The sequence below is a fragment of the Cibotium barometz genome, chromosome 38, assembly GCF_041138505.1.
Source record: "Cibotium barometz isolate CiBa-2024 chromosome 38, ASM4113850v1, whole genome shotgun sequence".
NCBI lineage: Eukaryota > Viridiplantae > Streptophyta > Polypodiopsida > Cyatheales > Cibotiaceae > Cibotium > Cibotium barometz.
In genome coordinates, this window is record NC_141083.1 from 43,799,396 (window position 1) to 43,943,574 (window position 144,179).

At 44.9% G+C, this 144,179-nt stretch overlaps 1 protein-coding gene and 2 pseudogenes across 1 annotated transcript; 2 read left to right on the plus strand and 1 right to left on the minus strand.

Moving 5' to 3' along the window:
- The first annotated feature begins 19,999 nt into the window (after positions 1 to 19,999).
- On the plus strand, positions 20,000 to 120,504 carry LOC147616756 (thiosulfate/3-mercaptopyruvate sulfurtransferase 2-like). The gene is made up of 12 exons (XM_086777817.1): positions 20,000 to 20,176; positions 20,267 to 20,536; positions 75,586 to 75,645; positions 75,771 to 75,833; positions 76,169 to 76,293; positions 106,097 to 106,259; positions 110,149 to 110,208; positions 110,328 to 110,386; positions 119,637 to 119,718; positions 119,818 to 119,881; positions 120,045 to 120,112; positions 120,193 to 120,504. The coding sequence occupies exons 1-12, from the start codon at positions 20,090 to 20,092 to the stop codon at positions 120,295 to 120,297; spliced, it is 1,206 nt and encodes a 401-aa protein (XP_086633943.1). The 5' UTR covers positions 20,000 to 20,089; the 3' UTR covers positions 120,298 to 120,504.
- LOC147616757 (uncharacterized) lies at positions 31,304 to 33,164 on the plus strand (annotated as a pseudogene).
- Positions 45,104 to 46,273, minus strand: LOC147616758 (uncharacterized; annotated as a pseudogene).
- Positions 120,505 to 144,179: the final 23,675 nt, after the last annotated feature.

The window sequence follows — 144,179 nt, forward strand, 5'->3', positions numbered from 1 at the left end:
CCCACATGGGAACTTTTGGGAGTTTGAGTTTTTGTATAAAAAGTGGCTCATTTGAGAGCTTATGGACACATTGGGCAAACTCATGTTTGAGCTCTCTTGAGACTAGCTCTCCCTCTTTTCCCATAGAGAGCAAGCTCTTCTCTCTCCCCATCTACATTATTGTAAGTTCTTTTTTTAATTCAATGCAATGCAATGAGTGATGTTTGTCTCTCTTATCTAGTGTGCATGTTTCATGGTTGATAGTTTCAAGGTTTTTTTGTGCATGCTAGGAAAATGAGTATTTGAGAATGAAGAATGCTTTGATCTTGTGTATGCAATAGCTAAGCTTTCTTCTTGTTTGGATGCATGGATGAGTGGAATGTGGAGTTGAGTGAGCAATAGCAAGATTGAGCTTGTGTGTGTGTTAAGTCTATGTCAATAGTAGTAGTATTCTTAGCATTCTCTCCATCAAATGGATAAGCTTTTGTGCACCGGTACGGGTTGAATCCCTTGCTCCGAAAGGGATGCAAATCCCATTGGATTGAGCTACATGTGGATCATACTACTCTTACCACAAGTGAGAGAGTTTTCCGTCTCTCCATTGGCGCCGCTGCCGGGGAGAAGACTCAAATCCGGTTGAGAGTGTGTGGAAACCACCACTATTTCCTCTTTTGGTTGCAAAACCATTGAGTGATTAGGTTAAGTTCGGGTGTGCGATTCCGGTGTGAGTGGATAAGGTTAGGATAAGAAAAAAACCATTGAGCGGTTGAGGTTTCTCCTGCATTGTTTTTTATGTTTTATTGCTTTTATTCCTTTTCAAGTACCGTCATTATGCTTACATTCATTGTTTTTTTTTTGCCATTTTATGCTTTCATGCTTTTTGCTAACATGTAAATAAAAATAAAAATAAAAGAGGTGCATTGCTAAGCTCTTCCATAGCTTATGCAAGCTCCATAGGCTCCCAAGTGTGAAGCCCGCTTAAGGAAGAGAGGAGAGAGGGAAAGAGAAGGAAGAAAGGGAAAAAAAAAGGAGGAGAGAGGTTGCAAATTTTATTTTTTTTGTTATATATATATATATATATATATATTTATTTATTTATTTATTTATTTATTTTTGGGCAGTCTCAAAGATCCTTGTACTCTTTTAATATTTTATTATACGTTAGTGGACTTTACTCCTCCTCCTTCATTGGTCACCATTTGTAAAAGCACACTAATGATAAAATCACATAAAAATGAAGTTGACTGAAGTAGGCCCATAATGACCAAATTGCTCCATTAACAGCCACTACATAGCTGTTGCTGCAATTCGTTGCATGACTTATCAAAGATGCAGCCTATGCTGTAACACTAGAAGATGACACACTTTTCATGTTCTTTATGTCAAATATCTCAATCCAGTAACCATCAGGGTCCTTAATGAAAGCTAAGCCCTTCATTTTGCCGTCATTAGGTCTCTTCACAAACTGTACTCCCAACTTCTCAAACCTTTCACATGCTTTATAAGTGTCATCCACAGTTATACCAATATGCCCATAGCCTCGTGGCTCCGAGAGGGGCCGGCCTCGAAGTAGAAGATGAGCATGGCGACCATGGCGAAGGCGTGGAGTTGAGTGGGCTGCAGCTTGCAAAGGCAGCGTAGGCTCAAGGCGGCAAGAAGGAAGGCGGGAAGGCTACGTCGTTGACGGCAGCTGGCTAAAAAGAAGGAAGACGGGAAGGCTACGTCGTTGACGGCGGCTGGCAGAAGCAAACGAAGGGGAGGAGAGGCTGTGTGGAGGCAAGAAGGCGCCTGAGAGCGTGGACTGCAGCAGTGCATGGAGGTGACGAAGAGGATAGAAGGCGGTGGCTGTAGGTGGAGGCGGAGCAGCAGTTGGAGGTCTTTGGAGCAGCAGTTCGAGGCGACTGGCAAGGAGCAAAGCGTGGAAGAGAAGGAGGCCGTCGAAAGAGGTGGCCGAGCGTCGGCGGCGGCTGGCAAGCCAGGTGGAGGCGACCGGCAGCTGAGGCCGGCGAAGAAGAAAGAGGAGAAGGCGCCTGAGAGCGCCTGCTGTGGCCAACGCAATAGTGTGTGAAGCGTCAAAGATGAGAAGGCGCCAGCAGCAGTGCGTGAAGGTGATAAAAAGGAGAGAAAGGTTGACTGCATAGAAGGCGCCTGAGGGCTGGCAGCTGGAGGCGCAGCAGAGCAGAGGCCGTTGTTGCAGACGAACGCGTGGACGCATTGAAGAAGGCGTGTGGGCGCATTGAAGAAGGCAAGCAGAAGCGAGCTGTAGCAAGCGTGGAGGCGGCAGAGAATCCGGAGCCGCACGATCCGGAGGAGATAACGTTAAGGTTAGTATTTTTTTTATTTGTTATTTTGTTTTTTGTTTTTTTAAAAAATAAAAATAAATAAATAAATAAAAGAAAAGAAAAAAACCATAAAACAATTAAATTTTTTAAAAAAAAAGAGAGAAGAAAGAAAGAAAGAAAGAAAGAAAAAAAACAATTTTTGTGTTTGTATTTTGAGTCCATATATTTTGCAATTTTTCATTTTTTTTATTTTTTGTAAAATTTTGCATAATTAGAGTAACTTGCATTTTTTAGAATTTTTGTAATTTTGTGCATAGTTAGTATTTTTATGTAATTAGTTTAAAAAAATATAAAAATTAAAAAAATTAAAAATTAAAAATTAAAAAAAAGGAGAGAGAAGAAAAGAAAATAACAAAAATAGAAATAGAAAAAAAAATTTCTGTAAATTATGCATTTTTTAGGAATCCAAATTTTTTGCATATTCTGTAACTTTTTATTTCTTAAATTTCTGTAATTTTTTGCATAATTAGTGTAACTTGCATTGCTTTAAACTTTTGTAAATTTTATGCATAATTAGTATTTTTTTAGCGTAATTCATATCTTTGTGTAATTAGGAAAAAAGAAAAAAAAAGTAAAAAAATAAAATCATTAAAAAATAAAATCATTAAAAAAATAGATTAGTTACATACATACTCATTTTAGTTGCATATAGTGGTTAGGTAGGGTAAAAATATATATATTTAAAAAAACAAAACAAAAACAAAACAAAAAAACCAAAAAAACCAAAAAAAATTAACCTTATGCACTTGCGGTCGAGACGTCTTATAGACTCTGCCATAGGGCCTAGGGCACCTTCTAGAGTACCTACGCAGGAAAGTGGGACCCAATCGGTAGGAAATTTGGCAGATATTGCTGAAACCCTTTCCGAATCCCAATCTGATACCCTTTCCAGAACAACTAGCTATTGTCCATGGACAATCTAGGGCCGTCAAATAGTCATCCCTTAGCCCCAAATAGGACACCCACAAGATCTTTTAATCCATTTGAAGCCGACACTATGGGGTTAACACTCAATGTGAGACTCCAATATGTCTACACGAATGCTCAAGGAGTTGAGATCTTTAGAGATCCACAACAACGGTATCTAGTTAAGATCGCAGACTTTTTCTCAGAACTTGATAGAGCACCTCTAGTCAATGACCAGGGTAACATGTACATGGGTGGAGATGGTGTTCACTACGAAGTCACCTACCATCCAGAGAATGTAGACAAATTAGGGGAGCTCTCTAAAACCGAGTTCTTAGACTTATCGAAGCTTTCCAGAGCAAGGGAGTCTAGAGATGATTGGCTCATTGAGCCGGACATGCCAGGACCATCCAATGTCCAGTCCTCAAAGCCATCCATAGATGATTTACTTCTTGTAGATCTAAATTTGGAAAGGGAAAGGCAAGAGCAAAATGGATCAGGGGGCTGAGAACCAATGGGAGTTTGTACGTCAAATTCCAGTGACAAAGGTCTTACAGGATGACCCACTTCAAGAAGTCTATAAGGACTCTTTAGAGGGATATTATGCCACAACTAGATTGCCAGAGCTAGATCTTCCTCTAGCACTGGTGGTGGTAGTTGAGAAGCTTGAAGAACACATGAACCGAATAGTTGATAAATGGGCCAATGAATACTGAATCTTAGATTGGAAGGAGATTCGGGAGCTCACGTGGAAAGGACAACCATTATTCGTGGAAGTGTTCTCAACAAATACAGCTAAACCAAGAGAGACAGCCTTTCTTGGAGAAACTGTTGCTCCTCCCCTAACGAGAGTTCACTAGAGAGGGATCCTCAACATCAAAGTGGACCACTGCTAGTAGCCCAACTCTAGCACCAAGACATTATCCTACACCAAAAGTGCAACCACAGGTCACACCACAACAACGTTTTTCTCACTATGACAATCAGAGGGTAGGGGAGCCAACTCGGCCTCCCATAAATGCACCTCCTGAAATGCGCGCTAGTAAATCCAGACCAGATAGCTAACCTAGTACTAAGGAGATTGGGACAAACCTATCGCCCACCCATGCAGCCACAACAACAGCAGCAACGACGAATGAGGAGTGTACTACCTACAGGTCCTCATCTTTGTAGAGCATGTGGCAGCGGTAACCATAAAACCGAAGAATGTAATACCTTTTCTCCTCTAGTCACAAACCAACCCACAAAGAAGTGGTGCCAAGCCTATACCCACACCACACAGGAATGTACTCGCATTGTAAGAATGAGACAGGAGCATGAGCAGCAAAGGGGTGGAGTGGCTCCACAAATGCATCAACAGTATGCTAATTTTGAACGTAAGCCACCGATGGCACAAGAGCAAGCACGACCTATTCTTGGTGCTCAACCTCCTGCTCCTGGGACTGCTCCTGTGAGGGTTGTTGACTACGACAATTCAAATATGTGTAGAGACTTGGTAAACCTAGGCTATGTGGAGGAGGAATATGCATCATATTCATCCACCAAGGAAAATCTCTTTGAAAGTCCCGCATACCCAAGCCAAGCACTTTGATGTTACTAGGCGGCTACCAACCTAGGACTCCAGGCCCCTCAGGTCAATGTGGCAGCAAAGGAAAGTAGAAGCCAAACTAATGGGCCCCTGTTATGAGTGCGGAGAACCCCATTGGGCTCGTGATTGTCCACATCGCTCAAGGCAAATAGCTCGATCCAATACAACAGTACCACAGTTTCCACCAATTGAAAGATATTGTCTAGGGTGTTGTGTAGAACACTTCCTAAAGGATTGTTTGCTGAAACCACATGAGGAAGGCACCTCTCAACCAAAGGTCTCACTCAACCTTGTAGGGGCAATTCCATCGCCACCTTCATCTGAGAATGAAGATGTTGTGCCACTTAGAGTCATGACTAGATCACAGACACGAAATGCCGAAATACAGACTGATGAGACACCTCGAACTAGGGATGCAAAGGCAAATCTAGTGGACAAGACCCTACTTTCCAATAGAAAAAGGACCACTAGGAGGAAAAAGAACCGCAACAAGCAAACTAAAAGTGCATCCACTAGTTCTCAAGAAATCTCTAAACAAAACATGAGGGATAAAACTTTTACATCCCAAGAAGTGCATGAGGAGCATCAACCTCAACCTGGGCCTAGTGCTAAACAAGATGAGGCTAGTACGACCGAGGATAGTTCTGGGGGTTCTGTTTTTGTGGATAAGGTGAATGAGACTCTAGATGCCATCATTGATGCTCATAGAAGTCGCATTGCAGCTTTATCTGAGCTACCCAAGAAGCTTCAAGAATACCCAAACCCTCGTGAGGAGAAGATCAATCTAGCTGTACATCAGCAACTCATTCGGAAAGCTCAGTCAATACTTGAGGGACCACCTCCACCTATTCCTCGGGGCCCAACCTCTCTTTAGCCAACATTAGAAACCATACCAGAAGTGTCATCAAGTCGGGAAATGAAAAGTGAGCTCATTTCACAAGCTCATAGCGATAGATCTGCACCAATTGACACCCAATTGAAAGGAGGTATTCTGCCACCACCTAGCCTTGTCTTCCCATGCAATGATGAAGTTATTGATGCTAACGAGGACATGGCAAATGACATGTGGGCAGCAATTCACGAGAAAGTTAATGAGAATATGTCCTCTATCATTTCACCTCCATTCTCTGAGGTAGATTTTACCAGGGACACAGAAAACAACTCTAGACGCCCAAGCATCCAGGAGGAAGTTCAAACAATTGTTTCTCCTAGAAGTAAGCATACAATGAAAACCTTCCCATCATATTTGGGAAAATATGAGAACTGTTCTCAAACCTTGAAAATACCCTCCATGCATAGAAGGTTGACAAAGGAGATGGATATGGGTATTGTGCAAGCTATTTTGTCAGCACCAGTGGCTTGTACCTTACCTTTGCTTGATTTGAAAAAGCTTTGACCAGAGTTGTGGAATGATATTGCCACATGTTTGTCAGAGCACGTATTGCTACAAAAGGGTCACCATCATGGTACTATACACCCTGAGACAAAGTATGTTTTGCCAGTTCCTATCAACAAAGTAGGAAAATTTTGGGAGGATGATCAGGGAAATACTAACCTCCCATTAGAAGTGCGAAAAATAGCTTCAACTGCAATACTTGATAGTGGTGCAGGAGTGGGCATTGTGACAAGGTCCATTTGGGAAAAGTGGGGCAAACCAGCTATTAGGAGTACCAGGATGCGCTTGCAGCTAGCAGATGGAAGCTTAGAACATCCCCTTGGGCTGCTTGAGAACATATTGGTCACCACATGTGGGATTGAATATGAGCACACCTTTGCAGTAGTGGATTTTGGAAAACATCCAAACTATGAAGTGATATTGGGTAGACCATTCATGCGACAATTTCAAATGATTCAAGATTGGGGATACAATTATTTGTACCTCTGACATGATTCTGTCATCACAAGAGTCAACCTAAGGAATCACTCATATCGTGATGTAACAAGGTCTCCAATAGTGAGTGTGATTCTGCTTCATCTGAGGGCTCAAGAGTTACATTGTCAGGGGCAAGAAGATCTATGGATGTGTGGAGCCTCATGTAGGGATTTCAACACTGAGAGACTTAAGGGTAATCGAAGTGTATCAGATGAGGCATACATTCTATAACCCTTCCCTGAGCACTTAATTGATCCACTAGAATGGAGTCATGTCCTTGCAACATTATCGACATGTGCTTTACCTAAGCCAATTCAATTTTGTGACTCAGATGGATATGACATTATTCCTATACGAATGGTACAACCATGTGACCTTCTAGATATTTTGTACTATGGGGATGCATCCACAACAGCACTGCATGTAGAGGAAGTTTCAGTGGAGGATTTAACACTCGAATCTGCTAATGATGCTGATAAGGAAGATGGATGGGACTCTGATTTTGATAATGATGTGATAATCCCTGAGGAAGAGTTAGGAAAGGCACGCCTACTCTTGAGAGGAAGGGAGATTCAAGTAGAGATCCCTTGAAGCCGACCTAAACGTAAATGCTGTAAGAGCCATAAGAGAATCCGTAGTAAACAAGATGAGAGGGAACGACATGAGAGACTACAAAAAGAAAAGGAGGAGTCTAAGAATGAACTCTCTAGACCACCACCTCATTTCTCAGGAAAGAACGGATATCTATACTATGTCCAAGCACAAGATAGTATCAAAGACCAAGTAAAACGATCAAATGGATTCCAAGCAGGAGAAAAGCTAAAAACTCTTAGCAAAAATCGTAAAAAAACAAAGAAACAAAAACCAAAACTCAAGTCTAAAACCGATTCAAAAGAGAGTGTCGAAAGTGCAAAGATAACGGTTGAACAAAAAAATCCGATGCAAGATGGCAAAGGAGAGCTCAAAACCACATGGTCTTCAATGAGTGACGACTCAAGTGGACAAGAACAAGGTCTCAATGTTCCCCCCAACTTCACACAGTACACTCTTCAAGATCGGAAGATTGTTCTTCAACAGCCCATGCGACAAAAGCCAAGCGTGCCAGGGGTTTCATATGATGGTCCAGAAGATGCAAAAAAGATTGATATTGCTAAGCTAGGAGAAGAGCCTCGCTATGTGTGGATTGCCACAGACTTGTCCTTAGATGAGGAGAAGTTATTAACTCAAACAATAAAGGAGTATCGCGATGTTTTTGCTTGGAGTTATAAAGACCTCAAAGGAGTTGATCCAAGCATATGTCAGCATACAATTCCATTGCGAGAGGATGCAAAGCCTTCCAAGCAACGTTCTTATACTTACAATGAGAATTTTACACGAAAGATAAAAGAAGAAATAGACAAGCTCTTAGAGGCAGAATTTATCTATGAGATTGAACATAGTGAATGGGTCTCCCCTATTGTAGTGGTGCCCAAGAAAAATGGAAAACTTCGAGTATGTGTAAACCTCAAGAAGGTAAATGCAGCTACTGTGCATGATCATTACCCACTTCCAATCACGAATCATGTTCTGGAACGAGTTGCAGGGAAAAAGGCATATAGTTTCTTAGATGGATTCTCCGGTTACAATCAAGTGTCAATTGATCCAAAGGATTAACACAAGACAACCTTTGCTACTGAAGATGGCATCTTTGCCTATCGTGTTATGCCATTTGGTCTAACAAATGCACCAGCAACCTTTCAGCGGTTAATGAGTCATGTATTCAAGGAGTACCTTAGGCAATTTCTTGAGATCTTCATGGATGATTTATGTGTTCACTCACAAGAGCGTGATGATCATATAGAACACCTCATACTTGTGTTTCAAAAGTGTCAACTTTATCGTATATGCTTGAATCCTGGACAAGTGCAAATTCATGGTAAGACAAGGGAAAATCTTGGGCCATATTGTTTCTCGCAATGGGATTTCAACAGATATGGATAAAATTGATGTCATTGTCTCATTACCTCAGCCTATCAACCCTAAGGGGGTACAAACATTCATGGGACATTGTGGCTATTATCGTAGATTCATCTATATGTATGCCGTCCTAGCCAGACCATTATATGCTCTTCTTGTAAAGTTTAATTGGATTGATGAGTGTGAGGAATCCTTTGAAAAGTTGAAGCAAGCATTAGTGACTGCACCCATCTTACGGGCACCAGATTGGAACCAAATCTTTCATGTCCATATTGATGCTTCAAACTTTGCAATTGGATGTATTTTGGCTCAATCGGGAGAACATAATAAGGATTTCCCAATCTCATATGCTAGTCGACAGTTGAACAATGCTGAGAAGAATTACACCACAACAGAAAGAGAAGGATTGTCCATGATATATGCAGTGAAAAAGTTTCGCCATTACCTTTTGGCAAACAAATTCATATTTTTTGTAGACCATCAAGCATTGCTATATTTGGTGAATAAGCCTTGTGCAATTGGAAGGATTGTGAGGTGGTTTATCATCCTTCTTGAGTTTGATTTTGAAGTGGCAGTTTGAAAAGGAACAACTCATCTTAGGGCAGATCATTTGTCTCGAATCACCTTTGGCGAAGCTCCTATGGGTGTGGATGATGATATGTTAGATTCAACACTTTTCCTTGTAGAGACAGCTCCTAAATGGTCTGAACCCATCTTAGAAATTTTGACAAGTGGGCAGATACAACTAGCGGGCCCTAATGTGGACCTATGGCGACCATTCAAGTTAATCTCAGGGAGATTATATCGTCACAGTAATGATGGAGTGTTGCGGCTTATACCTAACCTTGACCAATATGAGGAGATCTTGGAGTGGGCACATGTGGGTATCGATGGAATCCATGCATCAGCTACTACTTGTGTGTGACGTATATCTCAGGATGGGCAATGGTGGCCTACCATGCATGCGGATGCTGAAAAATTTGTTCGTAACTGTGCTTCATGTCAAATTCAACAACCAATTCATAATGTCACATTATTCCAAATTTCAACTACACCAAGTTGGAGTAAGACCTAAGACAAGTCCAACTTCACATGAGTCTCCTTTGAGCATAGATTCTAGCACTTCAATGCCTAAATCCTCTTATCTTGCTCAATTTCCTAGACAATTGCTAAAATTCCCACCTCTTAAGAAGGACATACCTAAAACCAAAGATAAGGCATTAACACTACAATTGAAGCTCTTTGGTAGATCAATGTTTGAATAGTGTGGTTCCTTATGCCTTTAGAGGATTGTGTTCTTTTTGAGATGATCTTATCTAAAATGTTTTTGATTGGGATTGTAATGATGGGTATGATTGTAATGATGATCTTATCTAAAATGTTTTTGATTGTAATGATGGATATGAGTGTTCTAAATTTCATTGTTCTACGTCCAGATAACTCCTGATGGATATTTGGCGAGATACATGTCCACCATGCATTGACCCTGATAGTACTCGACATGAACATCGCGGGGGTTATAGTGCTCCTCCTTTTCAAACTCATTCTATATACTTCTATGCTCCCTTAGGTGAAAATTGCTGTGGGCATCACTTTGTCACGTTATTCTATCAACAGCATCACCCATTTCCACATTGTCAAGAGTGTGCACGACTCGTATTAGGAGAAGCTTCACACATTTGTTGGATATGCCGCTCTTACTTTAGACGATATGGCACAGGCTTAATGAAACAAATTGTGGGAATTACACCCCAACGCCATAATCTTCTCAATGTGAGAATACCAGAGAGAGGACCAAATCAACGTAGATTACCTGAGGAGGTTCAAGCACAAGAATAGAGGGATACATGCTTAAATGACTTGCAACCACCTATCTTGCAAGCCCTCCTTCCCCAAGCCTCAACATGTCAATTTTGGATCAATATGAGTACCTATATTGCGCAGTTCCAAAATCGAAATTGTCTGCTTAACCTTCCCATAGAACCAATGCCATATTTTAGCGAGGAAGCACTCCTTCCTCTACCACCTTCTCCAGAGGCCGGTTTTTGTGAAGGGTTGTCCCTGCATCCTGAAGAAATTGATACCATCTTTCCAGCAGACGTGGACACGGATCCACCACCAGCGCAAGGGTAAGCTCAGCGACTCCACAATAAGATCAACAAGCCAGGGCACTTTTCTCCCACTGGGTTTTTTCCCTCGGCTATATTCGGTGATTGGCACCAATAACAAATTTTATTCCTTTCTTTTCTTTTCTTGTTTGTTAATAAACATTTTGCAGAGATCTCAGCTAAACAAGAGCATCAAACACACCCCAATAGTCCACCTACCGTGCACACAAATTAGGAAGGGGGGAGACATGCAATGCCTACAAGAAGCAAAGAGAAGCAATCAGCATCAGCAATGAATCAATGCAAACACACAACATCAACGAGCACTACAACAGGTGTATTCAAATCATAATCTTTTGTTCTTTATGTGCTTTTAACTTTTGGATACATTGTTTGCATGTTCACACACAGTTGGCTGGTTTAAGTTTTAGATTAATTGTTAAAATGTGGTGAGTAATTTCTAGATTCTTTGAGGACTTAGTAGAAGGTAATTCTATTTGAAGACAGTGTAGGATATATACCAACGGAGTATGCCAAGTTCTTATGCTCTCAAGGTATATTAGTTATCCCTAGTGGTAGCTACCTCTTAGGTATGGGCTAAGTGCTAGGATTAATAAAAAAATTTACGAAAATATATCCCAAAAAATATATATATACAAGTTAATCGAGACATGACGTGTCTACAGCCATGTGGAATGCTTGGTAGGACCTAGGGTTGTCTTAGCACCTTGGGGCCGATGCCTTGGTTTCCATGGGGTGAACACTAACGTCTAAAAGCTTCAGAAAAAGACCTTCAAGGACTCTATCACCTTGATAGATGTTGGTAGGACTCTGGGGTACATTAGGGACCCTCGAGACCGATGCCCTCATCTTCATGGGATACTCCTTATGACAAAAAAAAAGAAAAGGGTCTGTCGCCTTTGAGATACTTAGCGGCCTTTAGATTCTCTTGGCGGAGGTCTCTTGGCGGAGGTCTCTTGGCCATTGCTTGGGTCTCATTGGGATGGAACCTTAATCTTTATATTTAGGAGTAGGTTTGCCACTTAGGAATAACATAAATACTTGTAGGACATTGAGACTGCGGTCACAACCTGTGGTGTGCAAGTACACTTGCCTTTGCATAGCACTATCTACCACTTAGTCTCACTTTGACTAGTCTTTATTCACCTATTTTAGTACTCTTTAAAACTCTAATCAGCCTTTCACTTGTATGCTCACGTGTGAAATTGTCATTGCTAGTTTTTGTCTTTCCTTTTCTTTTTTCTTTTTTTTTCCAATAAAAGGGCTTTACTTGTATCCATTGTTTTTTGCAGCTCTTGCTTCTACCGCGCTCGAGGACGTGCGCAAAATAGGAAGGGGGGAGTGTTGCGTGATGAGTGAAGATCAATGCAAGGATGCAATAAAAAGATACTTAGGGCTCTTGTAAAGAGTTCCAAGTTGTAGATGAGTGTGGGAGTGGGCTTGACAATAATCCCACATGGGAACTTTTGGGAGTTTTAGAGTTTTTGTATAAAAAAGTGGCTCATTTGAGAGCTTATGGACACATTGGGCAAACTCATGTTTGAGCTCTCTTGAGACTAGCTCTCCCTCTTTTCCCATAGAGGTGCAAGCTCTTCTCTCTCCCCATCTACATTATTGTAAGTTCTTTTTTTAATTCAATGCAATGCAATGAGTGATGTTTGTCTCTCTTATCTAGTGTGCATGTTTCATGGTTGATAGTTTCAAGGTTTTTTTGTGCATGCTAGGGAAATGAGTATTTGAGAATGAAGAATGCTTTGATCTTGTGTATGCAATAGCTAAGCTTTCTTCTTGTTTGGATGCATGGATGAGTGGAATGTGGAGTTGAGTGAGCAATAGCAAGATTGAGCTTGTGTGTGTGTTAAGTCTATGTCAATAGTAGTAGTATTCTTAGCATTCTCTCCATCAAATGGATAAGCTTTTGTGCACCGGTATACGGGTTGAATCCCTAGCTCCGAAAGGGATGCAAATCCCATTGGATTGAGCTACGTGTGGATCATACTACTCTTACCACAAGTGAGATAGTTTTCCGTCTCTCCAGGGTAATCGGCAAATCTAGTTACCCGCAAAACGACTGTCGATGTACACACCCCCTCTTCCCAAGCTCCCCAAAATTTAATGGAGGCCAAAGCAAGCCCTAGTTTTTGCCACCACTACCACTCTATAGGATAAAGGGAAAGCAAAGATCTAGTAGCCAAGGCCACACACCCCCCGCCCATTCTCTCCACCAGTAATATCCCATCAACCTCGGCTACCCCACTTGCCCTTATCATCTGACTCCCTTGCTATACCCCTATTAAACCTCTTGCCTCTCCAACCATTTATCCTATAAACTGCTCCCCCCTATGAAGCACCAGAGCTTCATGACAAACTGCTGACCTCAATACATGCATATATATATATATGTATGTATGTATGTATGTATGTATGTATGTATGTGTATGTGTACATACATATATACATATATGTATACATACATATATATATGTATGCATGCATGTATATATGCATGCATGACAAACTGCTGACCTCAATACATACATATATATATGTATGCATGCATGTATGTATGCAAGTATGTATATATATGTGCATACATACATACATACATACATGTATGCATACATATATGTATGCATGCATGTATGTACGCAAGTACGTATATATATATGCATACATACATACATACATACATGTATGCATACATATATGTGTGTATATATACATATGAACATGTATACATACTTACTTATATTTATACATACATATGTATGCGTGTATGTATGTTTATATGTGTATGTATGCATATATACAAACATACATACACATACGTACTTGCTTACATATATACATACATATGTATGCATGTATGTATGTTTGTATGTGTATGTATGTATGTTTGTATGTGTGTATATCTGCATGTGTTTATATATGTATATATTTATGTAGGCATGTATGTATAGAGAGAGAAAGAGAGAGAGAGAGAGAGAGAGAGAGAGAGAGAGAGAGAGAGAGAGAGAGAGAGAAGAAGAAGAAGAAGAAGAAGAAGCGAGCAAGAGGTAGAAGGCTTGAAAGTGAAATAACCCCACAAGGCGCAATGCACATCAAAACCCTCGATGGTGTAGAGATGGCTGGTTATTTCAATGGTAGCAAACCAAAATGATATGACGACCCATTGACGTAAAACACTTTAAGGGCCATTCATCTCAAGAAACAGAAAAAACGTCAACACGAAGAGATGAAAGAAACGGCACAATACGAAGCTAAGAAATGGCAAGCGAAGCTTAGGGGGGCAAACAAATCATAGTAAACATGGCCCAGGTAGTTGACCTTGAAGAAGAGGACTAGGAAGTGAAACCTGCATGCTAAGGAATGACCACTCCAAGGAGTTTCACATAAAAACTAGTACTTGTTGATATAGGTGCTAACCGCAATTTAATATCCTATGACACATGGCACTTTCTCGGGAGGCCAACGTTATTAAACACCCCAGCCCACTGTCAATAATGTGGCTTCACATTCGGTCTAATGTTTAGATGTTGTTATAATTGTGTTTCACATTGGGAATAACCCCTTGGAAGGCAAGTTCTATGTTATGCCTATAAGAAAAATTCATGAAGAGCTCCTTCTAGGACGTGGATGGATGGAGCACAACTGATGTCAAATTGATTGGGATGCAAGGACGTCAACACTACAACTTTCCCCAGGGCAAGTTATAGTCCTTATGAGATGAAGAGCTCCAGCCACCCACAAGGTGACCACTCCCTTTCGCTAGCCACAATTACCGTGCTTCCTGACCAACATAGAACTATGCCCACAGGTCTTTCCTTCGCTAACATACCCCATCTACTCCAAGAGCCTTAACCGCACTTAGCTCCACAAGCAACAACTCAAACCTTGCCAACCAAGCCCACTAACACTGCTAACTCTACTAACACCATTAACTGCCATAGCAGACACCCACTCACCCCTGTCTCGCACCCAACCCCACCGATTCTCATTGTTGGGTGCTTAAGAAGACCCTCATTGCCCAAGGTTATTATGAGGGTGTTAAACTCTATGGATTCCCCAAAGATTCAATCTCTCCCCTCAAACCTTGGCAAAACCCAAAGTTTTAGCAAACCCAAACGCTCCTATTCCTTGTCATATGGGTCAACTCTCATGGCGGCCTCTGAGAAGGTAGCCACAAGCCCACAAAAATAGGGAGAACATCCGACAAAGACGCTCGCTCCCCACAAAGAGGTTGTCTCCCCACTCACCTCATCCTTAACACACAACTACCCAGGTGGGTACCTAAACCTCTTCTTACAGCCCAAAAGTTCTATGAGGGTAATCGGCAAATCTAGTTACCCGCAAAACGACTGCTGATGTACACACCCCCTCTTCCCAAGCTCCCCAAAATTTAATGGAGGCCAAAGCAAGCCCTAGTTTTTGCCACCACTACCACTCTACAGGATAAAGGGAAAGCAAAGATACAGTAGCCAAGGCCACACACCCCCCGCCCATTCTCTCCACCAGTGATATCCCATCAACCTCGGCTACCCCACTTGCCCTTATCATCTGCCTCCCTTGCTATACCCCTATTAAGCCTCTTGCCTCTCCAACCATTTATCCTATAAACTGCTCCCCCCTATGAAGCACCAGAGCTTCATGACAAACTGCTGACCTCAATACATGCATATATATATATATATATATATATATATATATATATATATATATATATATATATGTATATATGTATGTATGTATGTATGTATGTATGTATGTATGTATGTATGTATGTATGTGTATGTGTACATACATATATACATATATGTATACATACATATATATATGTATGCATGCATGTATGTACGCAAGTATGTATATATATGTGCATACATACATACATACATACATGTATGCATGCATATATGTGTGTATATATAGATATGAACATGTATACTTACTTACTTATATATATACATACATATGTATGCGTGTATGTATGTTTATATGCATATGTATGCATATATACAAACATACATACACATACGTACTTGCTTACATATATACATACATATGTATGCATGTATGTGTATGTATGTATGTTTGTATGTGTGTATATCTGCATGTGTTTATATATGTATGTATGCATGTATGTGTATGTATGTATGTTTGTATGTGTGTATATCTGCATGTATATATTTATGTAGGCATGTATGTATAGAGAGAGAGAGAGAGAGAGAGAGAGAGAGAGAGAGAGAGAGAGAGAGAGAGAGAGAGAGAGAGAGAGAGAAGAAGAAGAAGAAGAAGAAGAAGAAGAAGTGAGCAAGAGGTAGAAGGCTTGAAAGTGAAATAACCCCACAAGGCGCAATGCACATCAAAACCCTCGATGGTGTAGAGATGGCTGGTTATTTCAATGGTAGCAAACCAAAATGATATGACGGCCCATTGACGTAAAACACTTTAAGGGCCATTCATCTCAAGAAACAGAAAAAACGTCAACACGAAGAGATGAAAGAAACGGCACAATGCGAAGCTAAGAAATGGCAAGCGAAGCTTAGGGGGGCAAACAAATCATAGTAAACATGGCCCAGGTAGTTGACCTTGAAGAAGAGGAATGGGAAGTGAAACCTGCATGCTAAGGAATGACCACTCCAAGGAGTTTCACATAAAAACTAGCACTTGTTGATATAGGTGCTAACCGCAATTTAATATCCTATGACACATGGCACTTTCTCGGGAGGCCAACGTTATTAAACACCCCAGTCACTGTCAATAATGTGGCTTCACATTCGGTCTAATGTTTAGATGTTGTCATAATTGTGTTTCACATTGGGAATAACCCCTTGGAAGGCAAGTTCTATGTTATGCCTATAAGAAAAATTCATGAAGAGCTCCTTCTAGGACGTGGATGGATGGAGCACAACTGATGTCAAATTGATTGGGATGCAAGGACTTCAACACTACAACTTTCCCCAGGGCAAGTTATAGTCCTTATGAGATGAAGAGCTCCAGCCACCCGATTTCCCTCCACCACAAGGTGACCACTCCCTTTCGCTAGCCACAATTACCGTGCTTCCTGACCAACATAGAACTATGCCCACAGGTCTTTCCTTCGCTAACATACCCCATCTACTCCAAGAGCCTTAACCGCACTTAGCTCCACAAGCAATAACTCAAACCTTGCCAACCAAGCCCACTAACACTGCTAACTCTACTAACACCATTAACTGCCATAGCAGACACCCACTCACCCCTATCTCGCACCCAACCGATTCTCATTGTTGGGTGCTTAAGAAGACCCTCATTGCCCAAGGTTATTATGAGGGTGTTAAACTCTATGGATTCCCCAAAGATTCAATCTCTCCCCTCAAACCTTGGCAAAACCCAAAGTTTTAGCAAACCCAAACGCTCCTATTCCTTGTCATATGGGTCAACTCTCATGGCGGCCTCTGAGAAGGTAGCCACAAGCCCACAAAAATAGGGAGAACATCCGACAAAGACACTCGCTCCCCACAAAGAGGTTGTCTCCCCACTCACCTCATCCTTAACACACAACTACCCAGGTGGGTACCTAAACCTCTTCTTACAGCCCAAAAGTTCTATGAGGGTAATCGGCAAATCTAGTTACCCGCAAAACGACTGCCGATGTACACACCCCCTCTTCCCAAGCTCCCCAAAATTTAATGGAGGCCAAAGCAAGCCCTAGTTTTTGCCACCACTACCACTCTACAGGATAAAGGGACAGCAAAGATACAGTAGCCAAGGCCACACACCCCCCGCCCATTCTCTCCACCAGTGATATCCCATCAACCTCGGCTACCCCACTTGCCCTTATCATCTGCCTCCCTTGCTATACCCCTATTAAACCTCTTGCCTCTCCAACCATTTATCCTATAAACTGCTCCCCCCTATGAAGCACCAGAGCTTCATGACAAACTGCTGACCTCAATACATGCATATATATATATATATATATGTATGTATGTATGTATGTATGTATGTATGTATGTGTATGTGTACATACATATATACATATATGTATACATACATATATATATATGTATGCATGCATGTATGTACGCAAGTATGTATATATATGTGCATACATACATACATACATACATGTATGCATACATATATGTATGTATATATACATATGAACATGTATACATACTTACTTATATATATACATACATATGTATGCGTGTATGTATGCATATATACAAACATACATACACATACGTACTTGCTTACATATATACATACATATGTATGCATGTATGTATGTTTGTATGTGTATGTATGTATGTATGTATGTTTGTATGTGTGTATGTCTGCATGTGTTTATATATGTATATATTTATGTAGGCATGTATGTATAGAGAGAGAGAGAGAGAGAGAGAGAGAGAGAGAGAGAGAGAGAGAGAGAGAGAGAGAGAGAGAGAGAGAGAAGAAGAAGAAGAAGAAGAAGAAGAAGAAGCGAGCAAGAGGTAGAAGGCTTGAAAGTGGGGGCTATTACTTGCATGAAAGTGTGAGAGAGATGGCATGATAATTGCTACCTCTATAAGGAGAGAGAATGCATTACTCAAGAGAGAGTGATAGAGAGGGAAGGGCACGTGGGAGACGGAGGGGGGCGGGGGAGATGTACCTTAAATGACAATAATGAAAGTTGTAGATTATTTGAAGGTTTATCAAAGAATTAAAAAACCTTTAAAACCCTTTTAGAAAGTGGGTGGGTCCATATAAGGAAGCGCATATACACTTGGAGAGACTCCATATTTGCCAATTAAGGCCCTTCTCTTTTAGTTACAAGGTTTAGATTACATGTACATTCTTTTGCATAAGTAACTCATAGTACAAGATATGAAATTTTTGGGGTTCATCTACTATCCACTTTTAGTTTACAAGGTTTAGATTACATGCAAATTCTCTTGCATAAGTAACTCATAGTAATGGAGATGAAATTTTGGGGTTCATCTACTATCCACTTGGGAAAAGAGGGCATTTTTTCTTGCTAAACGTAAATCATTATCTATAGAGTAGAATCTTCTTCTTTTTAGTACACACACTTAGTGTGTGTAGGTAGAAAGTGTTAATTTGTGCTTTCTTTTTGTAATGCAAAATCACTTCCTATAAAGTAGAATTGTTTGTTGGGTCTTTTTTGGCGTGCCTTGCAAAGGGCAATCTTTTAAGCGATGACAAATTGAATGAGAGAGAAAAGAAAGCCACTATGAGAAAAGCTTTAAGTATGGTGCTTCATGTTTGAGAGAATCTCTCATGTTCATAGCTCTCTCTCTCTCTCTCTCTCTCTCTCTCTCCCCCCCCTCCCCCCCACCCCCCTTTTTGCATTCTTTCTATGTTCTTATGCTTACATCATTTTCATTTGTTTGCATAAGTGTGTGTTTTCTGGGAGGACTCTCTTAAAAACTATAGCCAATTTTTATTTGTTTGCATGAGTGTGTGGACCCTCACAAAAACTATCGCCAAGTTTCATTTGGTCTCGCAGGAGTGTTTTTTTTGGAGGACTCCTCCCAAAAAACTATAGCCAAAGGTCTCAATCCTCCTGCTTTTTAGGCTTCTTTCCTCATACCTTTCCCCTCTCCTTTAAGGCTTAATTTCTATTTCGTAAATATTTTTGGAGACTATCCACCCCCCAAGACCCCTTGTTGATCACTTTTTAAGTGATCACTATATGTAAATTACCCTATGTAATAGGAGTGTGAATCATAGCCAAAATTCACAAGAACATTCCCTTCGTAGCCTTTTTTTAAATATTTTAAATTTAGCCAAACAATAAAACAATTGTTTTCATCTCTGTTATCTTAGGCAAAATTCATAGGAATATTCCCCTTGTAGCCTTTTTGTGTGATTTTTAAAATTAGCCAAATAAGAAAACATTGGATCTCTCTTCTCTCTCTCTCTCTCTCTCTCTCCTACGTTTTATCTTGTCATCATCTATAAAAGACTATGGATCTCTCTCTCTCTCTCTCTCTCTCTCTCTCATTCTTATTTTTTATCGTCATCATTTGCAAAAGTGTGTGTATTTATTCTTTCCCTTTTCTCAATTTCTACAATAATGCGAGTTTATACTCTCTCACTCCCACTCCGACTCCACGCCCACGCCCACTCTCCCCTCTTCCCTCTCTCTCTCTTTCATTTCACACACTTGTGAAGCCCATCTTATCATATTGGGCATCTTTCAAGAGCATAAACTTAAGGTTATACACTCGAGTAAGCATTTGGTTTGAGAAATAAGAATAAGGACTAACATTTCACCCACATCAGGACAAATAGTTTCAAGTGAGTGCAAAGGGTATTGGAAACTTCAATGGCGAGCGCAGCTCATCAAGCCGCTTTAGCGCGAGTTACCCAGTCACGTGTGCGGCCGTGGTTGCGAAAGTATTTCTCTTCGAAGGTATGAAAAGAAAAACTTGTTTGTCGCTTCATGTGTGCTTTGCTTTTGAGTGCAGAATCACGAACTTGTTTATGGGATTTGTCTTCACAGGCCACCCTCTCACCATCAGGCGTGGCCTGCAAGCGGCTGCAAGGGAGTGTGGCTGTCCCGGTTTTGAAAGCTCAGCCTTTCACCAGCATTAGCATCAGCAGTAGCCGCCCCAACCTCTCACCTGGACTAGCATTTGCATCATTGGGTCCAGTTTTCCTTGCGGCTGGCTTTGCTACCGAGACTGCAGAGAACATGCAAAGTGGGAAGGGCACAGACCCCGTTGTCTCACCAGAATGGCTTCACTCACACCTCGGCGATACCAACATCAAGGTAAGGTCTCTCTTATATGCATCCATTTACAGTATTTGTATCCGTTTCAATGCATATATCTATTTGTGTCTTATTTCAATGCATAGATCTCTACACATACGTCCATGTTTGTCATAAATGCATACATCCATATGATATATGTACATGTACACATACTTGAATTGGTACCCATATATATATCCATGCACTACGCAACTATATCCATTCACCTGTGCTCGTGTACATGTGTGGTTAGTAATTTTTAAAAAATCACGTGTATACGCTGTCATACAAGGTCACCTCATTAGACATTAACAACATGGAGTTCACATTACTGTCTCCCTACCTGACCAACCTCGACAAAATCTGAGACCATGTCTTGGAGGTGCCTATTTTCACTGAAGGGGAGGAAAGTCTCTACAACTTGGCAATTGGCAGCCCAGGTGTTACTGCAAAGCATGCGCCAACACCTCAGTGACCTCCAAGCCAAAGGGCATTGCCCAAGTGAAACTCCTAAAGCATACATCCACATGATATATGTACATGCACACATACTTGAACTGGTACCCACTTACGTATCCATGCACTTCTTAGACAATCATGGTAACTATATCCATTCATCTATGCTTGTGTATGTGTGTGGTTAGTAATTATTTAAAAAATCATGTGTATATGATGATGTCATACAAGGTGACCTTAGTAGACATTTACAAGATGGAATTCACATCACTGCCTCCTTACTTGACTAACCTCTGCAAAATCCAAGACCATGTCTTGGAGGTGCCTATGTGCACCGAAGAGGAGGAAAGTCTCAACAACTTGGCAATTGGTTGTCGCAATTGGGGAAGCTCTGAGTCTTCTCTCAGCCCTAAACACTGAGATAGGAACAACCTGATGCAAAAGGTAAATAGAGAGAGAGAGAGAGAGAGAGAGAGAGAGAGAGAGAGAGAGAGTGTAAACGGAAGGGGCAAGTGAACACGGAAAAATCTAATCAATCATGAAATTTGAAAATACACATATGCATGGAAGATAAAACAAGATGACAACTCTGCACAGTACACCACACTAGGGGCCAGAAGATGGGCTGAGACCCCCCGCCCCCTCTTATGGTTAGATTACCAAAAAGGAGTCTGCCTCCAATACAACTTATGCGGGTGCCCAGGGTTCACCACTGGCTGCACCTGTTTCTTCCAATACAATATGAAACAAGAATACATCACATAATCTGAATTTGCTGACAATTCTCAGCACAAGTGAGCATTCCCGGCATCAAGCACATGCAGGACAACTATGGATAGCCCATAGCACTCCCACATCAGCTCGGGACAACTCAACATCTTCATCTTCTTTCTGTCTGGCTCATAGGGGAAGTTGACCAGCCCTTAGAGGCTGTTTTCAGCAGTCAACCAGCCCTCAGTAGCCACAGAAGAAAGCGACCAGCAGTTGTGCACAAGCCTGCAAACCTCCGGTCGGAAAGAAAACTGTCTAGAAGTCCACGACCGGCTCTTCCTCCCTGTTTTTAACCTCTGTCCAGCCTCTATTCAAGCTGTAGATCAATAGCAATCTATATGCCACTTCATTTATTTTCTGCAAAATTTGGAATGGCCGTAATACCTGTTTGAAAGCTTAGGAAACTGGCCTTCCTTACCTGGCCACTTCCGAAGATGTGCTTTCTCAAACTTTAGTAATACCCAATCACCTTTCTTGAAAACCACCCCTCGCCTGTGTTTGTCAATTGTCTTTTTCTGCTTAGCTTGAGATCTTTCTATGGCTATCCGAACTTGTGTAAACGCAGTATCCAAATCACGGACATACTCATTTGCTGCAAAGATTTCATCTTTTGTTCGTAAGATAGGTGGAAGCACCACCTTGCCATAGACTATCTCAAATGGAGTCTTATTAGTTGAAGAATGCACTGTGTTATTGTATGCAAATTCAACCAATGGCAAATACTTTTCCCAATCTGACTTCTGCTCAGATACATAACATTTGAGCAAATCAAGCACAGCTGAATTTGCTATTTCACTTTGACCATCCATCTGAGGATGAAAGGCTGATGAAAAACTCAACTTTGTGCCCATATTATCAAACAATGCCCGCCAAAATAAACTAGTAGTCCGAGGATCTCTATCCCCCACAATAGACTTGGGCATGCCATGATGTTTGAAAACCTGAGCTAAGAAAACTTTGCCATGTGCTCTGGCTTGATTGTTTTCCTCATAGGAATAAAGTGTGCCTGTTTGCTAAAATGATCTATAATAGTCCATATAGTATCATTTCCATGTGCTGATTTCGGAAGATCCATAATGAAATCCGTAGCAATGCTTTTCCATGGTTCTTGTGGAATGGGTAAAGGCTGAAGCAAACCAGGTGTCTTGTGTCTGTCAAACTTGACTTTCTGACACACTATGCACTCTCGCACATAAGCTTCAATATTCCTACGTAGAGCTGGCCAAAAGAAATATCTTTCCAAAGCCTATGTAGTAGCCAGAATACCACGATGACCAACATATGGCGGAGCATGACACTCTTCCATAACCTTTTGGCGTAATTCACACACTACACAAATACAATTCTGCATCATCAAAAACCCATCTCTAATCGAATAAGATGGGACAACAGTACCATGATACAGATCAGTCCAAATAAGTTGAAAATCTGTCTCCAAAGCATATATATTTGGCATCCTTGATAAGTCCTGGTGGTAGGCGGTAGTCATGGCATGCACTTGTGGCCTGCGTGACAAAGCATCCGCCACCAAATTCTTCTTGCTCGGGGTATGCAAAATTTGAAAATGAAACATGGACAAGAAGTTTGCCCACCTTAGATGCTTTTCCGAGAGTTTAGGCTGTGTAAGAAAGTGCCGTAAACTCTGGTGGTCTGTTTTTACCATAAATTCAGCCCCCAAAAGATAATGCTTCGATGTTTGAAGGGCATGAATAATGGCTAACAACTCTTTCTCTTAAACCTGCAAATACAATTCCACATGTTGTAGGCAGCGGCTTTCAAAAGCCACTGCATGTCCCTCTTGGTTCAAAACAGCCCCCAAGCAATCTCCACATGCATCGCACTCGACCACAAAAGGCCTATGCAAATCTGGAATAATAAGAACTGGCCGTGATATGATGGCATCCTTTAACTTCTGAAAAGCTGTCTTTTTGGGTTTCGACCAACGGAATGCTACTTTCTTCTTCATTAGATCATGTAACGGTGAAGCTAAGAAAGTAAAGTGTCGAATGAATTGACGATAGTACGAGCATAAACCAATAAAGCTCCTAACTTGATGCACATTCTGCAGTTCTAGCCAATCCTTGATTGCTTGAATCTTTGCGGGATCCATGCGTACTCCATCCTTGGAAACAATATGTCCTAAATAGTGAATTTCTGACAAGAAGAATTCACTCTTCTTTCCATTGATGAACAGCTTATGTTTCCTTAGCTCTTCAAAAACAATGGCAAGATGTTCTTTATGTTCAGTCTCACTCTTTGAGAAAATGATAATATCATCAAAGAAAGTTCCTGTGAACTTGCGGTGAGGTCTAAAAATTCTGTCCATCATTCTATTGAAAGTGGCGGGAGCATTCGTAAGTCCAAATGGCACAACCAAATACTCATATAATCCAAATGATGTTCGAAAAGCCGTTTTGTGCACATCTTGAGGTACCACTCGAATTTGATGGTAACCACTCTTAAGATCAATGCGACTAAAACAAGCAACTCCCTCAAGTTTATCAAGAATATCATCGATTCGGGGAATCGAAAACCTGTTCTTGATAGTAATCTTGTTAAGGGCCCTATAATCAACACACATCCGGTATATCCCATCCTTTTTCTGCACAAGTAAAACTGGAGAACAATAAGGTGAAGAACTTAGCCTTATTAACCCCTTCTCAAGTAAATCATTTACTTGAGTCATGATTTCCTCCTGTTGGGCAGCACTCACCCTATAAGGAGGTCGGTTAGGAGGAGAGCTCCCAGGGATTATGTTAATACAATGATCCTCTGGTCTCTCTGGAGGTAACTGTCCTGGAAATGAATCGGCAAAACAATCAGCATATTCACTTAAGAAATCAATCTTATCTTGATCTACAGGAGCTACAGCATCATGCTCAACATTATCACGTACAAAGACCAAGTAAGAACAAGCTAATTTCTTTATTGCCTTTGAAATAGATATATGGCTTACAATGGGTATGGTACTCCCAGTAGTATCCGCATCAATACAAACTTCCCTACGCCTATGAGTAAACATAACTTTCTTTTCTTTGTGCAAAATCTTGGGATCCAAACGGTAATGCCAAGGCATCCCAAGTAACACATCACATCCTGTAAGTGGTGCCACGAGGAAGTGTTCATGATCCAAATATCCCTGAATTTGTATGCGAAGCTTCCCAATGATGGGAGTGACCTTAACTTCCTTGCCCTCAAAGGCAGCATATGCATGAAAGTCCATACCCAATTCCTCAGGCTTTAACCCAAGAGCAACAGCCATCTGTATGGATATGAAGTTATCTGTTGAGGCATTATCAAAAAGGAATAGGGCTGCCTTGTACAAAAGGTGGTGAACACCCAAAATCCTGTCCTAAACTAGGACCCTAATGATCCACTCCATAAAGGAATGAATGACTCAATCTATAAGCACACTTGCCCTTTTATAGTTTTTCTTAGACACTTGGTAGACTGGCCGACTGTTGGTCGGCCAGTCTTAAATGCATAAATGCTCTTTAACGCAGCCGATTGGTCATCCTCCTTGCGCCTGCTGCTGCCCCTGTCCTCTGGTTCAGCCGACCACTTCTGTGAGCAGCCGACAGCCTTGTGTACAGCCATCTGATCTTCAGCTTGCTCTCCACGTCTTTCTCCATTCTACACTGCAAAAAATGCTATGTGCTCTATCATCCTGGTTCTACCTGGTTCATACTCTTTATCTGGCTGCCTCTTCTGGATTAGCACCTGAGATTGTCCATGGCATTTATCATGCACATGACATCCCCCTCTGCTAAACTTGATAACGGGATTCCAACCTGCTCTTGGATGACTGTCATCATCCCAATCTTTTCCCGAAGTCCCTCTGTCATCATCCATCCCTGGCAACCCTTTTTCTCTGAAAACCCGGCCTGTTCTCCAAACCACTCTGTCTCTGACGAAGATCTATGCATGTGTTTTCCTCTAGTCCACAATCCATTCCTGCCCTGACTCTGAACACCGTCTTGGTCTTCATTCTTGAGAAATGAGTCTGGCACTCTCACATCACCCTTGGAGGATAAACCTCCCTTGGGACCGTTGCCCGGGAACCTATCTGGCTCACAGGACTGCCATCCCCTTTGGCACCGTGGAACACCACCAACCAACCTCCTAGGAGTTCTTACCGATTCTGTGTTCCTTGCCTTGGGCTTCGCATCCGTGCACTTTCCTGTACCTTGGACCTGTACACCATCATATGGGACTGATTTAGTGTTTAGCTTTGCTGAGCCTGATGCTCTGATACCATTGTAACACGCGGAAGCTCTGGGAGTCTTCTTTCAGCCCTAAACACTCTTGGAAAACCATCTGATGCAAAACGCAGATATAGAGAGAGAGTAGAGAGAGAGAGATGTGTTGGAAATTCAGTATAATTATAGGGTACAAAAAGGTACCTCTACTACAGCCATAGGCTACCTTGTACAAAAGGTGGTGAACACCCAAAATCCTGTCCTAAACTAGGACCCTAATGATCCACTCCATAACGGAATGAATGACTCAATCTACAAGCACACTTGCCCTTTTATAGTTTTTCTTGGACACTTGGTAGACTGGCCGATTGCTGGTCGGCCAGTTTTAAATGCATTAAATGCTCTTTAACGCAGCCGACTGGTCCTCCTCCAACACCTGTCTTGCAGCCAATAGCCATCTGATCTTCAGCTTGCTCTCCACGTCTTTCTCCAGTCTACACTGCAAAAAGTGCTCTGTGCTCTATCATCCTGGTTCTACCTGGTTCATACTCTTTATCTGGCTGCCTCTTCTGGATCAGCACCTGAGATTGTCCATGGCATTTATCATGCACATGACACTCCTATTGCATCCTTGGACTCATGAGACATAAACTTAGGTGACTGTCCACCCTTTTTCTGCTCATTTCCAGCTCTGAATTTTCCCTTGTATGAGCTGAATTCTTGTCTTTTTGATGCTCCCTTGCCATGCAACTCCTCAGAAATAGTTGCGGAGTGTATGAGCTCTTGTAAAGTGTTGTGGGGCTACACTGCAAGGCTCTTTTGAATGATTCGTTGCAGCCCTGACTCAAACTTTCTTTTCTTCTCGTCCTCACTAATCGTCATGAAAGGTGTGACCTTGAGAAGAATCCGCCAAAACTTTGAAACATAAGAAGAAACGGATTCGCCTTCATCCTGTGTTAGCCAATCCCATTCCTTTCGTAGATCCTTCTCAAAGTGAGGAGGAAGGAACTGATCATAAAATTGCTCTTTGAAAGCACTCCATGTACGGGCAGCTGTTCTATCCAAAAGCTTTGCCATCCACCAATCACTTGCAGTCTCTTTAAGATGCATATCCACATGCTTGAGCATAGATTTCTCGGTAAATTCCTCATTGCAAAAGGCTATTTCAAATTGCCTTATGAAAGCAAGAGCCTTGGTAGTATCCAACTTTCCATTATAGCTCTCAAATTTAATGTCCTTGTCCCCTGATTTGAACTCTTTGGCCTTCTTGCCATGACGGGCATCCTGATGCTCTAATACATCATCCTTCTCGTCATGCCTACGTTGGTGACGATGCCGAGATATAGGGCTGATTTCCCGCGTAACACCCTCCACTCTGGATGGAACTTCAGGAGTTGGAGCATACCTAGAAGGTGGAGATACCACCGACAATGCATGAAGATCTTCTGCATCTCTCAAATGGGCTGAAAACCCCTCATCATTCCCACGAGCTGCATGTTGATGTACATCATCTCCTCGGGTTGCATGCCCCCTCAAATCTGTTGCATGGGCTGCAAGCCCCCTCAAAGCACTTGCTCGGGCTGCGTGCCCACTTACATCACTTGCTCGGGCTGTATGCCCTCTTACATCACTGGTGCGGTTTGCATGCCCTCTCACATCATTGGTGTGGCCTGCATGCCCTCTCACAACATCATTGGAATTCCCTTCACGGGATAGCCTGTGAGGTTGCCGTGTGAAGACCTACTTGCCCTCATCATCGGAGACAACTTCGCCACGGCTTTTTAGTTAAGCAACAACCAACTCTCGAGGTTTGTTGATTCCCATCCGTTGGGGGCAATTGCATCAAAAGTGACCACATCAGCCTTGACAAGAGACTTTGATTCTATGACCCTCTGTACATCAGGATCTCTTTGCAAAGCATGGAGCTCTTCAAGCTCATTCATCAAGGCATCAGTATCCTGCCGATCCTCAGCCCTGCCAGATAACGGTGGATCGTTACCCGCCAAAGCTCCAACATGATCCTTGTATCTTCTTCCCGCATGCGGCGAATACGGGTGATAGAGTCCTCCACAAAATGATCAGATTGGTTGGCCATAATGTATCTTTCAGCTTTTCAGAAAGAGAAGAATTTTCCGTGCCCTGGAATCGCTCTCTACCAGTTTCCCAAGTATGATACTGAATAGACTGCAAGGGTGCAACAGTGCCCCTACACAGACAGGAGGTCCACGAAGCCTTTCCGCACGCTCACTGCCGCTTAAACCAAAGGTAACCTCTTTCGAGGCGTGACAATAAGATGAGGGCTACCTCAGAATCCCAACCTTCTCTCACGGATAATGACTCCTAACAGCCATATCCAACATCATATTAGGCACAACTGTGTAGAAAGCCAGGCTCAGATACCAATGTAAACGGAAGGGGCAACTGAACACGGAAAAATCTAATCAATCATGAAATCTGAAAATACACATATGCATGGCAGATAAAACAAGATGACAACTCTACACAGTACACCACACTAGGGGCCAGAAGATGGGCTGATGCCCCCCCCCCCCCCCCCCCACCTTATGGTTAGATTACCAAAAAGGAGTCTGCTTCCAATACAACTTATGCGGTTGCCCAGGGTTCACCACTGGCTGCACTTGTTTCTTCCAATACAATATGAAAACAAGAATACATCACATAATCTGAATTTGCTGACAATTCTCAGCACAAGTGAGCATTCCCGGCATCAAGCACATGTAAGACAACTATGGACAGCCCATAGCACTCCCACATCAGCCCGGGACAACTCAACATCTTCATCTTCTTTCTGTCTGGCTCATAGGGGAAGTCGATGTGACATGTGAGGGATTTGACCGTCGTAAACACAACCTTAGGCTAACTAAACTGCACTTAATTTAGGCTAACTAAACTGCACTTAATGATGCTTAAGAGAGACAGATAGTGTCAATGCAATGCAATGCAGCTATATTAGATGAATGGGTTACAATGAGATCTAAATAGATCTATGATGCTGTCCTAGATGAAGATCCTTCTCGGGATGAGAGGGATGGGCTGAATGCTGATGCTGAGGACTGTTCCTTGCTCCAATGCTGAGGTCCACCCTTCGATGCCGGCTTCCCTCTATGTAGGAGATAGGAATGATGAACTATATGCTGAATACATGTGCTGAATATGCTGATATGCTGGATGAACTGCTGTCCCACTGACTTTCCCTTGTCTCCTGGGAAGGAAACGCTGAAGGGATGGCTTTGGAACTGATGCGATGCTGAAACGCAGATGCTCTCCTTGTTGCCTGGGAGGGAAACGCTGAGGAGATGGATGCGTTTGCTGAACTGAACTGGATGATCTATGCGTTGAACTGGGATGCGATGATGGACTGAAAACGCTGATGATTCTAGACTGAATGGATGCGCCTCTATTTATGTGTGTGCATGATGCTGGTCGGCCAGCTCCTGAATGCTCACGACTGCACATAAATGCCATAAATGCTGGTTGGCTGATCATAAAGGTTGTCGGCTGGTGCAAATATGCTGTCGGCTGATGTAGCTAAATGCCTTACAATGCTCATGATGACTAAAGTGCTGATGTTGGTGATGAAACACCCCCATGCTTATAGTGATATATGCTTGAATAATTCTAATGCTTGATGATGCCATGCCACTTGTACACCTGATGGGTGTGCACGTGACAGTCGACCAGCCCTCAGAGGCTGTTTTCAGAGAGGCAACTCCACTTTTGGGAGTTACACGCCTCTCTCATCTCTCTCTCTCTCTCTCGCTTTTTGGGAAGGTGTGCAAGTTACCTGCGTGGAGGAGAAGAGAAGAAGAGTCGACTGGCTGCTGGTTTTTGCTGCATACAGAACAGGCCATACAGTCCACGTGGTTGCAGGCCGTACAGCACTAGTGGAGGTTGCCCGTACAGTCGGCTGCTGCCGGTACAGTCCACTGCTGCAGGTACAATCGGCTGTTGCAGGTTCAGGCGGTGCTGGCAGGTACGGACAGCAAGTACAGTCCGTACTGTTGGCAGCTGTACATAACTAGCGCAGGCGGCTGCAGGGCGATCAGGTACGAACTGTTGCAGACGTCTTCTTCAGACGGTTGTAGGCACAGACCTGTCCAGCAGGTACACACACATGCTGCGTGTACTACTGCAATACTGTCCAGCAGGTACAGGCAGGGCAGTACAGTATTGTAAAGCTGCAGGCGGCGTATCATCTAGTACAGTCGGCGCATCACAGGGATAGCTGCAGGTACAGTACTAAGGCGGGCTGTAGGGAGGAAGGTACAGACAGGTACACACGTGCTGCGCGTACAGATCCGTACAAACAAGTGCACACGTGTGATGCAGAGTTGCTGATATAGGCGGCTGCAAGTACAGACTGGTACAGCCAATCCCTCCGGTGCAGGACCATGCATTGAATTGGTAAGCTCTGAACTTGTCAACCTTTCTTTCTTTCCACTGGCTATGTCTGCTGCTGCAGAGTTGTTTCATCTGGCCCCTTGTGAGAGGAGGGGTATGGCAGTTTGAAGGGTGGAAAGAGAGATTGGACAGTGGGTGTATATTTGAACTGAGCTGAGACCATGTTTATGGAATAGCCAGATGTATGCTCAAGGTTGCCCTGTTGAATCGTCTTGGTTGACTAGAGGGAAGCACAGTGTGTTGCTTTTGTGGGACACAGATCTGTGTGTGAATCCTCTGTGCTAAGAGGACTTGAGGGCTGCCAGATTGGACATGCAGGTTTTCTTTCCTGGACTGGCTTTGTTGTACTCAGTTATACATTTCATTGAATTTGAATAAAGAAATACCAAAAGGGGCGCCAAGCTCTAGGGTCAACAGGTGTCGATTTCCTTTCAGTTTTGGGGCATTCTAGCTCCAGTTAATTTTGTTATTTATTGGACTACAATTGGAAGGGTGACTGCTAGTCTACCGCACTTTGGTTTCTACCAGAGGCCGGTTTCATTAAGACCCTCAGAAACTGGTTGGTGTCAAGCAAACCTGAGGGGAGGGTTTCATGAGACAAGGTTGCATCCAAACGCAGTTTGGATAGGATCCAAACTTTGACATCGATTGAAACGTTCACTTACGTTTGGAAATGTTAGTGAACGTGGGAGTTTGATTAATATAGGTTAAGAAATGAAGGGCGAACGCACGTCAACATCACGTTTTTTTTCTTCTGTTTTTTATGTGCGTGCAGCTCTCTCTCTCTCTGGCGGCTGGTCCTCGTGGGCTGGTCGTGTTGGGCTTCGCTGCTTCTCTGGTCGTGCTGGTAGCGTGGTCGTGCTCGCTCATTGTAAAAGAGTCTCTCACTCACTCTCTCTCTCTAGCCTTCCCCCCCCCTCTCTCTCTCTCTCTCTCTCTCTCTCTCTCTCTTTGCTGCTTCGCTTCCCTGTTGGCTTGGCTGCTTCGTTGCTTCGCTTCCCTGTTCGCTGCCTTCTGTTCTCTTTGCTGTGCTACTGTCCGCTGCCTGTTCGCTTCGCTGCTTCGCTTCCTTGTTCGCCGCCTTCTGTTCGCTTCCCTGCGCTATTGTTCGCGCCCCTGCTTGCTTCGCTATTGTTCACCGCTCGCAACTCTCCCGCCTGGACTGGCTTGCTAGCTCGCTATGCTGGCCCGTGTGCTAGCACCTCTGCCTCCCTTTTCCCACCCAGCCTTGCTCAGGCCCCCAAGGCAGCAACATAAGTGTTAGGTCTCTCCGAGGTACATGGACATGGCCAAGGGTGCAAGCAAAGAGGAGATAATCAAAATGGAGGATAAGCTGAACATCTCCATCAGAGAAAACAAGAAGATGGCGGACTCTGCCATCAACATCATCAACTGACTTTCCTAAGTGGAGAAGGAGATCGAAGCTTTACAAAAAGAGAAGGAAGCTTGGAAAAGGGAGAAGGAGACTTGGGAGAAGGAGAGGGAGAAAGAGAAGGAAGGAGGGAAGAAGGAGAAAGAAGCATGGAAAGAGGAGACTGAGGGATGGAAGAAGGAACGGGACACTATGAAGGAGGAAATCGACATCCTCAAAGCAGAGGTGATCTCTCTATGGGACCAACCACCACGGGAGGAGGGGGAGATTGTGGAAGTTGACAAAGAGGCCATCAAAGAGGAACTCACCAAGGCAATCACCAAGAGCCTAGAAGGTAAGATGGAGGCAACAAGGGAGGGTTGGGTAGAAGTGGTGAAGAACATCAAAAAGGAAGTGAAACAGGATGCCCAAAAAGAAGGGCTCTAAATCGTTAACACCACCATTGAGGAGGAGCGGATGCGACATGCTCGTAGACTCAATGTGACAGTCACGGGGAATCCCGAGGTAGCTGACTCTACCCCCGAGGGAGATGGGCGGACACTATTCACACGACTTGGATACTCACATGCGCCCCCTTCCTCAAAGCTTGGAGGGCTGGAAAAGACATGACAAAGAAGAGAGCTCTCATCATACAGTTTCGGGATGTGGAGGCATGCACCATCTTCATGAGGAAGAGGGTCATACTACGAGGCTTAGAGGGAGCTCCTATTTTCTTGGATGATGATCTCACGAGGATGCAGCTAGAGCATAGGAGAGCTTGCATGCCATGAGTCTTACACGCGAGGAGAGAAGGCAAGAAGGCCTTCTATCGAGATGGTCGGGTCAACATTGATGGCCGGCCCATGGATTAGCGGTTTGGGGCCTATGGGACACAGACCAGGCCATTGACAGAGCTACACATGGCAGTATGGAACTGTAATGGTTCACTATGGGTGCAACCTGGACGACTGGAGGATGTTATGGTGAGGAGAGACATCATACTTCTGACAGAGACACAGTAGAGCCCAGAGAGAGGGCTACCTCGAGTAGAGGGATTCCAGTGGGAGTTAGCATACAGGAGGACCACACGCCAGGGTACCTCGAGAGGGTCGGGGGGAGTAGCAGCTCTATTCAGGTGGGAGCTACAGGGGAGACTGAGAGTGGTAGCACAGGATCCAGTGGCCAGATACATGTGGATCAGCTTAAAGCTCTCACAAGACAGGGTTATATACATAGCCCTATGTTACATTCCTCCATCAGGATCCTCCTATGTCATTACAGAGGACATGCCACAGGAGGAGGAGACAGGAGCCTCGCCATACACTTGTCTGTCAGAGGAGATTATGCATTATTCTACACTAGGGGAGTTATTTCTTACGGGTGACTTCAATACCCACACATAGAGCAGACAGTGTGAGGTGTATGACTATGATGACATGGAGATCCTCCACCCTGTGGATCCAGAGGAGATAGGGGCAAGTCGGGCATTAGAGGACACTGGACCAGACAGAGGACATTATGGGGACCACTTACTAGAGTTGGGAGCCAGGCATCGTCTCGTTATTTATAACGGGATGCTACAGTGGCCGGGATCAGGAGGGCTGACATGCTTCCCACATGGGAGTCATACACGGACCGGAGGCACGGTGGTAGACGACATTATAGGATCTTTGGAGGCATCATAGCTTGTCACCTCATTCTCCATCCCACCTCGTCCTATTGGGACAGATCATACATACTTGGCATTTTCACTAGCCGGATCACCAGTATCACCAGCCCCCCACATTATCACGCCACACACTACCATCTACTTCACACATGACATGGCAGACATATACACTGGCAAAGTAGAGGATGGGCTCCTACTCATGGATCCCCTGGCACCTATGGATACCATTACACCCCAGCTGGCATCACTCCTACACACGGCTGCATTACAGAGCTTCCCACACCGTGTCATTTCAGGAGAGCCTACGAGATCTGGGACTATGCCACAGAACAGATGGTATGATGACGAGTGCAGAGCCCTATACTCACGGCTCTGCATACGAAGAGCCTTGGGAGCCATCATAGAGCAGGAGTCGAGGAGAGAGATGAGGAGACTTACTTGCCGCAAAAGGCGGGCCTTCGCAGAGATACAGGAGCTAGAGATCTTCCATTTCTTCATGAGTAGAGATAGCCCTATCTTATGGCGGCACTTCAGAAAGCCTCGGACACCGACACCCATTGTTGCAGACCCACAGACATGGCACACATATGCAGAGGGCCTATACCACGCCCCACAGCAGCCACCTATACCTAAGCCACAGAGCCTTGACCTACCACAGCTAGCTTTTTTACCCACTCGATGGTAAAGGAAGCTATCCGCCGCCTACAGCATGGACGGGCCGCCGACCATATGGGCCTACAGGGTGAGCATCTCATATATGCACTAGGTTCTTTGGCTCCTTTTCTTGCACACCTGTTTAACAGGGCACTAGCAGAGGGTTTGCCTGCGGAGTGGACGATGCACACCATTGTGCCAATCCACAAAACCGGGGGTATACTCGATCCGAGCAACTACAGGACGGTTATGGTTGGCCACGTGTTGGCCAAACTCTATGGTGTAGTGTTTGAGCAAGAGCTTAGCTTATATGCTGAGTGAGCAGGTTTACGCTCATCAGGGCAGGCAGGCTTCAAGAGAGCTTTCTCTACCACTGACCATGTATTCACTTTGAGATGTATGATTGATCAGGCCAGAGTGAGGAAGAGAAAGCTCTATTGCTGCTTTGTGGATTTCCGCAAGGCATTTGACACAGTACCACAAGAGAGGCTTTTTTAGCGCCTGCAGTCTCTTGGCATACCAACATATATGACATGGGGCATCTATGCATTATATGAGCAGGTTTTTGGGCGAGTCAGATGCCCAAGAGGTATGTCCGAGACTATTGCTAGCACCATTGGTGTGAAGCAAGGATGCCCACTTTCCCCCACGCTATTTGGGTTATACATTGATCAGGTGGCTTGACTTCATTACACGAGGAGGCGGAGATGGAGTTGATCTAGCAGGTATCTCAGTACATATTATGCTTTATGTTGATGATTTTGTATTAGTGTCTGAGTCTCCAGGAGGTCTAGAGCAGCATCTACATGCACTCGATGATTTCTGCACACAGAGGGGTCTTACTGTGAACCTTGGGAAAACCAAGGTTATGGTCTTTCATACATCCAGAGAGGTTCGGAGTCAGCTGACATTCACTCTCGTAGGACGCCATGTGGACGTGGTGACATCATATGTGTACCTAGGGGTTACCTTCTCTGCAGCAGCCACGCGCTTCACCATGGGTTCAGTAGCCAGAGCTAGATTGACAGGGGGATATGCAGCATTGGCTATGCTAGAGAGACAGTGCCATCAGGCGCATTTTCAGGAGCCCCGGACGAAGGGGTGGCTATTTGACACATTAGTCACACTGGCACTGATGTATGGAGCAGCGGTATGGGCACCAGGCCTTGCTACCCATTGCTGGACACAGATAGAGAGACCACAGGCCCTCATGATGGCACGCATGTTACGCAGCAAACCGTCAGTATCTCATGAGATTATCCGAGCAGAGTTTGCTGCGCCTCCTATGATGGTAGAGGCCATATTCCAGACTATATGCCTGCTAGACAGATTCAGAGAGATGCCACAGGATAGATTGTCATACAGAGCTTTTGAGGCATCTAGACAGCTGGCTGAGGCAAGAGACAGATGATCATGGTATGCACAGGTCACACATTGGTTCTCACAGCATGGCCTAGACATGGATCATCTACCACCATTCCAGTATGACAGGGATGCACGTTTCGCGCTGGTGTAATGGATTAATTTTCAGTCCATTGGCTGTGGGAAGTTCTGCAAAAAGTCATGGCCAAGACCGGCGGGTTTAAAAAGGAGCTCGTGAAGGTGGAGGACAAGCTCGGCACAATTATCAAAGAAAACAAGAAGATGGTCAACTCTTCCATTACCGCAATCATAAACCGCCTCTCCAAACTCGAGAAGGGATTTGACAAAATCCAAGAGCTCGAAGAGAGATCTTCCAAGCAAGAGGCTGAGATATCAGCCTTAAAGGAGGAACTAATGGAGGCCAAATTGCATGCTAAAAGTCAAGCGGCTGAAATCTCAGCCCTCGAAAAGGAGTTGGAAGCCACTTCAAAAAGCAAGCTTGAGGATGGAAAATTTCAGCCCTCCTTTATTGAAGAGCTGAATACCATCAAGGAACAAATGAGGATCATTCGAGAGGAGGAGGAGCAACATAAAGAGAAGACATCTTCATGGGTGGAGGTGATCACAAAGACCCAAAAGAAGATGGACGAGGCGGAGAAATGGATCAAGGTCGCCAAGAAAGGGAAAGGTAAAGAATCGCCACCCATCCCCACTCCCACCATCATCAACATGACCCTTGAAGAGGAGCAAAGGAGGAAGACCCGGGCCTTACACGTACGAGTGTTCGGTCTAAAAGACCGTAATGATGCGGAAGGGGAAACCAAGGAGCTCTTCTCTATGATGGGCATTGAAGCCACGCACACAAAGGCATGGAGAGTGGGAAAGAAGAGAGAAGGTAGTGGCGAATCTTCTAAGGAGAGAGCACTTATCATTCGTTTCCCCTCCATGGAAGCGAAGGACTTCTTGAAGAGACGTCCTACACTCAAGAAGGCGGGAATATTTCTTGGAGATGACCTCACACTCTTGCAACTTGCCTACATGAAAGAAGTTATGCTAGAGATAAGGGCAGCCCGAGAGAAAGGGAAAGTGGCCTTCTATAGAGATGGTAGAGTGGTGATTATGGAGAGGCGCTCTTCATGACGGCGCGAGACCTATGGGACTACACTCAAAGTTGCTACTTGGAATTGTAATGGATCTCTACGCCTTGATGTAGGGGCTTTTGAAGATAGTTTCACTGGGAGGGACATCGTCTTCTACTGTGAGACGCATCAGGCTCCTGGACAGACCATGCCACATGTTAGTGGATACCGATGGGAGACAGCTTGTAGACAGGTGACTCGTTCAGAGCATAGAGGACGGGGCTCGGGAGGAGTGGCAGTATTGTTTAGAGAGGAGCTACAGCCATTGATACATATAGTCCGCAGAGATGAGCAGGCTAGGTACATGTGGGTTAGACTGAGGGCAGAGACGAGCAGATATCTCTACATTGCTATATGCTATTTTGCTCCTAGTACATCAGTGTATGCATCACCGATTCACCTAGCGGGCAGTCTCCCTTTTCTATTTTGGATGATGACATTTGGGAGTTCTCCAGGGATGGTGACATCATTCTCCTGGGGGACTTCAATGCCAGGACCGCCCATAACCATACAGTATTTTATGATACCTCAGAGGAGATGTTGAGGGAGCTTGATGCTAGGGATATGGGCCTATCTAGACTCTCACAGGATGAGGAACATACAGTGTATGGGCACGGATGAGATATACAGACGCTTATGTGCTGAGGAGCCGGGACCGCCATTAGATGAGCTCACTCAGATATTGATAGAGACGCTTCATGCTGTAGCATCAGAGGCATATCCCCATAGTCAGCCTACACGGAGACGATCTGGGAACATGCCCGAGAACAATTGATATGATGAGGAGTGCAGAGAGATGAGGATCAGAGTATAGAGAAAGGTGCTCATGTGTGTTACCACTCACAGACAGTCACGGATTACGTTCCGGCACCTAGTGCGACGGAAGAAGAGGGCTTATCTTGCTCAGTTAGAGAGGGATTTGTATCAGTTATTTATGAGTCAGGACTCAGGCGAGGCATGGAGACTATTCCATGAGCATTCACCATCACTAACCATTACCTCCATAGAGATTTGGGGTGAGTATGCAGCATCCCTGTACACAGCAGTAGGACAACCGCCCCTGCGAGACCCATCGGAGCCATGCCCAGAGACATGTGCTTTCTTTACTACTGAGATGGTAAGGAAAGCTATTGACAGGATGAGGACTGGGAGAGCATATGATCATGATGGTTTTGTAGCAGAACACTTTATTCATGACAGAGATATGCTTGTAGAGCTTATTGCTATGATGTTTAACTGAGCCATGTATGAGGGTTTTCCTGAGACTTGGAATATGTCCACGATTGTGCCTATCTTCAAGTCAGGGGATCCCATGCTTCCTGGGAATTATCGTACCATCATGATTGGTCACACATTGGCTAGATTATATGCATCTATTCTTGAGCAGGAGTTGAGTAGATGGGCACAGAGAGAGGGCATACGTGCATCAGGGCCTGCAGAGTTCAGGAGAGGTTTCTCCACTCTTGACCATATCTTGACACTCACAGCTATTATTGAGGAGGGAAGATTACATGGCAAGAGGATTTATTGTTGCTTTGTGGATTTTCGCAAAGCTTTTGACACAGTACCGAGAGCCAGACTGATGCGCAGACTACAGGAGATGGGAGTGCCCAGAGAGTTGATTTGGGGAATCATGGCTTTATACAGGACAGTTGTGGGGCAGGTACGTACTAGTCAGGGTATATCTGAGATGGTTCACTCCACTATTGGGGTGAAACAGGGCTGCCCCCTTTCTCCCACCTTATTTGGGATGTACGTGGATGAGGTTTCAGACTACGTAGAGCGGGAGGGTGACAGAGGAGCACAACTAGCAGGGACATGGATTCCGCTGTTTTTGTATGCTGATGATATTGTGCTTATCTCAGATTCTCCAAAGGGGATGCATCGTCATTTGGATGCATTGCACACGTTTGCACAGGACAGTGGATTGTCTGTTAACCTTGGTAAAACCAAGGTGATGGTGTTTAACACCACAGCACAGTGGGTTAGGAGGTCAGTACCCACCTTTACATATGGTCAGGAGACAGTGGAGTATACAGATGCATATACTTACCTTGGTGTGGTTTTCAGTGGCCCACTATTTTCCTTGAGGAGAGCAGCGGAGACCAGATTGACCAGAGCTTATGCAGCATTGGGGAGACTAGAGAGGATGTGTTCGCAGGTTCAGTTTGTGATTAGACCCAGCTACATGGATACTCATCATTCTCATGGGGTACGGTGTGCTATTGGTCAGATGCGCACATCCTCACACCAGCTAGAGATTGAGATTGGCAGATTCAGAGGAGTACCAGCTGAGGCCAGGATTTGTCCGTTGTGCCAGATGGAGCCAAGGACAGAGTTACATTACATATGTCACTGTCCAGTATATTACGAGATACGAGGCCGTTTTCACTGCTGTTCAGAGAGGGTTTCGGACCACTTTCCAGAGTCATGAGATACCAGGATCACAGATGCCTCGGATTATACTTGTTGGAGCTGCGTAGACATAGAGAGGGTCTCTTGAGAGGGAGGGGATCAGAGAGGGAGAGACACCTATAGAGGCAGATTATAGACTTCTTTCAACCAGAGATTGAGCAGTCACGTGAGCAGGCATTGCAGCTAGCCCCAGAGTATAGCCGCACCAAAGGTACACTGATTGATTGGGCTATAGAGCTGGGGCGGTCCAGGCGCCCCAAGATGAGAGGCCCATCTCGACACCGGCGGAGACTACACCAGAGGATCAGGACCATACTAGCACGGCATGGGAGACGTCCAGTCAGAGTAGTCACCATGGAGGACATTGAGGATATCCGCCATCGACCGATGAGAGACATCTTTGGATAGTGATGTATATGATGCTTACCTTTGTTGCTGGAGTTTTCCTTCCCAGATGTTATCCATTAGGAGCTCCTAGTACCTTACTTTTCCCCATAGTTGTTGTTTCAGTTTCGGTTAGTTGTTTAGTTGTTTTAGCTTTTCTTACACAGACATTGTATCAGATCCACCAATTGTTGTAACCTTTTTGGCCTCATAGGTCATTTTGGCCTTTTGAAGACGTTAATATATCATTTCATTTCATTCCATCCCCTGCACACCCAGATTCAGCTTTTTTATTCAGTACTTTTTCATTTTGTTGGGATGACAGAGGATACCCCATACAGGTACTCCGATTTGTCTCATAGGCCGAGTTCGGTCTTTTGGAAGACGTTAATAAAATCTTTCTTTCTTTCTCTCTCTCTCTCTCTCTCTCTCTCTCTCTCTCTCTCAGATCAGTTTCACGGAGAGTGTGGAGTGACTGGCTCGCTTCAGAGCAGACCCAGGCATGTTCTTCAGGGAGTTGTGGACACCCCCTTCATTGATGTATACCATTTTATACCCCCAGTATGGTACAAGATGGAGCTAGCTAGGTTGCATATCATGATTGTATACTCCATGCATATAGCTTTGCATTCTCCTAGTAGTAGAGTCCATCCCCTCCACTCGTTGTACTTATTGCACACCCAGATTCAGCTTTTTAGTTCAGTACTTTTTCATTTTGTTGGGACCATAGAAGCTTTTATGGAGTGCTCCAGGGGATGAAGTTCATCCGAGGAGTGGAGCCAAGGGTGCCATGATTAGTTTCAAGAAGAAGAATCCATGTTGTGTTCGGGGGCAGGTCAAGAAGGCAAGGGGACAAAATGGAACAGATGCATAGATCTCTACATTATATTTGGAGTGGATTCAGAGACCTAAGGCAAGGTTTTCAGTGAAAAGGTTCTCAGGAAGGGAAGGATGAGAGGTATGAGAGACCATATGTGGAGATTGGGGATGATGACAGTCATCCCGGATCAAAAGTTGGAATCCCATCCTCAAGCTAGCTTTGTCTCCTCGTGGACTCCCATTGTCATCCTCTCTTCTTGGCAATCTTTTAATTGAAAACCTTGCCAAACTTTGATTCCACTCTGACTCTGATGTAGAGATCTATGCATGTACTCCACTTTGTCCCCGTGCCTTCTTGCCCTATCCGTGAACACAAACATGAATCCTTATTCTTGAAACTGATCATGGCACCCTCGGCTCCACCCCTTGGATGATCATCATCTCTTGGAGTTGCTCCATAAAAGCCTTCCTTGGTAGCCCCAAATGACTGTTGACTTCCATGAAACCCTTCCCTTGGGTCTTGCCGGACACCAACTAGCGTCTTCCCTTGGGTCTTGCTTGACACCAACTAGCTTATGTGGGTCTTGACCCATGCTGAGTTACTTTCCTTGGACCTGTGCACTTCTTCTAGGACACTTTCAACACTTAGCATCGTTGAGCATGATGCTGATACAATGTTGCATTGTACCACACCATCTTAAGATCAAGACATAGATGATGATTTCATCGATGCGCGACACAATAAGGGTGGGTGGGTGCGTAGGTGGGTGGGACAAGGGTACCAACACTACCTTATAATCATCCTGAAGCTTTGATACCAATGTCACATGCAAACAAGCTTTGTGTCTTCTTTTAGCCCTAAACATTGAGATAAGAACATCTTGATGCAAAATGCATATATATATATATATATATATATATATATATATATATAGAGAGAGAGAGAGAGAGAGAGAGAGAGAGAGAGAGAGAGAGAGAGAGAGAGAGAGAGAGAGAGAGAGAGAGAGAGAGAGAGAGAGAGAGAGAGAATTTATTAATGTCCTCCAAAAGACCGCACTCGACCTATGAGACAAATCAGTGTACCTGTGTGGGGTATCCTCTGTCATCCCAACAAAATGAAAAAGTACTGAACTAAAAAGCTGAATATGGGTGTGCAATAAGTACAATGAGTGGGGGAGGGGATGGAGCTCTACTACTAGGAGAATGCAAAGCTATATGCATGGAGTATACAATCATGATATGCAACCTAGCTAGCTCCATCCTATACCATACTGGGGGTATAAAATGGTGTACATCAATGAAGGGGGTGTCCACAGCTTCTTGAAGAACATGCGTGGGTCTGCTCTGGAAGCGAGCCAGTCGCTCCGCACCCTCCTTGTGAAACTGAGCTCTGATCTCTGTCATCTCTCTCTCTGGTAGAGGCGTGGTGTCTGAAAGCTAGGTGTCCTCTGTCTCCTGTGGGCTTTGAGTGTCTCTGCTCTCTGGAGAGTAATTCCCTGCTGTGTAGGGGTTGGGAGTGGGGTGGATCTCTGAAAAAATGTAGTAATCTGTGTTTGTCGTCCCCCCTCTGGAGCTTGGAGCTGTCTGAGCCTTTAATGATGTCTCTCTGTGACGTTGTATGTCTAGAATGAATCTCCCCAGTATGCGCTGGTTTGCTGCCTCAAATAGCTGGCATAGGCAGTGTGGCTCTCTGAATAAAATGGGATATCTCTCTCTGATGGCTGTATATGCTCTGCATCTGCATACATAATGCTCCTCACTCTCCACCTCCTCTCTGCACAATCTGCATACCCTCTCCTCTCGGGGGATCCGTGCTGCTCTGCCAGTCTCGATCTCCAATTGATGTGATGAGACTCTAAGCTGACCAATAGCTACTCGGGAGTCGTGTGGTAAAAAGCCCTCCATGTATCTAGGCCTCTATAAATCCATTATCACTCATGAAGTGATCTCTGTAGTATAGCATCTTCGGTGGAAGAGGCTGTGTAGGCAATATCCATGTCTCTCGTGTATAGAGCTGCCATATGTCCTGTCTCAATACTCTGCTCCTCTCACTATGAGAGAGACGGATATGTGGTGCATCCCTGTCATACTGGAATGGTGGTAGATGATCCATGTCTGGCCATGCTATGAGAACCAATGTGTGACCTGTGCACACCATGATCGTCTGTCTCTTGCCTCAGCCAGCTGTCTAGATGCCTCAAAAGCTCTGTATGACAATCTATCCTGTGGCATCTCTGTGAATTTGTCTAGCAGGCATATAGTCTGGAATATGGCCTCTACCATCATAGGAGGCGCAGCAAACTCTGCTCGGATAATCTCATGAGGTACTGACGGTTTGCTGTGTAACATGCGTGCCATCATGAGGGCCTGTGGTCTCTCTATCTGTGTCCACCAATGGGTAGCAAGGCCTGGCGCCCATACCGCTGCTCCATACATCAGTGCCGGTGTGACTAGTGTGTCAAATAGCCACCCCTTAGTCCGGGGCTCTTGAAAATACGCCTGGTGGCACTGTCTCTCTAACATAGCCAATGCTGCATATCCCCGTGTCAATCTAGCTCTGGCTGCTGAACCCATGGTGAAGCGTGTGGCTGTTGCAGAGAAGGTGACCCCTAGGTACACGTATGGTGTCACCACCTCCACCTGGCGTCCTGCGAGAGTGAATGTCAGCTTACTCCTACCCTGCCTGTCTGGATGTATGAAAGACCATAACCTTGCATGTAGATGTTGCTGTAGACCTCCTGGAGACTCAGACACTAATACAATATCATCAGCATAAAGCATAATATGTACTGAGGTACCTGCTAGATCAACTCCATCTCCGCCTCCCCGTGTAATGAAGTCAGCCACCTCATCAATGTATAACCCAAATAGCGTGGGGGAAAGTGGGCATCCTTGCTTCACACCAATGGTGCTAGCAATAGTCTCGGACATACCTTTTGGGCATCTGACTCGCCCAAAAACCTGCTTATATAATGCATAGATGCCCCATGCAATATTTGTTGGTATGCCAAGAAACTGCAGGCGCTGAAAGAGCCTCTCTCGTGGTACTGTGTCAAATGCCTTGCGGAAATCCACAAGGCAGCAATAGAGCTTTCTCTTCCTCACTCTGGCCTGATTAATCATACATCTCAAAGTGAATGCATAGTCAGTGGTAGAGAAAGCTCTCCTGAAGCCTGCCTGCCCTGATGAGCGTAAACCTGCTCGCTCAGCATATAGGCTAAGCTCTTGCTCCAACACTGCACCATAGAGTTTGGCCAACACGTGGCCAACCATAACCCTCCTGTAGTTGCTCGCATCGAGCATATCCCCTGTTTTGTGGATCGGCACAATGGTGTGCATCGTCCACTCCGCAGGCAAACCCTCTGCTAGTGCCCTGTTAAAACAGGTGTGCAAGAAAAGGAGCCAAAGAATCTAGTGCATATATGAGATGCTCACCTTGTAGGCCTGTAGGCGGCGGATAGCTTGCTTTACCATCGAGTGGGTAAAGAAGCTAGATGTGGTAGGTCGAGGCTCCTGTGGCTGAGGTATAGGTGGTTGCTGTGGGGCGTGGTATAGGCCCTCTGCATATGTGTGCCATGTGTGTGGGTCTGCAATGGGTGTTGGTGTCCGGGGCTTTCTGAAGTGCCGCCATGAGATAGGGCTATCTCTACTCATGAAGAAATGGAAGATCTCTAGCTCTTGTATCTCTGCGAAGGCCCGGCTTTTGCGGCGAGTAAGTCTCCTCATCTCTCTCCTCGACTCCTGCTCTATGATGGCTCCCAAGGCTCTTTGTATGCGGAGCTGTGAGTATAGGGCTTTGCACTCGTCATCATACCATTTGTTCTGTGGCATAGTCCCAGATCTCGCACGCTCTCCTGAGTGGACATGATGTGGGAAGCTCTTTAATGCAGCTGTGTGTAGGAGTGATGCCAGCTGGGCTGTAATGGTATCCATAGGTGCCAGGGGATCCATGAATAGGAGCCCATCCTCTACTCTGCCAGTGTATATTTCTGCCATGTCATGCGTGAAGTAGATGGTAGTGTGTGGCGTCGGTATGTGGGGGGCTGGTGATACTGGTGATCCGGCTAGTGAAAATGCCAAGTATGTATGATTTGCCTCAATAGGACGAGGTGGGATGACGGAGAATGAGGTGACAAGCTGTGATGCCTCCAAAGACCCCGTAATGTAGTCTACCACCGTGCCTCCGGTCCGTGTATGACCCCCATGTGGGAAGCATGTCAGCCCTCCTGATCCCGGCCACTATAGCATCCCGTTATAAATAACGAGACGATGCCTGGCTCCCAACTCTAGTAAGTGGTCCCCATAATGTCATGTCTGGTCGAGTGTCCTCTGATGGCCAACTTGCCCGTATCTCCTCTGGATCCACAGGGTGGAGGATCTCCATGTCATCATAGTGATACACCTCACACTGTCTGCTTTGTGTGTGGGCATTGAAGTCACCCATAAGAAATACCTTCCCTAGTGTAGAATAATGCATAATCTCCTTTGACAGACAAGTGTATGGCGAGGCTCCTGTCTCCTCCTCCTGTGGCATGTCCTCTGTAATGACATAGGAGGATCCTGATGGAGGAATGTAACATAGGGCTATGTATATAACCCTATCCTGTGAGAGCTATTGATCCACATGTATCTGGCCTCTGGATCCTGTGCTACCACTCTCAGTCTCCCCTGTAGCTCCCGCCTAAATAGAGCTGCTACTCCCCCCGACCCTCTCGAGGTACCCTGGCGTGTGGTCCTCCTGTATGCTAACTCCCACTGGAATCCCTCTACTCGAGGTAGCCCTCTCTCTGGGCTCTGATGTGTCTCTGTCAGAAGTATGATGTCTCTCCTCACCATAACATGCTCTAGTCGTCCAGGCTGCACCCATAGTGAACCATTACAGTTCCATACTGCCATGTGTAGCTCTGTCAGTGGCCTGAACTGTGTCCCATAGGCCCCAAACCGCTAATCCATGGGCCGGCCATCAATGATGACCCGACCATCTCGATAGAAGGCCTTCTTGTCTTCTCTCCTTGCGTGTAAGACTCGTGGCATGCAAGCTCTCCTATGCTCTAGCTGCATCCTCGTGAGATCATCATCCGAGAAAATAGGAGCTCCCTCTAAGCCTCGAAGTATGACCCTCTTCCTCATGAAGATGGTGCGTGCCTCCACATCCCGAAACTGTATGATGAGAGCTCTCTTCTTTGTCATGTCTTTCCCAGTCCTCCAACCTTTGAGGGGGGGGGGGGGGGGGGGTCCCTCATGTGAGTATCCAAGTCGTGTGCATAGTGTCCGCCCATCCCCCTTGGGGGTAGAGTCGGCTACCTCGGGATTCCCCGTGACTCTCACATTGAGTCTACGAGCATGTCGTCTACGAGCATGTGGCATCCGCTCCTCCTCAATGGTGGTGTTGACGATTTGGAGCCCTTCTTTTTGGGCATCCTCTTTGACTTCCTTTTTGATGTTCTTCTTCACCACTTCTACCCAACCCTCCCTTGTTGCCTCCATCTTACCTTCTAGGCTCTTGGTGATTGCCTTGGTGAGTTCCTCTTTGATGGCCTCTTTGTCAACTTCCACAATCTCTCCCTCCTCCCGTGGTGGTCGGTTCCGTAGAGAGATCACCTTCGCTTTGAGGATGTCGATTTCCTCCTTGATAGTGTCCCGTTCCTTCTTCCATCCCTCTTTCTCCTCTTTCCATTCTTCTTTCTCCTTCTTCCCTCCTTCCTTCTCTTTCTCCCTCTTCTTCTCCCAAGTCTCCTACTCCCTTTTCCAAGCTTCCTTCTCTTTTTGTAGAGCTTTGATCTCCTTCTCAACTTTGAAAAGTCGGTTGATGATGTTGTTGATGGCGGAGTCCGCCGTCTTCTTGTTTTCTCTGATGGAGATGTTAAGCTTATCCTCCATTTTGATTATCTCCCTTTTGCTTGCACCCTTGGCCATGTCGATGTACCTCGGAGAGATAGAACCCTAACACTTATGTTGCTGCCTTGGAGGCCTGAGCAAGGGTGGATAAGGAAAGGGTAGCGAACATAACCCGGATTGGGCCAGGGATGCACATGGCGGCAGTAATAGCACAGGCAGTGACCAAAACGAAGCGACGGGGAGGGGATGTGCAGGCGACGGGGAGAGAGAAAGCGCATGCGACGGGGAGAGAAAGAGAGAGAGGCGACGGGGAGAGAGATGCGAAGGTGACGGGAGAGACAGAGAGAGAAAGAGAGGTGGGCAACGGGGGGGAGAGAAAGAAAGAAAGAAAGAAAGATTTTATTAACGTCTTCCAAAGACCGATCTCGGCCTAAGAGACAAATCAGTGTACCTGTGTGGGAGAGAAAGAGAGAGAGAGAGGGCAGGGGGTCTGGCGGGAGAGAGGGCGGGGGGGAGGGCTGGCGCAGAGGGGGGGAGAGGGGGGGGGAGAGAGGGCGCAGAGGAAGGCTGCCGGCAGAAAGAGAGAGAGAGAGAAAGAAAGAAAGAAAGAAAGATTTTATTAATGTCTTCCAAAAGACCGAACTTGGCCTATGAGACAAATCAGTGTACATGTGTGGGGTATCCTCTGTCATCCCAACAAAATGAAAAAGTATTGAACTAAAAACCTGAATCTGGTTGTGGAATAAGTACAATGAGAGAGGGCAGGGGGTCTGGCGGGAGAGAGGGCGGGGGGGAGGGCTGGCGCAGAGGGGGGGGGGGGGGGGGGAGGACGCAGAGGAGGGCTGCCGGCAGAAAGAGAGAGAGAAAGAAAGAAAGAAAGAAAGATTTTATTAATGTCTTCCAAAAGATCGAACTCGGCCTATGAGACAAATCAGTGTACATGTGTGGGGTATCCTCTGTCATCCCAACAAAATGAAAAAGTATTGAACTAAAAAGCTGAATCTGGTTGTGGAATAAGTACAGTGAGTGGGGGAGGGGATGGAGCCCTACTACTAGGAGAATGCAAATCATGATATGCAACCTAGCTAGCTCCATCATGTACCATACTAGGGGTATAAAATGGTATACATCAATGAAGGGGGTGTCCACAGCTCCCTGAAGAACATGCCTGGGTCTGCTCTGAAGCGAGCCAGTCGCTCTGCACCCTCTCTGTGAAATTGAGCTCTGACCTCTGTCATCTCTCTCTGGTATAGGCGTGGTGTCCGAAAGCCAGGTGTCCTCTGTCTCCTGCGGGCTCTAAGTGTCTCTGCTCTCTGGAGAGTAATTCCCTGCTGTGTAGGGGCTGGGAGTGGGATGGATCTCTGAAAAAATGTAGTAATCTGTGTCTGTCGTCCCCCCTCTGGAGCTTGGAGCTGTCTGAGCCTTTAATGATGTCTCTCTGTGACGCTGTATGTCTAGAATGAATCTCCCCAGTATGCGCTGGTCTGCTGCCTCAAAGATCTAGCATAGGGAATGTGGCTCTCTGAATAAAATGGGATCTCTCTCTGATGGCTGTATATGCTTTGCATCTGCATACATAATGCTCCTCACTCTCCACCTCCTCTCTGCACAATCTGCATACCCTCTCCTCTCGGGGGATCCATGCTACTCTGGCAGTCTCGATCTCCAATCGATGTGATGCGCGCGCGTGAGAGAAGAGAGAGAGAGAGAGAGAGAGAGAGAGAGAGAGAGAGAGAGAGAGAGAGAGAGAGAGAGAGAGAGAGAGAGAGAGAGAGAGAGAGAGAGAGAGAGAGAGAGAGAGAGAGAGAGAGATGAAATGAAATGAAATGATATATTAACGTCTTCAAAAGGCCAAAATGACCTATGAGACCAAAAAGGTTACAACAATTGGTGGATCTGATACAATGTCTGTGTAAGGAAAGCTAAAAACAATTAAACAACTAACTGAAACTGAAACAACTATGAGGAAAAACATGTGGGAGGAAAACTCCAGCAACAAAGGTAAGCATCATACACAGAGAGAGAGAGAGAGAGAGAGAGAGAGAGAGAGAGAGAGAGAGAGAGAGAGAGAGAGAGAGAGAGAGAGAGAGAGAGAGAGAGAGAGAGAGAGAGAGATGAAATGAAATGAAATGTTATATTAACGTCTTCAAAAGGCCATAATGACCTATGAGACCAAAAGTTACATCATGGTGGATCTGATACAATGTCTGGATTTAAAAAAAAAAAAAACCCAGAAAATGAAAAAATAAAGATGATACTACTGGCACCTAGAAAATGAAACTGGAACTGGAAGGTACACTATGGAGGTACCTCCATCTCATAATATGTGCCGCATCAGACACTGGCGGATCTCCTCAATATCCTGTGTGGTCAGCACCCTGACTGGGTGTCTCGCATGCCTCGCAAGAATAATCCGAATCTGCCGTTGCAACCTCCGTCTATGTTGGGATGCCCTCCTCCGTGGTCGTGGGCGTCTGGACCACCCAAGCTCAATCGCACGATCAATCAGTGTACCCCTGGTGTGGGCGGTATCCATGTCCTGCTGCTGCTGTGGTCCATCTGGCGCAGTGATGGCCGGACTAAAGAAGTCTGTAATGTGCCTCTGAGTCTGGCTCTCTGTGCGCCTAAGCAGGCTATCTCTATGTCTCCGCAGCTCAAGCAAGAACAATCCCAAACACCTCTGGTCCTGGTACCCCATGACTCTGGAAAGTGGTCCAAAACCCTCTCTGAATAAACAGTGGAAACGACCACGTATCTCATAGTATGCAGTACAATGGCATATATAATGCAGCTCTGTCTCTGGCTCCCCATGGCATACTCGGCATATCCTGGCCTCAGCTGGTATACCTCTATATCGGCCAATCTCAATCTCAAGCTGGTGTGAGGATGTGCGAATCTGACCAATAGCACATCGTACTGCATGAGACAAGTGTACATCCATGTAACTGGGTCTGATCACAAAACCATCTGCTGTGAGCTGAAGAAAATGTTCTCTGTAGAAAGCCATCTTCGTGCCCAGCTCCTCAGTCGGCTGTATCCATGTCCTCCTAATGTCCAGCTGAACTAAATCCTGACGGATTAGTCTGGTAATCTCTGTCCGTGTAAGAGTGAGAGAGGGTGCCTCCAGAGAATACTGGAAGGGAGGCAATCTGTCCATGCTAAAACCATGTGCCTGGAACCAAGATGTCATCTGTCCATACCAACAAGCCGTGTCTCCCTGTAAAGCTAACTGTCGGGAGGACTCCAGGGCGAGGCGTGCATATCTGTCTCGGGGGAGATCCCACAAGCCATGTATGTAGGAGACTGATCTCGTAAGAGCCTCAATCACCAGAGGGGCAGCCGCCAGCTCTGCTCGAATAATCTCATGAGGTACCACAGCCTTGGCTCTAATAAGCCTAGCAATCATAGATACGAAAGGCCTCTCCATACCTCTCCACCCGCCTGCGCTGTGATGGCCCACTGAAGGTCCCCATATCTGCACTCCATAAAGCATAGCTGATGTCACTAGAGTGTCAAAAAGCCAGAGTTTTGTTCGAGGTTCCTGAAACTGAACCTGCGAACACATCCTCTCCAAACCACCCAGGGCTGCATGTGCTCTAGTCAATCTAGTCTCTGCTGCTCTCCTCATCGAAAACACTGGCCCACTGAATACTACCCCAAGATATGTATATGCATCTGTATACTCCACAATCTCCTGCCCATATGTAAATGTGGAAGCTGATTGCCGAACCCACTGTGGCGTGGTGTTAAACACCATAACCTTGGTTTTGCCAAGGTTGACAGACAATCCACTATCATGTGCAAACTCATGTAAAGCATCCAGATGACGCTGCATACCCTCAGGAGAGTCAGAGATCAACACAATATCATCAGCATATAACAATAGTGGATCCATGTACCTGCTAGAGCTGGGCTCCTCTGTCCCCCAATCTCTCAATGTAGTCAGAAGCCTCATCCACATACATACCAAACAGTGAAGGAGATAACGGGCAACCTTGCTTCACTCCTATAGTGGAGTGAACCAAAGTAGAGACCCCCTCTGGGGTGCGTACCTGTCCTGCAACTGATCTGTATAAAGCCATAATTCCCCATATGAGCTCTGTGGGTACCCCCATCTCCTGTAATCGCCTCATCAATCTGGCTCTGGGCACTGTATCAAATGCTTTGCGGAAGTCCACAAAGCTACAATAAATCCGTCGCCCATGCGACCTGCCCTCCTCAATAATGGCCCGGAGAGTCAAGATGTGGTCAAGAGTAGAGAAACCTCTCCTGAACCCTGCCTGTCCCTCTGCTCGAATGCCAACTCTCTCTGCCCATCTACTCAACTGCTGCTCAAGAATGGATGCATACAATCGTGCTAGTGTGTGACCAATCATAATAGTGCGATAATTCCCTGGCTGCATAGGGTCCCCTGACTTGAAGATAGGCACGATGGTGGACCTACTCCAAGTCTCGGGTAAGCCTTCGCAGAGAGATGAAATGAAATGAAATGAAATGATATATTAACGTCTTCAAAAGGCCAAAATGACCTATGAGACCAAAAAGGTTACAACAATTGGTGGATCTGATACAATGTCTGTGTAAGGATATCGATGGCGGATATCCTCAATGTCCTCCATGGTGAGTACTCTGACTGGACGTCTCCCATGCCGTGCTAGTATGGTCCTGATCCTCTGTTGTAGTCTCCGCCGGTGTCGAGATGGACCTCTCATCTTGGGGCGCCTGGACCGCCCCAGCTCTATAGCCCGATCAATCAGTGTACCTCTGGTGCGGCTGTACTCTGGGGCTAGCTGCAATGCCTGCTGACCTGACTGCTCAATCTCTGGTCGAAAGAAGTCTGTAATCTGCCTCTGTAGGTGTCTCTCCCTCTCTGATCCCCTCCCTCTCAGGAGACCCTCTCTATGTCTACGCAGCTCTAGCAAGTACAATCCGAGGCATCTCTGATCCTGGTATCTCACGACTCTAGAAAGTGGTCCAAAGCCCTCTCTGAACAGGCAGTGAAAACGGCCTCGTATCTCATAATATACCGGACAGTGACATATGTAATGCAACTCTGTCTCTGGCTCCATCTGGCACAGCTGACAAATCCTGGCCTCAGCTGGTACTCCTCTGAATCTGCCAGTCTCAATCTCAAGCTGGTGTGAGGATGTGCGCATCTGACCAATAGCACACCGTACCCCATGAGAAAGATGAGTATCCATGTAGCTGGGTCTAATCACAAACCCATCCTCCGTGAGCTGGAGAAGATGATCTCTATAGAAAGCCATCTTCGTACCAAGCTCGTGTGTCGGCTGTATCCATGTCCTCCTAGTGTCCAGCTGAGTCAAGTCTAGCCTGATAAGTCTGGTAATCTCTGCCCGTGTGAGAGAGAGGGAGGGTGCATCCAGGGAGTACTGAAATGGAGGTAGCCTGTCCATACTAAAGCCATGCAGTTGGAACCAAGCTGTCATCTGTGCATACCAACATGATCCGTCTCCCTGTGATGCCAACTGTCGTGAAGACTCCAGGGCTAAGGGAGCATATCTGTCTCTAGGGAGAGCCCAAGTGCTATGTATAAAGGAGACTGATCGAGTGAGTGCCTCTACTACCAATGGGGGGGCAGCCATCTCTGCACGGATAATATCATGTGGTACGGAGGCCTTGGCCCTAATCATCCGGGAAATCATAGAAACCAAGGACCTCTCCATACGTCTCCATCCATCAGTGCTACCAGCTCGGCTGTGGTGATCCACTGAGGGTCCCCATATCTCCACTCCATACAGCATGGCTGAAGTGACCAAAGTGTCAAAGAGCCAGAGCTTTGTTCGAGGTTCCTGAAACTGAACCTGCGAACACATCCTCTCTAGTCTCCCCAATGCTGCATAAGCTCTGGTCAATCTGGTCTCCGCTGCTCTCCTCCAGGAAAATAGTGGGCCACTAAAAACCACACCAAGGTAAGTATATGCATCTGTATACTCCACTGTCTCCTGACCATATGTAAAGGTGGGCATTGACCTCCTAACCCACTGTGCTGTGGTGTTAAACACCATCACCTTGGTTTTACCAAGGTTAACAGACAATCCACTGTCCTCTGCAAACATGTGCAATGCATCCAAATGACGCTGCATCCCCTCTGGAGAATCTGAGATCAGCACAATATCATCAGCATACAATAACAGCGGAATCCATGTCCCTGCTAGCTGTGCTCCTCTGTCACCCGCCCGCTCTACATAGTCCGAAACCTCATCCACATACATCCCAAATAAGGTGGGGGAAAGGGGGCAGCCCTGTTTCACCCCAATAGTGGAGTGAACCATCTCAGATACACCCTGGGTAGTACGTACCTGCCCCACAACTGTCCTGTATAAAGCCATGATTCCCCAAATCAGCTCTCTGGGCACTCCCATCTCCTGTAGTCTGCGCATCAGTCTGGCCCTCGGTACCGTGTCAAAAGCTTTGCGGAAATCCACAAAGCAACAATAAATCCTCCTGCCATATAATCTACCTTCCTCAATAATAGCTCTGAGTGTCAAGATATGGTCAAGAGTGGAGAAACCTCTCCTGAACCCTGCCTGCCCTGATGCACGTATGCCCTCTCTCTCTGCCCATCTACTCAACTCCTGCTCAAGAATAGATGCATATAATCTAGCCAATGTGTGACCAATCATGATGGTACGATAATTCCCAGGAAGCATAGGATCCCCTGACTTGAAGATAGGCACAATCGTGGACATATTCCAAGTCTCAGGAAAACCCTCACACATGGCTCGGTTAAACATCATAGCAATAAGCTCTGCAAGCATATCTCTGGCATGAATAAAGTGCTCTGCTACCAAACCATCATGATCATATGCTCTCCCAGTCCTCATCCTGTCAATAGCTTTCCTTACCATCTCAGCAGTAAAGAAAGCACACGTCTCTGGGCATGGCTCCGATGGGTCTGGCAGGGGCGGCTGTCCTGGTGCTGTGTACAGGGATGCTGCATACTCGCCCCAAATCTCTGTGGAGGTAATGGCTGGTGATGGTGAATGCTCATGGAATAGTCTCCATGCCTCGCCTGAGTCCTGACTCATAAACAACTGGTACAAATCCCTCTCTAACTGAGCAAGATAAGCCCTCTTCTTTCGTCGCACTAGGTGTCGGAAGGTAATCCGTGAGTGTCTGTGAGTGGTAACACCCATGAGCACCTCTCTCTGTAATCTGATCCTCATCTCTCTGCACTCCTCATCATACCAACTGTTCTGGGGCATGTTCCCAGATCGTCTCTGTGTAGGCTGACTATGGGGATATGCCTCTGATGCTGCAGCATGAAGCGTCTCTATCAATATCTGAGTAAGCTCATCTAATGGCCGTCCCGGCTCCTCGGCACATAGGCGTCTGTATATCTCATCCGTGTATACGGTGTCAGTCTCTCTCGTAAAGGTATAACGAGTGTGTGTGGAGACCTGTCCCAATGGAGCGGTGCTGAACTGAAATGTGAGAGTGAAGGACAAGATAGCATGATCCACTGCTATTCCAACCGGCCTAGTGCCTACCATAAAATCCTGAAAAGAGGAAATGAGACTGGGCTGAGCCATAACATAGTCCACTGTACTAGCACCATGCCGATGTGGAAAGCTAGTGAAACCGCCCGATGTCGGGAATCTCTGTAGGCCATTCAGGATGGCCAATCCATGTGCAGTCCCCATGTCTATCAAATACCGCCCATACACTGTATGTTCCTCATCCTGTGAGAGTCTAGATAGGCCCATATCCCTAACATCAAGCTCCCTCAACATCTCCTTTGAGGTATCATAAAATACTGTCTGGCTATGGGCGGTCCTGGCATTGAAGTCCCCCAAGAGAATGATGTCACCATCCTTGGAGAACTCCCAAATGTCATCATCCAAAATAGAAAAGGGAGACTGCCCGCTAGGTGATGCATACACTGATGTACTAGGAGCAAAATAGCATATAGCAATGTAGAGATATCTGCCGGTCTCTGCTCTCAGTCTAACCCACATGTACCTAGCCTGCTCATCTCTGCGGACTATATGTATCAGTGGTTGTAGCTCCTCTCTAAACAATACTGCCACTCCTCCTGAGCCCCGTCCTCTATGCTCTGAACGAGTCTCCTGTCTACAAGCTGTCTCCCATCGGTATCCACTAACATGTGGCATGGACTGTCCAGGAGCCTGATGCGTCTCACAGTAGAAGATGATGTCCCTCCCAGTGAAACTATCCTCAAAAGCCCCTACATCAAGGCGTAGAGATCCATTACAATTCCAAGTAGCAACTTTGAGTGTAGTCCCATAGGTCTCGCGCCGTCATGAAGAGCGCCTCTCCATAATCACCACTCTACCATCTCTATAGAAGGCCACTTTCCCTTTCTCTCGGGCTGCCCTTATCTCGGGCATAACTTCTTTCATGTGGGCAAGTTGCGAGAGTGTGAGGTCATCTCCAAGAAATATTCTCGTTTGCTTGAGTGTAGGACGTCTCTTCAAGAAGTCCTTCTTCACTTCCATGGAGGGGAAACGAATGATAAGTGCTCTCTCCTTAGAAGAAGATTCGCCACTACCTTCCCTCTTCTTTCCCACTCTCCATGCCTTTGTGTGCGTGGCTTCAATGCCCATCATAGAGAAGAGCTCCTTGGTTTCCCCTTCCGCATCATCACGGTCTTTTAGACCGGACACTCGTACATGTAAGGCCCGGGTCTTCCTCCTTTGCTCCTCTTCAAGGGTCATGTTGATGATGGTGGGAGTGGGGATGGGTGGCGATTCTTTACCTTTCCCTTTCTTGGCGACCTCGATCCATTTCTCGGCCTCGTCCATCTTCTTTTGTGTCTTTGTGATCACCTCCACCCATGAAGATGTCTTCTCTTTATGTTGCTCCTCCTCCTCTCGAATCATCCTCATTTGTTCCTTGGTATTCAGCTCTTCAATCAAGGAGGGCTGAAATTCTCCATCCTCAAGCTTGCTTTTTGAAGTGGCTTCCAACTCCTTTTTGAGGGCTGAGATTTCAGCCGCTTGACTTTTAGCATGCAGTTTGGCCTCCACTAGTTCCTCCTTTAAGGCTGAAATCTCAGCCTCTTGCTTGGAAGATCTCTCTTCGAGCTCTTGGATTTTGTCAAATCCCTTCTCGAGTTTGGAGAGGCGGTTTATGATTGCGGTAACAGAAGAGTCGACCATCTTCTTGTTTTCTTTGATAATTGTGCCGAGCTTGTCCTCCACCTTCACGAGCTCCTCTTTAAACCCGGTCTTGGCCATGACTTTTTGCAGAACTTCCCACAGCCAATGGACTGAAAATTAATCCATGGCAGCAGCACGAAACAGCAGCAACAGGGAGGGGGGGGAGAGAATTATGTTGCTGCCTTGGGGGCCTGAGCAAGGGTGGGTGGGAGAGAGAGAGAGAGAGAGAGAGAGAGAGAGAGAGAAAGAAAGAAAGAAAGATTTTATTAACGTCTTCCAAAAGACCGAACTCGGCCTATGAGACAAATCGGAGTACCTGTATGGGGTATCCTCTGTCATCCCAACAAAATGAAAAAGTACTGAACAAAAAAAAGCTGAATCTGGGTGTGCGGGGGATGGAGCTCTACTACTAGGAGAAAAATGCAAAGCTATATGCATGGAGTATACAATCATGATATGCAACCTAGCTAGCTCCATCCTGTACCATACTGGGGGTATAGAATGGTATACATCAGTGAAGGGGGTGTCCACAGCTCCCTGAAGAACATGCCTGGGTGTGCTCTGAAGCGAGCCAGTCGCTCCGCACCCTCTCTGTGAAACTGAGCTCTGATCTCTGTCATCTCTCTCTGGTATAGGCATGGTGTCCGAAAGCCAGGTGCCCTCTGTCTCCTGCGGGCTCTAAGTGTCTCTGCTCTCTGGAGAGTAATTCCCTGCCGTGTAGGGGCTGGGAGGGGGATGGATCTCTGAAAAAATCCAGTAATCTGTGTCTGTCTTCCCCCCTCTGGAGCTGTCTGAGCCTGTAATAATGTCTCTCTGTGGTGCTGTATGTCTAGAATGTATCTCCCCAGTATGCGCTGGTCTGCTGCCTCAAAGATCTGGCGTAGGGAACGTGGCTCTCTGAATAGAATGGGATATCTCTCTCTGATGGCTGTATATGCTCTGCATCTGCATACATAATGCTCCTCACTCTCCACCTCCTCTCTGCACAATCTGCATACCCTCTCCTCTCGGGGGATCCGTGCTGCTCTGCCAGTCTCAATCTCCAATCGGTGTGATGAAACTCTGAGTTGACCAATAGCCACTCGGGAGCCGTGTGATAAAAAGCCCTCCATGTATCTAGGCCTCTCTATAAATCCATCATCAGTGATACTCATGAAGTGATCTCTGTAGTATAGCATCTTCGGTGGAAGAGGCTGTGTAGGCGATATCCATGTCTCTCGTGTATAGAGCTGCCATAGATCCTGTCTCAATACTCTGTTCCTCTCACTATGAGAGAGACGGATATGTGGTGCATCCCTATCATACTGGAATGGTGGTAGATGATCCATGTCTAGGCCATGCTGTGAGAACCAATGTGTGACCTGTGCATACCATGATCCTCTGTCTCCTGCCTCAGCCAGCTGTCTAGATGCCTCAAAAGCTCTGTATGACAATCTGTCCTGTGGCATCTCTCTGAATCTGTCTAGCAGGCATATAGTCTGAAATATGGCCTCTACCATCATAGGAGGCGCAGCAAACTCTGCTCGGATAATGTCATGAGGTACTGACGGTTTGCTGCGTATCATGCGTGCCATCATGAGGGCCTGTGGTCTCTCTATCTGTGTCCACCAATGGGTAGCAAGGCCTGGCGCCCATACCGCTGCTCCATACATCAATGCCGGTGTGACTAATGTGTCAAATAGCCACCCCTTCGTCCGGGGCTCCTGAAAATGCGCCTGGTGGCATTGTCTCTCTAGCATAGCCAATGCTGCATATCCCCGTGTCAATCTAGCTCTGGTTGCTGAACCCATGGTGAAGCGTGTGGCTGCTGCAGAGAAGGTAACCCCTAGGTACACGTATGATGTCACCACCTCCACCTGGCATCCTGCGAGAGTAAATGTCAGCTGACTCCTGCCCTGTCTCGATGTATGAAAGACCATAACCTTGGTTTTCCCAAGGTTCACAGTAAGACCCCTCTGTGTGCAAAAATCATGGAGTGCATGTAAATGCTGCTGTAGACCACCTGGAGACTCAGACACTAATACAATATCATCAGCATAGAGCATAATATGTACTGAGGTACCTGCTAAATCAACTCCATCTCCGCCTCCCCGTGTAATGAAGTCAGCCACCTCATCAATGTATAACCCAAATAGCGTGGGGGAAAGTGGGCATCCCTGCTTCACACCAATGGTGCTAGCAATAGTCTCGGACATGCCTCCTGGACATCTGACTCGCCCAAAAACCTGCTCATATAATGCATAGATGCCCCATGTCATATCTGCTGGTATGCCAAGAGACTGCAGGCGCTGAAAGAGCCTCTCTCGTGGTACTGTGTCAAATGCTTTGCGGAAATCCACGAAGCAGCAATAGAGCTTTCTCTTCCTCACTCTGGCCTGATCAATCATACATCTCAAAGTGAATACATGGTCGGTGGTAGAGAAAGCTCTCCTGAAGCCTGCCTGCCCTGATGAGCGTAAACCTGCTCGCTCAGCATATAAGCTAAGCTCCTGCTCCAGCACTGCACCATACAGTTTGGCCAGCACGTGGCCAACCATAACCGTCCTGTAGTTGCTCGGATCGAGCATATTCCCTGTTTTGTGAGAGAGAGAGAGAGAGAGAGAGAGAGAGAGAGAGCTGTATTAACGTCTACTAGAGGCCGAACTCGACCTATGAGACAAATCAATGTACAACTGTCATTGTCTTCTGGACATCAAAATGAACATGAAATAAAGTATAAAAGTACTGAGCTAGTGGGGGGTGTGATGGATGGAGCACTAGTGCTAGAGGCTCAGTATTTAACCTATATGCGTAGGGTATACAAGAATGCAATGCAGATTTGTCTAGCTCCAACCAGTACCATAATGGGGGTGTAATATGTGATACATAGGCGATGGCGAGGCAAAAATACCTCGGAGCATGATCTCCAGGTGTGAGTGTAAGTGAGCTAGCCGCTCTTGGATATGGTGCTGATGTCGAGCCCGTATCTCTGTGATCTCCCTCTGATGTAGTCTGGGAGTCTGGTAGCCTGGTGCAAAAGTAATACAATGGTACCATGGATATACTGAGCCATGGAAAACTGAAAGAAAAAGTAAAATGAAAACATCTGACAGGACATGTGATAAACATATGATCCTGTGTAGAGTGAGATATGTTGTGATTAGCTAATGATGATACCAGCCTCGACCAGAACCGATCTGATGGTGGAGTGATGGGAGCGTGACATGTTGGCGTAGAACCTCACGAATCTGTCTGTGTGGTGGAGGGTCCTGATGCTCTGGGTCGAGGACGTCCGGCTCGCAGAATGGATCGAGCTCTCTCACTAAGAACTCCTTTGGGGCGTGGAGTTGGAGCTTGGGAATAGGTGGTGGGCTCTGATGTCGTAGTAGAGGAACTGTTGTGGGCAATCGATTCCGATGTGGATGTATGTACCACAAGGAAATCAGTGATGGCTCTCTGTGAGGTGTCTTGTCGGAGCTGGGGCTGTCTCTCAGCATGTTGCCTCAACACTACATTCTTGTGTCGTTTGAGCTCCATCAAGTACATGCCCAAGCACCTTTGATCCTCAAACTGTATCACCCGTGTGAGTGGTCTGAATCCCTCTCAGAAGAGGCAATGGAATCTCCCCCGTATCTCATAGTAAGCCAGGCAACTGAGCATATATTGGGCCTCATCCACTACTACTCCTGTGATGCATACTGTGCATGTCCTCTCCTCATGTGGGATATCCTTTGCTCTTCCAGTCTCTACTCTGAGGTGGTGGGAGGATACCCTGAGCTGGCCGATCGTGATACGCATGGCATGTGACATCTGTATCTGTATGTATCCCAAGATCTCAAAGAATCCATCCTAGGAGAGTCTCAAGAAGTGATTTCTGTAGAACTCACACTTCTTACCAATCTCTGGCGGAGACACCCATGTCTGGTGTATGTGTAGCCCGAGTAGATCTAACCGGATGATCCGATTGATCTCTTGACGTGAGAGACCAAGGTATGGGGAATCCAAGCTATATTGAAACGGGCGGAGACGGTCCATTTGTATGCCATGTGCATGAAACCACTCGACTACCTCAGAGTAGCATGCATGTGTCGGTAATGGTGGTGGCCGTGTCGTTGAGGAGGAGGGCAGTCTAGCTCGTCTCAATCGCTCCCTCTCCCTCTCACCGTATAATTGCATAGAGGACTCTAGTGCTAGTCATGGGAGACGATCTCTGTCAAGCGTGTATACATGCTGAATATGAGTGAGTCTGAAAAAGGGAATCTGTAACGAGTGGGACCACCCCAAACTCTGCATGTAAAATGTCATGTGGTACAGATGGCTTACTCCTGATCATGTGTGACATCATCATCACCTGTAGCCTCTCTATGCTCCTCCAATGATCCTTCCCTAGGCATGGCCCCCAAAGGGCTGCACCATACATAGCCGCTGGTCGTGCTAGAGTATCAAAGAGCCAGCACTTAGTGCGGGGTTCTTGGAAATGTGCCTGGTCCTCGAAACAAAATGCCACCACGAACAGCAAGGAGCTTTGCTTGGATCCGAATTCCCAAAGTGTGCAGTGAACTCCAAGAATAAAATGATGAGCTGTTGGACACACCATGCCCATTATCCCCCTCTCAAAACTGAGAGAGAAAGGGGCTGGACAGTAGCAAACAGTCCACCAAAACTTGCCGGAAAACACACACAAAGGAGGTAGATCTATCGAAGAAGAGGCAGGCTGAAGATGACACAAGTCTTTGGTGCTCCACATGCAAAGAAGAGGACCACCAAAAGGCTCTGCTCCAAAAGGCTCTGCTCCAAACGCCAACACCGCGGAAGCACAGAACCGACAGCCCCTTCTCAAGGGAAGGCAAGGCTGAAGCACAAGTGAGAAAACACCTCTACTGCTACCCGGGGCTGAAAACGCAGCCCACCCACCACCAACAACACCAGATGATGGAGAAGATAGCATAGGAGAGAAAGTGCTGCTACCACCACAAAAAACGCAGCCACCAAAGTTGAAGCACAGCACCCCAGAAGAAAACGCAGCCACCAATTCGAAAACGCAGCCTTAAGGAGGAAAACACAGCAGCTAGAGGAAAAACATAGCCACTAAGTGGTGAGGAAAACACAGCTGCCTGGAAAATCGCACAAAATGCAGCCCTTCTACATATGTAGCAAAAAACGCAAGCCTTCTTCTACTCCCAAAAAAAAAATGCTAAACTTCTTGCACAATAAGGAAAGTCAACGCTGCCACCTTGAAGTGCCGGTCACCGAAGTGACTGATACCATGATAAAGTTGCATAATGCGGAAGAAAAACATAGGAGAGAGGGAGAGCAAAGGAGAGAGAGACATCAGACAATGAACATCATGTTATGTAGCAAGAGGCTTTTACAATGGCAATATCAGCCAGCAAATGGTGTAGAACATGTGCTTTCGAATAGCCTAGATGATTAACAAGTGGCGATGGTGTTCAGGTCAGCATACTCATGGACCATGATGCTGGTCGAGGGATCTCAATCTATGTGTGACATGGTGGGCAGTGAAACAACATCGGTAGTAGCTGGTTAGTGGCTCAATGCTTTCTTGTTTTTGTTAGAAGTCATCTCCTATCTTTACTGAGACAACAGGGCCTTTGTTGTGGGTGTGCCGGCCCTTGTAGGTGTTGTTCTCATTTTTCCTCACTTCCCGTATTTTTCCCCCATTTTTCCTATTTTTTCCTGTGGCTTGGGTGGCAGTCCTGTGGTGGCAGGAGGACCTTGATCTTGGCCGACTGTACCTGCAGTACCCGACTTCAGTTCTGGTGTTGGCGGACTGTTGTACAGGTCGTGGACACCCTGATGATGCTGGCCGATTGGGTGTCTTTATGCTAGTCGTGGAGATGTAGGTCCTGTCGGCTGCCCTACAACAAGCCGACTGTTGTTTGGGGGCCATATAAAATGGCCCCACAGTCCCTTGCCATTCTTTTATCATATTCGGGATCTTCTTGTGTATACAGAGTTATACGCCTCTCTCTCTCTCTTCCATTTCGCCTCTGCCCCGCCTCTCTGTTCCATTTCGCCTTTGCCCCGCCTCTCTGTTCTGTTTGTTTGTCTCTGCCCCGCCTCTCCCATTTCGCCTCTCTGTTCTGTCCCATTTCGCCATTTCACCTCATTTCGCCATTTCACCTCTCTGTTCCATTTCGCCTCTGCCCCGCCTCTCTGTTCTGTTCGTTTGCCTCTGCCCTGCCTCTCCCATTTCGCCTCTCTGTTCTGTCCCATTTCGCCTCATTTCACCATCTCGCCTCTCTGTTCCATTTCGCCTCTGCCTCGCCTCTCTGTTCTGTTCGTTTGCCTCTGCCCCGCCTCTCCCATTTCGCCTCTCTGTTCTGTCCCATTTCGCCATTTCGCCTCTGCCCCGCCTCTCTGTTCTGCTCGTTTGCGTTTGCTCCCTTTCCCCACCCACCCTTGCTCAGCCCCCCAAGGCAGCAACATAACTCTCTCTCTCTCTCTCTCTCTCTCTCCTCCCTGCTTGTGGGAAGGACTGTTGAGTGATCTGCAGGAATGGCCCCGAGTCTCCAAGAGAAACTCGAGGCCCTCGAGATGGCAATGAAGGCACTAATCAAGGAGAACAAGAAGACCGCCGATTCCAACCTCAACGAGGTGGAAAACAAACTACACCGGCACATCATAGCTCTCGAAGCACGGGTCACGAACCTCGAACAAGAGAACACAGCACTCAAGGAGGAGGTGAGTGCATTGAAAGTGGAAATGGTAGCCATCAAGAATGCTGAGAAGGAAGAAGGGGAGATCAATGACAACACTCTCACGGTGTGATATGCAGCGGAAGTCTTTGTATTGGTTGATCCTGTCACACAAATGCTCACACCGTCTTTTGTATCCTGAGTTTCGTGAGTTTAGCAATCCATTTCATTACTTCAAACTTTAAAAGAGATGAGAGAGAGAGATATGAGAACTGTACACCAGATTGGGTCCTGAATTACCCACTGAAGGGCCCCCTATCCCGATAACGAGATAGTATTTGCTTTATTACTTTAGAGAGAATGACTTTGGACTGTAGATAAGCCAAACACAAGATCTCGGAGGATCGGAGAGCGGCTGATCCGTACACTGCTGTAGAAACACCTCGATGACCTGATCTCGAGCCTATGCACTCTTCCCAAGGGCATGAGGAAGGGCTGCACACCTGAGGCTGAGAAAAGAAGAAGGTGGACTGTTCTACACTATGTTAGAATGCTGAAAACACTTATGAATGTTGTGTTACCTTCACCAGATGACTGCTGCATGTATGGATGATGCACATAAGGTTGGATGCTGATGCAAACTGTTGATTCAAGGCTGGAAACTGCTGCAAACTGAACCTTCAGGGCTGGAATCTGCTGTGGACAGAAACGCTGAACTGTAGAGAGGGCTGAGGACTGAAACGCATGAGAATCAGGGACTGCAGGAGCTGCTGCTGTACGGCTGGAACAGAAACGCAGCCTACTGTACTGCTGGATCAGAAACGCAGCCTGCTGTACTGCTGATTGCTGGCGTAGAACTATGCTAATCTGTGGGCTGAACTGATGCTGAATTCAGGGCTGAATGCAGGCACCTAGGGCTGAATGAAGCTAGGGTTTCTCAAGGGCTGGAGAAGCAAGCTTATGGGCTCTAGGGCTAGATTAGTCTTGGGCTGAAAGCAAGAAAGAGGAGAGCTCTTAGCACAATGAAGACTGAATGAGAAAAGAGGCTCTAGGCAAGCCTATTTATACTAACTGGAGGTTGGTCATTTAATAAAGTTTTATATTTATAAATGCATGCAAATAATGCTAAATAAATACTAATAAATATGGAAAAAATACCAGATAAATCCCTGTAAATTCCCTAAGGCTTCGGGGATGTTCTAAATGATGCACAAGCATATTAATGCATATTATGCAGGATGCAGAGTGCTTTCTGATGCAAACCCTAAGTCTTCAACTGACTCTACATGCATGAATGATTCTCTCCAAGTGGGTTAAGGGACTTGACTGACTGACTGACCCACTAAGGCTGAAGGATGACCTACGTAGCTCGTGCCTGACTTATCCTGGACTGAGGATGTACAATGGGGTCACGGCGTACGACAAATATCATCCTATTGGGTTCTAAAACTGTACAACTGCTGCACTTCTGATGATGAGCCATCTTGTCACCATGCACTGAGTGCAGAGTGCATGTGACACACGGCCATCAAAGAAGAGATCTCCAAGGAGATCACAAAGGACATGGAGGGAAAGCTCGAAGCCAAGCAGTCAGGATGGGTCGAGGTGGTGAAGAAGAACATCCGTAAAGAAGTGAGGGAGGAGACTCAAAGGGAAGAACACCAAATCATTCACACCACCATTGAGGAGGAGAAGATGAGGCATGCCCGCCGCCTCAACATTCGAGTCACAGGTATAGCCGAGACACCTGACTCCACCCCCGAGAAAGATGGACAGCTTCTATGCATGAAGCTCGGCTTCAAGGAAGATCACCCTCTCCCCTTCACCAAAGCATGGAGAGCCGGGAAAGACTCAACACGCAAGCGAGCCCTCATCCTATAGTTTGCAGGAGAGACGGAGAGGGTCACCTTCATGAGGAAGAGGGTCATACTACGGGGTTTAGAGGGAGCTCCTATTTTCTTGGAGATGATCTCACGAGGATGCAGCTTGAGCATAGAAGAACTTGCATGCCACGAGTCTTACACGCGAGGAGAGAAGGCAAGAAGGCCTTCTATCGAGATGGTCGGGTCATCATTGATGGCCGGCCCATGGATTAGCGGTTTGGGGTCTATGGGACACAGACCAGGCCACTGACAGAGATACACATGGCAGTATGGAACTGTAATGGTTCACTATGGGTGCAGCCTGGACGACTGGAGCATGTTATGGTGGGGAGAGACATCATACTTTTGACAGAGACACATCAAAGCCCAGAGAGAGGGCTATCTCGAGTAGAGGGATTCCAGTGGGAGTCAGCATACATGAGGACCACACGCCAGGGTACCTCGAGAGGGTCGGGGGGAGTAGCAGCTCTATTCAGACGGGAGCTACAGGGGAGACTGAGAGTGGTAGCACAGGATCCAGTGGCCAGATACATGTGGATCAGCTTAAAGCTCTCACAGGATAGGGTTATATACATAGCCCTATGTTACATTCCTCCATCAGGATCCTCCTATATCATTACAGAGGACATGCCACAGGAGGAGGAGACAGGAGCCTCGCCATACACTTGTCTGTCAGAGGAGATTATGCATTATTCTACACTAGGGGAAGTATTTCTTACGGGCGACTTCAATGCCCACACACAGAGCAGACAGTGTGAGGTGTATGACTATGATGACATGGAGATCCTCCATCCTGTAGATCCAGAGGAGATAGGGGCTAGTCGGGCATCAGAGGACACTGGACCAGACAGAGGACATTACACGGACCAGAGGCACGGTGGTAGACTACATTATGGGGTCTTTGGAGGCATCACAGCTTGTCACCTCATTCTCCATTCCACCTCGTCCTATTGGGGCAGATCATACATACTTGGCATTTTCACTAGCCGGATCACCAGTATCACCAGTCCTCCACATACGGACGCCACACACATGACATGGTAGGCATATACACTGGCAGAGTAGAGGATGGGCTCCTACTCATGGATCCCCTGGCACCTATGGATACCATTACAGCCCAGTTGGCATCACTCCTACACACGGGTGCATAACAGAGCTTCCCACATCGTGTACACTCAGGAGAGCCTGCGACGAGACCTGGGACTATGCCCCAGAACAGATGGTATGATGACGAGTGCAGAGCCCTATACTCACGGCTCCGCATACAGAGAGCCTTGGGAGCCATCACAGAGCAGGAGTCGAGGAGAGAGATGAGGAGACTTACTCGCCGCAAAAGGCGGGCCTTTGCAGAGATATAGGAGCTAGAGATCTTTCATTTCTTCATGAGTAGAGATAGCCCTGTCTCATGGCGGCACTTCAGAGAGCCCCGGACTCCGACACCTATTGCAGACCCACAGACATGGCACACATATGCAGAGGGCCTACACCATGCCCCCCAACAGCCACCTATACCTCAACCACAGAAGCCTCGACCTACCACAGCTAGCTTCTTTACCCACTCGATGGTACAGGAAGCTATCCGCCGCCTACAGCATGGACGGGCCGCCGACCATATGGGCCTGCAGGGTGAGCATCTCATACATGCAGTAGATTTTTTAGCTCCTTTTCTTGCACACCTGTTTAACAGGGCACTAGCAGAGGGTTTGGCGGAGTGGACGATGCACACCATTGTGCCGATTCACAAAACAGGGGATATGCTTGATCCGAGGAACTACAGGACGGTTATGGTTGGCCACGTGCTGGCCAAACTCTATGGTGCAGTGCTGGAGCAAGAGCTTAGCTTATATGCTGAGCGAGCAGGTTTACGCTCATCAGGGCAGGCAGGCTTCAGGAGAGCTTTCTCTACCACTGACCATGTATTCACTTTGAGATGTATGATTGATCAGGCCAGAGTGAGGAAGAGAAAGCTCTATTGCTGCTTTGTGGATTTCCGCAAGGCATTTGACACAGTACCACGAGAGAGGCTCTTTCAGCGCCTGCAGTCTCCTGGCATACCAGCAGATATGACATGGAGCATCTATGCATTATATGAGCAGGTTTTTGGGCGAGTCAGATGTCCAGGAGGTATGTCCGAGACTATTGCTAGCACCATTGGTGTGAAGCAGGGATGCCCACTTTCCCCCACGCTATTTGGGTTATACATTGATGAGGTGGCTGACTTCATTACACGGGGAGGCGGAGATGGAGTTGATTTAGCAGGTACCTCAGTACATATTATGCTCTATGCTGATGATATTGTATTAGTGTCTGAGTCTCTAGGTGGTCTACAACAGCATCTACATGCACTCGATGATTTCTGCACACAGAGGGGTCTTACTGTGAGCCTTGGATTTTTCATACATCGAGACAGGGCAGGAGTCAGCTGACATTCACTCTCGCAGGACGCCAGGTGGAGGTGGTGACATCATATGTGTACCTAGGGGTTACCTTCTCTGCAGCAGCCACACGCTTCACCATGGGTTCAGCAGCCAGAGCTAGATTGACATGGGGATATGCAGCATTGGCTATGCTAGAGAGACAGTGCCACCAGGCGCATTTTCAGGAGCCTCGGACGAAGGGGTGGCTATTTGACACATTAGTCACACTGGCATTGATGTATGGAGTAGCGGTATGGGCGCCAGGCCTTGCTACCCATTGGTGGACACAGATAGAGAGACCACAGGCCCTCATGATGGCACGCATGGTACGTAGCAAACCGTCAGTACCTCATGACATTATCCGAGCAGAGTTTGCTACGCCTCCTATGATGGTAGAGGCCATATTTCAGACTATATGCCTGCTAGACAGATTCAGAGAGATGCCACTGGACAGATTGTCATACAGAGCTTTCGAGGCATCAGACAGTTGGCTGAGGCAGGAGACAGAGGATCATGGTATGCACAGGTCACACATTGGTTCTCACAGCATGGCCTAGACATGTGTTGGAAATATCACCCAAATCCATTCAAAGGTTAAAAGGGGCTGTATTACCTTGACAACTTTACTCAAGAAGCATCTTCAAATGGGCACCTATTTCAAATGGCCTAGGAGGGCATCTAGCTCATTTATGAGAAGCCCACATGGGGGGGAGATGGCATCTTATGCCTGTCTTACATCATTGATGATGTCAACTACATCTTGTACTCTTTGCCTATATAAGAGGCCACTCCTAATGAAGAAGTACACGACACTCTTTGATTAGCATTAAGCTCTTTTCTAATCATGTCTTAATCATGGGCCTAATTACTTTTGATCCTCCATAGCCTTGTTCAATCTCTTCAAAACCATCAATTGGTATCAGAGCTGAGGTTAATACAACCTAATTTTCCATCATTAAGCCATCATTAGTCCCACTATTAATATTTAATTAGCTTAATCCTAATATTATCCCCTCCACTTTCATAGCCTGAAATATAGGCTGGCCTTGGAGCATCCACAGCTCACCATTGTCTCCACGAAATCGTACGAGCTTCAATGTGCAGATTCTCAACACACTGACGATGCGGCAGCTCGGCGGAATTAGGTGGAGAATGCTCGCAGACGCCGGCATTGCAGAAGAAAACGGCGCTACTTATTTTGGGGGAAATCAGTCTACCGACGCCATCTGTGCAAGATTTACTAATTCCTCTCGGCTTTGGGGGTTTTCACAAGCTGCAAACATGCATGTGCAGTCAATTTTTTGAATGGTTCAGTGGTTTGGTGGCTACAGGTCTTACATAACCTCTACAAGTTCATTTGATAACAGTAAAAGCATGAATGATTAGCCCACTTAATTATTGATATTTTGTGCTTAATCTGGCCTCAAGTCACTGCTATTGAAGGTGCTTAAGGCATTTGGTGTTTAGACCAAGGCTTCTACTTCATTCAAGGACACCTAGTGACACAATTTTCAGAAATTGTTGGAGCATCATGTATGTGGTGATATTACTTTATGTTGATGATGTTATAATTTACATCATTGTTCAATCACAATGGCTGAACCATCTGATGTTGAATCATCAAATATTCAACATTTGAAGCCTAAGAAGAAAAGCAGAAAGCCGAGGAGACGGGTAAGAAACAATGTCTACAACCCAAGAGCAAACAATGTTTCAAGAGGGTATAACTGGTCTGAATTTTTCATAAATAATCTTCATCTATTTGGTGAAGGTATCTAGTCTTGTAAAAGCATTAGACACTGCCCTTGAGTGATACTCAAGTGGTAAGACCTTGCTTCATCATCATGTCTACATCCTCATTTCATGTTGATAAGTTTAATGGGATAGGCTTTCATACCTAGCAAGTTAGAGTAAGATTTATTCTCATGAAGAAAGGTCTTTGGGGGGTTGCTAGTGGAAAGGAGAAAAAACCTACCACTAGAGATGGTGAGCAAGGATGGGTACCTAGGGATGAGAAGGCTTTTGCCATAATTGCATTAGGTCTAAGTGACAACTACATACATCATATCTCTAATGCAAATAACTCCGCTGAAGCATGGGAAATCCTAGAGAAATTATTTGGGGCAAAAGGGAAGCATTCCAAGATAGGGCTGAAAATCCAATTTTTTAAACTTGAAATGAAAGCTTCTGAGTCTTTACCTTCTCATCTTAATTATATGAATTTCCTAATGTCACAACTTGCAACAATAGGAGCACCAATAGATGAGGAAGATGCCATTGCAGTTTTGTTGAAAAGCATGCCTTATGATGAGTATGGACATTTAGTGTCAACTCTCATGAATCTTCCGGACCCTACTTTAGAAGCCATTGAAGCTGCACTCCTTGAGGAGCACAAGAAGAAGCAAGAGAAGATAGGGATAATTGAAGGGGCATACTTCTCCAACAACAAGTCACACTTTAAGAAGAAGAACTTCATCGACACAAAAGGAAAGAAGAAGACTTGTGGATTCTGCGGCAAGGACAATCACATTGAAGAAAATTGTTTCTTCAAACAAAAGGCACAAAAGGCATTCCTCGCAAGTCAAGACAAAGAAGAGCTTCAAGAAGAGGCCTCCGAAGAGGCCTCCGAAGAGGCCAATTTTATCCAAGATGAATGGGCCTTTTGAGTAAAATCAAGGGATTGCCCGTACCATGTTTAAAAACCTCTCCATCCTAAACATAACTATCTCATTGTAAGCTTTACTATGGTATTCTAGCATCATCCATCATTGCTAGCATTGTAAATCTAACTGGAATAAGACCTACGGGCACCAGCATGGTCATCATAACTAGTTTTTGTAAGTTGTAACTAGAGCCTAGAATTGCCATCATAAAGGTAGCATTGTCATGGATTTGGTTGAAGGAGGGTTTGTTGGAAATATCACCCAAATCCATTCAAAGGTTAAAAGGGACTGTATTACCTTGACAACTTTACTCAAGAAGCATCTTCAAATGGGCGCCTATTTCAAATGGCCTAGAAGGGCATCTAGCTCATTTATGAGAAGCCCACATGGGGAGGAGATGGCATCTTATGCGTGTCTTACATCATTGATGATGTCAACTACATCTTGTACTCTTTGCCTATATAAGAGGCCACTCCTAATGAAGAAGTACACGACACTCTTTGATTAGCATTAAGCTCTCTTCTAATCATGTCTTAATCATGGGCCTAATTACTTTTGATCCTCCATAGCCTTGTTCAATCTCTTCAAAACCATCAACATGGATCATCTACCACCATTCCAGTATGACAGGGATGCACCACATATCCGTTTCTCTCATAGTGAGAGGATCAGAGTATTGAGACAGGATCTATGGCAGCTCTATACACGAGAGACATGGATATCGCCTACACAGCCTCTTCCACCGAAGATGCTATACTACAGAGATCAGTTCATGAGTATCACTGATGATGGATTTATAGAGAGGCCTAGATACATGGAGGGCTTTTTACCCCACGGCTCCCGAGTGGCTATTGGTCAACTCAGAGTTTCATCACACCGATTGGAGATTGAGACTTGCATAGCAGCACGGATCCCCCGAGAGGAGAGGGTATGCAGATTGTGCAGAGAGGAGGTGGAGAGTGAGGAGCATTATGTATGCAGATGCAGAGCATATACAGCCATCAGAGAGAGATATCCCATTTTATTCAGAGAGCCACATTCCCTACGCCAAATCTTTGAGGCAGCAGACCAGCGCATACTGGGGAGATACATTCTAGACATACAGCGCTACGGAGAGACATTATTACAGGCTCAGACAACTCCAGAGGGGGGGCGACAGACACAGATTACTACATTTTTTCAGAGATCCATCCCTCTCCCAGCCCCTACACGGCAGGGAATTACTCTCCAGAGAGCAGAGACACTTAGAGCCCGAAGGAGACAGAGGACACCTGGCTTTCGGACACCACGCCTATACCAGAGAGAGATGACAAAGATCAGAGCTCAGTTTCACAGAGAGGGTGCGGAGCGACTGGCTCGCTTCAGAGCACACCCAGGCATGTTCTTTAGGGAGCTGTGGATACCCCCTTCACTGATGTATACCATTTTATACCCCCAGTATGGTACAGGATGGAGCTAGCTAGGTTGCATATCATGATTGTATACTCCATGCATATAGCTTTGCATTTCTCCTAGTAGTAGAGCTCCATCCCCTCCACACCCAGATTTAGCTTTTTTTGTTCAGTACTTTTTCATTTTGTTGGGATGACAGAGGACACCCCATTCAGGTACTCCGATTTGTCTCATAGGCCGAGTTCGGTCTTTTGGAAGACGTTAATAAAATCTTTCTTTCTTTCTTTCTTTCTCTCTCCATTGCTACCTATTTTCTGCACTTGCTCGTGTTCCCAGATTTGGTCATCATCTCCGCTGCGTATTCTGACATGGTATCAGAGCCCTAGGCTCTTGATAGTTCTTGGGATTTGTGTGAGCGAGAGGGGGACTGTTGTGTTACTGATTGGTGGACTTTTCGGGAAGAGGAGAAGCAAGAGGACGGTGGGCTGATTTGCTGGACAACCACTTGTAGGTGTAAGTTCTTCTTTGTTCCCACCCACCCACCCTTTTTCAGATTACATCCCCGCAATGGCAGATTTGTTAGAGATGGTTGAGAGGCATGTGAAGATCCCTACACTCCCTACGTTCCCGGTGGCCCGTAAGTTGGACGGGAACAACTACGGCATATGGAAGGTTATGATGGAATCTGTTCTGGAGTCTTACGTCCTTGCTGATTTCATCGTGTTGGGGTTCCACGGTCGGATGTAGAGAAAGGGGAGTTATCATCAATTTGTAAGGACCGGGAGGCATAGGCACAGTTGTGGGATTGTGTCAACGCCAGGGTCCGTTCATTTATCTTCCTCAACTGCACACCGCAGGTAATCAATCATGTAAAGCATATGACATCGGCCATAGGTATATGGCAGCATTTGGCTTCTCTTTACAACAGGGTATCGCCCATGAAGAGGATTTCCTTGGAAGTACAAATGCGGGTTATGAGCCTTGCAAAGTCGTCGATGATGTGGGAGCATATTAACAAGCTGCAGGCTCTTCAGTAGGAAGTTCTCCAGGTTGGGAAGGAGATATCGTCAGAGGACATGGTCATAACGTTGCTGTCGCATTTGCCCTCTCAGTACTCAGCATTTTACTCGTCTTTGATTACCAGTGGTGGCAGGCTTAGCACCATCACGTGGGAGGAGCTTGAGCCCATGGTCTTGGACCAGGTGGAACGATTCACAAACCCTCCTCAGGGTGGAGGTTCAGAGGCCTTAACTGGCCAACGGTCGAAAGGCCGTAACACGGGCAAAGGGAAGGCTTCATCGGAGAAGTCTTTTGAGAAGAAGTCCGACGTTGACCGCGAGAAACTAAAGGTAGAGAGGACCTGTAATGATTGTGGCGAGAAAGGCCACTATTGGAGGCACTGTCCCAAGCAGAAGACCGAGAAGGGTGAAGATTCCTTAGCAGCAATCATGAAGACTCCGGCTTTTGTGCACTTGGAGGTGATGGACACCGATGTTTCATTTTCTTCCGGCAGGGAGGAGGTTGGAGGACTCGCCGCTATGGATACTCGAGAGTGGATTCTAGACAGTGGTGCTTCCAGGCACATGACTCCTTCCCGTTTAGATTTACAGGATCTTTGCAGGTATTCTGGTCACATTCTTAATGGGGATACATCCACTATCCTAGTTCACAGTGAGGGTAGGTTGGAGATAGTTCTCGATGGCAGAGGGGGGAAGCATTCCTCCTAGGTGTTGTATGTTCCGTCACTTGGTTTTCATCTGTTGTTAGTGCATCAGGTTTGCAAGACTGGCGTACGGGTGGAGTTTGATGAGCATTTTGTTGCTCTTCGGAACAAGGCAACATCCCAGGTAGTTTGGGAAGGCGGAGTGGAGAATGGAGTTTACAAGCTTTCAGCACTCTCTCTCCCAGGTCCTCAAGTTTGTGATGAGTGGCAGTTTGGTAATGGCCACTTAAGTGTGGATACGTTGCAGGTGCAGGCTTTCCGAGACCAGATGGAGGATAGCTTGCCAGTTGATGGCAGCAGTTGGCAGGAACTTTCCAGTACTGATGTTGGTGGTTCTTGTGTTCGTCAGTTAGAGGAAACTGAACAGGTAACTTACGCTCTGATGTCTTGTAGTATTAGGGACAAAGAAACTCCTGTAGATGAGGATGTTCTTTTGACAGGGACCTCACGGAAAGCCAGGCAGGTGGCAGTTGATTACTTGCAGAAGGAGGTGGATTCTCTAGGCTTTGTGGTTCCGGATTCAGAGGGGGTGGTTGATAGGTTTCAGAAGGCCTTGCGTGGTCTTCAGCAGGTTTCTAGGACTTGGCTTTCCACCGTAACAGGTGTTGATCCTGTCAAAGTTGTGCATGCGGAAGCTTGAATACACGCTGTGAGAGAGAGAGAGAAGTTGACGCAGAGAGAGAGAGAGAGTAAAGTTGACAAACAGCTTGAACGTTAGCAATGAATAGATGATTATTACAATGGTGGGCATGGGTATTTATACCCTCATGCTGTGAATGGCCGACTCATGTAGCATAATAACTTATGCCCTTTGTTACGACTCGTTTCCACATGAGATACTATATTTTAACACCCTCTCTGTAGCTCATAGTGGGCATAGATGAAGAAACCAAGTCGATGCAGATGCAACCATGGACACCCTAGCGTGGCCTTTGCTAGGTACACCTCGGATAATGCACCAATCAACCTGTCTCCACAAGAAAATGCCATCTTGAGCTTTAGCTGCCACATAGAATAATGAATTGCAGACAACTCCACATTCATGATCCCCCATTCGTTGAACTGCGAACACATCACGTTCAAAAAAAATCCTCTGAACCTTGAACTGTCGTCACACGACGCCCAAAATTCTACTACACAATGAACCAGGAACTCATCCCATCCATAGTCTGCTACCAATGAACTACGAACACATCACGTCCATAGATTTGTCAAGCTGTTCCATGCCAGATGCATGTGCCTTGAACTCCGACACACGGGTCCAAATCACCAAAACGGGAGCACAGACTGCCCCTCTCTGCCACTCACATGCCTCTCTCTGGCTGAAGCACGTGGTAGCATCCATCCACCAAGCTAGAATGCTGGAGCATGTGCCAGTGTAGTCCTGGCCACACCGGCAGACGCCGTAGCATCCCTAGTAGAATCACTGTCATTGTCATCCTCGTCAGCTTTGCCTTTGCCTTTGTCATTTGTCAAGCCTTGAGCTTTAGCTTTGGATTTGCAATCCCGAGCCAAATGCCCTCGCTTTCCGCACTTATAACAACTGCTCCTAGACTTATTATTGGATTCCGATGCAGCATGTGCCGATTCTACATCCTTCGGAACCCGAATCTTGCCTTGGGAAATGAGCACTGCTTCCTCCTCAATGAGAAAAGAGCTGAGATCATCAAATTCCAGCTTTTCCTTCCTGACTTGTAAGCGTAATGCCCTCGAGACCATCTCATACTCCTCAGGCAACTTCGTAAGAACCAAGGCAGCTAACTGGGTACTAGTTAATGCACTATTCATAGCCGATAACTGATCATGGATAACCTTTGCCTTCATTAGAAGTGACTGCATAGAGGTCCCGGTTTCAAACTTGATGGAAAACAACTGGCCGAGAAGGGTTACTGCTCGCATTGTTGAGTCTTGATCAAACATTCCTGCAAGCTCTGATACCATGTCAAAGTTGTGCATGCGGAAGCTTGAATACACGTTGTGAGAGAGAGAGAGAAGTTGACGCAGAGAGAGAGAGAGAGAGAGTAAAGTTGACGAACAGCTTGAACGTTAGCAATGAATAGATGATTATTACAGTGGTGGGCATGGGTATTTATACCCTCATGCTGTGAATGGCCGACTCATGTAGCATAATAACTTATGCCCTTTGTTACGACTCGTTTCCACATGAGATACTATATTTTAACAGATCCTTGTGAGCAGTGTGATGCCTCTTTGACTCGGAAGCAGAATGGTTCATTGATTTGGTTGATGGATACCAGATTGGACGGGAGCTTCCTGATGAGGCAGTTGAGCTCATGGTTGTAGATGACTCTTTGGGAGGCAGGATTATGTATCTTGTGGTTTCTGTGGCATGCGAAGGATCATGGACTCTTTTACACAGGAGGGGGATTGATGGATGGAGTCCGACTCCACGGTTGGAGTGACTCAGATTGGGGAGGCATGAGGAGATCTACTTCAAGCCCAGGAGCAGTTTTACGGAGTAGTAAGAGGCAGTCATCTTTTGCCTTGTCGTTGACAGAGGCAGAGTACCGGGATGTCTGTGATGCTGCTTGTGAGGTGGTAAGGTTGCAGAGGTTGCATGGCAGGATTGGGCTTCCACTAGAGGAACCCACGGTCATCCAGAGGCACTTTGTTCGTGAACAGTTCGTTGTGCTGATGACATCTTGCTAGAGTTCTGTTCGATGGAGGACAGTACGGTGGACCTCTTCACGAAGTCACTATCTCAGGATTTGCTTAGGCGGCACCCCAACTCCTTGTGGTTGGTTTCACAGCAAGGAGCTGAGAGGGGGTGTTAGAAGTCATCTCCTGTCTTTACTGAGACACCAGGGCCTTTGTTGTGGGTGTGCCCGCCCTTGTACGTGTTTTTCTCATTTTTCCTTACTCCCTGTATTTTCCCCCCATTTTTCCTATTTTTTCTATGGCTTGGGTGGCAGTCCTGTGGTGGGAGGAGGACCTTGATCATGGCCGACTGTACTTGCAGTACCCGACTTCAGTTCTGGTGCTGGCCGACTGTTGTACAGGTCGTGGACACCCTGATGATGCTGGCCGACTGTTCCTTTCTGGCCGACTGGGTGTCTTTATGCTAGTCGTGGAGATGTAGGTCCTGTCGGCTGCCCTACAGCAGGCCGACTGCTGTTTGGGGGCCATATAAAATGGCCCCACAGCCCCTTGCCATTCTTGTATCATATTCGGGATCTTCTTGTGTATACATAGTAGAGTTATACACCTTTGTTTCCATTGCTGTCTATTTTCTGCACTTGCTCGTGTTCCTAGATTTTGTCATCATCTCCGCTGCGTATTCTGACATTTTCGTCCATCCAGAAGAGGGGGGTTGGTGGCCCTATAATTTGGCCACTTCCCTCCGCTCTTCTTCATCAAGCAATCCACCTCTTTCCCAGTCAAGCCAGTTCTGCAAGAGCTCACAAGCTTGCAATACAAGGCTGGTAGCAGGAAAGGGAGTCAGCCAGTGTTTGAGGGGAGCATGTGTGTTTTATCAACTCAGGTGTTTTCTTGCAATTGGTCACCTTTTCTCAGGCTTACAGTTTTAGCAGTGAACCATCTTAAGAATTTACTCGCACAGTGATATAGAGATTAGTAGTACGTACTATATTAAATGCTCACATCTAGCTAAGGTTGTCTGCTTACTCATTTCCTTTTTTTAATTAGTTATCGTTACTTGAGGCTAAACCTTTCTAGCTTGATAACATCTTCACTATAAAGCTACAGGTGGTGGATGCATCGTGGTACATGCCAGGTGACAAAAGAAATCCTTTTCAAGAATATAAGGTCAAGCTCGATAGGCCTCCTATATTGTGTACTTTTTTCGCTTCTGAAATCAAGGAAATAATTGCCATTTATGGGATGTTGGTATATCAGGGCAGAGTAAGTGCAGTGTTGTGCTTTTTATGCAGGCTTGCCATATTCCTGGTGCATTATTTTTTGATGTTGATGGCGTGGTCGACCCCACTTCAAATGTGAGTGGCTCATTACGGGCTTTACTTGTGTGTTTTGTTACCATAAGTATATATGTCTGCTCCTTTTGAGACTCCATCTCAAAAAGGCTTTCCTATCTAGTGGTGCCTTAATATTGGCTGAGTTTGCACTGTTTATAGTGAGAGAATAGTGAGAGATTGCTAGCATGTAGAGTACTTTTTGTTGGCCGTCACAAGGTGGACTGCATTTGCATGAGTAGGTGTTTGATCTATAGTTTTTTGGCTAGATACTGGTAACATGGTTGCACAGTCTCTGCTCTAATAGCTTTTAGGAATAATCTGGAATTTTGTTTCATTTGTGAACACCAAACCTGCAGCTGCCACATATGCTTCCGTCTGAAACTGCTTTCGCTGCTGCTGTCTCTTCCTTGGGAATTCGCAACACTGATACCATTATTGTCTATGATGGCAAAGGGATCTTTAGTGCGGCACGAGTGTGGTGGTAAAGCACATCTCTACTGTCTATGTTTTTCCCATTCTCCCCTCTCTTGTTAGTATAAAACTTGTTTTTGTCTATGTTTTACTTGCTTGATTAAGTGTCTGTCAGGATTGGTATCATTCAACATCCTCCAGCTACAGAGCCTGAAGTGTAATAACCTGAAAAAGGTGCCTTGGCTTTGCTTTGTTTCAAGGTAGGACAGCTCTATTTGTTGCTGTGGATCATACGTGAGATCATGAACTGGAGCCTCTCAACTTGTTGCCAATCCTCATCGGAAAAATCTTCCCCCCAGAGGGCTGCTTCATACATCAAGGCTTGTGACATGCAGAAGCTCTGGGTAGTCTTCTTTCAGTCGTAAGCAGTGCATAGGAACTCTTGATGCAAGAACAATCAACATAGACACAGAATAGAGAGAGATATGGCTGTATATTCAGTATATTCATATAATACAAAAAGGGGTACAATGTTCTGTTTCCTTTGGCCTTCCCCGAAAGGAAACATAACTCCTAACTCCAAGTGAAGAGAGATGTCTATCAATGCCCAAAGACTATGCCTTCTATAGGCTCTTGGCACACAAAACCATGTGGCCGACCTGCTGTCGGCCAGCTCCATGTACAACAATATTTATATATGCACGTGCAGGCTCTTGTCTACTTGGCCGGCTGTTTTTCTTGCCCACGTGGAGGTCTTGTGCATAAATTTGAGCCCTAATCTAATGTTTATCTGTTGCAAATCAGGGTTTAGCTTGGGATTAAGCATGTGCACATGGCATCCCCCTCTGCTAAACTTGATGACGGGATTCCAACCTTTGACCGTGGATGATTGCGATCATCCCCTATCTCCACATATGGTCTCCCATACTCATCATCCTTCCCTTCTTGGCAACCTTTTCACTGAAAACCTTGCCTTATGTCTTTGAATCCCCTCCAAATCTGATGTAGAGATCTGTGCATGTGTTCCACTCTGTCCCCTTGCCTTCTTGCCCTGCCCGTAAACACAAACATGAATCCTTCTTGAAAACTGATCCTTACACCCTTGGCTCCACCCCTTGGATGAACTCCCTTGGAGTACTCCATGAAATCTTCTTGGGCAGCCCCAACTGGCTACCAACTCTTATGAAACCCTGATTCCCTTACATACTTGCCATGTTCGGTTGCAAGAGTTTCAATATGTCCTCCACATATGCGCTTTGCAGAAGTTTCTTGACCTGTGGGTCATAATGCAAAGCTCTGCCTCCTTGGCATCAAATAGTTGTTGCATATCTTCAATCTGAATCTGAGAGGTAGTGGGCATCCTTTCTTGCACCTGTTGCCTGCCATGGGACAGCTGTCCCGTCAACACTTGGTACCAGCCCTGGCATGGCTTCTCTCAAGCATATCAGAAACATGTGTACGTCTTGAAGAACCCCTGGAATTGGGCACCTCCTCTCTACTTGCTTGGCTGGCCATAATGATAAAAATGATATAAGAGAAAGGGACAAGTGATATGATCATCTTCCACGCTAGAAGCAAAAGAAAACCGGGCTCTGATACCTCTGTAAACCCCCTCCCCCACAAAGGGAAGGAGTGCTCGCACTTGTCCACTTATCTACTTAGTCATTCAAACCATTATAAAAGAAAAACCACGGTACAAGACAAGATAGAATAGACTGTAGTAGAAGAGTACACCACACTGAGGCCAGAATGGCTGGCCTACCCCCCCACAATAACTTGCCTATCTTTTGGGAGAAAAGATTTTACAAGATACACGGGTACCTAGGTATCGGATTGGATTTGCCTTGAACAACATGATGAAAGCAATTACCCAAACAAGTGATATGTTGGAGTCGGCAAGTACTACTGGTGTAGACACACGAACCTCCATTATCGGCAAAGTCTATGGCCTCTGTTCACTTATCCTCGGGTTACCACACATCCCTGCGGGGATCTACTGGAGTAACCCAATCCTCTGCAAGTGGACTCACTCCATAAACTCACAATGGTATCTTCAATCTTTGTGACGAACCAGAAGTTTAGACACTTGTTGGGATCTCTAGGTGCCAAAGAAGACACAAAACCATCTATATTAGACTCTTGTAGCCTTTTGGGATTGGAAGCAAAATGTGTATACACAGCAGCTTCATAAAAGGACCAACTCCTACATGTGTGTCAGTGGCAATCTTGCTTCCCGTGTATGAGTTTCTAAGCCTTTAATTTGCTGGTTTTTGCAGGCACAGCAGAACAACAGCATAGGGAACACGAAGGACTAGCTAAAGGTGGTTGTTAACAGCGTAAAGAGCAGCATATCACAGTACGGGCAGGTATAGTGAATGGTACAGCAGCAATAAAAAGGTCTGCACACGGTTCAGCAAAGGGTACAGTAGCAAAGAAACATATAGGTGATGATGACAGTGACGTGGACAGTCTGTACGGCAATTCTGCACTGTAAGGCAGTCAGCATGGAGCAATATTGATGGCAATAGAGTCTTGGCGTTGCTTGCAGGTTTGTGCAGCCAGCTCAAAAAGAGAGAAAACAAATCGCATTTCATTACGTGATCAAAGACTAGAGGGAGAGAGAGAGCAGTCGTGCATGATTATTACAAATCCTCATTTTTTCCCATTTCAACCTTTGCATGAGATCTGGTAAGGTTGGTGAAAAAGTGTCCATTGCATGAAAAAAAAACGTGTTTCATATGGTAGGGGGTGCAAGATTAAAAGCCCCAAATGTCTTGGCACCAGCCATCATTTAAAATGTGACCAAACTTTCAAGTGTGATGTGAACACTTTTCATTATAATAAGATGTGAACATATTATAATATAACCGTGACCAACCATTTAAAGTTTACCTAACATAAATTCATCATCAATGTCACCACTGCTTGAAAATGTGCCTGGGAGTGTCCACTGGTGCCAGTTCTGCATTCTTGCGTTGTGAAAGGGCAAGCCAGGTGCTAGTATGGGCACACACCAGTGTTGTGTGTGGACTTGGAACACCAGGGATGCTTGGGGTCTGGATGGCTAGACCAATTTGTGGAACACCTTAGTTAAGCGTGCTTGCGCAGGAACACAACTGGCTGGGTGACCTCCCGAGAAGTTGTTTCCGATATGGTATCAGAGCCCAGGTTGTGATGTTGGAAGCTAAGACCTCAACCAAAGTGTGGCTTGAGGGGGGGTGTTGGAGATGCAATCCACACTTCTAGAGAGAACCAGCTCACGTGGTGAGACTAGGTTTGAATCTTGGCAAGTTGAGGTTTCTACAAATTGGATTACCGGAGGTCACCTAACACCTTAAGGTTTTGGGGTCTGGATGGCTAGACCAATTTGTGGAACACCTCAGTTAAGCGTACTTGCGCACGAACACAACTGGGATGGGTGACCTCCCGGGAAGTGGGAGGATCCATGTTTCCAACATCTAAATGGTGCTTACATGTATTTCTCATGTGCTGGAACACAAAGAGATCATCTCCTAAATTCTAGGGAAGGTTTCTATTTTCGGTAATCTCTGTTGGAATTTCCGTTCATGTCACTACTTCCGGAATTTGACACAGATCGAGTATTGCCAAAGCGCCGATGTGAAATTAGCTATCATCTAGGATATTTTTAGAGCTGAAGATTGTGGAATTTTTGGCCTTTGGATTTGGGACATGTGGCAGATAAGAGGATAAAAGTGAGACAAGTGTCCTCACACTTGTCAACTCAGCTCTACACATGGCATCGTAGCATTTTCTTGCTTATTTGAACATGAGAGAGTTATCTCTTGGGCGAGTTTGAGCTTCAAGCAGATTTTTGAAGGCTGAAAACTCTGATTTCTTAGCATTTCTCTTCATATCTAAGCCCACCATAGCCATATCCAGCTTGGGGAAGATGATTTTCACTACTCTACACCATCTTGCACACCCTGGATGGTTGTTTTTCAGCAAAACAGTCCTAATGCTTGTTGAAATTTCTGGTTTTATGCAATATACAATGCTTGCTGAAATTTCTGGTTTTATGCAATATACATGCTGGTTTATAGGTTTTGGCACTCATGGATGCGACATACAGGCTGTTATACTGGTTTATGCACTCGTGGAAGAGCCATATGGACTGTCACACAAGTTCATGGGCGTATGGAAGAGCCATGTGGGTTGTTATTACATGTTTTTGCGCCTATGGCAGGACATGTTGGATAGCCATATTGGATGAAGGATATGTTTATGATTGTATATGGATAATCTGGCATCTCTCATGGGGAGAGTAAGGCCTCAAAGCTTGTACATGTTATATTTCTCCCTAGAAGATAATGAAATACTCCAAGGGGGAGGGAGGGGGGGGAGGGGGTCGCGGCCCATTTCGGCGTCTATGCGGTGTTATGTGTAACTTTTATTTTCAGCTTTGTGGATTGTTTAATGGCTGTGATTAAATGCCGAAATGTTTAATTGTGCTCATGGTCAAAGCGATGCATGCCCACTCCTGCGCTTCCCGGGTTAGTTACACCCAGACTTGTTTTGCTTGCCCATGGTGATGCCCGACTTATTCATGGTGATGTATGCTGAGATTTTCTCATATATGGCATCTTGAAGGCTTGGTGATGGGGAAGATCGGTACTCTCATTATACACATTCATGGTATTTAGGGGCTTCTTTTGATGATAGCCCGTGTGTATATGGATAATACGACATCTCCCATAAGGCCCTCAGAGCTTGTACATGTTATATTTCTCCTTGGGTAATCAAATATACGAAAGGGGGGAGGGGAGAGTCAACCCATTCCGGCCTCTATGCAGTGTCAACTGTGCTCATCTCTCTTTTACAGTTCTGTGGATTAAGTGGCATATGTTTAAGGCTGTGGCCGATTTCAGTGTTTAATTGCATTGATGGTTAAGTGCTTTGCGAAACCCCCAGGCCCACTGGAAGTTACAATGGTTGATTTTCCCTTACACTTAACACAGTGGTGGGTCACTTGGCGAAATTGATCATGCTTGTTGCTCTGTCTTTGGAACTGATATGAGAGCTTAATGATGTACTGGTTATGCATACATATGAAGGTCCGGGAAAGGATTAGGGTTAGCACACAGTAGAGCAAACACACACACACAGTGAGAGAGAGAGTGAGTCGTGCAGCTCCTATGATTCTATACTAAAAATGAGGTACAAACCCACCACATAAAGGTGACCCTAAAAGATAAGGGTTCACATGGGCCGGCCATAAGTGTGCCGGGTGGACCAAATAACTAATAAACTGAACTAGAGTGAACTGGGGGAAAAAACCTCCACTAACTGAAGTAAAAAGTGCCCCAGTGGTCCTAGACTGATCACTAGCACTCCCGTGGGTGCATACAGACGTGTAAAACCCAACAAACCCCCCTGGAGTGATATGTGATCACTGTAAATATCAAGCACCAAGAGGCTGTAAGTGCAAGGCAGTGCGAAAAGCCTCGAACTTTTCTCTGGAAAGTGCCTTGGTGAAGATATCTGCCACATTCTGATCTGTAGGACAGAAGATCAGACTGATATCACCTGCATGGAGTCTCTCCCGAACAAAGTGATAGTGGATCTCGATGTGTTTCGTGCGAGCATGAAACACAGGATTCCTGGCCACTGCAATGGCACTCTGACTGTCACTGTAAATGGTAGTAGACTCCTCTACTAATACATCCATATCAGTCAATAACCTGCGTAGCCAAATGCACTCCACTGTAGTAGTGTATGCGGCTCTGTATTCTGCCTCACAAGATGAACTGGCAACTGTGGTTTGTTTCTTGCTTAACCATGAAATGCATGAAGAGCCAAGAAAGAAACAAAACCCACTCGTGGAACGGCGAGAGTCAAAATCACCTGCCCAATCTGAATCACTGTAAGCATGTAGAGGCATAGACCCCCCTGTGGCATACCATAGGCCAAAGGTCTTGGTGCCCTGCAAGTAACGGAATACACGCTTGACAGCCTGCCAATGTGACATATGTGGGCTGTGCATGAATCTGCTGAGCTGAGAGACTGCAAACTGAATATCTGGCCTCGTATTACACAAGTATATGAGGCAGCCCACAGCCTGTGCATAGGTGGTAACATCAAAAGAATCACTGTCATCATGGATGGACAGTTTCAGCCCCGTTTCCATAGGAGTGCTCATGGGCTTGCAATCCTGAAATTTAAACTTTCTCAGAAGTGTATCCACATACTGAGATTGCATCATACCAATACCCCTATCATTCTGCACAAACTGGATGCCCAAATAGTAATGTAAAGGCCCCAAATCAGACATGTCAAATGTCTGTTGCAATACCCTCTTGAAAGCTGCAATTTCATCGTCATGTGATCCCATAAGCAAGAGATCATCCACATATAGACTGATGATCAGCAGATATGTCAATGTTTTTTTAACATACAAAGTGGCTTCGGATGGACTATTCACAAAGCCCTGGTCAAGTAGGAAGGCATCTATCTTTGCATACCAAGCTCGAGGAGCTTGTTTCAAACCATACAAGGCCTTTTTCAACCTGCATACTTTGCCTTCATGACCATGTGCTGCAAAACCATGGGGTTGCTGTACATAAACTTCCTCCTCGAGGTCCCCATGCAAGAATGCAGTCTTGATGTCGAGTTGGTGAACAACCCAACCATGATGTGCACCCAATGCGGTTACACAACGAAGTGTTGTCATACGGGATGTAGGAGCAAAAGTCTCCTCATAATCAATGCCCTTTTTCTGAGCATAGCCCTTAGCTACGAGACGGGCTTTGTACCTGTCAATAGAGCCATCTGCGTGTCTCTTGATCTTGAAGACCCATTTGGTACCAATTGCTCTTTTGCCTTTGGGCAAATCAACTAAATCCCATGTGTGATTCTTTTCAATAGAATCAAACTCAGCCTGCATGGCTGTTTTCCAATGCACATTTTCACATGCATCCTCATAACTATCAGGCTCATCATCATCCTGTAAACTGGCTGCCATAACCATGTCAATGTCAATAACATCTGCATGCTCAAATGACCTTGTCTCTCTACGAGTGCGGCCAACAAGAGGTGCCTCAAGATGGCTGTCCTGCAAGGTACGAAGATACCATCTCGGTATCGGCCTTGCCCCCTGTGTTGCAACGGGTTCTTGAGGTACCATGTGCTGAATATTCGGTTCAGCTCTTGGCTGATTTTCAGCATGCATAGGTGGACCAACCGGCTGAATTTCAGCATCATGTACTTGTTGCCCATCTGTGGAATAGAAATCCATAGGCAGTAGGTTTTCAAAGACATCATTTGTAGCCTGAAAAGCATCAAAATCAGCAATGGATAATTCTGATTTTTCATCAAAAATCACATCCCTGCTGACAAACAACTTCTTGGAGGAGGGGTCGTACAACCGGTAACCTTTGCTTTCACGGCTGTACCCCACAAACAAGCATTTAGTGGCCTTGTCATCTAGTTTCCTTCGCAACTCTTGCGGTACGTGGGCATATGCAACACACCCAAAAGTACGGAAATGTGACACTGTAGGCTTGCGATCATACCAAGCCTCAAAAGGTGTCAATGTCTTCAGTGCCTTGGTAGGGCATCTGTTCAATACATGACAAGCACACATGATGGCCTCCATCCAAAACACATGTGGTAGCTTCTTGCCCTTAAGCATGCAACGGGCCATCTCCATAAGTGACCTGTTCTTTCTTTCCGCTACCCCATTCTGCTGAGGGGTGTACCTTGTAGTGTACTGATGCTGAATACCTTTTCCAACGAGGTAAGAATTCAGCCGGGAAGACATGTACTCCCCCCCTCTGTCTGACCGTAGGGTCTTGACTCTACAACTAGAGTCAGTCTCTGTAAGTGCAACAAAAACCAGAAATGCATCATAGACCTCTGACTTTCTAGTCAAAGGGTACACCCAACACATCCGAGTGAAATCATCAATGAATGTGGCAAAGTAGAAGTAGCCACCCAATGATTTGGTCTGCATCGGACCACACAAGTCACTGTGTATGAGCTGCAATTTCTGTGTTGCCCTCAAAGCTTGATCACGGGGAAAAGAGAAGCGATGCATTTTGCCCAAAATACATCCCTCGCATATGTGATCCAATGGTTTCTCCAATAGAGGTAAATCTCTGACCATAGAATGTCTCTGAAGCAACAATAAGCTGCCATAATTGACATGCCCCATGCGTGCATGCCACAACTCCGCATCTACCATAGATGGAGTACGATCAGTGAGTACATAAGCGGACTGATCTATAGGCTGAAATGTATCAAGCTGATACAACCCATGGCTCAATGTGCCAGTAAGCAGTAGACCTTCCGTCCCCTTGCTTCTGACAATACATCTATCGTCATCAAAACTGACATACAAGCCACACTGTGCCATAGAAGAAATGGAGAGCAAGTTCTTCTTGATGCCTGGCACAAATAAGGCATCCTGTAGGCGAAGAATGGAGCCATCAATGGCTGTCAACTGGATCTCTCCTATGCCACGAACTGGGTAGGATGCATTGTTGGCACACTGAACTGACTTGCCAACAGGGGCAGGGCTTACATTACAAAACAACTCTCTGCGAGATGTGATATGCTTTGAAGCACCACTGTCAAAGTACCATGTACGAGCATGATCTGTCATACTGAGAGCATGTAAAGAGGGTGCATAACTGCAAGTATAGAAGCAATAATCCCTGTCTACTGCATAGGAAGCAGTCTCAGTGGATGCTACGGAATGAGAGGCATCTGTGGCAGACATCCCTGACTCCTTGTCCTTCTTCTCCTTCTCTTTGGCAATCCTCTTCCTGCAATCTATGATATAATGGCCTGGCTTCTTGCAATAGTGACACTTGCCCTTCTTCTTGGGCTGTCCATCAGACCCTTTAGTGTCCTGTGAGGAGCCACCACCACCTGTACCTTTTGACTTGGGCTGAAACTTGCCCTTGCCTTTATGATCAGCAGCATAAGCTTTATCGGCAGCTGTCTGATCCACCCCCAAGTTCTTCCTCGTTTGCTCTTCCTGCAACAACAACCCAACCAAGTCTTGGAACGTCAACGGTTCCCGGGCATGTCGCATGGAAAGAGAAAGAGAAGTATGAAAAGAGAGGTAGGATGGTGGCAAAGAATCCATAGTCCTTGAGACTATCTGTGCATCTGACATAATCTCATCTACATTGATGAGTTGCTCACGCAAATCCTGTATTTTGTTCACATGTGAACTCATTTCCTCTCCTTCATGCATCTTGACATTCTCCAATTCCTTCTTTAAGAAGGATATACGAGCCTCATTCCTGGCTGCATACATATGTTCCAATGTCGTCCACGCTATCCTCGATGTACCCGCAGACCGGATATGAGGAATAATGGAACGTTGGACCGACAAAGCAATCAATGAGAGTGCCTGTGCATCCCTCGAATCCCAAGCCTTTTGGGCGTTTGTCCTTTGAACTGGGGCTACCTGCACCTGTACTCCTCTCCCACGAGCACCCCCCTGCGGAGGAGTCTCTGGGGCAATAGGAACTGGACGTGCCTCGTCCCCACTGACATAATCCCAAAGATTCTTGGCGACCAACACATTCTTCAGCATGAAACTCCACAAGGAATAGTTTGTCCCATCAAGCTTGTCCTCTTTGGACACAAAAGTGAACACATCATTCCCTGGAGCAGCCATTGTATGCAGAACAAATGCCTGCAAATGCCCAAATGTGTACAAACTCTGCTGGCAGACTTCCAAGCAGAAAAAAATACTCTACAAGAGTATCAACCTGTGTGCAAAGAACAAAAACCCTCAAAAATTGCCTGCAAGCTGTGTCCTTTGAATGTGCTTTCAATGCACCAACTGACCAACCTTGCAGCAAGTAAACCCTGGAAATGCCCAAAAAAATGCTGCACCCAACTGCTTTGCAAATACCTGCACCCAAATGTTCTGCCAATGCCTGCAGAGACAATCTACAGAAGGAAAACCCAAACTGAAGATTCACTTACAGGTACATATGCAGGTGCTGATGACAGACAGCTGGCTTGGCTGAACGTCGAGCTGAGCTGTAGCAGCTGGAGCTGGAGCAGTTGTACGGCGCAAAGCTGCAGGAGGGCAGCGTAGAGTATGCAGGAGGGCGGCGACTGTACGGCGCCTGGAGACAGCAACAGGCGGTGGCCTGGTCTGCTGAGTTGCTGGCGGCGGCGACTTCTGGTCAAGGGCAGAGCTGTAGCAACAGTACGGGCTGCTGTCAGGCAGTACGGGCAGACACAGCAGCAGTACGGGCAGCTCTCTCTGATGGCGGGCTGCAGCAGCAACTGACGACGGGTACTCTCCAGGCTCTGATACCAAATGAAGGTCCGGGAAAGGATTAGGGTTAGCACACAGTAGAGCAAACACACACACACAGTGAGAGAGAGAGTGAGTCGTGCAGCTCCTATGATTCTATACTAAAAATGAGGTACAAACCCACCACATAAAGGTGACCCTAAAAGATAAGGGTTCACATGGGCCGGCCATAAGTGTGCCGGGTGGACCAAATAACTAATAAACTGAACTAGAGTGAACTGGGGGAAAAAACCTCCACTAACTGAAGTAAAAAGTGCCCCAGTGGTCCTAGACTGATCACTAGCACTCCCGTGGGTGCATACAGACGTGTAAAACCCAACAACATACCCTCAGGGAATGCTTCCTATGGCTTCGTCTATTGCAAACCACTCCATTTGCTGGAACTGTGCATCTTCCTTGGGACTATGCTTAGTGTGCTGAGCCTGAATGCTTTAATACCAACGTTGCATGCACGAAAGCCTTGCTGTAGTGATCCACAGTCCTAAGCTTGATTAAGAACAAGATACTGATTTAACATGATTAAGATAGAGGAGAGAGTAGAGAGAGATTGGTGTCAGGGTTTTTTTGTATTAATATGGTACAAAAAGGTGACTTAATCTAGGTACATGCTTGGGCTTGGGTCAGTCCCATAGGGGTGAACTTTTGGTCCCTTTCTACATGACTACTATTTACTTCAACTGAATGAATGAATAAACTGCTGAATACTTCAATGAATGATGATGTCATGCTTATATATGATCTGGAGATGGTGGTCGGCTAGCTACCCTGCTGTCGGCCAGCTCATGGACAAAATAAACCGTAAAATTTTGAATTCGTTCTATGCTGCCTCGTTAATTGCCCAATCATTTGGTCTACTCTTTGGCACATGGTCGCCTGTTGCTTGGGGCCCCTATAGGCTGCCGATTGAGGTTTGGGGGCTGTTGATTGGGTCCTCATGCCCTCCAATGGTATGGATGTTGATGATGTACTGCTATGGCTGATGCTACAGATGCTATTGATGATGCTTTTGATGCTACTGATGAAGATGATGCTGATGACGACACCTATATGCTGTCCTAACTGTTGGATTAGTAAGGGATTATGCTGTTCATGCTGAAGATTAAGCCATGGCACGAGCGTGCATGTGACATCTTCCAAGAGAAGGGAGCTAAGGTCATTGTTTTCTGTGACCTGGCACCACAAAGCTCGAGAAACCACATTGTACTCCAGAGGAAGCTTTGTGAGGATTAGTGCAGCCAACTAAGCACAGGACAAGGCAGCACCCATTGCCAATAAGTGGTTGTGGATAATCTTGGCCTTCATTAAAAACGGCTGTATCGAACTACCAGCAGAAAATACCAGATTGCGAAGTTGCCCTTGCAGAGTAATTGCTCTCATTGAGGAAACTCGAGCATAGAGATCCTCCAACTTGGACCAAACTTGATGTGCACTGGCAAGAGTTTGCACGGCCGGTGATACGTCCTTCGTAATGGTTCGCACACAAGCACCGAGTGCGCCTTCGAATCACGATACTCCTAGTCTTGTAATTCTGCAAGGAATTCATTCTCCTGAACTTGGGTCCAATGCCTCGAGTTTTGAAGACTCTCGGGCTTCTTCTCACTGCCCTGAACAATCTCCCACAAACCCTTATGAATAAACCAGACCTGTAGATTCAGCTTCCAATGAGCATGGTTGGTTCCATCCAACTTGTCCTCCTTGGTCGTACAACGGAGGAAGGCATGGGGACCTATTAGTCCCCTCTCAAATTTGAGAGAGAAAGGGTTTGGACAGCAGCAAAACGGCCCACTAAAACCTACCGGAAAGACGCAACCAAAAGGAGGGGAAACGGGGAAGGAGGAGGAACTGTCGAAGCCACTTGTTGGGTTGCACCACACACGAAGAAATCACCTTTCACTACTGTCAAAGTTATAAAAACAACCCTCACACCATGAACTACTGCTGAAAATGCCGGTGGAGGCAAAAACGTAGTCGATTGTAGCTTGCCCCTTGATGCCTAGCTGGAAGCCTTGGAGTAGGGACAGCCCATAGAAGAAACGCTGATGTGGAAGACACTTTGGAGAAGAAAAACGCAGCCACGTGTTGAAAAACGCAGCAACACTTGTTGCTCCAAAAAAAAAAGTAGATGAGGGAGTGAAGGGGTCCCCTAGAGGTTGAGAGCCACGACCTAGATGTCTGATACCATGTTGGAGTATGCACAGGTGGAAGCATAGACAAAGGAAGAGAAAGAGAGAAAGAAAGAAAGTTATATTAACGTCTACGGAAGACCCCAAGGGCCTATGAGACCAAAAGTAATACAACGGTACCATGGATATACTGAGAGAGAGCAAGAGAGAAAAGAAAGAAAGAAAGAAAGAAAGATGTATTAACGTCTTCAAAAGGCCAAAATGACCTATGAGACCAAAAGGTTACATCATATCCATGAGGTACATCATCTTGGGTACAAAATAGTAATAAAGAAAGATAACAATAATCTAGAACTATAAAATTTGATCTAGGTATATGAGCAGAGAGCTCTCATATCACCCTAATACATCCCTCATGGGCCGCTGTGACATGGTGCTCAAGGTGGTAAAACTGAGTTGGCGCGAGAAGGTCCTGCGATGATGGGAGATGATGGCCCAGATCCTCCTGTGGTGGCGTGGTCGTGGGCGAGGGCCATGGGGTCTGGGGTGTCGAGCTCTGCATAACTCGGTGGCTCCGTCGAGTGTCACACCTCTCAGCCGAGCTCCTGCACTAGCCTGTGGTCCGGGTATGATGGGTGGATCGACCCTCGAAGTGCTGGTATGGAAGAAGTCGGTGAGACATCTTTGATCCGGGAAGTCCATGATCTTGGAAAGTGGTCCAAACCCAGCTCGGAAGATGAAGTGGAACCTCCCCCGAATCTCATAGTATACAGGACATCGGCATATGTAATGACCCTCTGTCTCGGGCTCTGTGTGATAGAGCTGGCATATCCTGTCCTCTGTTGCGGCTGCCTTGGGCCCATATCTGGCAATCTTCACTCTCAGCTGGTGCAACGAGGTGCGGATCTGGCCAATCGCACATCACATCCCAAAGGATAGGTGTGTGTCCATGTAGTGTGGGTGGATGATGAAACCATCCTCTGACAGGCATAGGAGGTGATCTTTGTAGAAGGCCGTCTTCGTTCCTACTAGTGGGCCGTCTTCGTTCCTAGTGGGCGACTAGGTGAACTCCATGTCCTTTGAGCATCTAGTCTGACAATGTCCTTGATTGATTAGCAAGAGGAAAGAATAACAAGTGTCGAGAGGAGGCCATGAAGCTGGCCGACTGGCACCATGTACGTAGCTGACTGGCATAAATTAGCCCACGACTAGCATAAACATTAGAAAATACATGTGCGCCAATAAAAGGGCCAGCACAAAATTCTAACATTCTCCTCTCATAAGAGCAGACATAGTCTTAGGGATCTAGTGGTTTCACAAATTTCACCGTGAGATTTTCCGGACCGTGTCCAAAGCCCCAGTCATCATCAAGTGTGAATTAGGCATTCCCAACTTTCCTCTCATCAGCCACATGCATGCTAAACAAGATTCGAGGAAGGGCGCACTAGAGCGCATTGATCTAAGGGATCTAGTGGTTTCACAAATTTCACCTCGAGATTTTTCTGAACGTGTCCAAAGCCCCAGTCATCATCAAGTGTGAATCAGGCATTCCCAACTTTCCTCTCATCAGCCACATGCATGCTAAACAAGAACCGAGGAAGGGCGCACTAGAGCGCATTGATCTACGTTCAGACTGCCCAGACCGTACGACCAGTGCTTTAGAGGAGTATGAGGCCCTCCATGACGGATCCCATAAGATTTTCCTTTGGGATGATATTCCTCCCAAGCTCCCTCCATCTAGACTGGAGCATCACAAGATTGATCTCTTCCCAGCTAAGATCCCCCGAGTAAGTTTCTGTATCGCCTGAGCAAGGCCATGGAATCGGACTTGGACGGCCAACTCCACGAATTGTTGCAATCACGGTTCATACGCCTTAGTGTGTCTCTGTTTGCAGCACCGATTCTTTTTGTCAAGAAGAAGGATGGATCTTCCGGACTTTGTGTGGATTATCGCGCTTTGAACAAGTTGACATTTAAGAGCAAGTTCCTGATGCCTCGGATTGACTATATCCTAGAGAGTTGAATGGAGCCAAGAAGTTTTCGAAGCTTAACATGAAACGTGGATACCATCAAGTCTGGATTGTCGAAGGGACATCCTTACCAAGACAGCCTTCCGCACTGAATGGACCCACTATGAGTTTGTGGTAATACTCTTTGGATTGACGAATGCCTCGGCAACATTTAACCACATGTTAATGCGCGTGTTTAGGGACTTGATTGGAAAGCGTGTCTTCATTTTCTTAGATGACATCTTAGTTTTTTCAGCTACAGTCGAGCAACATGACACGGACGTGGAAAAAGTGATGAAGTTTGGATCCCACCAAAGCAAAAATTATGATTTGGAAGATTTGAGAAACAATGTACGATGTAAGGTCATTTGTGGGGATTTGCTGGGCATATTCCACCCAGATCTCGCGACCTCTCGGAAGCTCTCATAGATTTGCTCAAAGGGGTCAAGACCCGCAGGCAGCGCATCTGCATGACCCTCTTTGGATTGCAGACATTCAAGGACCTCAAGGTTGCTTTATTTGAGGTCCCTTGTTAATCACCGACGTGAGAAATATCTCAATTGGAGCTGTAACACAGTAGAATGGTCATCTAGTAGCTTGCATGTCTTGTAAGCTGATTCATGTAGAGAAGAATTACTTGTTCTATGATTGGGAACTCCTAGCGTAATCTAGGTCCTAAAGCATTGGAAATATTTTCTTTATCGGGACGAATTTGAGGTTTGCACGGATCGTCAAGCTTTGTGTTGGCTTCAGACGATGCCAAGTGTGCAATGGTGGAGTGATTGGCAGCACCGTTGGAGCCAATTTTTCCAGCAATTCGGTGGCATGATTGAGTATCTTCCGGGCAAGGTCAACCCAGTGGCCGATGCGTTAAGTAGGAAAGGAACAATATCATACACCCAATCCATATGGATGGAGCTCGTTGGTGCAGGACTAGACAAAACGAAGCACAAGTATGTGGATTCAGATGAATTCAGCACTTAGTGAAAACATGCATTGGATGCCACATGATCATGTCATTTCTTGATACAGGATGGTTGGCTTTTCTACAAAAGTTAACTTTGTGTCTTAAAGTAGGTTTGGGCAACAATTCTCCATGAAACCCATGATGCCATCACTAGTGGCCATAGAGGCATGTGCTCAACGTTGAAGAAAATTGAGAGGCAATATTTTACTAGCCCAGAATGAGGCCGGATGTGTTCATGTATATACAGGTAACAACAGTGCCCTATTTGTCAAAAGGTGAAAGTGTTGGCTATTTCCGATCGCCCTTTCCAAGATATCTCTATGGATTTTGTGACAAATCTACCTCCTAGTCTAGGTAAGCGTAACACACAGAGTTTGACGATTGCTGATCGTTTTAGCAAATTCGTTATGCTTATTACTCATGTGACTATTGAAGATGTCGCAAAGCTGTTTATCCGACATTGGTACCCGATTGGTGGCATACCTAGGACCATTATATCAAATCGCGATGCCAAGTTTACCAGTCATTTTTGGAGGGCATTATTTGATAATTTTGGGACTAAGTTGATTTTTTCCAGTACATTCCACCCATAGATGGACTACCAGATGAAGATCTACAATCAATTGGCGTTCGACCTGTGGAAGTGCTATGTCCATGATCAACATGGTAAGTGGGAACAATTTTTGCCTTGCTATTCTTTATGTGTTACATGCACTGAGGTTGATCGTGATAACGCACATGGCCTTCTTTATACCTTTATGTGGTGAGAATCTGTAGCATCAACTTTAGAGAGTAGGGAGAGAGAAGGGAATGTGGAATGCAGAAGACGACATAGTATAGGGTCCCAATACCCACTGAAGGCGCACCCCCCCTCTGCAAGCAGGAGTATTTGCGTATATTATTCTTTGGAGAAATGCTGTACAATGCTGAGTACAAATGAAATGAATGCCCAATGCAAGAATGAGGAGGCCCAAACGTCGGCGAGTATCCAGCTATCCCGAGGCTCTGCTGAAGACTCTCCTTGGCGACTGATGCAAGTCCAGATGACTGAAGGACTGCACATATGCTGGCTGAGATGTAGAGTAACTTCCTTGTTGCCTGGAGATGGGCAGGACTGCTGAGCGCTGATTTTCACTGCTGAATACCTGAATGGGTTTACGGGGGCTGAGGAGAGGCTTTTATACGTCATCAGGTCAGCAGTCGGCTGCCTCAAGAGGCTGTCGGCTGATGCAAATATGTCCCACGACTGAGAAAAGCCTAGTCAGCTGCTGAAAACACCCTCATGACTGCTAACTGCCAGTTGGCCAGCATTAAATGCTGGTCAGGTACTGCACATCCAGTCGGTTGACCCTTAGATGCTGGTCAGCTGAAGCAATACTTGTCGGCTGACCATTAGATGCTGGTCGGCTGCAGGTAGAGTCCTTGAATGCCTTTGCAAGGCCTACCCAAGTATGGGCTGCCCTGGGCTGGCCCCCTTCTATGTGAATGCACTTACAATACTTTACATGCATCTAATCCTAAGGTTGACACATACATGCTCCTGAATGATGCTTTCTCCAAGTGGGTTAAAAGGATTGACAACTGACTGACCTCTAAAGCTCAAAGACTGACCTACGTAGCTTGTGCTTGACTTTCCCTGGATTGAGGGCTCACAATGGAGTCACGGTGTACGATAAATAATCCTAGAAAAGGTTCTACTTCTGAACAAATGCTGCATTGATGATCATGCCAGTGTCATTGTGTACCCCAATGTAGGGTGCATGTGACATTCCCTCCTGCTTAACTTGGCGGTAGGTTCAGAGCTTCCAAGTAGTCTGCCAACAACTGGGGGTACTCCTGAAAGAACTCTTCATCCAGCCAAACTGCTTCATGGGTTCCGCAGTCCTTAAACTTCGTATAGAACTGGTGTATTCTTCGACTGGATCCATGCTTCCATCTGTGGAGGAGAATCTGTTCTAGCGCTATAACTTCAGCTTCGTCTATCATATCTGGTTGTTGCTCTTCGGATGCAATGTTTGTGCGTGTAGCACACGGTAGATACACACTGTGCAACATGGACCTACATATGGCTTCAACCAAGAAACGTGAAAGACATTGTGTGTTGTCCAACTTTCTGGTAACTTTAACTTTAAAGAGACATCACTTAACTTTTGAATGACTGGAAATGGGACGAAACTTCGGAATGATAGCTTGGGACAACGCTTACCCACTTGCTTGAGCCGTTGTTTCATGATGTGGAGATATACCCAATCCCATTCCTTAAAGTGTACATCTCGCCTGGATTTGTTGACTTGCCGGGTATATGCTTCTTGAGCCTTGGCAAGGCGCTCCTTAACTGACTCCATGATTTTTGAGAATGTCTCGGTGGTTTTATTGGCCTCAAGAGATGGCGACACCTGTCTTGTCAAAAGAGAGGAGAACCAGCGACCAAATGCTGCCTCATACGGTGTCCGAGCAATATTCGATGAGTGAGTATCATTTAGGATTGCCTGAACCAAAGGAAGATATTGTTCCCATTTCGAGTGTCGGTCATGGCAATATGATTTGAGAACGTCAAAGGCCAATTGATTATAAATTTCTGTTCGGCCATATGTTTGAGGATGGAATGCGCTAGATAACTGCAACTTAGTTCCAAAATTGTCAAACAATGCTCTCCAAAATTGGGACGTAAATTTTGGATCTATATTTGATGTGATAGTCTGTGGCAAACCACCAATGGGGTACCAAAACCGAATGAACAAGCGAGCTATGTCCTCGGCTGTGGCTGTTTGCTTGCATGGAATGAGCATGCAAAACTTGCTGAATCTATCAACAATGGTCATACACTGTGTTTCTAGATCAAGCTGAGGCGGGAAGAGGGCCTACGAAGTCCATACTGATGTCGTGAAAGAGTCTATCAGGAATAGGCAAAGGTTCTAGTAACCTTGCTTGTTTGGTATGAGGAACTTTCACTTTTTGACATATCTGGCATGATTAGACATGTTGGTAGACATCCCGTCGCATCTTAGGCCAATAGAATGACCTCTCTTAACTTCTCCAAGGTATTGTTGATACCCCCAACAAGAGAATCATGAGCATCGTGGAGAAGGACTTGACGCTTTTCTTTGAGTACACAAAGACGGTTCTTGAAAAAAACCAACCATCCTGTATACTGTAATGGCTTGGTTTTAAACTGAGGGCCAAATGATATTCAGTCCCGAACTCTTTCGAATCCACATATTGTGTCTTCTTACTGTGAAACCGGCCTTCAGAAATCTGACGGGCGGTGGAACAAACACTCGCACGCAAAACACTTCATCACCCATGAGAACCTGGAAAAGGAAAACAAACAGGGGAGCTAGAATGCTCCTGCAAATAGTACAAGGACACCGATTGGTCCCAAAACGCAATGGCGCCCCTTGCGGTATTTCTTACTGCTAACTGCCAGTCGGCCAGCATTAAATGCTGGTCGGGTACTGCACATCCGGTCGGCTGACCCTTAGATCCTGGTCGACTGAAGGAATACCTGTTGGCTGACCATTAGATGCTGGTCGGATGCAGGTAGAGTCCTTGGATGCCTTTGCAAGGCCTAGCCTAAGTATGGGCTGCCTTGGAGCTGGCCTTAGGGCTGGCCCCCTTCTATGTTAATGCACTTACAATGCTTTACATGCATCTAATCGTAAGGTTGACACATACATGCTCGTGAATGATGCTTTCTCTAGGTGGGTTAAAAGGATTGACAACTGACTGACCTCTAAAGCTCAAAGACTGACCTACGTAGCTCGTGCCTACCTGTCTCTGCACTGAGGGCTCACAATGGGGTCACGGCGTACGACAAATAATCCTAGAAAAGGTTCTATTTCTGAACAAATGCTGCATTGATGATCATGCCAGTGTGTCACTGTGTACTCCAAGGCACGGTGCACTTGACATTATGACTCTTCTTCATCACTTATTGATAGGATGCAACGCTTGGAAGGTCGTCTAGTCTTTATTGACCAGGACATTGTCTTCGGGTCCCGACGCTAACCGCGTGACGGAGACTTACTACGAGATTTTGGAGTCTATGAAAGATAGGTTTGCCACCAAAGCATAAGAGGACTATTCTCGGCAGGCCAACAAGGACATAAGGGTCTGAAATTGTCACACATGGGCACGTGTATATGGAACCAATTCACTACCAAAACAGCATACATACATCAACCATTCCTGGCATATACATGATTCCCATCATTGTGAAACATTACACGAGCATATTAGGTAAACACATTACCTACAACTCCTCGGTCACCAACCAAAGTCGAGCGGTCACCAACGACGCCTGTTGCAACACCCTCGGTCACCAGCCAAGGTTGAGCGATCACCAACCGCTCTTGTAAAACACCCTCGGTCACCAACCAGGGTAGAGTGATCACCAACTACTCATGTACTTTGATAGAGCGGTCACCAACCCTCTAACAAAGTGCTGTCCCAAACCTGCAAAACAGTAACCAGCCATGGTTTTGGCTCACTGGCCACCCATAGGTTCCACCTGATCACGTCCCCAGGCCTCGTACTTGCCTAGGGACATGCTCAAGATTCGTCGCGAGAAACCTCTTGCAAACCTGTAAAAACAGCCAATAATGGCCCTTATAACAGTCGGCCAGCTCCTGTAGAGGCTCTGCTCACTTCGTGCAAGTCCTATTCTCAGCAGAGAAGCCCAAAAACAGTCCCAACAGCCATGCACAAGCTCCTGGAGCCAAATTGATCAGCCTGCAGCCCTTGTAGATGAAGTCGACCTGCCCTGTAGAGAGAGAAATAGCAGCCAGCCAGCCCTGGGACCCTTGTACTTCGCATGTATTCCACCTGTAGCTCATGCATATGAGTAAACTTGCTGTTTTTCCTGTCCACACAGCTCCTAACAGCCCACGATTTCCAGCTGAGTGCTCTACAAGTTAGGGCTTGCCCACTTTGGCCCTCCCACACCCAGAATAGCAACTCGTGGAGCTTTTTGGGAGTGCCCGGGTGCCCATCTCTCATATTTGGCCTTAGTTCATTAAAAATAGTCCACCCTGATGTGAACTCACTTATAAAATTATAAGTGTGTCCGCCCACACTTTAAGTGAATGTGAACCCTGCACCCAATAAACCTTCGTAACATGAAATAATGAATAAATTGGGTTAAGTGTGCACACTTACCACCTGCAAAACACATAAGGAAACCATATGAGTCCCAAACAGGTGTGCACACGCGTATCCACGGGTTGTCTGGGCGTCCCCGGTGGCCGTGGACATTCAAAGGCAAAATACCAAGCAATGTCCAGGCATAAAAAACAAGTCATCCATGCATGTGCAACTCACATACATATGCTGGTGCACAAACATAGTGGATGAAATCTCGCAACTTACATCTTGTACATCCAACTAGTCCGTTTCAGAGACGCCGTCCACACAGGACCAAAAAGTACTCACCGGGGTAACCACCCTTCCATGAGTCCAGAGTCACTCACCAGGGTTACCAAACTTCCACGTGTTCATAAATCATGCCAGGAACTCACACCAGGATACCAATCCTTCCATGGAGCCCTTCCACATGTATTCAATCATGACATCATTCCGGACGTATGCAGAGAAGTGGTGACATTCCCCGCAGCTACTAAGTAGTTGCCTGCAACTGAAAAGCTTCCAAGTAGGCGGCAAGAAGATCTGGATGGTCTTTAAAATATGCGTCGTCCATCCACTTCGCTTCAAGTGCTGGATAGTTCCTTAACTTCACAAGGTACTTACGGACAAGCCTGCCTCTAGCAGCTTTCCACCCCTTGTGAAGAACAATCTGCCCAAGCTGCAATACCTCTTCCAGCTCATCAACCTCGGGTTGATCTTCCATAACCGGCTCCACCGGCTCAGGACCAACATATCTCTTCAAGAGACTGACATGGAAAGCATTATGAATCTGCCAATGATCTGGCAACACCAGCCTGTAAGCTACCTCATTGATCTTTTCCAAGATGTGAAATGGTCCATAATACCTGCAAGATAGCTTCAGATAGTTACCATTTTTCCGAGTCTGCTTGCAAAGGCGAGTCTTTTGAAATTTCAATAAAACCCAATCTCCAACCTTCAAATCCAATTGCTTTCTATGCTTATCTGCAACTTTCTTATGCTTATCCTAGGATCTTTGTATGGCTGTCCGGACTTGTGCAAAGGCCGTATCCAAATCCCTTACATACTCATCTGCTATTGCAAATACCTCATCCTTCGTGCGAAGGATAGGTGGCAAAATAATATTGCCATAAACAATCTCGAAGGGCGCCTTGCTTGTAGAAGTATGCACTGTATTGTTGTAAGCAAACTCTATCAGTGACAAACACTTCTTCCAATCTGATTTGCAATCAGCCACATAGCATTTCAAAAGATCAATCACTGCTGAATTTGCAATCTCACTCCGCCCATCTGTCTTTGGATGATATGCAGAAGAGAGATTCAGCTTCGTTCCCATGTTATCAAACAATGCTCGCCAAAAGAGACTTGTGGTGTGAGGATCATGATCCCCCACAATCGTCTTTGGCATACCATGATGCTTGAAAAACCTGTGCCATAAATATCTTTGGCATACCATGATGCTTGAAAACCTGTGCCATAAATATCTTTGCCATATGCTCTGGCTTTATGGTCTTCCGTACCGGAATAAAATGTGCCTGCTTATTGAACCTATCCACAATAGCCCAGATGGCATCATTCCCTTGCCGCATGCGTCTTAGAAAGACCTGTGATAAAATCCATGGCAATACTCTCCCAAGACTGATTCGAAATCGGCAATGGTTGAAGCAACCCCGGAGTCTTATGCTTGTCAAACTTAACTTTTTGGCAAACCATGCATTGGTGCACATAGTCATCTATGTCTTTACGCATTCCTGGCCAGAAAAAGTCTCTCTCCAAAGCTTGTGTAGTGGCAAGGATTCCTCTATGCCCTGCATAAGGCGGTGCATGGCATTTATCCATCACTTTTTGCCTCAAATCCTTATGTACACATAAGCGATTATGAAACATCAAATACCCATCACGTATGGAGTAATTTGGGGCTGCTATACCCTGCTAAAAACTAGCCCATATATGCTGAAAATCATCATCTGTATGATAAGAATTTCGCATATCTGATAAGTCTAGATGATAGGCTACTGTAATAGCACTTACTTGAGCCCTTCGGGATAGTGCATCGGCCACTACATTCTTCTTACCAGGAGTATGTAAAATCTGAAAATGAAACATAGATAGGAAGTTTGCCCATCTCATATGTTTCTCAGATAGCTTAGTCTGTGTAAGAAAATACCGTAGACTCTGATGATCAGTCTTAACGGTAAATTTAGCTCCCAAAAGATAATGCTTCCACATCGTGAGAGCATGAATCACTGCCAATAACTCTTTCTCGTAAACCTGTAAGTAGAGTTTAACATGTTGCAACCGACGGCTCTCATATGCCATTGCATCGCCTGCCTGGTTCAACACTGCACCAATACAACTCCCACATGCATCACATTCCACCGAGAAAGGTTTATGCAAATCTGGAATGATTAACACCGGTCCAGTCATGATTGCTTCCTTTAACTTAAGAAAGGCATTCCTTTGCTTGTTACCCCAGTGTGAGAAGTAGCTTTCTTCTTTGTTAAATCATGGAAAGGCGAAGCAATCTTGGCGAAGAGCTTAATAAACCGGCGATAATATGAGCATAATCCTAGAAAGCTCTTGATCTCATGTACATTCTTCAATTTTGGCCAATCTTTTATAGCTTGCAACTTGGCGGAATCCATACGTATCCCATCCTTGGATACAATATGACCAAGGTAATGAATTTCAGCCAAGAAAAATTCACTCTTCTTGCCATTAATGTAGAGCTTATAGTAGCGACGAAGCTCTTCAAACACTATGGCCAAATGCTCCTTATGCTACTCTTCATCTTTAGAGAACACAATGATATCATCAAAGAAAGTACCTATGAACTTTCTGTGTGCTTTGAAGATACGATCCATCATATGATTAAATGTGGTAGGAGCATTGGTAAGTCCAAACGGGACCACCAAGAACTCATAAAGCCCAAACTGCGTACGAAAAGCAATTTTGTGAATATCTTGAGGGGCCACCCGTATTTGATGATATCCATTCTTAAGATCGATGCGGCTAAAACATGCTACATGCTCCAACCTATCCAAAATATCATCGATACATGGTATCGGAAACCTGTTCTTTATCGTCGCCTTGTTAAGGGCATGATAATCCACACACATCCTTTACGTCCCGTCTTTCTTTTGCACCAGCAACACAGGTGAGCAATAAGGAGATGAACTAGGGCGTATCAACCCTTTCTCAAGCAAGTCATTAACTTGCGCCAGCAACACAGGTGAGCAATAAGGAGATGAACTAGGGCGTATCAACCCTTTCTCAAGCAAGTCATTAACTTGCGCCATAATCTCTCCTTAGTGACTTGTAAGGAGATCTATTCGGGGGCGTAGTCCCAGGTATCACATCAATACGATGATCCTCAGGACATGCAGGTGGCAACTCTCCTGGTAATGCATCCTTGAAACAATCACCATAACCACGCAAAAATTCTATGCGCTCTCGGGTTAGATGATCTACATTGTTCAAATTATTCTCGTACAAAAACCAAGTAAGAACAAGCTGACTACTTCATTATTTTGGAAACCTGAACATAACTTACAATAGGTAATGGTACTTGGAGTACCAGCTTCTATAACAAGCTCTCTACCTCTATGAACAAAGCTGATTTTCTTGGACTTATAGTCCTTCTTGGGCTCCATACGAGCATGCCAAGGCATCCCCAACAAAACATCACATCCTGTGAGAGGAGCAACCAAGAAACTCTCGTGATCAAGATATCCCTGTATATGAATTCGGAGTTTGTGCCAATGATCGGCGTTACATCAACTCCTTTACCCTCAAAGGCGGCATCTGCATTCATTTGAGTCCCAAAATCTGATACATCCAAGCCTATGGCAGCAGCCATCTGTACCGAAATGGTTTAGACTTCTCAGAGAAATCTTCATTACAAAAAACAATTTCAAAAGTATCCATCTTGTCATAGAAGTTCTCAAACTTCACATCTTTGTCTCCTGACTTGAACTCTCGGCTTTTCTTTTTAAAACAAGGCCTGTCTCTAGCCCCATGTCTAGGCTTAGGAGACTCATGCCTGGGTCTCTTCCCAGGTACTCCAGACACGCTCCTAGAGTGGTGAGAATCTTCACTTGAAGAACGCTCTCGGCGTGAAGATGCATAACGGTGACGAGGATCTACATCTCTTGATGTATTGGAATCTGCATGTGCTTCCATGCGGGGAGTCTTTTTTGTACCTGCATCACCCTATACATCCTTTTTGCCTTTCAAATAGGATATGGCCAGCTCTCTAGGATCTTCATATCCCATCTCTGCTGCTATGGCCTCAAAGGCTGCATCGTCACCTGAACCCTTCTTTTCTTTTCATTCAAAACCCTTTGCACATGAGGGTCATTCTTGAGAGACCGCAATTCAACTGTCTCCTCACGATAGCGTCTAACTTGACGCTTGAGAGCCTCTAGCTCTGAAAGTACATCGGCTTGGTCAGAATATGCGGATTTAGCATACCGCTGTGCATCTGAATGCTCACTAGACCCTGCTTGCATGCTCATGTTTCACAATCTGTATGCTCAGCAAAAAGCTTTCCGTATGCCCAAAAATCGTCTTTCTCAAGCAATGAAAGAAACCAATGCTCTAATACCACTGTCACACATGGGCACGTGTATACGGAACCAATTCACTAACAAAACCACAAACATACATCAACCATTCCTGGCATATACATGATTACCATCATTGTGAAACATTACATGAGCATATACATCCTGCAAACATAAACCAACTTGCACATGACACAGCACTAGGGGCTGAAGTTGGGCCAGCCCCCCCCCTGAGGTATCTTTATTACCAACAGAAGTATTTATATGTACAAGATGCGGGTGCCCGGAGAGTACACACTCATCCAGCCGACACCAAATTTATCCAACTGTGAAAACATAGGTAAACACATTACCTGCAATTCCTCGGTCACCAACCAAGGTCGAGCAACCAAGGTTGAGCGATCACCAACTGCTCCTGTAAAACACCCTCGGTCACCAACAAGGATAGAGTGATCACCAACCACTCCTGTACTTTGATAGAGCGGTCACCAACCCTCTAACAAAGTGCTGTCCCAAACCTGCAAAACAGTAACCAGCCATGGTTTTGGCTCACTCGCCACCCATAGGTTCCACCAGATCACATCCCCAGGCCTGGTACATGTCTAGGGACATGTTTGCTCAAGTTTCGTGAGAAACCTCCTGCAAACCTGTAAAAACAGCCAATAATGGCCCTTATAACAGTCGGCCAGCTCTTGTAGAGGCTTTGCTGTCCAAGCCCTATTCTCAACAGAGAAGCCCAAAAACAGTCCCAATAGCCATGCACAAGCTCTTGGAGCCAAATCGATCAGCCTGCAACCCTTGTAGATGAAGTCGACCTGCCCTGTAGAGAGATAAATAGCAGCCAGCCAGCCCTGGGACCCTTGTACTTCGCATGTATTCCATCTGTAGCTCATGCATATGAGTAAACTTGCTGTTTTTCCTGTCCACACAGCTCCTAACATCCCACGATTTCCAGTTGAGTGCTCTACAAGTCAGGGCTTGTCCACTTTGGCCCTCCCACACCCAAAATAGCAACTCGTGGAGCTTTTTGGGAGTGCCCGGGTGCCCATCTCTCATATTTGGCCTTAGTTCATTAAAAATAGTCCACCCTGATGTGAACTCACTTATAAAATTATAAGTGTGTCCGCCCACACTTTAAGTGAATGTGAACCCTGCACCCAATAAACCTTAGTAACATGAAATAATGAATTAATTGGGTTAAGTGTGCACACTTACCACCTGCAAAACACATAAGGAAACCATATGAGTCCCAAACAGGTGTGCACACGCGTATCCACGGGTTGTCAAGGCGTCCTCGGTGCCCATGGACATTCACAGGCAAAATACCAAGCAATGTCCAGGCATCAAAAACAAGTCATCCATGAATGTGCAACTCACATACATATGTTGGTGCACAAACATAGTGGATGAAATCTCCCAACTTACATCTTGTACATCCAACTAGCCTGTTTCAGAGGCACCGTCCACACAGGACCAAAAAATTCTCACTAGGGTAACCACCCTTCCATGAGTCCAGAGTCACTCACCAGGGTTACCACCCTTCCATGAGTTCATAAATCATGCCAAGAACTCACACCAAGATACCAATCCTTCCATGGAGTCCTTTCACATGTATTCAATCATGACATCATTCCAAACGTCTGCCAGTGAAGTGGTGATAGAAATTGGGTTTATCTGAGTATTATGAAGCAATGATTGAAACAGGTGGGCAAGCGATGTCCAAAGTTATCATTTCGGAGTTACGAATCTTTTTCCATTTTGAAAAAGATCAACAAGGTGTCCATGAAGGTGAAATTTCCTTCTAGTTGGACCATGCATGATGTGTTTCATGTTGCATGGTCGAAGTACTATGCTAGACCTCCTCCCATAGATGTCCAAGATGAACCAGAACCTGATATTATCGACGAAGCCGAAGTGATGGTTCCAGAGTAGATCCTTTTGCACCGCTTCAGGCACGCTCCGGTGGCAAAGAGCGTCAATTTCTTATGAAGTTTCAGGATCCAGGGATGCATGAAGCGGTTTGGCTTGATAAGAACTTCTTTGAAGATTATTTGGGATTATTGATGGACTATTTGGAGGCTATCCTGCTACTGTCAAGTTAAGTAGAAGGGGATGTCATGTGCATCCTGCACTTGGATGCCACGTGGCCATATCTGTACAGTAGGTGCAGGACCTAGAGTGGTAACTAACCCCTTGTGAGCCCCAATCTGGGACGAGTCTGCTAGGGATCCACGGTAGAGTCCATGGCTAGGTGTACAAGTCCCGTACATGGTCATGGTTAGGTGTGCATGTCCCGCACTCAGGTGTAAACCTCTGGAATGATGTAGAGGTGTACCGGACTTTGCTTGGGACATGAGTGTTAGGTATTAGGAGCCTTGTTGCATGCATACATACTATATGTGGGCATACATACTATATGTGGGCATGCAGGCAAAGGGGAAGCCCTATGGGCTACCTCATAAGGCCTTAGGGGCCTTGCGTACAAGGTGGGCAGCCCTTAGAGGCTACCCTAGGGGCCATGGAGGCCCCCATGCCCAAGCAACCAGCCCATTGGGGCTGGACAGTAAGTTGGCAGCCCTAATGGGGCACACAGCATGGCAAGTACGAGGCCAGTCGGCCAACCCCTTTTTACCACGCATGTGAAAGACACCTTTTATTGGGTGTTTATTCAAGTCATAGGGCAGTAGAAAACAGGCCGACAGCCTTTTCTACAAACCGATCAGAAGGGTGGCAGAGATGCAAGCACAGCACCGGAGCACCGGCAGAGGAGGAAAGCTGCAAGGCCGAAGGGTCGTAAGCATAGCACCGGAGCACTAGGCGGAGGAGGAAAGATGGAAGGCCGAAGGGTCGTAGGCGTTGAAAAAAGAAGATGTGCCTAATGGGGCACACAGCACCAGTCGGCCAGTAGAGCCTGGCACCTCTCAGGAACATACACATATAGTACTATGCAACAGCCGCAAAGCTCAACAAAAGAAGGAAGAGACACTGCATGGGGACGTTCCGACACATGCGCACCCCCAATAGTTTTGTGGGTACCAAAGCACAAGACCATGGCACCTCTAAACATTCCGACAAGGTACCACAAGTTGGCATCATCAGTTGGTACAGGAGATCCTCAAGAAGCTGATGCAAGATTCTATGAGAAAGACCTCGCATGAGGAGCATGCGCCGACATTGCCGACCCTGTCGGCAAGCTAAGTAGAAGGGGGGGTCACACATCTTCGAAATTGGATGCCACGTAAGCCTGCTCATTTTAATTCTACAAACTCAACATGGATGGACCAATAACTTACTGACCACACTTTTGGAGTATGTATTCTTTACTCTTTTTTGTGACAGTAGATTTCAAAACATTCATGGGATAAATTCTTGAATGTGAAAATTGAGTGTCTTTTTGCATATTCGTATCAACAAGATTATTGCTGGAAACAATGTGTTACCAAAGTCAAGATCTGAGGCAAAGTCTATGTGATCTAGGTTAGGCACAGATTACAAGCGTATCCATGCTTGTCTCAATGATTGTGTGTTGTATAGAGGAGAGTATGAGAAAGCATGCATTGTCCTAAACGCATTGAGCCGTGATTAAAAGAGGAGTTCACAAATGGCAAAGTGCTGAGAAAGATCCTATGACATTTTCCCCAAAGCAATAGGTGGCATTTTATCTCAAAGGTTAACATGAAGAAGTCTTTGATGTGAAGCTGGTCTCTTATGGAAAAGGTTGTCGATGTTGCTTGCTCATCATACAAGCTTCACATGCATGTGGTGTTTCTGAAAAAAGTGGTAGATGTGTCACGATCCCACTTTTCTGTATGTCTCTCAAGAGATGATAATTTGTAAAAGAGGTTATTCCGCCTCGATTCTGTTCATTGAGATTTCTTCAATTGCTACAAAAAGCATCTCCAAGTTAACTTCAACACTGTTACTAGACTCCTCCTTAGTGGACTTCAAAGCGCCACTTTTCTAATTGCTTGCCTCTTCTTGTAGTCATTCTGATAATGAAGAGCATCTCCGAGTTAACTTCAGCACTACAACTAGACTCCTTGGTGGGCTTCAAAGTGCCATTTTTCTCATTGCTTGCCTCTTTCGGTAGTCATTCTGATAATGACCAGGTTTGTCACAGCAGAAACACGTCACCTTCTTCTTCTTCTTTTCCTTGGAAGAAGAGGGGTTGTTGGAGCCTTAACCCTTTCCTTTATTCATGCTGGCAGAGACAACACTATCCCCACCATCGCGCGTCTTCTGACACATCTCGTCCTCTAGAAGCATCGCACAGAAATCATCAAATGTAAGAGGGGGATTATGCAAGCCCTTGTATCACTTGTAGAAGAATCCCCTTAGGCTCCTTGGCATTTTGGCCCAGCTGTGCTGCACTCTCATGATTGCCCAATTTTAACACCTTTCCAGCCTGTTTTCACCATGTTTCGATCAGTACATGGATAATGGGTTCTCTCGCTGATTTCTGATGCTCCTTCATGTCTCCGGAACATCCAAAGCAGTACAAGTGTGCTGCTTAAGGTTCTCCAATTGATAAATTTTTTTACAGAACTTATGTGCAATGTTGGAGAAAAGCTTTTGATTTTGGAATGAATGACTTTTGCATCTCTCTCTTCCCCAAAGTTTACCTCTCCATTAATCTAATTTATAGGTAAGTGCAGGTGCTTCAACCGAGAAGACTGTCGAATGCTTGTATGCTTCTCTTTGTAATGGTTGGAGATAGTAGACGTGAATAAATTCTGGTCGATGTACATAGGATGGGTGCTAAATAAGAATCTTTTTAGTGTGCAGGATGTTTCGAACTTTTGGCCATGACAATGTCCTGGTCCTAGATGGAGGTCTTCCACAATGGCATGCTGCTGGTTTCAGCATAGAAGGCAACACTTCTGATGAGTTTTTGGGGAGAATCGAGAGAGCATCTGAAGCTGTAAAGAAAGTTTACCAAGGACAGCAGGTAAAGTTTAGCTTTTTAAGTCTTTTTCTGTTTGTGCATTTTGCTTGGCTTTGCATATCACTAATATGATGGAGGGGGGTATTTTTTCCTTTTTCGATATGCAACATCATGTGAGTGTACAGGCATGTGCATGTATGTATAAGATAGAAAGGCCTGTTGTCACTCTAAAGGGGGTGCCTTTTGCTAGTTTTAACATCAGAATATCACGATTGGTCACATCTTCGTCAATTTACCTGGATCTGTGCTGGAGACACAGGTTAGTTCACCGACAGAGAGACAGGGATATAGGGCCAAAGGGTAGGGTAGGCTTCTGGAGGACTTATTCCATGGCGGACCACATCTTCATACTAAGCTATTATTGAGAAGGCTCGATTGTGGAGGCAGCATGTGTATTGTTCATTTGTGGATTTCCGCAAAGCATTTGATACTGTTCCTTAAGCCACCTTCTTAGACAACTCTAGGAGGGTAAGAGTACTGGGAGGCCCATCAACTAATGTCATTAGCATGATTTGGTGAAGCAAGGATGCCCTCTTTCCCGACAATCTCTCTCTCTCTTTCTCTCTCCCCAGTATGGTACAGGATGGAGCTAGCTAGGTTGCATATCATGATTGTATACTCCATGCATATAGCTTTGCATTCTCCTAGTAGTAGAGCTCCATCCCCTGCACACCCAGATTCAGCTTTTTTTTTTGTTCAGTACTTTTTCATTTTGTTGGGATGACAGAGGATACCCCATACAGGTACTCCGATTTGTCTCATAGGCCGAGTTCGGTCTTTTGGAAGACGTTAATAAAATCTTTCTCTCTCTCTCTCTCTCTCTCTCTCTCTCTCTCATCACAGCGCAGGCGGGTGGAGAGGTATGGAGAGGCCTTTGGTATCTATGATTGCTAGGATTATTAGAGCCAAGGCCGTGGTACCTCATGAGATTATTCGAGCAGAGTTGGCGGCTGCCCCTCTGGTGATTGAGGCTCTTACGAGATCAGTCTCCTACATACATGGCTTGTGGGATCTCCCTTGAGACAGATATGCACGCCTCGCCCTGGAGTCCTCCCGACAGTTAGCTTTACAGGGAGACACGGCTTGTTGGTATGGACAGATGACATCTTGGTTCCAGGCACATGGTTTTAGCATGGACAGATTGCCTCCCTTCCAGTATTCTCTGGAGGCACCCTCTCTCACTCTCACACGGACAAAGATTGCCAGACTCATCCGTCAGGATTTAGTTCAGCTGGACATTAGGAGGACATGGATACAGCCGACTGAGGAGCTGGGCACGAAGATGGCTTTCTACAGAGAGCATTTTCTTCAGCTCACAGTAGATGGTTTTGTGATCAGACCCAGTTACATGGATGTACACTTGTCTCATGCAGTACGATGTGCTATTGGTCAGATTCGCACATCCTCACACCAGCTTGAGATTGAGATTGGCCGATATAGAGCTATACCAGCTGAGGCCAGGATATGCCAAGTATGCCATGGGGAGCCAGAGACAGAGCTGCATTATATATGCCATTGTACTGCATACTATGAGATACGTGGTCGTTTCCACTGTTTATTCAGAGAGGGTTTTGGACCACTTTCCAGAGTCATGGGGTACCAGGACCAGAGGTGTTTGGGATTGTTCTTGCTTGAGCTGCGGAGACATAGAGATAGCCTGCTTAGGCGCACAGAGAGCCAGACTCAGAGGCACATTACAGATTTCTTTAGTCCAGCCATCACTGCGCGAGATGGACCACAGTAGCAGCAGGACATGGATACCGCCCACACCAGGGGTACACTGATTGATCGTGCGATTGAGCTTGGGTGGTCCAGACGCCCACGACTACGGAGGGGGGCATCCCAGCATAGACGGAGGTTGCAGTGGCAGATTCGGATTATTCTTGCGAGGCATGCGGGACACCCAGTCAGGGTGCTGACCACAGAGGATATTGAGGAGATCCGCCAATGTCCGATGCGGCACATATTATGAGATGGAGGCACCTCCATAGTGTATCCCTCCGTCCCACATGATATTGTATCCCCTCACTATATTCCACTCACCTCCATAGCGTACCCCCCCCCCCCCCCTCGCTATATTCCAGTTCCAGTTTCATTTTCTAGGTGCCAGTAGTATCATCTTTATTTTTCATTTTCTGGGTTTTTTTATCCAGACATTGTATCAAATCCACCATGATGTAACTTTTGGTCTCATAGGTCATTATGGCCTTTTGAAGACGTTAATATAACATTTCATTTCATCTCTCTCTCTCTCTCTCTTTCCAGCCTTGATGTATGGAGCGGCTTTCTCGGGGCCAGATTTATCCAATGAGGATTGGCAGTGAGTTGAGAGGCCCCAGGTCATGATGTTCTCCGTATGATCCGCAGCAAACCATCAGTCCCACACGAGATTATCCAGGCAGAGTTTGCTGCAGCCCCGATGGTAGTGGATGCACTCTTCCAGACAGTCACATACCTCCATCGCATCAGTCACATGGATCCCCATAGGTACCCGAGGCTTGCCCTGGAGTCCTCCAGACAGGACAGCTAGCACTTGAGGGGCACTCTGGAGTATGGTATGCACTAGTTTCCACTTGGTTCTCAATATATGGGCTCTGCATGGACCGCCTACCCCCCCTTCACTACAGTTTGGACTCCCCTTTTCTCAAGCTGTCTCACGAGGATACCAACCGGGTTATCCGGTTAGATCTTCTCAGCCTCTACACACATTGCACATGGATCACACCTCCGGAGCTCCCCACGAAGATGCACTTCTACAAAGATCACTTTCTCACACTCACTGAGGATAGATTCATCCAGCAGCCGGGCTACTTGAGTGTTCACATGTCCCATGCCATGCGGATTGCGATTGGCCAGATACGGGTTTCATCTCACCGCCTCAGAGTGGAGACAGGTAGAGCTGAGTGTTGCTGGTGGCCTTACCTGGCTGTACAACACAGCCTTCTGGCCTTACCTGTGCGCAGGTCATCTGGCTGCCCTGAAGACAGGTTGAGCTGTCCCCATACAGGGGTGCTCTTGCGTGCCTAGGCTGGCTGCACATGGGCACCATCTGTAGATCATTGCCATTCCCTTGCTACCCCTAAAATGTGCCTACTGCCCCCTAGATCTGCGCACTTCTGGCCCCTAACCTGTGTGCACTGATGGCCGTTGCATGCCTAGGGTGGCGGATCCATGGCACGCTGGCTGGGGCTGCCCTCTATGTCCTCTGTGCGGCCAGGGCCTGCCCTTTTTCCCTTTGCTATGTCCACCTTCTGTGGCTGTCTTCCTATCACCAAAAGCTTCATCTTCTCCTCCTGGTCAACCTGTGCTGAGAGGTCCCAATCACGAAATATGTTGCTTATGGTAGATTCTCAGGCTTCTAGCTACTTCCTACTATCATATAGGCATGTGAGAGAAATTCTGGACAAATGCATCCGTGTGAGGGATTTTTCCCTCTCTTTCTTCCGCACACATCCATGCGGAGAAACCATGCCTTTCTTGCCAAAACAGTCTGCATGAGGGTACTATCTTGTACACTTGGGTTCTAGCACTTGGTAGATCCATGCTTTAATACCAGTGTAAGGTCTTCACAGACCATGCCTAAGGATCATCTGAACTAGAACCGACCTAATGAGGTTTCATAGACCCGAGTCCCGACATGGTACGCATCGCATACACATATGGCTTGTGCACACTACACGGCATGTGCTTTTATGCATTTGTACTTGTTGAGCAGGTCTCCCCCCCCTCTTCTTTACTCCTTTTTTCCCATCTCAAAATTCCTTCTTACCCTTTCCTTCCTCCTCCCTTCCCCTCCTCTCCCCCCTTTAGAGAAATAATCCCTTCTCCTTCAGACTAAAAGGCAAAATATAAAGGTAATTTCCGGCCTTTAAAAGTTGGTCCATGTGTGCAGGTTGAAACACCAGCTTTTAGAGCATCGTTTCAGCCAGAACGTGTTTGGTCGGTGGATCAAGTAAGTAGCAATCTGTTTTTTATTTGAGCAATACTGGGATTTCTAATTTGTGGTTTTCAGGATGCTTTTATTGTCTCATGAAAAAAAATGGTACATGACTTTGGGTTTTTTTACTTCAGGTGAAGCGCAATATAGAGGATAGAAAGTGTGTGCTTATAGATGCTCGCAGTAAGGCTAGGTTGGTAACTTACAACTATTCCTCTAAATGTTAGGATTTGATTATGCAAAGGGTTATGGCCTCTGGTGTGAAGATATTCGAATGTTTGCATCAACTTAACCCTCAATTTAACATGGGCTTTATAGACCTTGAAAACGTAGTTGTCATGATGTCCCAATGGAATGAACCGCTATCCCAGATGTTTTTTTGGAAATGGACATTCGATCTCCATGTCATTATGCCAAGTCATAGGATTAGTTGCTTTCTACACATAGGATCACAGCAAGCTGATGAAAGTGTAAGGTTACTTTGAGAGGAGTGGTTGAGCACTAAGGGTGGTGGGTTTTTAAATTCTTTATTGACAACTAAGTAGGACATTATTTTCTTAAGGCCACGCTTAATGTCATGTGACAATGTGGCCATTGCTTAACTAAAGCTTTCCAGTGTTACCAAAGACATTGGAATGGGTTGGTTTGCAAGCTAGCATGCCTAGAAAATCCTATTTCTAGAATGGGACAGGTCTTCACGATATCGACACACACTGACTTGCTGGATGCCAAGAACATGCCCAAAACAGCCTTTGTTCTGATTTCAAGAACCTCCAGTTGTCGGTCCAACCGTGCTGCTGTTTGTTGGTGTACAGGTGCTGATTTACTGGATCTCTGTTGTTGGTACAGGTGTGCACAAAGTTCTTATAGCTGCACAGGAGATTTCTGGCCATACAGGTGTGATGAAATCATTTGTATAGTTGGGCACAGGCCATACAGGGGTCATCACTGGCCATGCACTCCTCGTACAAGCTTGTCCATACAACTCTACAGCTGCAGCAGGGGTTAGAAGGCTGGTCACTGATCTGCAGTTGATGAGACCAAATGTAGTACAACAAAGCCTTGAGTTACGGAGCCACGGAAAAGACTACAAAAGACTCAAAAGAGACTAGCTTTTTGTCTATCTCAACAACATAGTGATCATGCGGATATATGTGAAAATATAAGGATTAGTTTATCGTGATAGATCTGAAGATTAACGTCTAATCAGGGTCTAATCAGAGTGTTGAACCCATGCACATACTTCTCCCTCGTACAAGATACACAGTAGGTAAACAGATGATCTATCCTATTGACGTATTCCTATGTGCGACTTATTTACAATGGAATAAACTCAATGGTAGCATAGCTTTTGAGCTCTCAATAACTCAATGGTAGCACTGCTTCTGAGCTCTCAATGACTCAATGATGAATGACTATTTATTGTGACTTCTGAGCTAGTTGGCTGGCCAATCCTAATCTAGGGTGTTCACACCATAATAATAATAATAATGTTGTCAACACTTAGCTGCTCATTGCTCGGGAATTGTGGGCACTGAAACAATTGTAGTCCATGAAAATACATCCATCATGCACAGTAGCATGCAAGTTTGTAACAAAAAGACAGGAAAGTACAACTTCAGATGTCGAATGCCAATGAAGGGTGCTTACTTTTAGTTAAACAATAGGAGAGCTATTGTGGTTTGAACATGGCTATAGTATTTGACGAGTAAGGGGGAGAGAGAGAACACGACTCGGAAAAGCAACAAGAAAAAGTGATTCAAAATGCTTACTTAGTTTCTATTGAGAAGAGTACTCGTAAATAAGCTCCATAAATGTTGCTAATACAACTCAATTTGTGCTTAATGAGCTAGATTAGGTGTGTTAGGTACGCATGATGCTCTCCACCTTTACCTAGAGTTCTCCTAAATCAACTTCTTGATTCTTGGAGAGGTAGATGCTCCTTTGACTTTTCTCTTGTGTTATTTTATGGATTTTACTCTCTTTTACAAGAGCGTGTGCACATGCCTTATGCTTTTTGTGTCTTGGATAAGGCTTGTTTTCCAACACTCCCCGTCCAGCGTTATCTTAGTACACACTTCATTTGGATTAATCTATGTCTATGACATAGTTTCACTATAAGTTGTGTTCGGTGCTGTTCTTGGAGTAGAGTTGCTAGTAGTCAAGCCACCTTTGTAGATGATCTTTCAAAGGCCCATGAGTCTTCATACTTTGCAAAGTTGGCATCTTCTTTATAGGTTTCTTCTTCTTCCTGTGTGGCTTGGGCTGTGCTTTCTTGTGAAAGCAATTCTTCTTATTATAGTTATTTTTCCCACAATGTTTACTATTGGGTATCTCGGAGTTCCTTGTGACTTGTATGTCCACCAGGTATACCTGTCAGTATGTGTGTAATCATCTATATGTGTTTGTATAAGTGTGAACACCTATTTAGGTGTGAATACTCCCATGTATATGTAAGTGTGCCTATATGTGTGTGAACACCTTCTTGTGAAAGCAATCTTTCTTATTGTGGTTGTTTTTCCCACAATGTTTATTGTAGGGTATTTCAGAGTCTCTTGTGTCTTGTATGTCCATCACGTATACTTGTCAATATGTGTGTAACCATCTATATCATAGTCACAGGGAATGGGCATTTATAGACTAGGGAATGGTTGGGATGGCAGCATCTTCCCGTTCCCATTCCCGTCCCATGTCACTCTATAGTCACAGGAAATGGCCATTCTCAATCTTTTCCGTCCCCGTTTCCTGTCTCCATTTTGCATCCCATGTGACTATGATCTATATGTGTTTGTAATATGTATACATGTGTGCCTATATGTGTGAACATCCTCTTATCTGGATAAGATGAGTGTGTGCCATGTGTCATGTCCCCATATGTGAGTTTGATTTGTGTGAGTCAAAAGATAAGGTTTGCAACCTATAAAAGCATGTACTTGGTGTTCTTCAAATCATATCAAGCAATCCAATACTCATTGAGTCGTGCAAACACTTGAGCTCTTCTCTCTATCTATGTGCACACTCCACTATGGAGCTCTACCCTCCATAGTCTAGCAGCAACCAATCTTCAATTGGTATTAGAGCGCAGGTCCTCGCCTGCGGTGGTGTCGTGCTCGTTGTTGGCGGGTCCTCGTACCCCACACACTATTGAAATTTATGGCCCAATGAATTTGCGCCGCTGCTAGCTCCGCCAGTTTGTGCCGCCCTCTTGGCGGACCCCATGATAGGGTGTCGGCCATGTTGAGCTGAGTGCCATTGCTTAGCCGGTTGGGTGGACAGGGGAGTGAGAATCCCGGCTGAATCCCCACCTGACTAGACGGCTTTGGACACCCAGACCCCTTGCCAGGTCATTTTGAGCTGAGTGCCACTGCTCGGCCGGTTGGTTGGGTGGACAGGGGGGCAAGAATCTCGGCCGAACCTACGGCGCTGGGCACCGAGACCCCTTTGCCGGGTCAAACTCGTTTTCGCTGTCCACTCGGTGATTTTCGCCCTTGATGACCTCTCCTGTTGGCGGCGACTGCCTGCTATTCTCCCATCATCGCCGATGTCTTCTTCTGCTAGCGTCATTCGACTGATGTTCTCCCGGCAACCTCTATTGGTTGCTCGCCTAGTCGTGCCTTCGGTTATCCTTTGCTGGTAAGTGCTTGATCGCCTGATGGCCAGATCCGTGCCAGTTGCTCCATGTATTGCTCGCTTTCCTACTGTTCTATGATCCAACGTGTCTCTCCCTTCCGTGCCTTTCTCACCCATGTTGTGGTCAACCAAGTTCTCTCCGCTGGAGCTCTCTAACTTGCATTTGTAGCTACATCACAAGTTCACTCATCATGGATTTGCCTAGATGTGTCATCACCTTCGAGAAATTCTTTGGAGGAAATTTTCGAACATGGCAAACCAAAGTGAGGCTTATCCTCATGAGAGATAGGCTGTGGAACATATGAGAAGTCTGAGGGAGCTACCACCTCTCCGGAATTCAAAGCATGGGTGGACCGCAATGACAAAGCACTTGTCCATATTGGCCTCCGTCTTGCAGTTAATTTGATAAATCACATAGAATTCGACAAAACTGCAAGGGAGGTATGGAACAAGTTGGAAAATCTATTTGGCAATAAAATTAATAACTTCAAAGTGTTCTTAAAACAAAAATACTATATATTAAAAATGAAGGAGCATCACTCACTTCGAACACTTGAACACTATTGGTTCTTTATTACAACAACTTGGTGCCCTCACTGCTAACATTGATGAAGACGACAAGAAGGCTATTCTCTTCTCTAGTCTCGAGGACATAGACAAGTTCAAGGAAGTGCTCTCTACACTTGAGTGTCTAGAGAGATGACTTATGACAGCATGATAGCAGTTCTTCTTGATGAAGAAAGGAGGTTACACGACCAAAACATTGTGGTCCTTGACATGGAGAAAAGCTTCTTCTCAAAACAAAGAAGCAAATTGATAGGCAATCAGTGAAGTGTACATATTGCCAAAAGCTAGGGCATACTGAGAAGACAAGTGCTTTAAGAGAATGGCCAAGGAATAAGAGAAGAACCATGCGAACTTGGTGGCATAAGATGCAAATTCAGAGGAGGAAGAACCAGAGAAGCCAGAGACTTCTACAACAGCACTTGATAAAGCCCTTTTTGTTGAACTCTCCGATCTCTCTCTTACAGAGTTAGATACTGACTGGGCTTTCTAGAACATTTCATCTCTTATGTATTTGAGTTGGGTTATGTGCTCGGGATGTCCCGCAAAATCTGACTCTCCGATCTCTCTCTTACAGAGTTAGATACTGACTGGGCTTTCTAGACCATTTCATCTCTTATGTATTTGAGTTGGGTTATGTGCTCGGGATGTCCCGCAAAATCTGAAAAAATAATCTTATGTGTTATTTTTTCCCGCCTAAATTTTTGTATCACCTTGTGTTCTACAAGGCTTTGTAATTTCCTCGATTATCCTATTTTGAGTCAAGGGGGTAGTCTAGAAGGTATGAGGAATCTTATGTGTGGTCAAGCTCCATTTGCAGGCTCGACTGTGATCTGTTGTATCACGTCAGGTGTGGCTACTATGATCTTTTGCATCATGTGGTGCTAGTGAGCCCAAATCGCAATAAGTATGAAGGCCACTTCATAAGGCACCACCTTCGCTCTCTGAAGGGGTTTTTGTTGGGTATTTTGGAGTCTCTTGTGTCTTGTATGTCCACCATGTATCCCTGTCAGTATGTGTGTAACCATCTATATGTGTTTATATAGGTGTGAACACCCTCTTATGTGGATAAGATAAGTGTACCTATGTGTGTGTGAACACCCTCTTATCTGGATAAGATAAGTGTGTGCCATGTGTCATGTCTCCATATGTGAGTGTGATTTGTGTGAGTCAAAAGATAAGGTTTGCAACCCATAAAAGCATTTACTTTGTGTACTTCAAATTATATTAAGCAATCCAATACTCATTGAATCGTGTAAACACTTGAGCATTGTTTTCTCTCTCTCTATTACCAGACTTATCAGGCAGGACTTGACTTAGCTGGACACTAGGAGGACATGCATACAGCCGACACACGAGCTTGGTACGAAGATGGCTTTCTATAGAGATCATCTTCTCCAGCTCACGGAGGATGGGTTTGTGATTAGACCCAGCTACATGGATACTCATCATTCTCATGGGGTACGGTGTGCTATTGGTCAGATGCGCACATCCTCACACTAGCTAGAGATTGAGACTGGCAGATTCAGAGGAGTACCAGCTGAGGCCAGGATTTGTCAGCTGTGCCAGATGGAGCCAGAGACAGAGCTACATTACATATGTCACTGTCCAGTATATTATGAGATACGAGGCTGTTTTCACTGCCTGTTCAGAGAGAGTTTCGAACCACTTTCTAGAGTCATGAGATACCAGGATCAGAGATGCCTCGGATTATACTTGCTCGAGCTGCGTAGACATAGAGAGGGTCTCTTGAGAGGGAGGGGATTAGAGAGGGAGAGACACCTACAGAGGCAGATTACAGACTTCTTTCAACCAGAGATTGAGCAGTCAGGCCAGCAGGCATTGCAGCTAGCCCCAGAGTATAGCCGCACACCAGAGGTACACTGATTGATCGGGCTATAGAGTTGGGGCGGTCGAGGCGCCCCAAGATGAGAGGCCCATCCCAACACCAACGGAGACTACAACAGAGGATCAGGACCATACTAGCACGACATGGGAGACGTCCAGTGAGAGTACTCACTATGGAGGACATTGAGGATATCTGCCATCGATCGATGAGAGACATCTTTGGATAGTGATGTATATGATGCTTACCTTTGTTGCTGGACGTTTCCTTCCCACCATTAGGAGCTCCTAGTACCTTACTTTTCCTCATAGTTGTTGTTTCAGTTTCAATTAGTTGTTTAGTTTTAGCTTTTCTTACACAGACATTGTATTAGATCCACTAATTGTTGTAACCTTTTTGGTCTCATAGGTCATTTTGGCCTTTTGAGGACGTTAATGCAGCCATCAGAGAGAGATATCCCATTTTATTCAGAGAGCCACATTCCCTAAGCCAGATCTTTGAGGCAGCAGACCAGCGCATACTGGGGAGATACATTCTAGACATACAGTGCCACAGAGAGACATTATTACAGGCTCAAACAGCTCCAGAGGGGGGGCGACAGACACAGATTACTACATTTTTTCAGAGATCCATCCCCCTCCTAGTCCCTACACGGCAGGGAATTACTCTCCAGAGAGCAGAGACACTTAGAGCCCGCAGGAGACAAAGGACACCTGGCTTTCGGACACCACGCCTATACCAGAGAGAGATGACAGAGATCAGAGCTCAGTAACACAGAGAGGGTGCGGAGCGACTGGCTCGCTTCAAAGCACACCCAGGCATGTTCTTCAGGGAGCTGTGGACACCCCCTTCACTGATGTATACCATTTTATTCCCCCAGTATGGTACAGGATGGAGCTAGCTAGGTTGCATATCATGATTGTATACTCCATGCATATAGCTTTGCATTCTCCTAGTAGTAGAGCTCCATCCCCTGCACACCCAGATTCAGCTTTTTTGTTCAGTACTTTTTCATTTTGTTGGGATGACAGAGGATACCCCATACAGGTACTCCGATTTGTCTCATAGGCCGAGTTCGGTCTTTTGGAAGACGTTAATGAAATCTCTCTCTCTCTCTCTCTCTCTCTCTCTCTCTCTCTGTGTGCACACTCCACATTTGAGCTCTATCCTCCATAGTCTATTTGCAGCCCGCCTTCATTTACAAGGCTTCTTGGAATAACAATCTTTCTTTGTATCATTGTTCCTTTCACAAAATGGAACAACTTTTTACCTTTGAATTTCTTATTTGTGAAGTGAAGGACCTGTCCCCTTCTGTTTCTTTGTTCATGATCTTTTTTTCTTCTTTCTTGAAGGAGGTTATGACCTCCAAGGTGAGATTTGGTAGGTTCTTCAGTGTGGTGATGAAGTTCGCATAGAGCTCTTTAGGCATGGACTTTATGAGTACTGCGAGTTACATCATCTTCAACATTTGCTTTTAGACTCGCAAGCTCGCTCATTAAGGACTTAATCTTGCTCACATGAGCACCAACGCTCTCATGTTGTAGCATTTTAAGACCAGAGAACTCTATTTGCAAAGACACTATAGAGTTCCTTGCTTGAGTCCCAAAAAGCTTGTCCAACTTCTCATAGGCTACTTTGGAGGTTGGGACATTAGCAACATGATGTATAAAACTATCATAGAGGCAAAGGGCTATAAGGCCAAAGGCTCTTTGATATCTAAGCTTCCACTGCATCTTCAATCTCAGGCGTTTTCTCTTTTGCTCAATGAATGGCCAAAGGCTCTCTCTCATAAGACTAAACTTCAGCTTAAGTCTCCTAGGTGTGGAAATTTTCCCCATTGAATTTATCAATAAAGAGGTGGGTAGCCATGATATGCAATGAATATGGGAAGGTCTTAACATAGGAAAAAATTTGCAATGCCAGTGTCTAATCCCTTATTGATAGTACCCAAAAAATTAGGGTTTCCAAAAGGGGGGGTTTGGATTAGTGATGCTTTATTATGCTATAGCAACACTTCAATGCTAGCTTTGAACCCTCAAATTTTAAAAATGATATAGAAGTGAGGGTTAATTACTTTGATTAAGCAAGGATTGCAGAAAATAAAAAAGGTCCAAATTGGTTTTTGTTGAGACTTTATCGACTGATACGAGTCATGCAGGTGATGTTGAAACTCTAGGTACAGTTGGACAGGTGCTCATGGTTAGCGCAGGCAGCTTGGCATAGGCAGCATAGGCGGCAGCTCGGTGTACAGCCGGCAGTGTTGGACTAGGTGGCGCATTAGTAGTGAAGACGACCATGGACTACAACTAAGTAGGCAAAAGTGTGCAGAAAGAGCTAGGCGAAGATACAAGGCAGCTGGCGAAAACCCTAAAAGTTGTCTCTGATACCATATTAGTTAAACAATAGGAGAGCTTTGGTGGTTTGAATAGGAACATGGCTATAGCATTTGATGAGTAAGGGGGAGAGTGATAGAACACGACTTAGAAAAAAAGTTAGGTAAAATGATTCAAAACGCTTGCTTAATTTCCATTGAGAAGAGGGCCTTTAAATAGCCTCCATACTTGTTGCTAATACAACTCGATTTGTGCGTAATGAGCTAGATTAGGTGTGTTAGGTGCCCATGATTCTCTCCATCTTTACATAGATTCTAGGTCCCCCGAAATCAGCTCCTTGATTCTTGGAGAGGTAGATGCCCCTTTGACTTCTGCCTTGTGGGATGTGCCCTAGAAAATAGGAGAGAAGAAGTGGCAAGGGAAAAGGCCAGAGGAAGGTTAAAAAGCAGAGGGGATAAGGCTAGGGGAATAAAGGGGAGGGATATTGAGGCTAACAGAATGAGAGGTGGAGGAAGATTGGCTTAACTCAGGGTGAAGGGAAGTGGAAGGTAAAGGAGGAGGGGAGAAAGGGAATGGGGTCCATAGGTAATGAGAGAGGCAGGGCAGTTTGGCTTGACTCATGTTGCAAGGGAGAGGAAGGGGGGGAAGAAGAGGGGAGGGGACTAGAAGTGTACTGATACAAGTCAGTAGCAAAGAAGCAATGTGTGCACCCGTGGGAACATAGAATTATGTGCAGGCCCTAAAGAAAAGGGATGGAGGAGAGGCAATGGGACAAAGGGCTGAGGTAGGTAGGAGTACACGATGGATCATGGAAGCAGAGGTGGTCAAGGAGGCATGGCTGCACAAAGAGGTAGGGGGCGTCGGAAATATTGGGACAGTGTGCAGCAAAGAGGAATCCAGAGATGGAGGGGGAATGTTGCGAGGTAACAAGGGATGACTATTTTCTTTGTTGTGAATTATATGGAGGGTGACCTATTGCAAAAATGTGCTTAGTGTTTATTACTGTTACAAGTGCTTTAGATAAAGGGCAGTTGTTCAACTTCACGTGTGCAAATAAAATCGGCCTGCAGGTTTGATGGTGTGGCACCAGAGCCACGGAAAGGTATCAGAGGAGGACATGTTCCCGGCAGCAAATGTGTGCCCTTCAATGAAGTGAGCAAATTGTTTTGGTTTTTTGAATTTCAGAATCCCCTCACCTTTACCTCTTTGTTTCAATAAACTCTTTTGAGTAACCTTGATTATGTGATGTAGGTGCTCAAAGATGGTGCAAGGCTTTTGGAAACAAAGGAATTGAGAAGTAAATTTGAAGAAGCAGGTATGCGTTTGGTTACTTGACACGACTCTGTGCAATTTTTATCCACGTAAGTTTTTTGCTTCTTTGGAGTGTGGGCATAAAATTGAAAGGCTTGGTGAATAGTTAAGGGGATGCATACTTGAGGCATTTTGCTATGCATGATGGGCTTTTAATGGCTTGGCAGGTGTTTCCCTTACGTCTCCCATAGTGACATCATGTGGTACTGGGGTGACTGCTTGTGTTCTTGCACTGGTGAGTGCATTTTTTAAATTCCCACTTCAGTTTTGTTCTTGGGGAATATAGCTTGTGCGTAATTTTCTGAAGTTTTCTAGGCACTTCATCGTCTTGGCAAAGATGACGTTGCTGTGTATGACGGCTCCTGGACAGAATGGGGAGGACTACCAAACACTCCTGTTGCTACAAGTTCGGGATTGTAGACCCAGCAAATAAAAGTGATTAATCTTCTTGTTAAGCAGGGTACCCTCTTCCTTGCACAAGTCTTGGTGATTGCAGCTTATAAATAACTACCCTCATGGTGGGGCTAACTCCTTATGAATTTTTGTGATCTTATCAAGACAATGAATGCTTTCATTGTGCATCGATCGACAGCATTATAGTTCATCAAAGAACTAAGTTTTGGATTACCTAGAGTTTGTTGACTCACTCTAAGCACTAAGTGGGTGGGTAGTAACGTGTTTCTTCAAACAAAACCTCTGACATGTTTCTCGGATGAGACGTTTCGAAACCTTTAAAAAACCTATCATATATATATATATATATATAATTTGAGTCTTTTTTTGGGAAACCTTTTGTGCATGGAATGAGCCCTATTTTACCTCTTTTTTTGGTCCCCGATAATTCTTTTTGATTGTACCCTCCTGTGTCCGTTCAATAGCTCCCAATTTGTTATTAATTGCACCGGCATCTATTTACTTCACCCCTCCTTTCTCTTCTCCTCCAATTTCTCTCTCTACTTCTCATCACCTTTATTTTCTTCCTCTTCCTCTTTCTTCTCATTGTTTCCCTTATTTTGTCTTGTTTTTTTTGGTCTCTCGGTTCTCTCTCTGCTTCTCATCACCTTTATCCAAATAGGGACGCGGGGTCTATGAGACCAAACACTTGGGGTTGGCAGTCTGGAACTGCAATGGCATGCTGTGGTTGAATCCAAGAGGCTTGAGCGAGATTCTCACAGGCAGGGATGTCATTTTTTTTACAGAGACTCATGAGAGCCCTGAGAGGGGCTTACCATACATAGCTAGGTATGAGCAGGAGTCAGCTTTTCGAGTCAAGACCCTCACATCAGGAGGAGTACGTGGCTTTGGGGGTAGCTGTCCTTTTTAGATCCCATCTCCGACAGATTCTCAGCATCGTCCGGAAGGACGAGGATGCACGATATCTTTGGGTGCGGCTACAGCTTAGCAATGACAGAGTCATCCACATTCTTGTGTGTTATTTTGCACCACGCCACTCCCCTTACGCCGCACCATACTTACCATTATATGAGGATATCATGGAGTTTCTCACAGCTGGGGGAGTCCTCCTACTCGGCGATTTCAACGCCAGGACGGGAAGTTAGCAGGTCCCACTAATCGATCTAGACGACCCTATCAGGCTACAGGAGCTGGACATCACTGACACAGGGCTGCAGCAATCATCACATGACCGTGAGGAGGTCAGAGTGCGTGGGAGATATTTCTTAGAGCTGGGAGCTGCACATGGTTTTGTTATCTATAACGGGATGTCCCGATGGCCCGCCTCCGGCGCCCTCACCTCCTTCCCTCGCTCAGGAGGTACTAGCACTGTGGACTACCTTATGGGATCTCCGGCTTTGGCACACCTTATCCCCGACTTCTCCATTCCGCCACCCCCTTTTAAAGCTGACCATACCTACCTCTCTTTCACTCTTACTTGCACACCACCCGTCCCTCCACCTCCCCCCGTCTCACATTACACTCAGGTCCTCTTTGATCACGAGCTTGACCTTGTTTACTCCAACCACATCTACCGCCAACTCCAGATGTGGAACCTGCTGTCCCCCTATCCACCCTCACAACACAACTCACCGCCATACTCCACACATCCGCCACATTACACTCAGGTCCTCTTTGATCACGAGCTTGACCTTGTTTACTCCGACCACATCTACCGCCAACTCCAGATGTGGAACGTACTGTCCCCCTATCCACCCTCACAACACAACTCACCACCATACTCCACACATCCGCCACACCTTCTTTCATATGCACGCGACGGTCTACTGCCAAGCCACCTTGCGGTTCCATGCCCTAGAACTATTGGTATGATGACGAATGTCAGGCCACACGCTCACGTCTTAAGCATGAGGTACAGATTGGGCAAATCACGAAGCGCCAAGCGCAACGGATTTCACAACGGCTCACCAGACGCATGAAATGGGAGTTCTATGCTCGGAAAGAGGATGAGTTATATCGACCTTTCTCAGGGCCGAACTCCAAAGAGGCATGGAGGAAACTCCGAGAACATCGCCCTCCCACACCTGTCACCTACCCAGACATATGGCACTCCTATGCACGCTCCCTCTATCATATCCCCCATTAGCCACCACTACCACTACCCCCACCACCAGACCCCCGCCCCACCACCTCCACCTTCTTCACAAAGGGCATGGTCCTCAAGGCCATTTGTAGACTATGCAATGGGTGAGCCCAAGATCATGAGGGACTCACTCCCGAGTACATCTCGCATGCCCATGATACCCTAGCACCCCTACTAGCCTACATGTTCAATAGAGCCCTTTGTGAAGGATTTCCACTCTCTTGGTCCACCAACACCATCACCCCCATCCTCAAAGCCGGAGATCCACTTGATCCTAATAACTATAGGACAATCATGATTGGCCACACATTGGCCAAGCTCTATGGATCAGTGCTAGAGGCGGAGCTCAGTTCATTTGCAGAGAGCCAGGGATGCAGAGCCTCAAGACAGGCTGGCTTTTGGAGGAGCTACTCTACCCTTGACCACATCTTCACCCTCCGTGCCATCATCGAGGAGGGTAGAGCACGACACTAGAGGATTTACTGCTGCTTTGTGGATTTCCGCAAAGCTTTTGATATTGTACCCCGAGCCCGCTTCTTACACCGTCTACAGGAGATCGGAGTCCCATCTGACATGGTTTGGAGCATCATCTCCCTCTATGAGTCCGTCACCGGACGAGCGAGAGCCCCAGGAGGTACATCACAGGAGATTTCCAGCACCATTGGGGTGAACCAGGGCTGCCCTCTATCACCCACTCTTTTCGGCCTCTACATTGATGAGATCTCGAGCTTCATTGATGGATTAGGCGGGGTTGGTCCCACACTCGCAGGCATATTGATCCCCATACTACTTTATGCAGATGACATCGTCCTCCTCTCAGACTCAGCCAAAGGGCTTCAGAGACAGTTGGATGCCTTACATGACTTTTGCACTTAGCGGAACCTCTCTGTTAACCTTGGTAAAACCAAAGTAATGGTCTTCAATACCTCCCGCCGCTTCACATCCAAATTGAGAGCTTCACATATAGAGGGGATCTTGTGGAGATTGTCTCATCGTATGTCTACCTTGGGTGGCCCACGCTTTACCATGCTTTCCGTAGCACATGCCAGAGTGACGCGGGATATGCAGCCCTGAGCTTACTTGAGCGGCAGTGCTTCTAGGCACATTTCCAGGAGCCCAGGTGTAAACCGGCCTAACGGGTGGTGAAACAAACACTTGCACATAAAACACTTCAACACCATTGAGGACCTAGAAAAGGAAAACAAACAAGGGGAGCTAGAGTGCTCCTGCAAATAGTACACGGACACTGATTGGCCCCAAATCGCAGTGGTGCCCCTTGCGGTATTTCTTTAATTGATTAAAAGAGCTTTGATTACAATATAAGGTTGGGGACTCAGCCGTCACAGTAGAACTCCTGAAGCTTGCAAAGAACCTGCATCATGGCTTCTTGTCCACTCGGCATCCACAAACAAGTTCAGCCATTGTTCACATCGAAAGACTCTCTCACATTGAGTCTGCATACAGAAGCTTTCTCCCGTGATCAGGGCTGCCACAACCATCCATAGCCTCTCACACTATGAACAGCATCATACCCTGACACATCCAGTGCTTCTGCATCACAACACAAACTCCCAAACTCTCTCTCAAAAGAGAACTCGTATCACAGCACAGCATACCATACAGTTGACACACCTGTACCAACCCTCTCTACCTTCAAAGGGTACTATCCATCTCTGTCATGGATTCCCTGTCCCTTGTCCAATCAGTAGCAAGGCTGTACCAAACATGTGTCCATTCCTGTACCTTCTGCCTGCATGTGACCTATCTCCTGGAGAAACCCAAAAACATGTCTCTTCGAGAAAACCTACGATCTGTTTCCACATGAAACCCTTAGGCATGTTTCCCTTTGAAACTTCTGTCCTGTTTCCCATACAGAACCATTCATGGCACCACTCAACAACAGTGCCAACCACGGCATACATCAAGTTACCTATTCCCTCTGGCAACATAGAGATGCCCATATCTGTAGGTCCCACTGTTCCTTTCTAGCAGGAAGAAAACAATCTGCTCCATGAGCACGCAGCCATGCGAGCTTGCATCTCTCCCATGCCAAGAAACATATTCAGGTCATGATGTTCTCCCGTATGATCCGCAGGAAACCAGCAGTCCCACACCAGATTATCCGGGCAGAGTTTGTTGCAGCCTGATGGTAGTGGAGGCACTCCTCTAGACAGTCATGTACCTTCATCGCATTAGTCACATGGATCCCCATAGGTACCCGAGGCTTGCCCTGGAGTCCTCTAGACAGCTAGCACTTGAGGGGCACTCTGGAGTATGGTATGCACTGGTTTCCACTTGGTTCTCAGTATAGGGACTCTGCATGGACCACCTACCCCCCCCTTCAGTACAGTTTGGACTCCCCTTTTTTCTGGCTGTCTCATGAGGATACCAACCGGTTTATCCGGTCAGATCTTCTTAGTCTCTACACACATTGCACATGGGCCACACCCGCGGAGCTCCCCATGAAGATGCACTTTTACAGAGACCACTTCCTCACACTCACTGAGGATGGATTCATCTAGCAGCCGGGCTACTTGAGTGTTCACATGTCCCATGCCATGCGGATTGCGATTGGTCAGATCAGGTTTCTTCCCACCGCCTCAGAGTGGAGACAAGTAGAGCTAAGCGCATCTTCAGAGCTAGGAAGCTCGTACGGACACCCAGAGGAGAGGATCAGCCGACTATGCCACACAGAGGTTGAGGAAGGTGGAGCATTACATATGCCGCTGCCTAGTATACTATGAGATCCGCGGGAGGTTTCACTGTCTATTTCGTGAGAGATTCGGTCCACTCTCCAGGATCATTGACTTCCAGGACCAGCGTTGGCTGGGCCTCTTCTTGGTTGAGCTCCGCAGACACAGGGACACCTTCTTGAGACACATGTCCCAACCACCCCGCCCCCTCCCTCGGTAGCCAACCATCACCAGTTTCTTCCGGAACCAGGAGGTGGAGGAAACCGACATAGTGGATCTTGTGGACCCTCCACGAGCTGCTCTAGACCTACCTCGCCCGAGAGGAGTTACCTCTGACCGAGTCTCTGCACTCCAACGTGCCCGACGCCCTCGACCCCCCCCCCCCCCTCCCCTGTCGGCCACGATCACCTCATCAGCTTTAGATCCAGGACATGCTCCACTGCCATCGAGCTACCTTTCCACATGACATAGTTGAAGGAGACCTCTCGGCCATACTCGTCAACCCCATGCTTGGCATTTTGGAGAGTGTACTCGGAGCTGATGTTGCTCCTATGTCTTTATGTTCTTAGTTTTCCATGACGAGTTTCCATGGACAGTTTTGTATCACCCCAGTGAGATAGCTATATTTATGTTTTCATTTTGTTTTATTTTCCATTCCATGATGAGATATGCCATGGACATTATTGTACCACTTTGGTCTCATAGGTCCATTGGGTCTTTAGTAGACGCTTAATATATCTTTCTTTCTTTCCTTCTTTCTTTCTCTCTCTCTTTTTTCATAATAGAAGATATATTACCAAAAAAATTTGCCCTACATATGGCCACATGGCCGCCATGTGATGTACTAGCTTTCCCTCACTAATTACTCCGAACCATAGGTGTAGCTTGGAGTACCCTCATCCAATACATAGCCGTGTCATTCTCCACCAAATGACTTGACCGTAAGGAAGAGACTTGCGACAATAGTAGCCCTATTATACGACCTATGTGAGCCGTAATACCAACTTTTGCATCAAATATGAAGGCATTCCTAGTTAACCAGATATGCCACAAACCTGTCCACATGAAAAAATGAAAGAAAACTGAATGTTCTGCATTATCCGGCCCATTCAAAATCTAGCCAAAAATCTAATCTTTAATCGTTACGGGCCTATTTGTCAATGGAGTCCATACGCGAGAAAGGAAATCCTACATCTTCTTTGCGACCGGATATGAAATGAAAAATGTGGGCATGTTACCAAGCATGTAGTACAACACACACGATTACCAAAAGCAACGTCGCTTTCACAACTAGTCCCCCAATGGTGGGTCTCCAATGGTTCTCTCTCTCTCTCTCTCTCTCTCTCTCTCTCTCTCTCCATATACAACATTTTTTTTCGGAAAAGAGACTAATATTAGGTTCGGAAAAGAGACTAATATTAGGTATGGAAAAATTTTATAAGAAGTGAGATTTTATAAGGAAGTGATTTTAGGTGCATATGCATGGGCCTAGGCATTTTGGGACTTAGGGTTATTTGTACATGTGGGCACATGTGCCTTGGGACTATAAAAGGCACATGTTTTGTGTATTTGTCATCTATTATCTTTTCTCTCTTCCTTTTTTGACACATTATACACCTTTACCTTTCTTGGAGCTATTTGCATCTTGCACAAGCTTTCATGGCTTTCTTCATGAACCTATGGTTACTCTATGCATAGAGAAGCACTCTAGCTATTGAGTCTAGTTGTGTGAGGACACCAACCTATGAGTTCTATTCAGTGGCTATATCCTTTTCTTGCGTTGGTATTAGAGCTTTCCTTAGATCCTTACTAAGGGAGTGATCAATGCTCAATCATTTTCGGATTAGGATTTTTGCAGATTTATAACAACATTATCCATGTAGTTTCTTGCTTTTATTCTTTGTTTTAATGCTTGGTTGTAAAGAAGAGAGGTATGGTGCTTTGATTACAGGCAAAAGGGTGCACATACCAAAGAAGCTTGGCAATATCAGGGAAGCTTAATTGCAAAGAAGTAACGCATGTGGCTTTGGTTACATGTAAAAGAGAGCACATATCAAATAACTTTGGCAGTATCAGAGGAGTTTGGTTTCTTTTCTTTTTTTTTTTGGGATGATCATGGGCAAAAAGAAACTTCTTCACAAAGTTGGATTAATGTAGCTGAGCCTAAAGTTGCAATTTTGTCTTAGTCTCAGAAGGTGCGATGAGATCATTGAAGACCATTGATATCCATAGTGGTAGGAGCCAGGGTAGGTTATTTCTTCACCATCTGTTAGAGCCTTCAGTGCCGCAAAAGCAGATTTGAATCCGTAAGTTCTGATGAATTTGGCGACAGAAATGGAGTTTCCATCAGGCTGTTCAAGAATGTGGAGTGTGGTGTAGGGGTCATCACCTGTTGCAATTTGTGAAAGGCAAGCACGGCTGTTGAAGCTCCTCGTTGCCTCAACTACAGACAGACAAATCATTAATTGCAAGTGCCAATATTCTTAGCTTGTCCAGTACAAGCGCTTCGTCGCTATTCGCAGAGAGCAACACGGTCTTCAACAGGCGTGAGAGAGAGCTATGTGAAGGTGTGAGAGAGAGCTGGGTGTGGCCGTTGCACACCCATAGAGAGAGAGAGAGAGAGAGAGAGAGAGAGAGCAACTTTCATAGCGTGCACACTCACAGACAGAGCTCTGGCGACCACTATCTGCTATGAACTAAGATGAAATTCGCTGAGAGCTTAAGAGCTCTGTGATGCTCAGCAAGTGTCTGTTTTGTGCTTATGTAGGCTAAGAGCTAATTAGCTCAGTGATGCTAACACTTCTTGTTTTTTTCTCATATCTTTTGCACTTCTGAATTTCGCTACGCTGTGTTTGGGGTAAGATCTCCTAATCGAGTCTTACTTCCAGCTCTCATCCGTAAGGACACAGCTGGGTACAAATAAAAAATATAGCATTAAAAAAAAAAGGTGTTAGGGTTTTCAACCCTTTTGATCCTTTCACACCCTTCCTTTTCATATCTTCCACCCTTTTGTCCACACTTTTGGCCATTTCACATTTTTGCTCGTCATCCTTATTTCTGTCTACCTTCACTTCCTTGAGCCTAACTCTTAAGCGTGATTCACACGATATGGTCATACCTAGTGCATATTGAAGTGTTCGTACATATTATGTTTTGTGTAGGTTGTTCACACGTCGACATTGATACAGAGCTCATTTGTGAATTTGTTTGCACACTTCTACCTTGATGGTGGACACTCGCTTGCACGTGTATATTGATGTGGCGACTATGAGGGCATTGATTTTCATCATTAAGGGTTTTGATAGTGTGGAGAGAGTTTGGACGAGAACGAGGATTTTAGTGCAACATGGAGATGTTTTAGGATGTGGGTGAGATTGTCACATGTCTTCACTCTACGAGCATGCCCTATCAGGAGTTTTGGGATGGTTGGATGATGCATGGTCATGATCTCAGTGTTATTGATACATATGGCTACATGGAATATGTTGATCATGATTGTCATTCGTAGGGAGCATTCCAGAAGTCATGGTGTGACATGATTGGATCCTTGGATGGTACATGCTTACACAATTCGCTATCGCGGTGGTGTTTGCATCGACCTCAACAATTTCTATGACTCGTCCAGGACATCAACTAGCCATCATCTCATTGATTTCTATTCACCTAGACCGATCCATTCATTGTATTATGATGTGGACGACGATGATGATGATGTCACACACATGCACATGTTGGTATTCAGTTATGATTATGCTTATAATGATTATGTTGATCATGCTTTTAGTTTGGATGATCATACTCATGTAGATGGTCTTTCACATGAGGATATGTTATATGGTATGGATCATCCTCATACATATGATGTAGTGGACCGTGTCTAGGATGGTTTGAACGATGCTACACGGGACGATAACATTCATTTACGTTCGTTTTTGTGTATTGTCGATTATGAGTTATGTTGATTTGGCTCTCCCATGGATGTCGACATGATTCTATGTTCCTTGGAGGCGAGACATTTGTCTTTGGATGCATTATATGTCACTTGGGTATAGTTTATATGATTATGTGGCATACTATTCGGATGCACATGCATTGCATCTTGGTTTTGGCCTACATGTTGACCATTCTACATTTCGGCCATGAGTTATGTGTTTTAATTTGGTGGGGATACCTCTTGGATGCCAGATTCACATTATAATTGCAAGGATGGGCTTGTGAGCTTTCCCTTTGGCCTGGGAGCTATTGTTCTATACAGGCTTTTCCTTACTTCCACCATTCATGAGGGCCATTACACAACATATACTATGGTTATCCATTTGACCTTGGAGGGTACATGTTTAGCCACATTGGTTCCTTATATTTTTCATTTGACCTAGTGGTTGGAAAGCCATTGCCTTGGAGTTCCCGTTGATCCAGGTGGTTGCAAAGTTAGCCTCATTTTCGGTAGTACACTCCTATCCTTTCCCTGGAGCCATATGGATTGATATTATATTGGCTTTTGTACAAAGCCTCTTGTATATGTTTTCTATGCAACGCGACTGATTTCGAGGATGAAATCATTGTAGCAGGGAAAGGTTTATAATTATACACTTTACCTTTTCATGGATTTCTTCATGAACCTATGGTTACTCTAGGCATTGAGAAGCAACCTGTGTGGACTCCAGCCATTGAGTCTCGTCATGAGGATTCCAAACAATGAGTTCTAATCACTCTATAGATTCATTCCTTCTAGATTTTAGATCAAGTAGGGAAGAAATCTCAACCAATCTGGTACCTTCTACTGCCAACAAGGACTGTCATGAGTGGTAGTGAAAATGATGCCATGATCCCACTCTCATGACCTAGCCATGCGTTCTCTTTGCCGTGTGCTCGAAGATCCCTGAATCTTAGTCCAAGTGGCCATGAGCATGTGGATAATATCACATGAAATCTTGCAAATGCCAACTGTGTTTCAAAAACCAAAGTGCCATCCATGGCCTCAGTGCATCTAGCCTTCCAAATGTGCCATGCTGTGATGCTAGCAATGAATTTGACAGGTCTTAAAGATGGCACCGCCGACCCACTCCCTAGCTAATCCTTATGACCATATCTTTGTTGTTTCTCTCAAACCTGAAATGAGGACCCTACTATAACCAAGCAACAGCACTAAAAGAAATGTAGGTATCCCCCCTCATCCTTCCAAAAGGTGTGCTATTGTAATCCAAATCTTATGTGCCTCCCTGCACTCCCATAACCAATGGTAAACTACCTGTGCATCTCGAGCAAGCTCGGCTAGCAGTAACGATCGATCTCTCACTCGTTGGTGGCAAGATCATCGTGTAGAGAAAGCCAAATAAAAGGGGAAAGCTTTGTTTCCCGGTAGTACGAGTGTAACAACCTCCGCAAATAGCTCTTTGAATGTCAAGGGTGAACCCATAAGCCTCCCATTGAGGTTGTCTAAGAGTAGGGACTCTTTAGATGTGTCCCAAAATTAGGTGTCTGCATTCCGCAGTGTAACTAAAAAAGGGCATGCTTTTGTATGGGTTTAAAAGCATCTCTCCACTCCCCCTCATCAAGCCCCAATGCATGTATCTGATAGGACGCCCATCATATATCCAAAGGCTCCAAGAATTTGTAATTTGCCACATGGGGTGCACATCGATGCTTCGTGCTTCATTCACGAAGGAGGGTGGCGTTCTCTCCATTTCTTTATATGTACAAGGCTTGTTTGATATGTTTTTCATCTCATCTTTTTTTTTTAACATCCAATTTACTCATAGATTATGTGTATCACTTTTTCATATCACAAACCCTTTGGGTGCTTTGTAGATATTTGTACAACCTTTACTCCTCTCTCTCCCTTTCTCTCTCTCATGTCTTTCTAGGAGTTACTTTTATTCGCCCTATTTTCACATAATAATAATGTGACGAGCTATTGAAGAGATATGCACAGGAGTACACACCATCACATGAAATTGGCAATTACTTCATGGCGAATCACTTGAGCAATTACCAATCAACTAAGCAAAAATTGTATATATATTTACAACTTGTAACAATCACGGTTTTTTTGAGGCAAACTGTAGCTTGTGTAATGGTGCTTAAGTTGAATTAAGAAGAAATGTTGCTATAGCTATCTCTTGTTGGCAGTGTCTCTGAGTTGCTCTTTGGCATGTAACCTTGCCCTTCAATTTTGAAATTTTTTATTTTAAAAAAAATGTGAGAGGGTATTAAAAGTAGATGTCTTCAGCTAAATTTGAACCTGGTACCTTTCTATTTTACTAAATAACACCAAATTCGGCTCTCAGCTAAATATTTTCTACCTTAATTTCAGTTGATTATTGTGAATCTCAATAACTAAAGTACGATTTTTTAAATTTATTTATTATTTTGAGGATATCTTGGCTTGGAGACATGCATGTGAACCGGCTTTGGCTCTTGGGATACACAGTTTCAATGATCAAGCAACAAATTACTTGAGCTCTTTAATAAGACTAATGTTGCCAATGGGGCACGTGCCTTTTGCTGTTTTGGAAAGAGCTAAAATTCAGAAAAATTTCCTAAAGTTACAAGCTAGAAGACCTTTAAAAAATACAATTTTCAAAGCTTATGTGGATGTGGCTCTATCAAAAGTCCAATAAGGCTTATTTAAACGTGCTCAAAACAAATACACACAGCATCTCTCTTTCTTTGTCAACAAGGAAAGCCCCTATAGCCACCGCTGTCAAACCTCGGAAAATGAGGCTTTGTACATTTGTTTGTTCGGGTAGGGTTTGGCAATATGCTTTCAATATACTAGTACTCAACCCGCGCGTTGTTGTGGTATGTAAAAGACATTAATGAAACACAGGAATGGAAGCCGGAATACAAAGGGTTAATCTAAGGAACTTTTCCCTCTTATTTTTTAGAAAAGACATTAATGAAACACAGGAATGGAAGCCGGAATACAAAGGGTTAATCGAAGGAACTTTTCCCTCTTATTTTTTAGAAATCCAAGATTTCTTTTTTCTCTCCTCTCCTTGAGCCTTGGTTGTCCATGGTTTATACATACATACATACATACATACACACACACACACACACACACACACACACACATATATATATATATAAAAGAGAAAAATTCTTTTGAAAATAAAGTTAAACTCTCCATGAGTTTACCCAATACACTCTTTATTCCACCTCCTTCATTAGAGTGGAGTGAAGAAGAGAGGTAAGTCAAGATTCGAACCCACATCCCATGAACAGTAGCCTAGAGCTCTACCGTTGTACTATTGTTCCTATCCCTACCACTTGGGATATAGTTTTGAATAGTGCTTTTTAGTTTCTATTTTCAATGATAGTATCAACTAAAAATATTATTTAAAATAAATAAAAAAGAGACTAATTATTGACTATAATACACAACTTTTTAATGAAATATATGATACGAATCACCTTTTGACCTAAAAAGGTGCTTTATGCCAAAAGGTGATTTATGACCTAAATTACATTTTGACCTAAGAAAGAGTCTAAGTATTGTCTATAATACACACAACGTTTGAATGGAATATATGACCTAAATTACCTTTTGATCCATCTTAATTCCATCCTGGTCAAGATAATTAATTTGTAAGGCTATGCATGCTATTTTTCCATCCTAGTCAAGATAATTAGTTTATAAGATTTGCATGGTATTCTTATAAAGTGTCCCTTCTTTACAAATATCGGACCCTTCTTACAAAAGTATCAAGGTTAGGACTCTAACCAATATCCATTTTCTTTGGAGACATAAGCTACATAACCTCTTTTTCATTCTTTACTAGCATAAGTTTTATTTATTGCAAGCTTCTTTAAGATTAGTGATGCTCTAATCATAGCTTGACCATAATCCATTTTTCTTTTGTATATCAATAAAAAATTAACCCACTAAGGTTAAAAATGCTTTCTGTAGTTACTTATGTATTACATAGAATGAACCATTAGTTCAATCTACCTCACGTGATGACTCTTCTTTCGTTCTATTGATTATCTGGTGGGGATAAGTTGATTAATTTCTAAAGTAAAATTTAGTCATGATTCCCTTCTTACAAAGGGACTTAGCGGTCTCATAAAACCAACAAGTTGGGATCTGAATACTTGACCTATTGGTCATTCGACATGACTCTGACACTAGGCTACATAATCATGTTGTTTATTCTTATTGCATAGTATAAAACTAGAAAGTGCCTTTTGCTTGCTACTTGATTAGGAGGTGACACTTCGAAAAACTTAAAATTTTGGAGCCTTGGATGTGTTTAGATTTTTGTTTTTTATGTTTTGTTGAAGCTTGTTGCATTAGGATATTCTAGTTTCATATCTTGGAAGAGCAAAACCTAGTTTCTTGGTGATTTGCATGATTTTGGAGCCCCCAAGGCTTCGATTTTATTGGATTGAGACATAGCTTAACAATTATGATTAGGAGTGGAATCCACTACAAAACATAAGCGTTCAGCTCTATTAGATGTGTATTAGAGTGAGCTTTTTTTTAATGCATTTCATAATTTTTTATGTATTGCTTGAATTGGCAGCTTATAAGCTACAAAACTAATAAAAATCTGCAACAACAAGCCTTGCCTTGTATAGCAATCAACACTACCATAAGATTTATGCTTAAGCTTATAAACTTGCTTCATAACAATGGCCTTTTTTATCATAAGATAAATCTACTAAATACTAAGTGTTATTTTTGAGTCATACTCATCTTGCATGCATCCAATGATCATTTTCATGTTCTTCCTCAAAGGAAACAAATTCCTCTTAGCAATGAGAGCATGATCCACAAAATAATTAGATGCATGATATGAATTATGTGTCCTATTAGGTAAAGAAGTAGCTAATTTGCTGTCTTGTAATGTTTGGACTAGTCAGTTTGGCATACTCTTAGTGTGAATGTCATTTCCATGTAATATGTACACTTGGATGCCCTTTTCTCATTACTGCACCATCCATTATTATCTCATAAATAGGCTAATTTGTGGGTTAAAATTTGAGCTGATTTTTAACCAGTGTATGGGTTGATTTGTAGCACCTTGAGCACTCATTTGCGTTGCCTAGCATTGTACAAAGGTAAGAGTGTATCAAATATGTTATATGGGCATACAAAGGTAGGAGTATATCAAGGATATCATGTGGGCATACATTTTTTAAATTTTTTTGCATAAAAGCATGAATTGAACTAAGTTATCAACAAAGAAGATATCTTTACTCACTAGAATCTACCTTGTGGCTAGATGTAAAGTCTATACTCTTTGTGTGCTGAGCTGTATCCACAAATATGCATTTTATCTCTTATTATCCATCTTATTGCATTGTTTCTCAGGTACAAGAACGTACGCAAGATAACCAAAAAACATGTAAATAAGCCACAGAGGGCTTCTTGCCATTCAAAGATTTATAAGTCTGCAAGGCCTTGGTGGCACATTTGTTTAGTACATAAGTGGCACACATAACTACATATAACCAAAAAACATGAGATAAATCTTAGCCTTTAACCATCTAATGTGTCATCTGTTGAAAGATGTAATCGCGGTGTTGTGTGTATGTGTGAAAGCACCCTAGAGGTGCAAGATATTGTGGTGAGATAGGAATGCCACATGTAATATTGTATGGTGTGTGAGTGTTGACCAAAAGAGTGGAAAAAGAGTTGCCACATGGATGATGATGTGTAAAGTGGGATAAGGCTAGAAGGCCTATATCATTGTATGGTTCATTGTGATATGCAATACAAGGGAATAGTGTTGAGTGTGCAATATCTCTCTCATGGAGTTTTTAGTGTGGTTTAATCCACCTTAATCTTATACTTAATCTATGTCTTTCACCATGATCAATCCCATTTCTAGAATCTTAACATGGTATTAGAGCCTGGTTCGTGCTAAGGGCTGAGCTGCAAGCAAGAGAACCACAGGAAGCGGTATGAGGGTAAGAGCTTCAACTACTCTTTCCTATTTGTGTTGGTGATTACACCCTTGTCGGGAGCTCTACGGGAGGCACCGGCAAAAACGATCTCTGATTGAGGAGCTTTCTTCGCGGGAGTAAAGCTATAGGGCAACTATAGGGTCCTATCGGACAGAGTTTTCTAGGCCGAAAACGCGTTTCGGGCGCGTCTGGACCTCTGTTTTTCAGAAAGCAGGCGATTTCAAGCACTGCGGGTAAGTCATCGATTCTCTGCAGAACTCTGTTTTAAGAACTGCAGGAAGACAGATTGACTGTGTAGACACTGTGTTTGCTGCAAAGAGGTCTACAGTTGCCATTGGGTGTATGTATGCACATTGAAGTCACTGGTTGTGACATTTGAGAGTACTACAGTACTGCTGCTGCTGCAGGAAATACAGCAGTTTGTGCAGAAAAACCAGAGTGTTGTTTCTGGTAAAATTGTGTGTTTGGTAAGATGTCAAATGATGGGATAACCCAGATTGTGGGTGAGAAGCTTGATAAGAATAACTTCCATGCTTGGAGGTTCAGGTTGACGAATTTCCTAATGGGAAAAGGCTATTGGGATTACATAGAACGTGAGCATGAAGAGGCACCGGAGATACCAGATATAAATCCGACTGCTGCAGATGTGAAAGAGTTTAAAGACTGGAACCAAGGAGCCAGGAAGGTTATGTATTGGCTCTCTATTAGTATACAGGACACCATGATTGGGCACATTCAGGATGCCAAGTCCCCCAAGGAGGCGTGGGACACCTTGGTAAAGCTCTATGAAACAAATACCAAGGCATGTAAGATACAGTTGAAGAATGAACTTCATACTGTGGAGAAAAAGAGCATGTCTGTGAATGACTATGGGAAGATAAAGGGTATTGTAGAATCCCTTGCATCTATTGGTGTGTTAGTAGATGATGATGACAAGGTGGAAGTCTGTCTACGTGGTTTCGGGCCACAATACAAGGCGTTCAAGACGTCCATTCAGACTCGGGAAAACATTCCCAACTTTACAGATTTGGTGTCTATGCTGATTATCGAAGAGAAGAGCTTGGGTGAAGACCAACAGTCTTCACAAAGCAAAAACAGTTTAGAACAACAGGCCTTCTACACGAGTTTAGAAAGAGGACGAGGTAGAGAAGGCCGTGGACGCGGTCAAGGAGGTGGCCGTACAGGTAATCAGAATTATGGCCAGCTGCAGCAGCAGCAACAACAACAGTCCCAGAATAAACAACAACAACAACACGCAGGTGGAAGAGGCAAATTCAGAGGCAGGGGGAGTCAAAGAGGCCGTGGAAATTGGCAAAGGCAATATAATGATGCACGTGAATGCTATTATTGTGGTAAGCCTAGACATGTGCAGGCAGAATGTTATAAGAAGCAGGCTGACATGCAAAATGGGAAAGTGCAGCAAAACAACTATGCATCCTCAAGCAGAAATAATGAGGATAATGAAAGGTTGTTTGTTATGCAGCATGTCGTGAATGCCATGTCTGAAAATGTTGATGCAGCACAAAAAGATAATGTATGGTATGTGGATTCAGGCGCTTTGAACCACATGACGAGTCATGGGGAGTGGTTCAAGGAGATGAAAAACCCGGAAAGACCAAGTTTTGTGGAAACATGGGATGACACTGCTCATCCAATTGCCCATGTTGGAGATGTGCCATTGTCTATGCAGGATGGCAAAGTGAAGTACCTTGCAGATGTACTTTATGTACCGAACATAACAAAGAATCTGGTTTCAGTTGTCCAGATGATTGAGCAGGGTTTGCAGGTTCGGTTTAACCCTGATGGTTATTATATTGAAGACTTTAAAGACAAGTGTAGGTTGGTTGCAAAAGGCAACAGAGTGGGCAGAATGTTTACATTGAATGTAGACATGCCTGAAATGAGTGCTGCGATGTTTGCAAATGGTTCAGGAATCGTTGCAGACACAGACATTTGGCATAAAAGGATTGGACATGTAAATGTGCAGAGATTGAAGTCTATGCAGACAAAAGGAATTGTGACAGGGCTGCCAAAATTTAAAGTGGAAGGTATGCAGAAAATATATGAAGCATGCCAATTTGGGAAGCAAACAAAGCATGTGTTTCCACGTAACAAATATGTGAGCAGAAATGCACTAGATGTTGTGCATTCAGATGTATGGGGCCCTACAAAGACCATATTTATGGGAGGCTGCAGGTATTATGTGACTTTCATTGATGACCACACAAGGAAAGTGTGGGTATATTTCATGAAGGAGAAGAGTGAGGTGTTCACTCACTTTCAGAATTTCAGAGTTTTGGTTGAAAAGCAAACAGGGAAATATGTAAAGTGCCTAAGGTCAGATGGAGGGGGAGAGTACTTCTCCAATGAGTTCTCTGAATTTTTGAAGAAGAATGGTATTCGGGAGACAGTTTACATGCAGATACACTCCGCAGCAAAATGGAGTTGCTGAGCGGAAAAACAAGCACATTGCTGAGATTGCGCGAGCATTGATGGATGAGAAGAATATGCCGCATAGCTATTGGACTGAGGCTGTTTTTACAACAGTATACATCATGAACAGGACTCCAACTGCAGCCATACATGATGTAACTCCATGAGAGAGAGAGATTGCACACTCAACACTATTTCCTTGTATTGCATATCACAATGAACCATACAATGATATAGGCCTTCTAGCCTTATCCCACTTTACACATCATCATCCATGTGGCAACTCTTTTTTCACTCTTTTGGTCAACACACACACACCATACAATATTACATGTGGCATTCCTATCTCACCACAATATCTTGCACCTCTAGGGTGCTTTCACACATACACACAACACCGCGATTACATCTTTCAACACCCCCTCTTAATCGAGGTGTTCCACAACTCACCCATCATTCATCACCCATATCAATGTAGCATTGCACAATGCTACCTCTCAACATGGGGAAGAGACAGAAATCTAGCACACACACCTATCATTTTTTTTATTCATAGCATAAATGCCGTAATTCATTCGAGTGGATGATTTTTTTATTTTAAAAAAAATTAATGGAGCTAAGGTCACAATGCCACATAAAGATGGATTCACACACACTAAAAAATGTGAAGTTTGAAGCCTTGTTAGTATGATATTTCTTCTTGAGATGTAGATGGTGCCCTGCCCGGCTTTGGCCAAAAAGGCTTTGTAATTCTTTATTTTGTTTCACCCAAAAATGATGATGGACAAATTGTCCACGAGCATGCGTGCTCAAAACGGAAAAAATTTTGTAATCATCCATGGTATGAGGGTTGCCTGCCCGAGCTCACCGAGAAGCTTAAAATGGTTGTTGTGATGTGTGCATGAGCGATGCACGTGTGAGGTGCATGCGCATGGGTTGGATCCCACCCGAACTTCCATGTTCAAATCGGACTCAGTGGTTCCGCTATGAGCGAGTTGGCTCAAAATGGACTAGGTGTCTAAGATGGTAGACACGGGTACACATGTTTGGTTGATGGATACTCCAATGTATCATTGAGGGGGAGTGTTGAGAGGTAGCGATTGCGGTTGTGCAATGCTACATTGATATGGGTGATGAATGATGGGTGAGTTGTGGAACACCTCGATTAAGAGGGGGTGTTGAAAGATGTAATCACGGTGTTGTGTATATGTGTGAAAGCACCCTAGAGGTGCAAGATATTGTGGTGAGATAGGAATGTCACATGTAATATTGTATGGTGTGTGAGTGTTGACCAAAAGAGTGGAAAAAGAGTTGCCACATGGATGATGATGTGTAAAGTGGGATAAGGCTAGAAGGCCTATATCATTGTATGGTTCATTGTGATATGCAATACAAGGGAATAGTGTTGAGTGTGCAATCTCTCTCTCTCATGGAGTTTTTAGTGTGGTTTAATCCACCTTAATCTTATGCTTAATCTATATCTTTCACCATGATCAATCCCATTTCTAGAATCTTAACATCGTCTCCACCATGAGAGATATATTCTTCCTCTCAACTACACCATTTTGCTTAGGTGTGTAAGACATTGTGCATTGATCTTTGCCTCTGTTAGCCACACACACCCGCACATATATGAAACTCCTTTAACATATACTCCCCTCCTTGATCCGTATGAAGGGTGCTAACTTTACATGTAGACATGTTTTTAGCCATAGAGACAAAGTGTCTAAAGCATGTAAAAAAACCTCTGACTTTGCTTATAACAGATATACCTAGGCGTGCCTCAAGTAGTCATCAATAAAAGTCAGAAAGTAGAGATATCCGATCGATGTTGTTCTCACATACATCACTATGTATAAGCTATAATTTTTGAATAGCCCTTACTAATCCATCTTTTAGGAATGATGCTTGTTGCATCTTGCCCAAAACACACCCCTCCTCACATACATGTTTGACAAGGGCCTCAAGCTTTGACAACTTTGATACCATCTCTTACCTATTATATTAAGGTGCAACAAACTGCCAAAATTTAAATGACCAAAGTGTGCATGCCATAGCTCTACGTCACTCATAGCACATGTGCCAATCTATTATACATGTCTAACTTATAGAGCCCATGGCTTAGAGTATTGGATACCACAATAATGTCTCTACCATCACTTCACAAGCATAAAAGGGTTTATATACTATTGGCAAAAGGATGTACTATACTATTTTTGTATTCTAGGGTGAAAATAAAACAGATTTGCATTTAGAATTGCATGTAAGGTGGAAGCATACGAATGTCTTTTCCCAAAAATCTAAATTCCATTAATGTCTTTTCCCAAAAGTCCATGTTCCATCAACCGCTGTTAGTTTTAAGGTTTTCTCATATTTCGTGTCAGTATGTGCTTTCCCCATATTCCTCTAGCTTTCTAAATTTTGAACTTTATGTAATTTTCCCTCGTCTTATTTTTGGAGTCTAGAGAAATTTCGACTCTAGGCAGACTGTTCTTTGCATACTTTGTGCTCTCTACCTAGAGGGAGTTTCCCAGCTATGTCTTACAGCTCCAACTCTGCTACCTAGATGCTCCAAACAGGTTGGTTCTCTCTCTCTCTCTCTCTCTCTCTCTCTCTCTCTCTCTCTCTCTCTCTCTCTCTCTCTCATCATGCATTGGCTTGTTTGAATGTATGAAAAAATAGGTGTTGCCGTATGTCAACCCCAAAAAAGTCTATATGCTAGGATTTATCACTCAATGACAGTATTGAATAACGAAGTGGGCACAATACTCACTCGTACTTTTACTGCATACACGCATGTGATAGAGGTAGACTGAGATGACTTTGCCCACCATAGAGATTTGAGGGCAATCAGCCACCAAGACAGTTGAGGTGTGAAAGAGGAGCAAGATGTTACCTCCAGTGGGATAGAGGCAGTTTCAAACAAGTGCATTCGAGGAGCACACATATGATCATGTCCAATTGGAAGCAGCATTTTTAGAGTAGAAATGCAATATTGAAGATAGAGCTTAAGGCTACAAAAACTATAGAGTTGGATGCACCGAAGAATGCGGCCTCATTACAGTTCACATTAGAGAGTGGGTCAAAAATAAAATTCACAGTGCTCAGCAAGCCTCAAGTGCTATATGAGAGCAGCGATGCAAGTAGAATTGATGAAGGACGTGGTTAGCTTTAAGAGAATAAAAAATGGACAGCAACATCTTAGACCAAGCTACAAGAGGCCATATGTGAAATGAAGAGGAGATAGTTAACACAATCGGATCTATGTCAAATTTGGACCACCAATCCAAGGCCTCACACGAGGCCTACGAGCGATGATTTCTTCACCAATCGAACAACCTAGTTCTATGACAAACGTTATTGTCAAGATAGACAGGCAATAATTTGAATGTGTCTTTAATATTTTCTTGTGTGTTATATATGTCCTAAGTTGATAAATGATTTAAACAATAAACATGTGTAATGTATGATAGGTGCATGTTATGTGGGCTTGGCTTTTCTAGAGAGACATTGGATGTGCTTATCACTCCATGTCTCTGCATGTATCATACGTTTTGTGTAGAAATGCACTTTTCGAAGAGCCTTCAATGTTTTGCACCATTTTTGAAGCAGACCACGTACCAGAAGCATGGGTGGCTACCTTGAGGTTCAGTAACGGTGAGTAGTTGCGAATTTATTTTTCTAAGAAGTTACTTGTACTATATACCATAGTGCTAGATAGTACCATAGTGCTGAATAGTACTATACTATTACTATAATACTATTTAGTCTATTGAGTAGCATTGTCTAGTATTCAGATATATATATATATAGTACTAAAATAGATAGTATTATCTATTTTAGCACTCACATAAATATATAGTACTAAAATAGATAGTACTATAACATTACTATCTAGCACAACCTAGAACTATTTAGTAGTATTGAGTAGCACTTTGGTGTTGTGGCTTAAGAATTCAGTAGTCCTAGTAATGAAATAGATAGTACTCAAGTAGTACAATGATCCTAGGTAGTAGTACTCAAATAGTATCATAGTATCTAGATAGTACTATGATAGTAGTGTGGTGCTATATGGCAGTAGTACTATCTGAGTACTACCACAATCCTAGATAGTACTCAAATAGTACCATAATATCTAGGTAGTACTATGGTGCTATATGGACATAGTACTATCTGAGTACTACTAGACTGTGGCACTATCTCAGTGCTATATATTTTAGTACTATTCAATAGCACTGTGGTGCTATATTGCAATAGTATTATATGAGTACTATTTAGTACTTTTGATTAACTCTTTAGTGATGTGTCTTGAGGACTTTCGATGAGTAATGTTATTTAGTATTATCTTTGTCTTATTTTAGTACTATTGAGAAGCACTTTGGTGCTGTGGCCTAACTAATTGGGAGTTGCACTATTTAGTACTATGTGAGTACTATTTAGTATTATTGATTAGCAGTTTGGTGTTGTAACCTAACAATTTGGTAGTAGTACTATCTAGTACTATGTTAGTCTTATTTTAGTGTATTTTGGTGTTATATTCTAATAATTTGACAGTAATACTATCTTAGTTTTATTCTAGTACTATTGTGAGTATAGCACTCTATTGTTGTAGCCTAACTAATTGGCAGAAGTACTACTTAGTAATGTCTAAGTACTATTTAGTAATGCCTAAGTACTATTTAAGTAACTATTTAGTAATGTTTTGAGTACTATTTAGTAATGCTTGAGTACTATTTAGTAATGTCTACTCTAAGTACTATTGATTAGCAATTTGGTGTTTTAGCCTAACCATTTCGTAGTACTACTATGTGAATAGTAGCCTAACAATTCATACTATGCATCCCTTATGTTGTGTTTTCTTCCAAGAGGTAGAGATGTTTTATGTTTGGGATTTATACTATTTGGTGGTAAATTTTGCAAGTGCACCTTCTCCTACACTCTTTAAGGAGAAGCCTAAAAGTATCCTAGGGAAATGTACATCAAGCAACAATTCAAATCTCTGATGACTCATGTGGTTCTGTGGCTATGGGGCTGATTTCAAGAAAGACTTTCATGAGCTAGTACATGTGGAAAGTCTAGAAAGAATAAGGTTGATGAGAAGGAAATCAATGAGAAGGTGGTTGATGAGAAGGAACTCAATGAGAAGGAGGTCAAGGAGAAGGATGCCAATGATGAGGAGGACGATAGGTATGATGACAATGAGGTGTTGGAGAGGGTAAAAAGGTAGCGCAACAAAGATATCTCCTATTTGTAGGTCTCCCAGACTTAGGGGCCAGCCTATTGCTATTGAAGGTACTAAAGTCCTAAACCTCAATCGTTTTATTTAGAAGAATTGTAATAAAGTGGTACAAGGCTTAACCTATTTTTATTTTCTTAAATAGATAAAACTCTATCCAAGAAAATGGAGTTGCTAGCTATAAAGAAGAATGATGCAGATTTGAAGCAACGGGCAATGTCAAAGAAGAGCAATGATGTCTGATCGTTGTGCAAGAGTAATAACACAAGCAAGAAGAAGGAGAGTGTTGAATCTCTATAGCAAGTTACAAGCAAGGTAAGTCATTATCCCTATATGAGTGCATTACATGGTAAATCAATGGTGTACTCTTAGAAGGAAATGCATGTTGGCTAAATGTATAGTTTCCTTTGTAGTGGATCCCTGTTAAGGTATAATTTGTCTAGAGCAAGAGAAGTTAGAGGATCATACATATGACTTTGAATACGTTGTTGGATAGAAGGAAGATGATAAACTTGAAGTTTCATCTCTACATATGAGATGAGCAATTCTAACTTTTATTGGATGCGATTGTAAGTGGAGTCATTCATTGTGTAGAGCAGGTACCTAAAGGTACATTTACAAGTGAAGGAACTAAGAGAGAGGACACTAAGATGAACAAGGGTGCTTTAGAAATGAACAAGGATGTTGAAGTTACATCAATTGGATAAAAATATTATAAGTGAAGAAATGATCAAGGGTGCTAAAGTTACAACTAAATGCATAGTTACACATGCCGAAGTTACAGTTTATGAGAGAGATGGAACAATTTGTTGATGTTATGGGCTACCACACCTCCAAGAGGGAACTCAATGCATTTACCTAAAGGAAGAGCAATAGAACACAGTTGTCGTAGGGCACTTACCAATGCTTCAAACTTGAGTCCCTTGAGGCCTCCAAGCTCACTTGTTAAGCTCCAAACCTCCAAGCTCCACCTCCACGCTATCACGTAGAGTTGCTCGCACCGTCGCATAAGGCAATCACTCTTTCTCACTCTCCCACATAAGATTGAAACATACAAGCATAGAAGAGGCATAAATGCTAGAGTGCTCTCTCTCACTCTCTCTCAAGACACAAAGAAGAGCTCTCAATAGCACAAAGGGGGATTGTGTCTATTCATTTTTATGAGAAAATGCCTTATATACATTTGGCCCTTATTTACACTTGGGCACCTAAAACTTAATTAAGGCCTTGGGTGGCCAATATCTCATAATGTACAACTTTTATAGTGCCTTTACATGACATTTATTAATGTACAACTTTTATAGTGCCTTTACATGACACTTATTAATGTCCTCAATCGGAGGAGCATACTTGTTAATCCAAAATGGGCCTGATGTAGGTTCTGTCCCCACAGAACCTGTTTTACCAAGGTCGAAAGCCCTCGTCTCACCGACGAACTCATGACGGTAAAAGTTTCAGCGCCACATCT

What these genes read in the sequence shown, in the direction of transcription:
- LOC147616756 (XM_086777817.1), top strand. Translation starts at nt 20,090, where the DNA reads ATGGCGAGCGCAGCTCATCAAGCCGCTTTAGCGCGAGTTACCCAGTCA. An exon ending in GAAAGTATTTCTCTTCGAAG is followed by an intron (nt 20,177 to 20,266) that starts GTATGAAAAGAA and finishes TTGTCTTCACAG; the next exon opens with GCCACCCTCTCACCATCAGG. An exon ending in AATGTGTGCCCTTCAATGAA is followed by an intron (nt 119,719 to 119,817) that starts GTGAGCAAATTG and finishes TATGTGATGTAG; the next exon opens with GTGCTCAAAGATGGTGCAAG.